A 144,179-nucleotide genomic window follows, 5' to 3' on the forward strand; every position below is an offset into this window, starting at 1 on the left:
ATTGCTGCAACTGAAAAGAGGTTATTGCAAGCAATATCAAAAGGAGTAAAGTTCAAAATGTTAACTGCTTTTCTGAAGTTTAAAAAGCTATAACTACACCCTTGGTAAATATTTTTAGGAGTATAATAAAGCCCATCCCTTTAGTTAGTATATTCAACACTAGAATTACAGCAGGGAGACAATACTTTCCCTAATCTATGGTACACATTTTGAATGTCCATTACTGTGGATATAAATAATTTTCAAGTATCCTGAATGGAATTTGCTGTATAACCCTTATTGCTAAAATCTCCAATGACTGAAATGTTCAAGCAGCTTTTCATTGGATTACACCCAAAGTCTTGGTGGTCACCAAAGTAGTTATTTGGACCCCAGCAAGAGCTCGAAGTAGCACTAACTCACTTGGCATATCCAGAGGACCTCTGTCTTAGTTGGATTCAATTTCAGCCAACTCCACTTGAGCCAGTCCAGCACAACGTCTAAATATCTGCATGAAGAATCCAGGGGTGAACACAGATATAGCTGCGTGTCATCTGCATATTGGTGACACTCAAGCCCAAAGCTCCAGATGCACTGGGCAAGGGGGTACATGCAGATGTTAAATAATGTTAGGGAGAGAATAGCCCTCTGTGGTCCTGATATATTGGGGTTTGCAGCTGGGAGGTTCTGTCTCCTGACGTCACCCTTTTTCTTCTCCCTTGGCGAAATTATTATAGCCATTGAAAGGCAATATCCTGATTCCCCACTGCAGCTAGGCGGAGGGCTAGTAGCCCATGATTGAACATGTTAAACACTGCTGTTGGATCTAACAGCAACAGTAGTGGGGACCTCCCTAGATCCAGCTGTCTACAGAGATAATCTGTGAGAGTGATTACAGTTGTTTCCATCCCATGGCCAAGTTGGAAGCTGAATTGGAACGGATCAAGAGTTGATGTCTCTTCCAGAAAACTATAGCTGCTTTGTGCCTACATATTCAATCACCTTACCCAGGAACAGCAGATGTGAAACTGGGTGGTGGTTGTCTGGGTGTGATGGATCCAGAACTTGATTTTTCAAAAGTAGCCTGACCATGGCCCTTTCAAACTCTCCGGGGAAATCCCTAAAACTAGGGACAAGTTAATAATCTCCCAGAGGGGCCCCCAAATTTCTTTACTGTCAACTGAATTATATGTTGTACAATCCCCTGAGCCACCCTTCCTGGAGGGCAGTATATAAAATAAATATCTAGGTAGTCTGAAATGCCTCCTTCACTACAGAAAAATAAAGTATTTGGAAAAAATTTAATAAATTTGAATCAGGAAGCTGTAATTATTAAATCCCCTGTTCTATTAATAAAAGCATTATTAGCCATTCCCTCTTTCCCAATACCATTTTTAATGCTCTGAGAATATACTTAGAGAAATTTATAGGTACACAAGGTAAATTGACAGAGTTCAGCACTTATGAATGGATACTTGACCCAAAAGTCTCACATGACTATACATGATTATAAACAAGGCACTTTCTCCAGGACAAATAATGCTATGTCATATTATATACATACATAATCTTCAAATGTTCTCAAAACATTTTTATTTTTTAGGCTTTTAAAGTTTGTGTTCTCTGTCACTTCCTAGCTTTGTGACTGTAATCCTCTATACACGTTAGTAAAACATGGGGAAATGTTCCCCAAGAAGAATAACAGCAGTTGACAGATTGAAATATATATATAGATCAATGGTCCGGGGACTGGTGCCTTTCCATGGTTCAGTCGGTACCAGGCCGCAGCTCCTCCTCGTTCTCCTCCCCGGCTGCTGCCTCAGGGGCTGCTCTGCCACTCTGCTGCCAGCTCACCTTTGGTGCTCTTCAGCGGACGCCATGGCTGGGGCTCCCCCTCAGCGTGGCATTGCGCAGCTGCTGCTGGCAGCGCCCCCCAGTAGGCAGCAGGAAAACAGAGGCACCGGTGGGAATGCAAGTAGAGCAGGGGCTCAGGCAGCAGCAGCGACGTCCCTCGGCAAAGGGCAACCCCCCCCGGGCTTCAGTAAAATTGTCAAGTGTCCCCATTGATAAAAAGGTTGGGGACCGCTGATATAGAAGATACTCTTTATCTCTGGCATTGGTACTCTTTCCCCATCCTGTATTATATGAATACTAGGGGCAAAGCCCGTTGTCTCCAAGAATACAACGGGCGCTAGAGCTTGGCAGTGGGAAGACGAAGGGGAGGAGTTGTCCAGTCTGTAAGGGCATGGGGTTGTCATGTGTGTTGTGTGGGAGGTTGTGGTGGCATGGTGGCAAATGAGGCCATGGGTGCGGAGATATGGGTGTCAAGAACCTGAGTTGTGGAATGTTCGTTGATTGTGGGAGAGGACTGACCTTTGGGAATTGTGGCATAGTGGTTGCAGATGAGCTTTCCAGAGCCATGTCCTCAGATATGTGAAGGGAAAATCAGACTGGAGACTCTTCTTAGGGGAAGATTACATGGCAACCAATTCCCCCCAGTTCTGCGTCATTTCCCTTCTTGTGTGAATTAGGCCACATTCACCAAAATGCCCCTCTGCCCTAATACACATAGGGTAGTCACAGTATACAGGTGTCCACCCTGTTCCTTCTGTCTCCCATATTTTCACTGTTGGTAAAATGTTATGTGCCCACATGCTTCTTTCATGGTTGCTCCTTAGAAGAACGGATTTTTGTACCCTATTGCTTACAACCCAAAGGAGTCTCAAAGCGGTTTACAAACACCTTTTCCATTTGTCTCTCCACAATAGTCAACATGTGAGGTATGTAGGGTTGTGAGAGATCTGAGAGAACTGGGAATGGGCCGCAGTGACCCAGCAGGCCTCAGGTGTCTCAAAGCATTTTCCAATCGTCTTCCCCTTCTCTCCCCATAGCAGACTCCCCATAAGGGAGGTGGGGTAGCGAGCCTCACAGGGAAGCTGGCAACCCTAAGAGGAAGACTCTCTGTTCACAGCAGTCTTGACCTTAGTAAGGTTTTTAATACTGTTTTTTTATTTGCCAGGCCAAGGTTATTTGACAGTTACTATTTCAGTGACGATGTGTCTCCAGACATTTACTTGTTCTCTATTTAGTTTCAGGCTGTAAATATTTATTTAGATCTTCCTGCACTTTCCAGACTCACAGGACTGATGCTGGTCTGCCTGTCTGTGCCCCAGAATACAAACAGTTGCTGGTAAGGGCTGGCCATAACCCATAGGCCAGGAGGCCATTTTTGCCTGCAGTTGGTAGGGAGTGGTGCAGGAGTGTCTCCTGCACCACTCCCTACCAACTGCAGGCAAAAATGGCTCCTTTGAAGGCTGGACTCTGAGGCATTGTACGATTTTGAAGTGCCACCTCCAAACCTCCAGGAATATTTCCAACCCAGGGGTAGCCAACCTACAGGTGTGGCCTGGAGAGCTCCTGGAATTACAGCTCACCTGCAGAGTATAAAGATCAGCTCCCCAGGCAGAAAGGGCTACTTTGGACAGGGTTGTGGTAGAGAAAAAACATTTAAGGCTTCCCACACAGGTTGTTGTTGAATTGAAAGACTTGAAGCCTACTGCACAGGGTTGTTGTGCAGATGAAACAGGAGACAAAAGAGCCAGCTTCCTCTGCAGAATAACGCTGTGTAGTGGCCTCAAATCTGCAGAGAGTTGCAAAGAAGAAAGACACATGGCTTGGCTGTGTCTAACCCCCAGCCAGAGCAGTATTTGAAGTGAGAAGGGGCTTTTCTGTGGCCTCCCTGTCAGGCAACTGTTTGGCAGAAGGGGAAAGTCCCCCCCTCAAAAGGAAGGCCCTCAGGCTCCCCTGCGTTGCTCTTGGAAAGGCCTCCTTCCCTCAGTCGGGGCCTGTCAGAGGCTCCTTCGCAGCAGGTCTGAAGGGGGGGGGAGGGGAGCACTCTGCAGCCTCCTGCCAGCTCTGTCAGGGCTCTGAGGCAATTTACAGTTGGAAATGCCAGTTAGAACAGCCTTGGGGTGAAAAGGGCTGGCGCAGCCTGTCCAAGCCTCTATTCTCATCCCCCTTGGCAGCCCTGCTGACCTCCTCTCCCTTTGGTGGTCAGGAGCAGACTGGCAGCCAGACTGTGCTGGGTGAATGGAATTTTGGTCTGTCCTGGTGAGGGGCCAATAGGAAGGCACTTTGCGCGCCTTCCCATTGGCTGCTTGGCCCTGGATGGACACCCGGAGGGCCCAATCAGGAGCCGCTTTGCGGCTCCTGATTGGGCCCTCTGAGTTTTTATCCTGGACAGGGCCCGCCCTAACTCCTCCCCAGGTGGCCGTACTCTTTTATTTAATAGGACCCTGTCCTATTTAAAGATGTGGCGCAGAGTGGTAAGGCAGCCGTCTGAAAGCTTTGCCCATGAGGCTGGGAGTTCAATCCCAGCAGCCGGCTCAAGGTTGACTCAGCCTTCCATCCTTCCGAGGTCGGTAAAATGAGTACCCAGCTTGCTGGGGGATAAACGGTAATGACTGGGGAAGGCACTGGCAAACCACCCCGTATTGAGTCTGCCATGAAAACGCTAGAGGGCGTCACCCCAAGGGTCAGACATGACTCGGTGCTTGCACAGGGGATACCTTTACCTTTAAGCTGTTATAGTATGCTCAATTCACAAAGGATTCGCCACACATTGCTGCTTTTAGATGATTTAATTTATTGAATTATTTGGAGGTATTACACTACAACATTGTTAGTACAATCCTAAACAATTACATGCACCCTCGCACAGTCACACAATGGTAAGGTCATTGACCTCACAATGTGACCTTCCGTTTAGGATGGCATTGTGAGCTACCTGCTACATTCCTGGCTGAAACATTAGAATTGCCAGTAATTATACTCTTTTTAAAGTCGGTTAATTCTACAAAGGGAGAGAAAAATATTCAGAAAACACATGAATGCTTAAAATCCAACCCATTTAATAAATCACATAACTTTAAATGTGCGTGTTGTGCCATCAATCTCTTCTGTGAATTAATGCCTGCCAAAATGTCCTATAATACTTAACTATTCTCAAATCTTACAAACTGACAGTTGTAGCTTCATTGAGTCAATCCTGTTGGGTCTTCCTCTTTTGCTGCTGCTGTCCACTTTTTCTAGCAGTATATTTTTTTCCAGTTACTCTTGTCTTCCCATAATATGACCAAAGTACAGTAGCCACAGTTTAATCATTGTAGCTTTTAGGGAGAGTTCAGGCTTGATTGGATTGAAACCTCACTTGTTTGTCTTTTGGGGGTGGTCCACGGTATCTGTGAAACAGTCTTGCAACACGTATCAAGGAAACTCCTTTCTTCCTGTCAGCTTTATTGTTCAGCTTTCAAGCCCATAAATAGTAATGAGGAATACCATAACATGAATGAAGTTGGTCTTGGTTGCCAGTGACACATCCTTAAGATTCTTTTCTGGCTCCTTCATGGCCGCCCTCCCCAGTCTCAGTCTCTTTCTGATTTGTTTGTGGCAGTCTCCCTTTTTGGTTAAGGTTGGAGCCAAAGACTATAAAATCTTGAACAATTTTGATTTCTTCATCGTCAATCTTTATATTTAGGTGTTTGCTGTTCCAGATTGACTCCCAGTTAGAATCATAGAATCATAGAGTTGGAAGGGGCCATACAGCCCATCTAGTCCAACCCCCTGCTCAACGCAGGATCAGCCCAAAGTTCCCGTAGGGTTCGTCGCCAATTCTGGCTAGCTTTAGGGAAGGAATACTAGGTATGTTGGTTGTAAAAACTGCGGTTCCGCTCTTGACAGTGGCCATGTGCACCTGCTGCGGCGGACGGGACCAGCCAAGCTTTGCCTCGCTCAGAGTGCCGCGACTAGGCTACCTGGAAGGTGGTCTGAAAGAGCGCTACGCAGCGTCAAGCCAGGCGGCCTGAGGAGGCGGGACTATGACTAAATGGCAGGCACGTGACCAGACCCATTGTCAATTTGCGCGAGGAGGGGGAAGGGCGGGAAACGCGAAGGCTGCAACGGGCGGGGGGAGAAGAAGCCTTCAGCCTCAGACGCCACCCTTGGGTCTGATTGACAAGGAAGCGAACGTTTTCGGTGCGCTCTTTTGGCCGCCTCAATCGTCGGGACCTAAAGAGGTGGGATTAGTTCTGGCTAATAGTAACGAACCAATGGCCGGGAGGCGGGATTTCTTCCTGAATGACAGCTCAAGAGATAAACAAGCCCAGCGCGAGACGATCGATGCAGCCCAACTAAATCCCTTTTTCCCCAAGGCAGGCCGCTGTAATTCATTCAAATAAAGAAATCACAAACTAGTCCGATTCCAGTTCAAGCGCTTGTTCTAGACAGCGTTGGACTCTTCCACCACTGCCCAGCAACGTGAAGAGTCAGCAACTTCCCAGCACTCGGCAATTACCGGGGAGCGCAGAGCAAATACGCATGCGCTTCCGGACTGTGTTGCTGCAAGGGTCTCTGGGAATTGTATTTTTTGCACACTACCTCTCTCCGGACATCTTTGAGCCCGTCCTCGTTCCAATACTACCCGACCCATGATCCTTCGCGCCCCTAGCTATTGGAAGCCCTAGTTGAAGCGGGTGGCGGCGGAGCGAACTCTTCACCCCCATCCAAAACAAGGAAATGGTGCCCGGTGTGGTGGGTCGGTGGCTCTGCGTCTAGCGCTTCTGTAACCGCTGGTCCTGACGCCGCATCGCCCTTTCCCCCTCTCCTCCGCCCCTTCCATGGGTGAGAGACATGGACTACGAGTTCAAATCCAAGCTGGCGGCCGAGCGCGAGCGGGTGGAGGATTTGTTCGAGTACGAGGGTTGCAAAGTCGGGAGAGGCACCTACGGGCACGTCTACAAAGCACGGCGCAAGGACGGGTAAGGGGGAAGCGAGTTTCTTCGGGGGGGGGGCAAGGGGCTGGAAGACGAGAGTGTGAGGAGGAGACGATGTCGGTCCAACTTCTCAGCTTCGCTGCCGTAAGCGGCTGCTGTCACGGCTTGCGACGGGTCGGCCACTGTTTTATTTCCCGCGCCCCACCTCCCCTCCTCCTCCTCCTCCTTCTCCTCCTGCTGCTGCTGCTCGAGGCGGCTGAGGGCGGGAACAAAGTTCGTCCCGCGCTGACAAATGCCGGCCCGGTCTCGTGCTGGCGCGGTGTGAAGGCGGGCTGGGGCTGCGGGTAGGCGTGTGCTCGTTGCTCGTGTAGACAGGGGACGCGGCTGTGCGGTCAGTCTCCCTTTCTTTCCTTTCTCCCTCAGTCTTAGCGCGCAGTCGAGCCGTGGACTGTTCGTCTGGCAGGTATATAAGACCATCTTTCCAAATTCCGACTGTCGAAGGATATATATTCTACCGCCTGATCAGAGCGTGCCTTTTCCTCCTTCGGAGGTCCTGGAGAAGTGCTAGCCTGAGATGCGATCCTGACAGGGATGAAAATGTGGCAAAGTTTGCCGGATGGGTTATTTGGTAGCGTCTGAGGACGGATGTCTTTGAGACAGCGCACAGAATACCTGCTTAAGATAGACAGTTTTACTACTTGTTCCATAAGTACTTCTGGAGCTATAAAGCTATAAAGATACTATCGGTTTGAATAATAATAGGCAAATGTAGAAGAGAGTAGTCGTATTCCGTGCAAGATGGCTGTACCGTCTGTTATGGATCCATAAGTTTATTATAACAGGTGTGTGTATCTTAAGATCTTAAGATCTTCTCCAGGACCTCTGAAGGAGGAAAAGATCTTAAGAGACACACTTGTTTGTGTTGTATGTGTACTTGCCCACCCCCCTATCCCATTTAAAGCAAGCTTTGATCACTTTTTATTATTAGGAATAGGTTTTTGTTTATATCATGCTTTTCCTCCCAAATGAAAACCTGAAGAGATTTGATGTGTGTGAGAGAGAGAAATGCAGTACCAAAGACAGGGAAGAGAAAGGAAACTACCCATGGTCAAGCAGGTCTTCTCTCTTCAGTAACTGATGAACAAGTGCTCTTTGGCTCTCGCACAAGGACTCCCACCTGTGCGTGTGTCCAGGCCTTAGATACTAGTGTGCAGGGAAGCAAGCAAACTCTACTGAATTGCTGCTAACTGGCAGGATCTTCCCCTGTTTCTGGCCTGCCAATTACATAAGCTGATATTTTGGAATCTCTTGAGACTATATACATTCAGTGGTTTTATGTTTGCTACCTTTAAAAAGAAAGCTAGCTTTTTAAGGCAACTTAGCGGATAATGAAATGCTTGAAAGTATTACAAAACAGGCACAAAACATTAACAACAACTTGTGAATCAGTTGACAATCCTCTGGATAAACTTGGAATATACCCTATTGAACACAGTGGGATTTGTTTGAATAAACATGCATAGGATTGAGTTGCCTATCATTGAGTTTAGGAATATATCTTAATTTATTGCAATTTGTAGTGCTCCTATACAGATTCAATATTATGTCCAGACTATGATAGAAATTATAGCACAAATCACAGCTGTTAGAGGCAGAGCATTATAACTTACTGGAGGGAATCAACACAGCTATTGTATAAGGAAATAATGGCTTTCCAGCTGAATAGATTTATTTTAGAGTGTCAGTCATGTGGATAAATGCCATCGTGTATGGAACTGTATTTCTCTTTTCAGTTAAGCTCTTGACAAAGTAACTATGAGAGTACCTATAGTAAAGTTTCATGCAAATAATAAAAGTGTGTAAAGGATCAGAATGCACAGCCAGCTTGTCAAACAGAAAGGAGGAAACAACATGTCATAGACATTTGTATACAGCTTTAATGTGTTCATCCATAATAAAACTTGAGAGACACCAAAATATTGTCCCCAGAATTCTGCTAAGATGAATGAGATTTGCACAAGATAATATTGTGTTCCTTTTCAGCATGCATGTATTCTGTTTGTTTCTGTATATTTATTGCTGTATCTTAGTATTATCGTTTCCTTCTCAAAAATACAGACAGCTTGCAGAGAATCCCAGTGATCTCTGTCTTAGACACTGATTAGGTCCATATCTGCTTAACATCAGCAGTGTAGTGGTATGTCAATGAGGAGATGACATTTGGCAAAGATCAGTGAGGTATCATTCAGTCATACAAGATCTAGTGCTTTTGTCTAAAACTGTAAAAGCCTCATTATAGTTAGGCAGAGATATAAACAACTTATACAATCTTCTTTATCAATAGAATAAATGTTTCCACAAATTGTGGACTGTACCTTCCTCCACAAATAATGTCAACTCTGTAGTGGCTAAAGCAATCTAGGCATGAACAATGTACAATCTGAGTTCTATTAAAATCCCAGCTTTGTTTGCCTTGTTTAAACTAGTGGTTTAAAGTAGTTTTGGCATTCATATGCCATGGCTGCTGCAATGCTATTTCCCCAACTGGAAAGAATAGTGTTGGCAGGTTATAATCAAAGCTGTATGTCCCTAAAAAAAATCTTAGCTTTTATTTTAAAGAAAGCAGATTTCTAGTCCTTAGGGCTGCACAGGTATTCTTGAAAATGGTTATGTAATGCTTGTTAATATCCAAGAAACCAAAGATGTAATAGAAGTAAGATTTCAAATCGTTGGAAGGGCTTTTTTCTAACCAATTCTTCCTATGACCAACAAAGCCAGAATAAACTATTCTTACTAAGATAATTTTGCAGATTTGTTTAGTTTGTGCAATATATGATGATTACGTAACTTAGTTTTGCAGGGGCCAGAATTTCCAAAAACCTTTCACTTCTCATTATAGTGAAGCTGCATATTATGCATCTTCAAAGCAATCCTGGAAAGAACTGCTGCAGAGTTTATAGCTGTCCTAGCTGTCTGTCTAAGTTTATAAAAGCCAGAAATCATTAAGTAATTTTTCTGGTTAAGAAAAAGGACCAAAGCATCATACTGATGTAGAAGGGGATGTGATTGGAAAAGGAATGCGAAGGGAGGCGAGGTAAGCACGGAAGGAGAAAGGCGATGTGTAAGTGGCAAGAAAGTGCATAGTGTACAGACTTTCATCAATTATTTGTAGGGCTAGTTAGAGCCCCCTGACATGTGATTTTATAAAATTTGGAGTACTCGTCAAGAAATGTATGATAAACTCTGAAGGCTGCATGATTTCTTTAAAGTTTTATCACTTATCACCTTTTCTCTAAAGGTTTATCTTCTGAAGCACCTGTTCTACTGTACAGAGTTAATATATGCATGCAAATAGTTGAAAATGTATAATTGCTTTATGTTGAAGATAAAAGTAATACAAATAAATATAATTGGTTGATACCATATGACATTTGGAACAATCTCTTCTGAAGTTTTTTAAATCTATAGATAAAAGTATGTCTGTCTACAATAACATTTGCCCAGGGTTTGTTACGGAGATTTTAAAAGTGTACCTGTATGCCACTTCTGATGCTTTTGATATCAAATTGTTTTACCTAAGACTGTTAACATAAACATTTTTCTGTTGGTTTCTTAGGCTTGTTGTAATAGTGCACATTGGTTTTCAGTTTTGCAAGTATACTTATGGAGATAAAGTTTTAGCAAAACACTTGAAAGATTTGGCCTGGTGAAATAGTCATATAATTTATAGAGATATTTATGTCATGTCTTACAATAATTGGTTATTCCTAGCAACTTGTGAAAGAATGAGTATAAAGATCTGATTAAATCCAGGTTTGTTTCTATTTCAGAACTTTTTCTGTAGAAAATATTTTTGCAGTATGAGTTTTATTTTGTAACAGTTATATTGTGACCCGCCTCGAGCCTCCGGGGGGAGGCGGGATATAAATTAAATAATGATAATAATGATAATGATAATGATGATGATAATGATGATGATAATGATGATGATAATAATAATGATAATAATAATAATAATAATAATAATAATAATAATAATAATAATTGCCTGTATCGTGTATTAGTTAAATTTATGATACAAATGTTGATGACTTTCTCTGGTGAGAAATTAAATGCAGTACTTTCTTTGATGCAGCTTTTGAGGATTACTGACAACAAAGCTGGCTAACTTTCATCAAGCTTACTTCTGTATTTTTCTGAAGAAATTATATTGTGAAATATCTTGGACTGCTTTTTCCTGTATGAACATTTTAATACACTAAACTAGCTCCTTGAATATCATGTAGCAAGACACCAAAGTGAGTAGGAGCAAAATATCGATGTTTAAGCTCAAAGGGAAAATCTGATTGATGGAAAGAACATTTACCCATTGACAATATACATCCTAGGGTGGAATTGCTTGAGAGCAAGTCTTTAGACATTTGACATACCTTTCAGTTTCTATTATGGTCAAATTATGTTAAAACCGTTTTTATGAAAGCAGTAGTAGGGTGACAATTTATACACATATTAAAGACAACATTTCAGGGATGAGTTAAAGGTGACATATGCCTTTTTAAAACTGAAGAAGAATAAAGGTTGTGAATACCTATTTTATTTTTCAGCCTTTTATTATTATTTCTAAAATTATCACTTCAGGAAGTTAACTAAATCCATGGATTTTTAATGGACAGGACTCTTAAAAAAAGCATTAGATTAATTGTTAAAATGAAGAATAAGAAGAGCTGTTTTTTTACTACTCAAAGAGTCTCATAGTGGCTTGCAATTGCCTACCCCTCCTCTCTCCACAACAGGTAGGTGAGGTTGAGAGAGCTCTAAAAGAACTGTGACTGGGGAACCAAACCAGTTCTCTAAATTAAAGGCCGCCGCTCATAACCAATGCACTAAGCTGGCTCTCTAAATGAAGTATTTAGCAGTGTTATTCCAAGAAAATAGTTTAGAAAAACAGTAAAAATGTACACAGCACAGTTGCATCAAATCTGGAAATCTTATTTAGTATTAATTTAAAATATTACTTGGTATTAAATAGTTGGTATTCATTTAAAACAGTTTAAAATTATATTGCTGCTCCCTTAACTATCCTGAATTTCTAGGAGTGTCCCACTGTTTGCCAGCAAATTTCATCTGGACTGCTGTATGCAGTTTTGAGCTGATGTATTAAGTAATCTTAGAAAAGAGCTGCCAAAATACTAAGATTGCAGAAAGGATTCTGCTGAAGAGATTGGATTAGTTTTATAATAGAAAAATGTGAAGAAGTTTTTAGTGTGAGACTGTTGTTGGTGAAAGGAGGCCTTGAGTAGTGTTATGATCTGAGACGCCATAGAAACCCAGCAGTGATGCATATTTATAGTTCACCAATCACCATGGTGCTGAGGCACTGCTGTAGCTAAAATTAATTTTAAAGGTTCCTATAGACTGTTTCAACATTTATCTTAATCTTGCAGATTTACAAACCAGAAAAAGAGATTCAGTTTGCTTGCTGCTCAGAAGAGTGGAGGCATTTAATAACAATAACAAATCAGAGTCCAGTAGCACCTTTAAGACCAACAAAAATTTATTCAAGGTGTGAGCTTTCAAGTGCAAGCACCCTTCGTCAATCAACTTTATTTTTATAACCCATCCTTCCTAGTTGGCTCAGGGAGGGTTTGATAGCATTTAGTGCTTGTACATTTTTGTGATTTCATTCCCGTGCTGTTCCTCTTCCTGTTTTAATAGTATTGGGGGGGGGGGGAGCCTATTGCAGGTGCTTATAAATCAACTTTTCTTTTTGATTGGTTAAAAACCAAATTCTAGCCATGGTAACTTTTCCTATTCTAATGAGTGGTTTTATTGCCAGTAGCATATCTTTTGCATCTGCTTAAGGGGCAATTACACACTGTACTTGCTGTAACCCCTTTATCTGCTGCTGCTTCCTCCCTGAAAAATGTTGCTTAGGGAAACAATGGGTACCAGTAAGTTTCCCCAGTGAGTAAAAGCAGCTCAGAATGTTTTTTTTTCCCTGGGAAAATAAAGGAGGAAAGGTTTAAGAACCCCTATCTCTCCCCATGCTGTTTACTGCAAATGCAGCCCAAGCAAGCAGTAACATTTTTTATTTTAAAAGGTTTCTTAAAAAACTCAAAATAAGATAATGTAACAAAACTTGACCCTTCTTTTCATTGAAATATTACCTAATTTCTGTATCATAAAATGTACACAAGGTAACTGATGACCGAAAATAGCCCAAGACAGGAAACTAGGTCAACACTATAACAATGAAATTGATGCAGCACTAAACCCATAAAACATAAGAAACTGACATCAACCTAATCATAATTGAAAACAAGATTAGTATAGGGACTTCACTATACTAGAATCTAATAGGTATATTGAAGTGCCAGATGAATTTGACTGGGGGCAAGTTCTGGAACTGAGGTGCCAACATAGAAAATGCCTGCACTTTAAGTGTCTATCCTCTTAACATGGTGATATTCAGAGACTGGCCTCTGAATCTGATCTTGATAGATAGGTAACTCCACAAAAGAAAAATGACCCTTACGATTTTGAGTTCTCAAATCAGATCAAATCCAACAATTTGAATGGTGGCTGATAACAAACCAGAAGCAAACAAAGCTCTTTCAGTATGAGGAAAAATAAGTCCTATGGCCATTCCAGTTAATCTAACCAGCTGAGTTTTTGAACCAAAGCACCCCCTTGTACAGCACATTCAGGTAAGCAAGCCATAATATTACCAGAGCACAAATAACAATGGCATTATTGTAGTAGGTAATCTTTTAAGGGAATGAGGCAAACACATAAATCCAGCACTGTTTAAAAACCTAAAGCACTTGCCATACTGAAGTTGATAAATACCAGAGCAGAAGGATATGTGTAGTTTTTGTGGTTTGCAAATATTGTCATTTGTGTTGCCACATATGAAATCTAATTTTATTACACTGCCAATGTTGCATACTTCACCTTTGGACTTCCTACCTTATTGATTCAGCCAGCCAAATCTGACCTTCCTCAATCCGCAGTCGAGTATGTTGATAGAAGCTTAGAGACAAGTAACATCTGCAAGGTAATTAAACATGAATCTCAGTAACTGATGATCATGTTGGTACAAACATCTCAGCTAGTAAGGAAGGACGGTCAGTTATGCAACAAAAATGTATACAGATTACAATTGCTTTCACGTGCCAGAAATGTGCTGCTATCAGCAGCCAAACTGCGTCAAACTCAGAGCCTATACAGCAGTCTTTTTTGTGTGATCTGCCTTATTCTGTTGAGTTTACTTTTACACCAGGAGGAATCCAGTAATTCTTAAAGCTGTTGTATTTTGGACTTCCATTCTTCCAGAAATCCAGACAAGCATCACTAGTAGCCTCTTTAATTTGGTAGTCATGTGACTGTATGACAGTATCTATATGTAAACTTATTTATTTTTCTCCAATTCATCTTCCATGTGTAGGATTGTGTCGAGAAACTTCATTGTGAACTTAACTGTGCATGGATACAGCCTTTCCAATTAGTATAGCAGTTTCAGGAAGTTTTGTTGCAATTACAGAAATGGATCCAGGCTGCTTTTTCTGTCCTGGCCCCCACCTGGTGAAACAAGCTCCCTGAAGAGATCAGGGCCCTGTCCGAACTCCCAAAATTCTGCATGACCTGCAAAAGGGAGTTCTTCCACCAGGCATTTGCCTGAGATCGACAACAGGTCCCCACTCAGACATCCTCTCCATGGCCTGAACTAGTTTGTCCTCTTTAAGGGCCTTAGCTAAGTTCACCTCAATAAGGTGGCATGATCTGCAGTATCAAAACTTTCTGATTAAAAGTTTTCATTGTATTGTTTAATTGTATTGTATTGTTGAAAAGTAGGATTTCTTTGCCATTTTCACTGCCATCTCATAGCTGAGGTGAGCTCTCCAGGGCAGTGTGTCATAGTCAATTTGAGTTTTCCAATAACACCATTCTTGATGTTTCTCAGTCCTCTTCAAGTAAACCACCTCTATGGTAAACTAAGGTGTTAGCTTGCAGCTTAAGGGTAGGAGAGGTTGACACAGAGCAACCATACTGATAATTTCCAGGAGCTTTCCATTAGAGAAGAGAGAAGTGCTTGTTTTGTATACCCCACTTTTCACTTTTCACTAGGAGTCTCAAAGCTACCTGTGAGGGAGATAAAACTGAGAGAGCTCTGAGAAAACCATAAGTGGCCCAAGGTCACCCAGCTGGCTTCATGTGGGGGAATGGGGAATCAAACCCAGCTCACCAGATTAGAGGCTGCTGCTCTTAATTACCACAATAAATTCTCTCACTGTGTCCCTGTCACTTCATATCTTAAAATTGCTCAGGGTGTTTCAGAAACCAGTCAGATCTATAGCACTTTTAACAAATTTAAAAATATATACAAATTTATTAACACTCACTCATTTGGGAAACCCTTTCAGGGCTGTCAAGAAACCCCACGGTTTCATGAAACCCTGGTTGAGAAAGCCTGTTCTAACCACTATACCAAGATAGCCAAATTGTGGCTTTCCAGATGTCCATGGAATATCATTTCCATGAGCCCCTGCTATGATGGGAATTAGGGTTGGACATTTTGGCGTCTGAAGCAGCCATTCGGGCCCAAAGCAGCCAGCACTGCAGTGCAGGGGGGAGGGGAGGCGCCAGCATACACGACAGTGCAGAACTCTTGAATGTGAAAGCTTTTGGGGGGATGTATTCAGATAGATGGCCTCTAAGATGTGCTGGCCCTGGACCATGTTAATACTAACACCTTAAACTTGATCTGGAATTCAGTTGCCGAAGAACCAGTGTTATATGGGTCCTCGGTGTTCGAATGAGGACCTGAGTAGCCACATTCTGGACGAGTTGCAATTCCTGGAGCACGGATAAGGGAAGGCCCAAGTAGAATTAATTCCTATAGGCAAGCCTAGAGGTGACTGTCATATGACTCATAGTGGCCTGGTAGGGCGCTAGTAGCTTAGCTTGGTGAAGATGGAAAAATGGCAGCTGAGCTACTTTTGTGACCAGGGCCTTCATAGTCAAGGAGTCATGCAGGATTACGCCCAAATTCCTGGCTGACTGGGCAAGCTGAAAACTGCCCAGGTTAGGAAGGCATGCTTCCGGGTCTGCTCCTTTCTCACCCAGCCAGAGGACCTCTGTCTTAGAGGGGTTAAGCTTCAGGCGACTCCGCTGAATCCATTCCACCACAGCTTCCAGGCATCTGGGCCAAGAATCTGGGGTACAGTAGGAGGTAAAATCACTGGCAAAGTGATAAAAGGCGGTTTCAGTAGCAATAACAATGATAGTAGTTGTTATAAAATTCAATTGACTGAGAACATAAAAAATGCATTCAAACTTCTGTTTAAGGAAAAATAGCGGCAGAGTTTAAAATCTCCCCGAAAGTTCTTGTGGGTTCTCTCTGATATTTTATTATTTTCACAAACCAATTTCTGGCAAACCGGTGGCAAACATACATCTATGTATGTATGTAGGGGGAGGCCCATAATTACCTGGTTGTATCCACATTGGCTTCAACCAAAAGACAGCCCAGAAGGATATCATCAAAGGTATGAAAAGCCACTGAGGGATCGAGGAGAATTAACAGGATTTTATTTAAATTCCGCTTTGCCTTTTCCTCTAGAAGAAGTCCTGGAAGCAGATTATTTGTCTAAACCTGTATTCTCCAACATGGTACCTGCTACTTTCCCTGGCACTCACCATGCTTTTCAGAAAGTGTGTGGAAGCTTGTGAGGCTGGGTAAATGATTCATTCCAATTAAAGGGTTTTCCTCAGGTTTAACAGCAGCTGGCTTTGCTAGAGAATCAAGAAGACAAGTAGGAACCTGGGCAGACTAGAATTATTCCTCTGGGCTTTTTTTTCTTTTCTCTTTATTCCCCCTTTCACTTTTGAAAAATAAGCACATATTTTAAAGATTTTTTAATGATAATAACTAAAATTAAAACTATTTTTTTTACTTTGTTCATACTTTCACTTCAATGGGGACCCAAAGCAGCTTACATTAGCTTCCTCTCCTCCATTTTATCCTCTCAACAAGCTATGAGGTAGGTCAGGCTCAATATGTGAGACTAGCTCGAGGTTATCCAGCAAATTTCTGTGGCAGAATGTAAATTCGAACCTGGTTCTCTCAGATCCTAGTTTGACAGTGTAACCATTATACCACACTGTAGTAATTAAAGGTTATTAACATGGGAAGCCAGAGAGAAATTTAAATAACAGGACCCTGAAAGACCAGTTGTCTGACTTTGAAAAAGTTTCATATGTTCAACATGGTTGCACATGATTGTTTTCCAAAGCGAGGAGGAAAGTTTTATGCTTGGCTGTGCCTTTTGTTGCAGCCATTTTCTTGGAAATGCTCATCTCCATCAAAAATTCAAAAAGTTGGGGACCTTGGTGTGAGATTCCCGTTGAATCATAGAATCATAGAGTTGGAGGGGGCCATACAGGCCATCTAGTCCAACCCTCTGCTCAACGCAGGATTAGCCCTAAGCATCCTAAAGCATCCAAGAAAAGTGTGTATCCAACCTTTGCTTGAAGACTTCCAGTGAGGGGGAGCTCACCACCTCCTTAGGCAGCCTATTCCACTGCTGAACTACTCTGACTGTGAAAAACTTTTTCCTGATATCTAGCCTATATCGTTGTACTTGAAGTTTAAACTCATTACTGCGTGTCCTCTCCTCTGCAGCCAGCAGAAACAGCATCCTGCCCTCCTCCAAGTGACAACCTTTCAAATACTTAAAGAGGGCTATCATGTCCCCTCTCAACCTCCTTTTCTCCAGGCTGAACATTCCCAAGTCCCTCAACCTATCTTCATAGGGCTTGGTCCCTTGGCCCCAGATCATCTTCGTCGCTCTCCTCTGTACCCTTTCAATTTTATCGACGTCCTTCTTGAAGTGAGGCCTCCAGAACTGCATACAGTACTCCAGGTGTGGTCTGACCAGTGCCATATACAATGGGACTATGACATCTTGTGATTTTGATGTGATGCCCCTGTTGATACAGCCCAAAATGGCATTTGCCTTTTTTACCGCTGCATCACACTGCCTGCTCATGTTTAGTTTATAATCCACAAGTACCCCAAGGTCTCGTTCACACACAGTGCTACCTAGAAGCGTATCCCCCATCCAGTAGGCATGCTTTTCATTTTTCTGACCCAGATGCAGAACTTTACACTTATCTTTATTAAATTGCATCTTGTTCTCATTTACCCATTTTTCCATTATGTTCAGATCTCGTTGAACTCTGTCTCTATCTTCTGGAGTATTTGCCAGTCCTCCCAATTTGGTGTCATCTGCCAACTTGATTAGTAGTCCCTCCACCCCCTCATCTAGATCATTAATAAATATGTTAAAAAGTACCGGGCCGAGCACCGAGCCCTGAGGTACCCCGCTACTCACCTCTCTCCAGTCTGATGAAACACCATTGACAACAACTCTTTGAGTGCGGTTCTCTAACCAATTCCCTATCCACCTAACTATCTGAAAATCCAGATTGCAGTCCTTCAACTTATCCATCAGAACATCATGGGGAACCTTGTCAAAAGCTTTACTAAAATCCAAGTAAATGACATCAACCGAATTTCCTCGATCCAGCAAACCTGTTACTTGGTCAAAAAAGGAAACTAGGTTGGTCTGGCAGGACCTGTTGGAGACAAATCCATGCTGACTTCCTTGGATCACCAAATTGTCCTCCAGATGTTTGCAGATCGCTCCCTTTAATATCTGCTCCATTATCTTCCCCACAACAGAGGTCTGACTCATTGGTCTGTAGTTTCCTGGGTCATCCTTCCTCCCTTTTTTGAAGATCGGAATAACGTTTGCTCTTTTCCAGTCCTCCGGGACATCTCCAGTCCTTAAAGAGATTCCGAAGATGATGGACAAGGGCTGTGCAAGTTCTCTGGAAAGTTCTTTGAGTACTCTCGGGTGCATTTCATCCGGACCAGGGGATTTGAACTCATCCAGTGCAGCTAAATGCCTCTCGACAACCTCTCTATCCATGTTAACCTGCCACCCAGACACTATCCTTTGGCTACGGCCATCTCTAGATGTGCCTAAACACTTTGACCTGTGGGAAAAAACAGATGTAAAATAGGCACTAAGCCTTTCTGCTTTCTCTGCATCTTTCGTTAGAGTTTGTCCATCCGCACCCAACACTGGGCCTATTGCCTCCTTTACTTTACGTTTGCTCCTCACATAACTGAAAAATCTTTTCTTGTTACAATGGGCTTCCCTGGCCAATCTTAGCTCACTCTCAGCTTTGGCCTTTCTGATGATTGATCTACAGTGCCTAGTAACCTGTAGGTACTCTTCTTTAGAGCTCTGTCCTTCCCTCCATTTCCTGAACATTTTCCTTTTCTTTCTTAGTTCCTCTTCAAGTTCTCTGTTCATCCAAATAGGCTTCTTAGAGCTCCTGCAGTGTTTTTGTCTTTCTGGGATAGTCATTGATTGAGCATGCAATAGCTCTTGTTTGAGTAGCGCCCACCCTTCACATGCTCCCTTCCCTTCCAGCATTCTCGTCCATGGTATGACACTCATCATGTCTCTGAGTTTATTAAAGTTTGCCCTATGAAAATCCAACATCCGCGTCTGGCTACAAGCTTCCTTGGCTCCCCATCTCAAAAGGAATTCTATGAGGACATGGTCACTTCCCCCTAGGGTCCCCACCTCCTTCACCTCATCCACCAACTCTTGCCTGTTGGTCAGTATTAAGTCCAGTATGGCTGAACCTCTTGTGGGTTCATCTACCATTTGATAAATGAAATTGTCAGCCAAGCAGGTCAGAAAGTTGCAGGTCAGAAGGTTGCATAACTGAGGACGCTTCGCAGAGTTTGTTTCCCAGCACACATCTGGGAAATTGAAGTCACCCATGATGACAAGGTCCTGCCCCTTGGATATTTTGAGCTCCCCAATAAGCAGACTCTTTCAGTTGAGGAAATTTATTTAGGAAGGAAATGTATAGGACTACTCCGCTTTTGCTAAGACGAAATATCACCTAGCTGTAAACCTCAACCTGCATCCTCCTGAATTCTACCGTCTTCTTGCAGTCTCATGCCGCAGTAAAAAGCGAAAGTTATAAACAGGCCTCTAGCCATAATCAGGATGATAACTCTCTTGGATTCGAAAAAGAAAGCCTGGACAGATTTACTGTGCCTCCACATTGGGCGGCTGGCAAATTCATACCAGGCCCCAATACACAGCTCTTAACATATAAATCCAAAGAAGAATGTAAGGAATTAACATTGTAAGCAACTAACAAACTAGGCCTTAATAATCAGTGCACTACACACAGGAAATTATGGACAACTCTTGGCAAAAGCATGCAAACAAGGTCTTGATACTTGGTCCATATCTTTTCAACATGTGCTTTTTCTCACATTGATTGATATATTACTGTTGCTAATTCAACTGCATGAAATTTTACATCAGGCAGCTTCCACTCAAAGGTTTTGCTCCATTTGAGTGTCTAAACTGGAACATTTGGATTTTTTTAACATCCATATGGCATTGTGGTCTAATTATGCTCCAGTTCTCTCCCTGTACATTGGTACATGCTTATCTTTCTAGGAAGAGCCTAGTGATGCTATCTGGATGGAAAGTTGTGTGTTTTAATGATCCCACTCACATCAGCACTTGTATTTTCCCTGCCAGGCCTCCAGTAATCTTCTTTATTTTTATTTTTCATATTTTGCAGGGGTTGTAAGCGCTATGACAAAGATTTTTTAAAAGTTCTTGGAGAGCCCTCTGTTGGTACAGTAGGAAAAAACCCATGGAAGAAAGTAAGCAATAGAAGCTCAGTGCAAATGGCAATAAATATAAAACAGAAAATTCGCACTGTGGATGCATCCTTAGTTCTTAATTTTGCTTTAAAATATGGATGCTTTATATGCTATATTCAATCATAGACATTAATGGTTTAAAAATAAAGTGATACCTCATTCACACAAGATTTGAGTCCACTAGCACTTAAGAGATTGACAAGATTTTGGGGGTATGAGCTTTGGAGCACTGACTATTGAAAGCTCATACCTTGAAAATCTTCTTGATCTCTAGGGTGCTACTGGGTGGGGATGGGTACAAACCAGGTCATCATTGAAAGTTCATGATGAATTTTAGCCAGTTTGTTGTTTGCAAACTGAAGAGCTGGCATACACTTTCACTAATTTTAAGGCAGTTTGTGGTAGGACTTAAATGGCTCAGTCATTTAACCCCATGCCTTTAGGTCCTCGCAAAAAGTGTCAGAAAGCAGGGGCTTAACTCCTAGCCTTGATCAGGGCCGGGCCTTCTAGGTAAATCAATAGGAACCAGTTAGGTTGCAAGCCAACCTCCTGGTTCATGGTTCGGTTCAGTTTGGTCATGAATTGGATCATAAAAATATAGCTTGTGCCCATCTTTACTCCTGAACTGAAATCTAGCTGTTCTACTACAAACCAACATAGCTACCATCTGAGGCTATAATTAACACATATGTTTCATCTCTTTGTTCTATGTAAAGTACTCTCTACTATAGTTGGCAGTCATAATTTACTAGTTTTTTCTTGTATTTTTCTAATCAAAGCTTGTCAGGGGTTTTTTTATGTACACACTACATAAGAACAAATTTCTGAAGTGGCTGTTTTACTTCCTGTAGCACATCAATAATACCCACAAGAGATGTACCTATATACTTGCATATAACCCTAGTTTTTCAGCACCTTTTTTCATACTGAAAAAGCCCTCCTTGGCTTATACATGGGTATGTACAGTAATTGAAATAAAAGCCTGCTCCAGCCAGCCAATCGTTGTTCTGGCAGCTTGTAGGATGTCAGCGGTTTGACTGAGGGACTCTGATCTTTTTTTTTCCCTTTTGCCTTCACTTCTTTCTGTTCTTAATCACTTCTTCCAAACTATTCTTCTGGTTTCTGTGGGTGAAAAGTGGGGTACAAAACCCAGCAGCTATTCATCCTCTTGACTTTTCTGTATTTGTTGGTTGGGGGGAGGCTGGATGGGAGAGCCTGTGATGATGGACCATTTCCCACCCTTACAGCTTAAGGTATTCTTACAGCTAAGAACACTACTAGTGAAAACAAGTTGACTTCAGTGTTTTAAAGTATGAGGCATCCCTTATAGAGACAAGTAGAAACTACATTTTTATACCTATGAGTGTAAATGAGAAGCATGTGGAGCCTAATTGATAATAATTTCTTTTTGGTAAGTTGTGTCCAAAATGAAAACTGGACAACTACAAGTCCTTGAAAAAGAAACTGTAATAATATTTTCATCTAAATGTTATACACAGGAAAAATGTAACGTATACATTTTCTTTAAAGTTATCTCTCTAGAGACTCTTTTAAGGTGGTTCACAAACTAAAAACAATGACAACATGTCTTCAACCTTAAGATAGGCTCCCACAGTACCCCTAAATTACAAACCTGCTCCTTCATTAAGTACAGATATTCTTAATATTTATTTATTTAGTGCTGAGAGGCTTATTTGTTTTATTCAGTTACTTTGAAGCAGAGTTATGTCATGCTTATGTGCAGGATGCCTTTGGAGGAAAAGTAGGATGTAATTCAGGATACTGTTGTGTATTGATCATAGTTTATTTGGGCTATCACTTTTTATTTATATTTATTTATATTTTTATTTCTTAGCCGCCCCTCCCCATAAGTGTGTTTGGGGCGGGTCACAACACATAAAACATTAAAATCTCTCCAAGTATTATAGAGAAAAGAAAAAGCTTTTCAGGATAATTTAATTCACACAATTCTTACTATTCTTTCATATGATATGCTTAATTATATCGGTTGTTCAGTTGCTTACCTCCTTCATAGCAATACTACCTTATTCCCCCATTTTAAAAGTGTATTTCCATGTTGTGCGTGTCCCTTTTCCTGAGCCACAGTAGTATACATTTTTAAAAAGGTGGGGCACTGACAGAATTTTTCAGAATGCTTTGGCACCAAAACTCTTTGTAATACTTTCAGATTTGGGATCTATGACAGTTAACAATGAAATAGAAAATGGAGAGAGAAATTGAAACAGTACTCACAGTAATCCTGTTGTGATATTGCAAAGGTTAATGGTTTTGCATTCATAGCACCAAGAAAACATCCAGATTTGATAGTCAATTCTAGGAGTTACAGTTAGCAGATGAATGGCCATCTGAAGATCATGTTTTTTCCTTCCCTTCTGGAGTAGTTGGGACAGATTCACTTCTGTCAGTACAACCTGAGACAGCACAGCATTTCCTTCAGTACCTAGATCATGATCAATTTGGGTCAGTATCAGTGGGAAATGGGTATATTAGTCAGAACACTATTCATACTTCAAGAACCTTTTAAAAAGGCAACAAGCGGAAAATGATGTAGTCTTTTTCATAACCTGAGGTTAAGGGCATGCAGTAATGTAACTATATTGTGTGTAGTAACAGCATAAATCTTTGGATACTATATATCAGTGGTCCCCAACCTATATCAGTGGGACTGATCCGTGGGGGGTGAGAGAGGGAGGCATGGGCGCACCGGCGGGTGCAGTCGCGGAGCTGCCGTGCCTGCATGTTTGCGCCCGCCGGCCCCCGCATCTCCCTCTCCTCTGCCATGCGGCGCTCAAGCCTAGGCCTGAGGGGAGAGGGAGGTGTGGGCACCAGCACGCTGGTGGGCGCAAATGCGCAGGTGCAGGAGCGTTTGCGTCCACTGGTGTGCCGGTGCCCACGCCTCCCTCCCCTCCTGTAGAGCGGCACTCGCTGTGCCAGGAGCGATCAACTGCCGAAGCAGCCGATTTGCTGAAGCCTAGGCCCACACCGCTGGGGGGGAAGGAAGGTGCTCCTACTGGCATGCCGGTGCCCGTGCCTCCCTTCCCCCTGCTGCGGCCTGGTACCGAGGGTTGCACGGACCGGTACCGGTACTGGTCTGTGACCGGAAGGTTGGGTACCCTTGCATATATGATACTATAGTGATAATATTTTCATTATCTAGTCCAATATGAAAAACCAATAGAGACCTATCAATGAATAATGTTGTGTATTAATAAATTTTAAGTGATTTTCCTTGAACTTGATGCTTTGCAAATATTTCCTAAATTATACTTAGTTTTGATTGTAACTAGCCTTTTTCAAAGTAAAAAAGTGTGGTGTTTAGGCTTTTTGTTTTTGCTTAATTGTCTCTATTTACATCACTTGTAGACTACCTTTCTAATTGAGGCTCAAGATTTACACAATGTAAATCAATGCAATAAATAGGATGAGGCATCATATTGAAGTATTCGTTCTGTTATAATGTAGCCCGATTACCTTTATAAAAATGCAATCTTGAACAATTGTTTTACATAACTGATGAAGTCACAGATGAGTGGGAGCCTTTCTGACCTTCTCAGGCAGGCCATTCCACAAGGTGGGGAGCACTAACTGAGAATGCACATCTACAGGCAGGTGTTGATCTTACCCATTTGCAGGGTGCCATCTGTGTAAGTGGCAGAGCTATTGAATAAGGTGACCAGATTTTTACAGAGATAAAGCAGGACACCATCCTGGAAGGGGGCCAGCCCGGCCCTAAGTCCACGTGGGTTAGGAGAGGGAAGGCGGGGTCAAGTTCAGAGAGCCTGCCCCCTCGCTTGACCTTTCCCTTCCGACCCCGCCAGGGCCAGGCACCAGGCAGTATCTTGTGAAGCAGCACTCGCAGTGGTTGCCTCTCTCATTGATGGTCAGCATGCAGGTATAGGCAGGGCAGGAGAAGAGCAGCTCACCCACGGCGAAGTGCTGCAACGCCCGCAGCCCCTGCCTGGGCTCTGGAACTGCTCCAGCCCCAACTCGGAGCTGTGCCTCGAGCACATGTCCCCCGCTGCTGCAGGCACATCAGCTCCATCGTGGGGGCAGCAGTGGCAGTGGCCTCTCCCATTGCTGTTCAAGGCATGCACTCACCCGGATTGTGAATGCCTCCAAATAAAACCTGGAGCCCACACGGCAGTGGTCGCTGGATCCCGCGGCCGGCCTCGAGGCGGTCCCGCCACAATCGTTATATCTGGTCACCTTACCGTTGAGTGAACCTGTCATTGTGGAGCCTAGGAGGCCATGAAGGGCTCAGTATATGATTGTCAAGTACCTTGAATTGAACCCAATAACTGATGGACTGTCAATGGAGTGACTGCAGAATAGGAGTAATATGTAGGAAGAACTGCTGCAGTGATCAAATCTGTTGTGGTGAAGCACAGGCAGTCCTGCAGGTAATCAGCATCCAAGACATAACTCCTAATACTAACTAGTTTGTACCAGCTGAAATCTCCAAACTGAGTTCAAGAGTAGATCCACAGAGTGCATTATGGTAGTAGAAGTATCATTAATTTGTATATTGCCTTTGGCCATTACAAAATATAAAAGGCAAGTTTTATGAGAAATAAATTAACCATAGAAGACATAAAATTTACAGCCGTAGAGCTGTAAAACAGCATACAAAATACAAAGGGGTTTAAAGCCTACTTTAAGAATGGCAGCCTTGGCACTTATTTTTCTTTTAGCCAAAGCAAATAATGAGGTTTTATATCTAACATTGTCAACACAGTTGGTTAAGAGAGAAATTAGCTTTTCAGTGACAGAATGGCAGTAACAGTAGTCTTGTGTGACTCTGAGCTTTCTGAATATTTTGCAGCAACTTTAGGTAGTCCAGGGCTAGATGTGTGATACTTCCAAAAAATTTAAAGCTTTGATAGAAAGTATTTTTCTCTGTCATTTAGTAAAGCATTCACCCCCTCACTTTTCTCTCCTGGAAAATACTGAAAAATTGGGGAAAATTGTAGAATTACTTATCAAACCTAAACCTATTGCTTTAACAACACAAAAGGCACCATATATAATTTAGCTGCAAAAAAATGGAACTTAAAAGTATAAATGCCATCTTTTTAAAATAAACAATATTGAGAATACGTCACATATATTAAAATAAGAGAAATCTGCAAATGGGTATATACACTATGCCTGGGAAATCTGGAGAGCCACAGTGTGGCCACTCCTACCCTATGGTATCATAACATGCTTAATTCATTCCAAAAGATAGAAAAAACCACAGGAGTTCCCTGCCCCCCTCCCAGTGTTCTACTATGCTTCTAATTTCTTTTCTTCTTGAAAAACTGAGATGTCTCAGACTTTTTCATGCTATACATTTTGAGTGATGAGTGAAGCATAATCTTAAAAAGAATTTCATTAATTTCAAAGAAAAATATTTCACAGAGGGTTTTTTTTTAGTGCCCTCCCAAATTTTTAAATTTTTGCAGTTCCCTGGGGGCAAAAAAGTGTTTTCTTCTAAATGTCCTTGTTCTTCCTCCACCCCAGGCCTTCACTTCTCTATCCAAGAACTAAAAACAATTTTGGATTCAAAATGGCACCCTTTCTAAGAACTAGGCACTTGGGATTTTTCTTGTCTTTCAGAATATAGTGGAAAAGGTATTACTTTGAAAAGTGCTTGATTAGCAATTAATAAGAGTTTTTTTTCTCAGATGCTAAATCATTTATGCTTCAGGGAGACAACTGGAAAAATTAGATCCAGAATTGTTCTACTGTGACATAGGAGTAATTGTTGTTCTGTTTACTATTCCTTATAGAACTACTGCCATTTTAAAAAATCTTTTGCATGCCCAGAATGTATATTTTTCTTAAGGAACTTCCCATAATATTATCATCTCTTATGCCTTCTTACCCATTGAGTTTAGAGCAGTTTCTCTGATCCTGGGATAGCTATTTTGTCATAAATGAACGAAATGAAGGATCGTCTCTACCAATGAGGAAATTAAACTGGAGTAATATAGCCAAATTACTTGAAGCTGTTTATTTTTAATTAAAAGTTGAACATTTTCCTGTGTTCCCTTTGAAAAATTATTTTACTAGTCAGATCTTCACATTTCTTGTAATTAGCTTTGTGCACCATGTGAATCAGCAGTGTCAGACAGATGATAGGCTTTTCAGAACAGAAAATGGCTTGAAAGAGGAATCTGTCCTTGTGGCGTATACATTCATCTCATGTTTGTTTCTGGAAAACAGTTTGCAGGGTTTTGTATTGTTTTAAAAGCCTAAAAAATGTTTCTCCAGAAGCAACAGAGACAACTATGGGTTGTGAATTTACTTTCAACCCTATTTAAAAAGTCAAACTTCAGACCAAGTTAATAATAACATCAAGGAGAAAAGTCACTTTTCGTTCATTGCCAACTTCTGAATTTAGAAAGGTATTAAACTGGTAGCCATCTTGTTTCTAGATTATATGCCAGTTTATTGGAGAACAAACAACACAATGGGTTTTTAGTTATTGGGCACTGTTGAGTTTTGAGAAGTGAAGCCTATACATCTATAAATCACTGCTTTTTACTTCTGCTGTGTTCATAGATTCCATCGGGCTTCGTATATGGACATCAAGCCTTGGAAGTAGCAGAATATTCAGCAGAAGGTAAAGAGGAGTGCTGCCTTCTGGTGTCATAGTATGTGCCTGTGTGTGTATGTGGATTGGGATAGTTAGTGTTGTTTAATCTTTCAGGGAGAGAAAAAAACTAATGTAGAATTTGGGGCATGGACAATTCAATAGCAAAGTATTGTCCATACACAAAATATTGGACTGCAGTTACATAAATATTGTCAAATGTTTCATAAAATAAAGTATGTACTTGTGTAAGTGGCAGTCTAACTTTTCAGGTGTTGTTGGGTAGCCTTATAGCAATTCTGGGAACAAGACCCCTGTGTTTCCCAGGAATTAGGATTTCTCTCATACTCACCCATATTGTTATCCCTCTTTTAGGCACATACATCAGTTCCATTTCAGCTCTCTTATAGAAGACATCTATCCTCTTGCTTCCTAGTCTATTCTAGATGGTATTGTAGTCATTTGCTTATCTATTGATATTTAGAACGGGTTCCTGGAATGGGGATAGAAAGAAGCATAAAACATACACGTAAGTTGGCACACATATGGAGTTATCATAGTGGCTGGCTGTTCTTTTATTGAAGCTTGTTTGATGGAGAAAAGGCAACTTGGTTTATTACATTACATTACATTACATTACATTATATTATATTATATTATATTATATTACCCTCCCCGGGGGCTCAGGGTGGTTTACATAATAATATAAGAACAATACATGGAACAGTCTATAAAACATTTGATAACCATGCAATAATAACTGATAATTATAAACATATAACAGTATAGTAGTATAACCAATAAACAATACAACAGTCAACAATACAAACAGGTCCAGAGTATATAGGTGGTGTCTGAGGGAGGGGTGGGGGGGAGCAGGGGTCCTTTGGTTGCTGTTGGTTATGTCTGGTCTCAACCAAATGCCTGATGGAAGAGCTCCTCCTTGCAGGCCCTGCGGAACTGTTTGAAGATAGGGTCATTAAATTATGTGGCAGTAGAGAAAGTGAGTTATATTCTTCTGTAGTACTAGAACTTGGAGTACACAATAAAGTTGATGGGCAGACAGATTCAGGACTGACAAAAGGAATACTTCTTAGTGAGTAATTAAATTCTGGAATTCACTGCCGGAGGACACAGGGATGACCATAAGCACAGATGACTTAAAAAGAACATTAGACAGGCTGATTGGGGAAAGCTCTATCAATAGCTGATAGCCATAGTGACTGAGTTGAAACCTCCACATTCAGATGCTTTAACTTCTGAATACCAATACTAGTTAGGCAACTTCAAAGGAAGGCCTCCAGAGCAACTGCTGAGCCACTATGTAAAACTGTATATGCTTAATAAAACGGGCCTACTGTTTTGATCCATCAGCTGTTGTCGTTTGTGTTTATATGCTGCTCATTTTGCAAGGAGGTGGTGGCTATATTTGTTGTGAATACTGTTGCGTACACACACACTGCTATTCTGTAAATTAATACAATTTAATACAAGTGCAATGGAAGTAGTTGGTCTCATTATGCAGGTTTAATTTAGTGTGATTGGGTATGTTCTTCCACTTGCTACACCTTTTAGCCAATCAATCCCAAGTAGAGTCAGAGCCTCTTTTCCCTAATCAAACATCTGCCAACCATCTAGCCAAAGGCCACTTCTCAGACTGTGCAGCTCCCAGGATGTCATTATAGTTCAGATGAAGAGGCTGATAGTTAAATGGAAACCACTTAGATTTTACAGACACTGGATAGATATAGAAGCATGCCTTTTACAGAGGAACTGCTGTCTGCACATGATGAAAAACACATTTCATGTAGACTTTTCTCAAAAGAATTCTTTCCCTTTGGAAAGGAGCTCAGAGAGCCCTAAATTCTAGAAATATCATAAATAAAAGTAGCAGTACTACATAGATACCTGGGAGTCAGGGCTGTTGCAATGTTCACTGCATTTAAAATGGGCTCCTATGTAATATGATGCTCAGTATAAAGCTTCTAAGAAGGATGATCGTAGAATAGTTAGCCATGTGGTTTGTTAAATTAAAAATAAAATAGGGCAACAACGTTATTAGGATCAACTAAGTATCCCAAAATGGTGAGCAATCCAACCGGTTTTTATAAGCTTTGTTATTTAGTAATTTTTAAATTCTGTGTATTGTTCTTGCTTTAATAACTCAGTGCTCTGAATCAATATATCTATTTTTCATTATGGCCCCACTTGTGGATATTTAAATCTAGTGACTGGAGCTATGAGCAGGCAAGATAGGTCTTTCTGGAAATGAGAGAAAAGCCCCATGGAGGGGGGTTAAAAAAAACCTAAAATAAGAGAAGCAGCACCAGTACCATTAAGAAATGAATGAAATCCCAGTGGTTCTTGTGGTGTTTGCTACAACAGTATTGCCAGCTTTCACACCCTAGCTTCTGTCAGTAAAAGGCAGAGAGGAGGGGGCAGAATCTTTTCCAGTGCTATTTCGGACTCCTAGCACACTCTTGCTCCTTCTGTTCGACTCTGGAGGGAAGATTCAAGGACTAAGCCCAGCAACAACCAGCAGGCAACTTGCTACCGTGCACTGTTATCAATTCATGCAACTGTGATGGTGGCTAAGACTTGATGCCATGCAACTAGCCTGGGCACATTGGCAGCCTCAACACGTGTGGCTTGGCAGTGGGCAACACGCAATTTAACTGAACAACTGTTACAAAGGGGAAGCTGCCAGGGGACAAGGAGGGAAAGCTGAGAGCCTGTGTAATGTAATGATTACAATGTCAGACCTTGTATCTCTGGGAGACCCAGGTTCAGATCTCCACTCTGCCATGGCAACTTGCTAGGTGACTATGGGCTGGTGATTTCGCTCAATTTAATCTATCTCGCAGTATTCTTGTGAGAATAAAATGGATGAGAGCAGAATGATGTAATCTACTAGGGCTCCCTATTGGGGAGCAAGGTAAAAATAGATTAAATATGTGAATAAAGCTGAAGGGAGAATAAAAAGGTTAGTTGGTGATTGAGAAGGAATCAAAGGAAGGAAAGAGGATATCTATCAGTGACTACTAGCCATGTGGCTGAAGGGAACGTCCACATTCAGAGGCCTCTTAATCCAAGCGCTATGAGGCAACAGCAAGTAGAAGTCTTGGCCTTTATGCCCTGTTGTTGGCAGTCCAGAGGAACTGGCTAGCCATTGTGTGAGACAGGATGCTGGAGCAGATGAACTACTGGCCTCATCCAACAGGGCTCTTCTTATGTTCTTGGAAATCAATATGTTTTCTGAGGGTTGAAGCAATGTTGGTAGAAGTTTTCTTATAACTAAACCTGAACTTAATGTGATTATTGCCATATATTACATTTGATATGGATAAAACTAGTCAGATACTTACTTGAACAGTGGGAATGTAGTTATCTCAACATTTAATTATCTGAATATGTATCAAACTGCTGTAAAGTCTGGTGTAGTTCCGGTTGAATAAACAAATGTTGGAACAATAATAAGACATGACAGAGCCTGAATCAGTCCCAATTTTAGAAATAGATCAAACTTGATTAATTTCTTCATCAATAAATAACTATTTCAGTATTGTTACAGACTGTACATGATTAGAGCCACTATAAATATTTCACTGAGTATCCATGCAGTAAAATACATATCTGTCTGGGTTTTTTATTTTCTTTCTTAATAAAGAGGTTTGTACTCAGTTTTGTTGTTCTTTTAGTTAGAGATAAAATAATTGCTTATGAATGGCCTTATTTATCTGAGATTTATGCACAAAAATTTTGTTATGACCTTAGCAGTTGTTTAACGCTGTGTCATCTTACCCTGTCTTGTTACTGAAGTCTTCACTGGTGCCAAAATATGTGATGATAGTGAAAGGAAGCTTATTACCTGTTGAATCACAGATTACTTTTATAAATACACTAGTAATCAAGCCTGCTGTATCTAAATACAGCGGGCGCTAGACCAGGGAGCCCCCGGCAGTCGCGCGGAGCACGGCTGCCGGGGGCTCCGTTTGTCGGGGGCCTGACGCGGCGAGAGGCGCTTTGCGCCTCTCGCCGCGTCAGGCAGTCGGGCAGGGAGCCCCTGGCAGCCGCGCGGGGCTTTGTGGGCGGCCGCCGGCTTTGTGGGCGGCCTTTCCCTTTGTGGGCAGCCTGAAGCGGCGAGAGGCGCCTCTCACTGCGTCAGGCCGCCCTCAAGGAAGCAACTGCAAGCCGCGCAGAGCGCGGCTCGCAGTTGCTTCCTTCAGCAGGCTGGGGATTGGCCCGGCTGATGGTCTGTCCGGAGGAAGGGGCCAATCAGGCCCCTTCCTCATCACGGACAAAGCCCTCCCCCCGAGGATTATTAACGAATTATTTAGTCTGCGGCGCCACGGGTGTGTTAAGGATTAGCAATGAAATCCATTGCCATCACTGCTCATCTCCAGACTATAAAGATTATAAAATCTTGGCCATCACTATTAATCTCCAGACTATAAAGATCAGTTCCCCTGGCGAAAATGGCAACTTTTGGAGGGTGGACTGAGGCATTTTACCCTTTTGAAGAATATTTCCAACCGTGGGGTACCCATCCTCCAGGTGTGAAATGATGGGGCAACCTGTCAGATACAGCAGACAAATGGAGAAGGCTACAAAGAATCCTTATGACAATATCTTCTTTATTCTCTGAAGATTTCAAACATGAATATATCCAGTGCCAGAACATGTACTGGTTCAAAACATGTTTTCAATAAAACCTTTAATCAGTGGCATAGCTAGCAACATGAATAAATAAATGTATCCATAAACAATATTGCATATGGTAACCCAAATGAGAAATGTCATTATTTTTACTTACATCATGTATATATATGTATTCAGATTCATATTATTCTAAAGATGAACCAAGTATTGTACAAGTAAAATATAAATATTATGATATAAAAATTCATAATTTTTACCTTGCATGGAAAATGCTCCAAATAAACTATAGAAACTATAAATCTTACAAAGACATGCCTCAAATACCATTAGAAGTAATAATACAAAATAACCCATGTTATCTTGGGGACTGAGTACCATGTGGACTGCGCCTACTAGTCTCATATGTCTACCCTAGCACTATTCTCCATGGAAGATTATAAACACACACATTGCAAATGCTGAGTCATTCTTAAAGGGATATTACAAGAAACTCAAGTCAAAATTGTCCTCTTGGGTGCAAGGACTGAAGTTTGTGAATATAGTAGGAGTCCTGGAGTAGCCTTTTAGAGAGGTCTGTCTTGCGATTCCTCTGCTGAGAGATTATTTCCAGACAAAAAACCCTCAAGTCATTGTAGATATGATTCATGCTTATAAAGTGCTCCACTAGAGGTGCTTCAAGAACACGATTCGTAATTCCTCATTTCAGGACCCCAGTCCCATATTAGGAATCATGCAAGGTAAAAATTTATTAATCTTTAACTCATAATATTTATATTTTACTTGTAGAATACTTGGCTCGTCTTTAGAATAGTATGAATCTGAATGCTTCTTATACATACATGATGTAAGTAAAAATAATGACATTTTACATTTTGGTTATCATCTGTTGGGCAGATCCATCAGACTGCAGGTCATGCTGGTTAACTGTTGAACTATCCTTGATCACATGTTCGATTTTATATGGTATGATGATGATAAAGATAGTTTTGGAGGGTAGCTATGTTGGTCTGCATTAGCGCAACTAGGTACATCTAGTCCAGGAGCACCTTTAAGAACCAACAAGATTTGTAGAATGGAAGCTTTTGAAGAGAGCTTTGACTCTTGAAAGTTTATAGCCCCAAAATTGTATTAGTCTCTAAGGTGCTACTGGAGTCAAAGCTAGGTGTTATAATTACTTGGTTTCCATTTTGTTATGTATTTTTGAGTGCTAGAATACTTTCCAACATAAGCACTGTTTGTACAGAGGTTATGTCATTGGCTTTAGGCATTCCTTTAACTAGCAAGAATAGAATTGGCTTCAGAGGTGACACTATCACTAGGAAACTATTTTAGGATTGTGTAAGTGGCTGTGCGGTCTTACTCTGTGACTAACTCAGAGTTTATAGAATCTTTGGGCTGGATATTAGCAGAAGACCTTTAACTCTAGGTTATTTGCTCCAAGTCTAAATCTTCACACACAGATGCCCTGACATCCACAATTCACAGACATAATTTAGATGACAATAGTCTACAAGCAGAGAGAACAGATTATCATGATAATGTACAATTAAGTACATGGAAGGCAAGATGATGTCAATGTGTTACTGTTTTATTTATTTACTAGTAATCAAGCCCATTGCAGTTCTAAATGCAATGGGCGCTAGCAGTGAGTGAGGGTTTGGGGGGGGGGACTACCTGCAGTCTTTGGTCGGGGTTTGAAAGGGGAGAAGGGGGAAGGGTAAGGGACACGCTCTCAGCCACCCACCCACCCCCTCTCTCAGAACCCCCCCCCGAGAAGCAGCGCCGCGGTCCTCCCTCCCAAGGCCAGTCAGAACCCCAGGTCCACTTACCGCCCTTGCGCTGGTCCTGGCTGCTCTCTGCTGGTCTTCGGCCATCGCAGTTCCCAGGAGAAGGCCGGCCGGGCCCCCCCCCACCCGAGGCTCTCTGGAGCTTTCCCCTGGCCGGCGGAGCGGCTTCGCAGTGTCTACGACGCTGCGAAGCCGCTCCGCCGGCCAGGAGAAGGCCGGCCACCCCCCCCCACCCGAGGCTCTCTGGAGCCTTCCCCTGGCCGGCGGAGCGGCTTCGCAGCGTCTATGACGCTGCGAAGCCGCTCCGGCGGCCAGGAGAAGGCCATCCGGCCCCCCCCCCCCACCCGAGGCTCTCTGGAGCCTTCCCTTGGCCTGATGCGGCTTCAGGCCAGCGGCAAAGGAGCAACTGTGAGCCGCGCGGCTCGCAGTTGCTGGCGGTGGGAATCAGAGGGACCAATTGGCAGGCGCTTTGCGCCTGCCGATTGGTCCCTCTGATTGTCTGTCATGAGGAAGGGTCCAATCTGGACCCTTCCTCATCCCAGACACATCCCACCCCAGAACCCCTTACTGTCTTATTTAGTCCGTGGCGCCCATGGCGCCACGGGCGGTTTACAGACTAGTGCTAGTGACTAGTGATAATATCCATTGTCTCTCAGGGATGCCTGCATGCAGAAGGGAAGGCAGTTGACAGACATACTGAAACTGCTTTTCTAGGGCTGCTTGGCAATATGGTATGGGTGGGCAGCTCTTGGGAACAGTGGGGCAGGCAGGCGCATGTTGAGGCAGCTGGCCCTGAGGGTGCCCCTACACTTGTCAAGGCTTGGTCAGGGAGGAATCCACATCTCTGGGGTCCCAGTTTGGCTGCTTGACATGAATATGCTGCCTGGGCCGAGGCCGAGGCCTGTCCGGGCCTAGTTGCCTGGTGAGGGCACTCATGCGGCGCCTTTTGGGACCAGTGAGGCAGGGGTGTGTGCCCCCATCCCCCCTCTGCCTTGGCAACATGCATGTCGACGAGGGGGAGTGGGTATTATTTCATTGTTATTAGTCTGCCTTTCATTGTTATTAGTCTGCCTGAGTAGCAGTCTCCCAGCAATGCTTTTTCAAAGTGATCAGGTACGTAGGAGCAAATCACCAAAGAGAAAAGCTCTGGAATCCCAGGTCAACCAGCTGTTCCTAAAGATAGACTCTTCAGTAGAGATCATCTGTCATAGCTACCAATTCTGTTTCTATTACAAGTCCAGGACTGAATCTGGATTGATATGACTATAGATAATTTGTTTCTTCTAAGCCCACGTTCTAAGCCAGAAGTCACCAACCTTTTTGACCTTGCAGAGCTCAAGGCTCTGCGAGGGGCATAGAAGGTTAAGTGATCCCGCAAATACATTGGGTCCAGACCACAAAAGGCCTTGAAGGTCAAAACTCAAGAGGCCTGGAGGATCATTGTCCATGGGGTCGTGACAGGTCGGACACGACTTCACACCTAACAACAATAACAATGCAGCTGTGTCAGCACCGACTGGATATGCTTTCTCCACAGTGTTCCAGTGAGAACCCTAGCAGCTCCATTTTGCATCAGCTGCAATTTCTGGATCAAGGACAAGGGAAGGCCTGCATAGAGCAAGTTACAGAAATTATTCTGAAGGTGGCCATCATTTGGGTCATTGTGGCTGTGTGTTCCTGGGGCAGATAGGGCTCTAGTAGCCGTGCTTGGTGTAGATGGAAAAATGCCAGCTGAGCTACTCTAGTGATCTTGGCCTCCATAGACAAAGACACACCCAGAATAATTCCCAAATTCCTGGCAAATTGAGGTCTTCAGTTGCACTCCGTCCAAGATTGGTAGACATGCAGCCTCTCCGTCCCTTTCCTACTGAACCAAAGGACTTCCATCTTGGAGTGGTTGAGTTTCAGCCAACTTTAAGCCAAACAACCAGCAAACAACCAGCAAATCTTTCTGGGGAGGAGTTGGGGTGGTCGCCCATCAAGAAATAGAGCTGAGTGTCATTAACATACTGATGACAGCCCAACCCAAAACTCCAGACCAGCTGGGCCAGATGGTGCATAAATATGTTAAACAAAGTTGTCACAGTAATGGATTTAAACTATGTTTAGAATGATATTGGTTAGATAATAGGAAAACTTTTTTTTCACAGAGTAGTTCAGCAGTGGAATTGACTGCCTAAGGAGGTGGTGAGTTCACCTTCACTGGCAATCTTCACGCAGTGGCTGGACAGATGCTTATCCTGGATGCTTATATTTAGGCTAATCCCACATTTAGCAGGGGGTTGGACTAGATCGCCTGTATAGTCCCTTCCAACTCAATGATTCTATTATTTATTCCTGAATTTGAGACTATTTATTTAGTTAGTTTTCTAGGCTGCCCACTCTGAAAAGGTCTCAGAGTGGCTTACAGCATAATAAATAATTTTACAATACAAACCTTAGAATCTTAAAATTGAACTAAAACACTTCATTTGCCCCATCAAGTAAACCATCTCACAAGCTGGATGTTGAGGTCGGTAAAGTTAAGATAATTGGTCCGGCTTTTATGGCAGGGAAATGGTTCAGGCCTGAACAGGGGGTTAAGGCTACATTTGGCCCTTCTGTTAGTTTTTTTTGTGTCTAGATGAAATGGGTTTACATGAACCTGGGAATAGTTTAAAGATAGTAGAAGAGGCAGAAACAAAAGGAGAGGCAGAACATGCAGAAGATCCCAGTTTTGATTCCTGGAATTTCTAATTAAAATATTGGTTAACAAGTATTGGAAAGGCTTTTCTCTGTTGGAGATTCTAGGTAACCTCTGCCTAACAGTATACATCAGTGGTCCCCAACCCCCGGTCCGGAACCGGTCCATGGATCAGTCGGTACTGGGGCGCGGCCCCTCTTCGTCCTCCTCCCCGGCTGCTGCCTTGGGGGCTGCCCTGCCACTCTGCCACCAGCTCATCTTTGATGCTGTCTGGTGGCTGCCATGTTGGGGCTCCCCCTGGCATGGCACTGTGCAGCTACTGCTGGCAGCGTCCCCCAGCGGCCGGTGGGAAGTCAGGGGTGCTGGCGGGAAAGCGAGCTGGGGTTCAGGCGGCAGCGACGTCCCTTGGCAAAAGACTACCCCCCACCAGGCCTCAGTAAAATTGTCAAGCATTGACCAGTCCCTGGTGATAAAAAGGTTGGGGACCACTGGACATAGTATGGAGGCTAGAATGAACTATTTGCCTAATCACATAAGTAAGAGAATCCTTGGCCCAAGGGAGATCCCTGTACCAAGGGAGGTTTGCCTGGCCTTGACCCAGGCTAGGGCCTTTTTGGTCCTGGCCCTGACCTGGTGGAATGAGCTCCCGGGGGAGCTTAGGGCCTTGATGGAGCTCTCACAGTTCTTCAAGGCATGTAAGATGGAACTCTTCTGCCAGGTCTTTGGTTGAGGCCAGGCAGGACAGTAGCAATCTGGGCCCCTCCCAAGCCAACAAGATCATCCTGTTGCTCCCTATAGCCTCCTGAGGCTATTATACACCCTCTGTCGAGCAGGGTTGTGGGGCGGTATTTTATTCTGTTGCTTCATGTTTGTTTGTAAAGGTTTTATGGGGTTTTATTGTTGGGTTTGATATTTTGTTACCGCCCATGAGCCAGAAATGGGAGTGGCGGGCTATAGGTCAAATTATAAAATAATAAAGAATTTCAGAGAGAGTTAGAATCATAGAATCATAGAATAATATAGTTGGAAGGGACTTCATGGATCATCTAGTCAAACCCCGTGCACTATGCAGGACACTCGCATCCCAATCGCACATCTACTGTAACCTGCCGCCCCCTTGAGCCTTCACAGAATCAGCCTTTCCCTCAGATGGCTATCTAGCCTCTGTTTAAAAATTTCCAAAGTTGGAGAACCCACCACCTCCTGAGGAAGCCTGTTTCACTGAGAAACCGCTCTGTCAGGAACTTCTTCCGGATATTTAGATGGAATTTCTTTTGAATTAATTTCATCCCATTCATTCTGGTCTGTCCCTCTGGGGCAAGAGAGAACAATTCTGCCCCATCCTCCATATGGCACCCTTTTAAATACTTGAAGATGGTAATCAGATCCCCTCTCAGTCGTCTTCTCTATAGGCTAAACACACCAAGCTCCCCCATTCTTTCTTCATACGTGTTGTTCTCCAAACCCCTCACCATCTTTGTTGCCCTCCTCTGGACACGTTCTAGTTTGTCAACATCCCTCTTCAATTGGGGCGACCAAAACTGAACACAGTACTCCAAGTGAGGCCGAACCAGAGCAGAGTAAAGTGGTACCATCACCTCCTGTGATCTGCACACAATACTCTGTTTGATACAGCCTAAAATCCCATTTGCCTTTTTAGCCACTGAGTCACACTGCTGACTCGTGTTCAATGTATGGTCTACTAAGACTCCTAGATCCCTTTCGCATATGCTACTGCCAAGACAAGTCTCCCCCATCTTATATTGGTGTATTTGGTTTTTCCTACCTAAATGCAGAACTTTACATTTGTCCCTATTGAACTTCATTTTATTCAGCTTAGCCCATTTCTTGAGCCTATCAAGATCATCCTGTATTCTGTTGCTGTTTTCAGTTGTGTTTGCTACCCCTCCCAGTTTAGTATCATCTGCAAATTGAGTAAGTTGTTTCACATTTTTTATATAAAGCGTCTCCCCAAATGTTTAGAATGTGATTGGGTTAGAAAAGTTCTGTTAGACTATTGTGGAATGCAAATGATTGCATTATATTTTGATATGATATTTGAATGTCTGCAATAGTTTGGAATGTTTTTAGCCATATAATTTGTTTTTAGTCATCATTAATATATATGTGTGTGTAGTTTTGGGTAGTGCAATTCTTAATTAGAAATTGCCTCCAGTTTGTTGGCTTTATAAATGCATAGTTTGGATCCTAGTAAACTAGGACAGGAAGGCCTGGAGGATCATTGTCCATGGGGTCGCGATGGGTCGGACATGACTTCGCACCTATCAACAACAAAAACTAAGAATGTGAAGTTAGCATTTGCTTTGATAGAGATATGCTGGTCGTGCTTTACTGAGTGCTTAGTGCGTGGTTGAGCCATTCCAGTTACCATAGAAATTGCACTTGATACATCTCCAAGTAGATGTCTTGTACTTATATTAGACAGTGACTGCAGAGCCTTCCTTCAAACCCATTAGGATTTGTGGAAATCAGCCTCAAAGATATAAAGCAGGAATGCTCTCGCATGATGTAGATGTAGATAATGTGGAGAGACCAGTTTTCCAAAGCTAGAATGTGGATAGGTCTGCCAATTAATTTTGGTCTTACTAAATACATATGCTAGTTTGCTGAGCAGACTTCCGTACTGAGATACTTATCTTGCCTTCTTTAGTTATGTATTCTAGGCTTAATGTTTTTCATGCCTTTTTAAATAGCAGATTGCTCTTCTAACTGTTGTGGGCCAATATAACTAGCCTGGGATATCTGTCTGGTTATTAGAAATTCAGATTTAGAGGTTGTTAACCTTCTGTCGTATGCAGATTATCAGAATCAAATTGTTCTGAGATCCATGGGTAGCAAAGATTTTAATTACAATTACTGTATGCAGTTTGAAAAATGTCAATTGTATAATATTGAGAAGAATATATGGGAAGGGAACCAGGGAGATAAATGAGAATACACAACCAAAACAACCTGTTTTCTTGAAGAATACAAAAAGTAAGTGCTTTTTTTGCTTCTAGGCAATAGAGAAACATAAGAATAGCAGCAAACTGGATATGTTGTGGAAAATCCATGATCAGGATCTCCTATACCATTGTTTTGTTAGATCAAAGTGGTTGGGTAGATATTGAATCTGGCTGGTTTTTGCCCCAAACTAGCATTTGCCCCACAAAGGAAAACAGGTACCTTTCTAGACACCATACAGGTGTCTATATAATACATAATATCTTAATAACTTTATTGCCTCTTTCCAGCATTGAATGGTGACCTAATACCACTTCATACACCATCTGAGCTCCTGGCACTTTGAACCCGAGATGTATCTTTTCCAGTAGAATCCTCTGTATCTGCCATTTGTGGGCCATTTTAGCAAGGGCTGGTTGTAGCCTTGGTTCCTCTGGGAAGCATGAGGTGGGGTAGTTCCAGTCAGACTACTTGTTTCTAGCATCCCCAAACCACTGAGTCTCTCTCCTTACTTACTTAATTACTTGCTTACTTACTTATATGTATTTATTATATATAATATTTATATACCGCCTTCCCCACCATGCTGTTCAGCCTTCCATCCCCAAGCTAGATTATCTCTTCTCCAGAATACCTGTCATTGTGAGATGATGAACTCCTAGGGCTGTCAGGGATTTCTCCATGACTGCCACATGCCCTTGTTGTTGGGTTTGACTGGCAGTGGAAGCTGTATCCTCTGCTCCTACTTTCTTTGTCCCCTGTGGATTGCTAGTACTTTGCAGCACCCAAGAGCATTGTACCCACTGCCAGTCTACCTAGAGTTCCTTAACTTGATCCCCAACTGCTGTCGACCATGTTGTGATATGTCACATTACCTTTTTAGATTCTATACTGCATGTGCTTCAGGGCCTTCAGACAATTTTGGTGCCAGGTCATGGGGCTCAAGTCTACCAGACCCAGACCTTCCAAATAAGAAGTGTTAATACATCAAAGGGCTAGTGGGTTTCCCTCTCAATTGGGAAAGGATGATGTCTTCCAGGAAGCACAGAAATGCTAGGGTCCTTTTCCATCACAATAACTGTCTCACATCCCCTGCATCTCAATCCATCATAACCATGTTGTCAATAACCCAATAGTTAGCAGTTCTTATCTGCTTCTGTGTAATAGAAAAAAAGGTAGATGCATCATGAGCTGGATTGACTCAAAGAAAGCAACAGACTTCAGTTTGCATGACCTGAACAAAGCTGTTAAAGATAACAAACTTTGGAGGCCATTCATAGGGTCACCATAGGTCAAAAGGAACTTGACGGCACATAACCCACACTATTATTATTATTATTATTATTATTATTATTATTACTACTACTACTACTACTACTACTACTACTACTACTACTACTACTACTAGGTAAAAAGCCCACTGCACATGTAAATGCAGTGGGTGCTAGTGGGAAGATGTTTGGGGGTGGGTGGGATGTGGTGGGCATGCGGGGTCTGGCTATGTGAGGTGTAGAGCAGCCTCCCCTTCTTGCCACTTACTGTGGCTGCTGCCACCGCTGGGCAGGCCTTGGTGGCTGGTGGGGAGTGTGTTGCTGAAAGACCGTGTGTATGCCTCACAGCCAGATGTTGGAGGCAGGTGCTTCATGGGGTCGCCCAATCCGGGTATGGACATATCCGGATTGGCCCATGGCCATATCCGGATTGGCCCATGGAGCAGAAGCAGTGTCTGGACACCTGGACAGGGCCCGGACATGCTCTACCATAGTGGCTCTTCTCAATTATATAAAGCCACTATGTGGTAAGGATTATTATTATTATTATTATTACTAGTAATCAAGCCCGCTGTACATAAAATACAGCGGGTGCTAGGCATGGGAGCCCCCGGCAGTCGCGCGGAGCGCCGCTGCCGAGGGCTCCCTTGGTCGGCGGCCTGATGCGGTGAGAGGCGATTTGTGCCTCTCGCCGTGTTAGGCTGCCAGCAAAGGAGCAACTGCGAGCCGCCCTGTGCGCGGCTCGCAGTTGCTTCGGCGGGGACTCGGAGGGACCAATCGGCAGGTGCTTTGCGCCTGCCGATTGGTCCCTCCAGTAGTCTGTCCAGAGGAAGGGGCCAATCGGCACCCTTCCTCATCATGGACACATCCCGCCTCCCAAGCCCTTATCCTTTTATTTAGTCCGCGGCGCCCCCGGCACCGCAGGCTGTGTTAAGATGATGATGATGATGATGATTATTATTATTATTATTACACTATTTCTCACCTGCCATCCTTGGCATGCCAGCTCATAGTGGGTTACAACATAAAAACCCCACAACAATAATACCCATTTGAAACCCCATTAAAACAATATATGACAATACAAAAACGCTGTCACATGAACTTATAGTGTGGCAGTGCAGTCCTAAGCAGAGGTACACCCTTCTTATGCCCATCAAACCAGTGGGATTAAAAGGTCTTAACTCTGTTTAGGATTGCACGATTGCTGTTCTGAGAATTTGTATGCCAGTTTTTTGGGGAAAGTTACTGTGTAATTTCTATATGCTATGCCAGTATTAAAGCTAAAAGAGCACTGCTAATAAATAAATCGGCAGTTATACTAGGAGTGTATTTTTTTTGTCAGGAGCATGTATGTTGATCAACCCTATTTCTAACATTATTTGGTTATTTTCCCCTTTGAACTAGTTATTGGATAATAGCTTTAATCTTTCTGCCTGCTACCTTAGTTATGGGAACAGATTACTCTCATTTTGTTTATTATTGAATGCTACAGGTGCAATTTTAAAAGTGTTTACAGTGAGAATTGAATTGTCCCAATATTTATTATTTTTAAGTATTTTAGTTTATTAATAACTTAATTTTGTATCCTGCCTTTCTGTATAAAAGAATACTCAAGGTGGCTAAATATTAACCCTAGATAATACTGTAGTAGAAGAGGTTTTATAAATCATAGCTGCACAGATTGTTTGGGGTTCTGTGAACAAGTATGCCAATCCCCATGCCAATTCCCAAAGGGGGGCAGGTAAGTGAATGAGTCTTCCATCTCACCTTTGATCACCATGTGGCAACAGGGGCTTCCTAGTGCTTCATAAAGTCCACACATCAAGCTGGGGCATCTTCAGTTGGAGTATACTGGTTTTGATTGTCTCACATTTTACCTTTCTCAGAGTTTAAATTACAGCAAAATCTAAAGTGTTTATCATTTTAAAATCAACATTTTTCTACTGTATTTACAAGATGCCAGATGTTTGATATTTTCTGGACAATAGAAAAGCCTCATAACAAATATGAGAGTGTATTGTTGAAAATGGAGCAATGGTGACTCGAAGAATTGTCTATAGCTGTATTGTAAGATAATAATTCAAGTTCTGAGAGAGGAACAATCAATATAAGTGTGTATATTAATGTCAAGTGTAACTAAAGTCTATTAAATGGACTGTTTTCTTATTACAGAAAAGATGAGAAGGAGTATGCCCTGAAGCAGATTGAAGGTACAGGGATATCTATGTCGGCATGTAGAGAGATAGCAGTAAGTAGTCAAAACGTTTAAATATTTCTTTCATAAGTAATGTGCTGTTGTTCCTCTCTTATCAGAGTACAGGTGAAATTATATGATTGAAATATTACATTACATTACATTACATTACATTACATTATATTATATTATATTATATTATATTATATTATATTATAGTTCCCCCTTCAAGGATCGCTGCCTTGTTGTGGCAAGGGGGCTTGCGTAGTTCAGTGAAGCTATGAGCTATACCGTGCAGGGCCACCCAAGACGGACAGGTCATAGCTGAGAGCTCTGACAAAAGGTGATCCACTGGAGAAGGAAATGGCAAACCACTCCAGTATCTTTGCCATGAAAACTCTATGGACAGTTCCAATAGGCATAACGATATGACGCTGGAAGATGAGCCCCTCAGGTCGGAAGGTGTCCAATATGCTACTGGGGATGAGCAGACGGCTAGTACGAGTAGCGCCAGAATGAATGAAGCGGCTGGGCCAAAGCCGAAAGGACGCTCAGTTGTGGAAGTAACTGGTGGCGAAAAGACAGTCCGATGCTGTAAAGATTTTTATTCCATAGGAACCTGGAACGTCAGATCCATGAATCAAGGCAAGCTAGACGTGGTTAAACAAGAAATGAGAAGACTGAACATCGACATTTTAGGAATCAGTGAACTAAAATGGACAGGAATGGGTGAATTTAATTCAGATGACCATCAGGTATACTACTGTGGACAAGAATCTCGCAGAAGAAATGGAGTAGCCTTCATAATCAATAAGAGAGTAGGAAAAGCAGTCTTGGGATACAATCCCCAAAATGACAGAATGATCTCAGTTCGAATCCAAGGCAAACCATTCAACATCACAGTGATCCAGGTCTACGCCCCAACCACTGCTGCTGAAGAGGATGAAGTTGATCAGTTCTATGAAGCCCTACAACACCTTCTAGAAGCAACGCCCAAAAATGATGTGCTTATCATCATGGGGGATTGGAATGCTAAAGTAGGAAGCCAAAAGATAACCGGGATAACAGGCAAGTTTGGCCTTGGAGTACAAAATGAAGCAGGGCACAGGCTGGTAGAATTTTGTCAAGAGAATACAATGGTCATAGCAAACACTCTTTTCCAGCAACCCAAGAGACGACTCTACACATGGACATCACCAGACGGTCAACACAGAAATCAGATTGACTATGTGCTCTGCAGTCAAAGATGGAAAAGTTCTATCCAGTCAATAAAAACAAGACCAGGAGCTGATTGTGGTTCAGATCATGAGCTTCTTGTTGCAAAATTTAGGCTTAAATTGAAGAAAGTAGGGAAAAGCACTAGGCCACTCAGGTATGAAGTAAATCATATCCCCGACGAATACACAGTGGAGGTGACAAATAGATTTAAGGAATTAGATCTGATAGACAGAGTGCCTGAAGAACTATGGACGGAGGTTCGCAACATTGTACAAGAGGTAGCAACTAAAACCATCCCAAAGAAAAAGAAATGCAAGAAATCAAAATGGCTGTCTGAGGAAGCTTTACAAATAGCTAAGGAGAGAAGGGAAGTGAAAGGCAAGGGAGAAAGAGAAAGATACACCCAATTGAATGCAGAATTCCAGAGAAAAGCTAGAAGAGATAAGAATGCCTTCTTAAATGAACAGTGCAAACAAATAGAAGAAAACAATAGAATGGGGAGGACCAGAGATCTTTTCAAGAAAATTGGAGATATGAAGAGAACGTTTCATGCAAAGATGGGTATGATAAGGGACCAAAATGGTAGGGACCTCACAGAAGCAGAAGAGATTAAACAAAGGTGGCAAAATTATACAGAAGAACTATACAAGAGCGAGCTTAACATCCCTGATGACCACAATGGGGTAGTTACTGACCTGGAGCCAGACATCCTGGAATGTGAAGTCAAATGGGCCTTAGGAAGTCTGAGCAACAATAAAGCTAGTGGTAGTGACAGCATTCCAGTTGAACTATTCAAAATCTTAAAGGACGATGCAGTAAAAGTGCTACACTCAATATGCCAGCAAATTTGGAAAACTCAACAATGGCCACAGGATTGGAAAAGGTCAGTTTACATTCCAATCCCAAAGAAGGGCAATGCCAAGGAATGTTCAAACTACCGCACCATTGCACTAATTTCTCATGCTAGCAAAGTTATGCTCAAAATCCTACAAACTAGGCTCCAGCAATATGTGGACCGAGAACTTCCAGAAGTACAGGCAGGATTTCGAAGAGGCAGAGGAACTAGAGATCAAATTGCCAACATACGCTGGATCATGGAGAAAGCTAGGGAGTACCAGAAGAACGTCTACTTCTGCTTCATTGACTATGCTAAAGCCTTTGATTGTGTGGAGCACAACAAATTGTGGCAAGTTCTTAAAGAGATGGGAATACCAGAGCATCTTATTTGTCTCTTGAGAAATTTATATGCAGGTCAAGAAGCAACAGTGAGAACTGAACATGGAATCACTGACTGGTTCAAAATTGAGAAAGGAGTTCGGCAAGGCTGTATACTGTCGCCTTGCCTATTTAACTTGTATGCAGAGCACATCATGAGAAATGCGGGATTAGAGGAGTCACAAATTGGGATCAAGATTGCAGGGAGAAATATCAACAACCTCAGATATGCAGATGATACCACTCTAATGGCAGAAAGTGAAGAGGAACTAAAGAGCCTGTTGATGCGGGTGAAGGAGGAGAGTGCAAAAGTTGGCTTGAAACTCAACATCAAGAAAACAAAGATCATGGCATCCGGCCCTCTCAATTCATGGCAAATAGAAGGGGAAGAAATGGAGATAGTGACAGATTTTATTTTCCTGGGCTCCAAGATCACTGCAGATGGGGACTGCAGCAAAGAAATTAAAAGACGCTTGCTCCTGGGGAGGAAAGCTATGGCAAATCTAGACAGCATCCTAAAAAGCAGAGACATCACCCTGCCAACAAAAGTGCGTTTGGTCAAGGCTATGGTCTTCCCAGTTGCAATGTATGGCTGCGAAAGTTGGACCATAAGGAAGGCCGAGCGTCAAAGAATTGAGGCTTTTGAACTCTGGTGCTGGAGAAGACTCTTGCGAGTCCCTTGGACTGCAAGGCGAACAAACCGGTCAGTCCTAGAGGAGATCAGCCCTGACTGCTCTTTAGAAGGCCAGATCCTGAAGATGAAACTCAAATATTTTGGCCACCTCATGAGAAGGAAGGACTCCCTGGAGAAGAGCCTAATGCTGGGAGCGATCGAGGGCAAAAGAAGAAGGGGACGACAGAGAATGAGGTGGCTGGATGGAGTCACTGAAGCAGTAGGTGCAAACTTAAATGGACTCCGGGGAATGGTAGAGGACAGGAAGGCCTGGAGGATCATTGTCCATGGGGTCGCGATGGGTCGGACACGACTTCGCACATAACAACAACAATATTATAGTTGGTTTTGATACTGAACTGTGCTTAAAATTTAAAATATACAATCTTGATACATAGTACCAGTTTGTTTTATAGTGTTGCTTTCAAATAAAATTAACCTCCTCTCAACCTCTCCAGCCATTAAATAAATACCATTGATTTCAACCATGGAGGGTCCTCACAGCTGGGACAAGAGGAACAAGGTGGGGCGGAGCAGCAGTAATTAAAAACGACACTGGTAGTTTATGTAGTGTTCATTTTTTAATTTAAAATTGTTTTTATCAAGGGCTCTATTTTAATTTCCCCTTCAAGGTTTCCAAAAGAATACACATTTAAATCGTAGTTATCTGATCGAGTATTGCTAAGACTTTCCCCACTTTGCTATTGTGCGATAAAGATTAACAACAGACTCTTCCCCGAACCAGTATTGTGACCCCCACCGCACCTTTGTTCCTACTGTGGGTGTGATGATACTGATTTTGTAAGATGCCAGCTCTGCATGTTCAGTGGCAGTATAAGTTGTATGATGCTGCGTGATCCATTTCCTTGGACATGAGGTGATAAGACTTAACCCATGCTTGTGCGTTTGCATGATTCTCTACAAGAGTGTCAGGGATTTTTTTTCTCTGAATGAAACAAATACATTTCAGTGCCACATTCAGTGTTGTTTTCCTCCATGCTTGCATTTTCCTTGTGTAATTGGCATTGATTGCTAAAATAAAGGTTGTACTTCTTGTGTCCCATCCTGCAAAGGATGTTCATCTTAATAGAACTGCATAAAGTAGGCTTGAAGTGCTAAGGGCTATCCTCCTAGGCAGTAGAATCAATTTCTAGAGATTATCGGATATAAATCCTTGATTTAACTGAACTTCAGGTAATTAAAGACCATCGTACCGTATACTATATCATATCATCATACCATACCATATATATAATTTGCTTGGTGTGCTGGGGGACAACTCCTTATAACAGGAGTTGATTAGTTCAGAGCCCTTGAGGGAAGGCGGGACTTTGGTGGATGATTGCTACAGGAGTTCTGATTGCTGTCTCTTCTGCTCAGATAACACCTTCTTCGCTGCTGCATTTTTTTTTTTGCACGATGGGCAGCTGGGGTGTAGAGAAGATACTATCGGCCATATTAGCTGGGGTACTGGAGGGGGGGCTCAGGGAAGGGCTGTAGGGGTTAGCCCTCATGAGGAATGGCGCTGAAGAGTTTATAGGCTTAGAACAAAACAGAAAAGGCTTTAGAGAAATGTTTAAAAAGTCAGATGACACTGATGCCCAGCTAGGTTATTGCCTAGACAAAGCCTTGAATAGATGAGTGAGGGGAGTAAAGTAAAAGCTTTTGAAGAACTGAAGCAACTGATAGGCTTACAACAGTTCTACAGACAAGATGCCTCACAATTTAGATGTCTCCTGAGAGATAAAAAACTAAAAACAGTGGATGAAGTTGTTATTTTATTTGGATGAAATTGAAATGGACCCGGGATCTCTTTTCCCACCTTCCATCAAGAAAAATAAAGTTTGGTGCACCTCAGAGAAAATCGAGCCATCAAACACCAACACCGCAAGGTGGAATGCTCCCATACAAAATAGACAAGTAGGGGTAGTGTGTTATCAATGTCAGAAAGGACATTTAAAGGCTTACTGTCCAAAATTAGAGATGGGAAAACCCCAAATATCACCCAAAATGTTCAAAATAGAAAAATGGGCAGAAACAGCCTTTAAAATCCTAGTGACAGATTCTGAGCCAGAAAAAGCACAAACAGACAGACCAGCAAGGACCCTGCAAGTACAGGAGGATCTAAATAAGGAATATTTAGAGCCTATAAATGTAAATGGTAAACAAGTAACTGGCTAGAGAGACACTGTGACTGTGGTAAAGCCTGGCCTGATAAATAAAAAATAGCATTTTCCAGTCCTACAAAATCAAAGGCAAAATTGGCCCAGAATTTCAAGTCGAACTAGCTTGGGAGTTCAGGTACAAAGACTTTACAGGGAAGTGAACTGTAGGAGTTTGGGGGGAACTAGGTGTTCTAATTTTATTAGGTAACTATTTGGCCTTGCAGACAAGAACCGTAACTACAGCTGCCAGCAGTAGGCTTCAGACTTCAAAAGGGCAGACATCACCAGCCAAGCACCAGACCATGCTAGCCCAGTCCAGTGGAAGCAAGGCAGGCTGTTTGCTACTAAAAGGGCCTGCTGCAGAATGCCTAGCTGTGCAGAGGCCAGAAGATTCCTCAGAGGATCCGTGGCAGAAGGAATGGCCTTCTCCGCAGCTTGGGAAGAGTCTGAAAAGAGTAATTTAAAGGGCCTTTGGATCAGCTGTTTGGTGGGCTCTCCACTCCAGACCCTTCCCAGGCTGTGTAGAACTTGCTTTCCATGGTCTGGGAAGGTTCTGGGGGAGAGATCTTTAATTGTCTCCCTCCAGACCCTTTCCAGGCTACAGAGAGTTTGCTCTGGGAAGGGTATGTGAGGGAGCCTGCCAAACAGCTGATCCAAAGACCCTTTAAATGCCTTCCTCCTGACCCTTCCCAGGCTTCAGAGAGCTTGTTAATGCTTTGGCAAGAGATGGAGATCCCAGAGGGTGGACAAAGATTTAAACAGCTTGCTTTGTTGGGGGGAAGGAAGCCTTCGTTTGCCTTCACAGGCTTCTAACAGAAGACAGACAGAAAGTTTCCTTGGGGGATATGGGTGTTTTGGAAGGGTGAACTCTGTTGTATTATACACTTCTTAGGTCCTTGCCGTTCCTGGCTCCATCCACCCCCAAATTGCCTGGAATTTCCCAGTACAAAATTAGCAGTCCTATTCCTAGGCAATGCCGTCATGAGCCTCCCACTCCTTAAGAGGTCCTGTGATGTCCTTTCTACACTCTGAACCATTTCTGCTTTCCTATGAGAACAAATCATGTGCCTTGCCCTACTTCATGGAAGAGCAAGCCTCTTCTAGAGAAGCGGGTTCAGATCATCTATTTGTCTGTCTGGGTTTTATGAAGAAAGATAGAACCATGTATCCTGTTCTGATATCCTTGGAGGTAGGTTGAGAGAATTGTACTACATATTAAGGAAGAATTGTACTACATCTACCATATTTGCCCCCCTGAAAAACATGCCTCCAAGTGGGGGGGTCATCCTATACGCCGGGTGCACTTCAGTTGGGATAGATATAGCTGCCCATAGTGGCCTCCTGATGCTCGCCCGGTACCCATAGTGTAAGGTGACCAGAATTAAGGGACACCGAGGCGGTGGCGCCCCCCCCCCAACTGGGATCACCAACTCTGCTGCTGTCTTGTGAACTCCTCCTGGCTCGTAACTCGCTGGGCCCGCCTAACTTGTGCCTGCGTGCACGCCCCACCTCGCCGTGGCAGCGACGAGCTCTCCCTCCTACATGAGACTCTGAAGTGGGAAGGGGAGAAAGAGAGAGAACTCCTGAAGGGCCAGCCGGGCGAGCGAGTGGTGAAGGAGTAGAGAAGGATGAGGATGCTGGGGGGGGGGGTGCCAACCTCTGCTCCCCCTCCCTTTCTCTTTTGCGGTTTCTGGTGTTTTGAAGCCACCCCCATTCAGGAAGAGAGCAAACATAGCCTGAAAGCTTGGCGCGCAGGGAACGCTGCTCCTTGCTCTGCCCTCTGCTTGCTTGCTCGCTCCCTCTTTGTTTGCAGTTAAATAAGCAGAGGAAGCTGTTTCAGTTCAATGCACAGAGGCGCCGCCTTGCACAAAAGCAGCCTCAACTTGCAAGAGAGAAAGAGAGAGAGAAAGAGAGAGAGAGTTACCCCTCTCCTCTCGCCTTTTTTTGGGGAAGGGAGGTAATCACTAATCCGAGCATACTTTCTTGCTTTCTTTTCTTTTTTTATGGCTCTCTCTCTCCTCCCCCCCTTCTGATGCTCTTTTACGTTTTATTTGGTGTGTGGAAAGTGTGAGGAAGAGGGGGTAGTCTTATATGTCGAGTATATAACAAACTCTATATTTTGAGTGGAAATGTTGGGGGGTCGTCTTATACGCCTAGTCATCTTATATGCCGGCAAATACGGTATTTAATTTCTTCACTTTTATGTATATAATGCTTATGAGTCCACCTTTGTCCTGAGCAGCAACAGTTTTCTAGAGTCTGTTGTACTTTTTAGCACAACAGACTTTATCACTAGTATATACTAGGTATAAAGCTTGAACACATGGAGTCTTAAGGCTAAGAACTCTTAATACGGAATGTACAATGAATGGCAATTACTACTCTGTAAAAATGCTGAGGACCATTCTGTAGGTATTTAAATATACCTCTTTAAATCATGTAGAAAGGAATTATTATTATGCAATAAAATATTAGATTAGTTACAAATACATGCAAGTTTCCTAAATCTCTATTAGACTGCAGTGTAAAATGGAACAGAATACTAAGTCTTATGACAAAAGTACTACATGTAAATTTTTCTAACCATTAGATTTACATTTCTTTGCCAACAGTTTTCAATATCTGTCAGGTCCTTCCAGTCCTATGTTATCATCATAGTTAATGCAGTTAGTACTGAGTTACTAACTGCCGCAGTGTAGAATGTAGTGACTGGCTGTATGACCTGACATGGTCATCTGGAGTTCTTTTTTTAAGGAGGACAATCTTTATTTGTTTTGCGTAGCTTTCCAATCTATTTCAAAGTACTGGTTGTGTACTTTGGACTCAACATTTGTAGCAGTCTGCTTGCTTCCTTACACCCTATATTACTCCCACAATTAACAAATAGACCTCTGTACTGTAACATTTGTAGACAAAATTTCAAGAACAAGGTAATGTTTATAGAGATTATTAGTGGCATCTGCATAGTTCTGGAACACTGTGTTCTTGGAGACTTATCCAAGTTTGAAATCAAGTACTGTATCAAGGAAATAATTTCTTTGGGTTTTGATAGTTGATTGGTATTTAGCGGGAACAAGGTTTCTTTTTTAAAAAATATTTATTTTATCTCACTTTGTTACACAGTTTATGCAATTTAAAACCATTTGTTCTATCCTTCCAAAAGGAATGGGATACAGAATTTTAAGAAATTATAAATTAGTCATATTAAGCATTCTTTAAACTTGGAAGTGTATAAGTATTGTATAACTCCAACAGTCATAATGTATAGGCATGTTTTAAAACATAGCAGATAATTTTGAATTCCTGTATTCATACAAAAATTTCAGGGGGGTGGCAGAGTTCAAACGTCTTCCAAAATCCTGTTGGAAGATTATTTTCAGAGTTTTCTTCTTTGCCTAATAAAGCTGCAATCCAAGATATACTTCTTTGGGTGTAAGTAACAGTGAATTTTGTAGGATTTTGAATAAGCACAGTGCCCCAAATAGTTCAGTAAAGAATGATAGGGGGAAATGCTGCTGCCACACCATTTTGAGTGTACAAACAGTGTCTGTAGCTGAAGGCTCAATTGGCGTATACCATTCCTGGAAGTAATTTTACAGGAATGTTTTGATGTGAATTAGGAGAGATAACACAATTTTGGATTTAGTGCATAAGGGAATGCCATTCCCTCATCTGTTACCTACAGATATTTAAAAAAACTGAGATTTAAAGTATTTTGAAGAGATTGGGTATTTTAATCCAAATATGAACCCTGCACTGTAGTTAATTTCAGGATGCTTCAGTCACTGATACATAATTTCATTCAACATGCTTCCTGTTTAAGTTCAGTCAGTTTCATGGAAGCTTTATTTTGAAGTGATGGCTTTTAAATTTGACTATTGTGCACCAGTGGAATTGGAAATAATTTTTTAGTTCCAAGCTTGCAAATCACCCCCAAGATAAGACCTTGTGCTCTTCTCATTGTTATTATAATCAGTTCTTTAATTTCTCCTAGTCTAATTTCCTGTCTATAATCTCAGGCTGTTAAAAAATAGTTGGGGAAGGGACCATGTTGCAGGGCAACTTAAGACAACCAATTTTCCAGGCAATTGCCATAATGCACATATTTTTGCAGCATCTGGCCTTGACTGCCTGTTGGCCACCTAGTAAGAGGGCAAAGTATGGCTTTTAGGTCAGGAGTGTGGAAAAAGGAGCGTGCTGGTCTTGGCAGGCATCATTCCTGTTGTGTCTCATTCCATCCTGACTAGATGACCGCAGATACTCTCTTCATCCCATATTAGTTGACACCGTTCCCTGAGGACAACCCACCAGATTGCAAAGCCTATAACCAAGTTCACTGCCAAAGACATATGCTGATTGAGCAGGCTTCAACATCTTTGCAGAGACTGCCTTGTCAGGGGCGGCCTCAGATTTCATGGCTACCATGGTGACATTGTGTTTCTCCCAGGTTTTTGGCTCTCATTCATGAAGTTGCCACTTGCTAGATTTACATTTTTGCGAAGGGGTTGACGTGGAGTCTATGGTTTATGCTTGCCCTTGGAGACTTATGGATTCCATTGGCTTCTGGAATGCTCTGTTGCATATCTCTGGGCCTGCTGGATAGTTTGCTTGATGAGCACACTGAGTCCAAGAAAAGGGGCCATCAGGAAGCTATTGATAGAATTAATTGCTCCCTGACACAAGAGAGATTAAGAGGTTGTTATAATGCCCCAAGTGTAAATGATGCTGGACTCCTGACGAAAAGCCCAGTTGAAGGCCTATGAAGTGACAATGAAAATGGCAAAGAGGAATTACTTTTCTACCTCTCTTGCATTTAGCCCAACTGTTTCAGCCATTAGCTGTGACTTACTTGTGACTTACATTGCAGATAAAGTCTCTACACTCTTTTCCAATCTGGCTGCCAAATTTGTTGTCAGTAGCATACCAGCAGTTCCATCTGAACCATTGGGTCTACTGGGTGCACTTAACTTCGCAGACATTGACAAGACCTTGATGTCTGTAAGATTATCATCTGCTCATTGAACTGCTGCCCCTCTAGGCTGGTTAAATTGTGCTGTTCATCATTGTGGCTTCTATGTAGTCTCCAATGGGACTGCACTTTCACAGGCCTGCCTGTGAGAGAAGAACTAGTGAGCATTTAAAGTTTTCAAGATAAAAGATCACTTCCTAATAGTGCTTACTCCTCCCGTCCCTGAGGAACGTGACTTTCCTGCCCAAAGGTCATGTGATGTGGGAGGGGTGAGCACTCTCCCCTCAGTTCTCTTTTTGCCACTGGTAAAAGAGGGCAAGATATCAGAGGGCTGTTTCCAAGCACCCTTAAGGAGGCTGTAGTAAGACCCTTATTGAAGAGGTAATCTTAGATAAAAGGGAGCTGGCAAATTACTGCCCAGTGTCAAATTTGCCTTTCTTGGGTAAGGTATTTGAAAGGGCAGTGGCTGATCAGCTCCACTGCTTGATCCATTTCATAAGTTTAATGTAAACCGCCCTGAGCCTCCGGGGAGGGCGGTATAGAAATAAATAAATAAATAAATACACACATACATACATACATACATACATACATACATACATACATACATACATTCTGGTGTCAGGCCAGGCTATGAGACTGAAACTGCTTTGGTTTCCAGCTTCAGTTGGCTAAGGGTTGGTAGATCTCTTAGCAATATTCAACACAGTTTCTGGTCAACTGTGTAGCCTCTCTGGGGGCATGAGGCACTACTTTACAGTGATTAGCCTCCTTTCTCTGTGGACACACAGTGAGGTTGGTCATGGGGGAAAGGGTTCATCGCGGCAGAAACTAAATTGTAGGATCTCAGAGGGATTGATTCTGTTTCTAATGCTTTTTCATATATGTATACACACACACAGACACACACATGTACCCTCTAGCTAATCTTGTCAGGGGGCTGCAACAGGGAATGAATCCATGTTCATACTGGTTTGGATTTTGAGCCCTAAAATACTGGTTTTGATAAGAAATAAGCAGTTCTAACCTAGGATTACCCAGTTGTCAGTTTTGCAATGTAATTGCAAGTTAAGTGGAATGAAATTTAACTGTGCCAGCCTTCTCTGTGTTCAACTTATTTGTTTGTTTAGGTTATTTCTGTGCTGTCTCTTAAAAGTTTGATTATTTATACTATTACTTATATATACTCTTTCTGTGAACTCCATTGACTGAAACACAATACTGATTGTATCATTTCCTTTTTAAAAAATCTAAGCACAGTCCTTTTAAAGTTGTTTGCAACACTTTTGTTTAAGAAGAATGGTGTTCAGTAATGCCAGAAGATTTTGAGATCCTGAAATAAAATTATTTATAGAATGGCCTTTCAAAATACTTGTCACAAAACAGGGGTGTGACATGGACTTTAGTAACTTGACAAAAAGAAAGGCAGCACCAGGCAATAATGCACAGAAAAATAGGATACAAATTCACAAGCACCGAAACTGTGATTATTCATTGTTAAAAAAGATAAAGGTGTCACATACCTGTTGCTCACTATGTCATTTGAAAACCATGTCTTTTAGCAGTGCTAGGCTGTGTTCAGTTGGTTCATTGATTTGTCTTTTTCATTCTGATGCTAAAAGGGACTCTGGCATTTTGACTAGTTTAAGCATACAAGTGTTAAAAAGACAACATTCATTGCCATTTTACACATCTCATATTTTAGCAGCATCATTTAGCAATTGCTTGTGTCCTCTCTAGATATCCAATAATTATGTGCATACTGGAACTTATTGGCTGTCTGCATGCACTAACGAGCGGGCTGTGAAGCCTAGTACTAAATAAATTTCCACAGCAATGAAGTGAATTGCAACCACAGTTTTAAGTACCAGGTTGGTGGACTAGCTAAAGTGGCAGACTAGGGCCAGGGGACTACTGGTTTCAAATCTCCATTCCCTCCTGAAGCTCCCTGGAAGACCTTGGGCTAGGAAGTATGAAGTAAAAATTCAATAAAAGAAGTTTTTAAGGCAGTCCTTTGTAGTTTGTAGTTCACGTAGTTGTTGTAGTTAGTAAACAGTCAATGTACTGATATCCTTCCATCTGGGCTGAGATCATAAGAGTGAAGGGTAACTTTTAACATTTACGTCAGTGTGGTGGCATCATATTTAGAGTTCACATTGTGCCAAACTGCAATTAGGGGCAAACACATGAATTAAAAGTAGTTAAAAATGTAGGTAGCTTCACTTGTTCATTTTAAAATCCAAAAACAAAAGTATATAATACATTTTATTGTATGGATTGGATTTTGTGTATTAAAATTTTCATAAGCACACATTCTATACAAAATCATCCTTAATTTCATTTTAAATATTGGCTGAATTAACTGCATTAATTTGTGTATTGGCCAATTCTCTTTATAAGTCTCATTGGAAGAAATATGTACTGTATTTGCTGGCGTATAAGACTACTTTTTCCCCCTGAAAAACATGCCTCCAAGTGGGGGTGTCGTCCTAAACGCCGGGTGCACTTCAGTTGGGATAGACATAGCTGCCCATAGTGGCCTCCTGATGCCCGCCCAATGCCCATAGTGGCCTCCCGATGCACGCCCACCTCATTCTACATACCATCCAGTATCGTGTGGTATCCAGCGCAGCCGTGGCGGGCATCAGCAGCGAGACAGGGGTGCCAGCCTTTTCGGCGTGACTGGCCGGTTCTGCTCGGCGGGAAGCAGTGGCGCTCCGACCCGCCCCTTGTCTACGCAGAGCTCTTACATGTGCACTTGTGCACTAGTGCCGGTCACAGGGAGATGCAGGGGCGGGATGGGTATATAACAAACTCTATATTTTGAGTGGAAATATTGGGGGGTTGTCTTATACGCCCAATCATCTTATACACCGGCAAATACGGTACATTAAAATGAAATTTTGAATGCATAGGGAGCCTACCTTTCAGTTTTCAGCTTTGGCTCAACTCCTATAGGATGGTTAAAATGGAGAGGGAGTGCAAACTATGTGATTTTGCCCTTGGATTATACATTTCTGAACAAAAGCTAATATATTGGACAGTATTCTGAATTTCATATATGAATCTCAGTTCAATCCGTACTTTTTAAAAGTGGGAGGAAGGAGTGCAAAATAAATTACAGGACTGCCACTAAAATGACTGCTTCATTAGTTAATTAGAAGAATTGATTTTTATGCCCCGCTTTTCACTGCGCAAAGGAGTCTTAAAGCATCTTCCAACTGCCTTCCCTTCCTCTCCCCACAACAGACAACCTGTGAGGTGGGTGAGGCTGAGAGAGCTCTGACAGGACTGCTTGGTCAGAACAGCTTTATCATGGTCATGACGAGCTCAATGTCACCCAGCTGGCTGCATTTGGAAGACTGGGGAATCAAACCCGACTTGCCCAGAACCCGCTGCTCTTATCCATTACACTAGGTTTACTAGAATACAAAAAATATGTTCAAACTGTGTTCTTTGAAAACATTCTTCAAATAATAATTCCCCCTACAGAAGTAGGATGATATCCCTATTAAACAGCATTGGCTGTGTAATATTTTATTTATTTTTTAAAATTAGTTTTAATTTTTCTCAGGTGTTGCAGGGTAAAGCAGCTCATTTTGGATTTTTCCCCGTCAGCTTGACACCTGATGTGCCAAGACTAAGCTTGTGCAGTAAATGTCTGATCCAGACCAATTCGGCTTCAGATGAAGCTGCTTTGGACCGATTCAAACCTCTTTGGAAGCGTCCAAAGTGCTTTGGTGCCCATTAAATTGAAAAGTGCCATTGACTTTAATGGGAATTTTGACTTTTCCGCCTTTCCTAGGGCCAAGGGGTGTGTGTAAAATTACAGCCTCCAAACATTCAAAGTAGGTCTGGAAAGCTCTTGCCTGACTCTCCTCCAAATTTCAAAAAGATTGGACCAAGGAGTCCAATTCTAAGGGCTCCCAAAGAGGGTGCCCCCGTCTGCTCCATTATATACTATGGCAGTGGTCCCCAATCCCCAGTCCAGGGTCCGGTACCGGTCTGTGGGTCAGTCGGTACCAAGCCACGGCTCCTCCTCATCCTCCTCCCCAGCTGCTGCCTCGGGGGCTGCCCTGCCACTCTGCTGCCAGCTCACCTTTGGTGCTCTGCAGCTGCTGCCATGGCTGGGGCTCCCCTTCGGCATGGCACTGCACAGCTGCTGCTGGCAGCGCCCCCCAGCGGGCAGCGGGAATATAAGGGCACCGGCAGGAAAGCAAATGGAGCAGGGGCTCAGGCGGTGACGTGCCCCCCCCCCCCGGGCCTCAATAAAATTGTCAAGTGTTGACCGGTCCCCGGTGATAAAAAGGTTGGGGACCACTGTCTATGGGACAAGCTCTCCATTGGATATAATGAAGAGATGGGGGCATCCTCTTTGGAAGCCCTTGGTCCAATCTTCTTGAAACCTGGAGGGAAGTCACAGAAGAGCCTCCTAGAGCTACCCTGAATGATTGGAGACTGTAACTTAAACCCCCACCAGAATCCTGTCAAAAATCCCATTAAAGTTTCTGCCTTTCCCATGGCTTAGTGTGTGTGGGAGGGTTAAGTTACAGCCTATCTCTTTCAGGGTATCTCCAGGAGGCACTTCCCTGTCTCCCCTCCAAATTTCAAAAAGATTGGACCAAGGGGTCCAATTCTAGGGGCTCCCAACTAGGGTGCCCGCATTATATCCTATTATGGGAACCAACATCAGAATTAGTATTTCCTTACACTCTTTTACTGCCTATTTAAAGGGGGAATCCTAATTGGGTACCCCAAGAAGAACCTAATCGTCCCCCCAGGACACAATCAGAGTACAACAAAAGGCACCCAGGGAACTGTACCCAAAGGTGGCAACCAACAAAAACAAGAACAACAACTGCAAAGAAGTATTAAACCTTAAGCTGTAAAAACACTACCACTACCAAGCAGGCCAACAAACACTGCCCCAAACCTTATCACCACAGGCTTAGAACAATAAAAATAGACTTCAACAACCAACTTTAAAACACCAGAAACACCCCCCAACCATGCAAACAAACTCTGCCCTGCCCCCGAACCAGAACTACAAAAAGAAAAAACAATTTAAACAACCTTCCTTAAACTCCAGTCCAAACACAGCAGCACCCTAAAAAACCAGGCACGTGCCCTGTCATGCCCCTGCCCCCCCAAAACAGCAGCAACAACAAAAATAATGAACAATGAACCCTGAAACACCCACCCCAACACACCTCACCCACAGAAATCCAAAGATAATAGTTTTTTGGGAAAACAAGAAGTCAAGTAAGAAGAGGGAGAAGAACAGAGAAAGCTAAAGGAGACAGGAGTCCCTCAGTCAAACCGTGAGATGTCTTCTCCAGTGATAATCCTCCAGAGTTCAGTGCAGTAAGGCACCCAACCATCAAGCCAGGACCAGCAGTCTCTAGGTCAGACCCAAAGAATCTGTCTCTCTACCAGAGCTCCAAGTCACCTCAGCAGCAGCAGCCAGCCCAGGAACAGAACAGAGGAGGTATGAGACCCCCTGGCCTTAAATAGTCTCTCGGCCAAGCAGTGAAGATTTTCAAAAAGGAAACACCTTTTCTGATTGGCCAAGAAATATTCCCCCCCCCCAAACCTGCCTCCCTATTGTCTAATTTCCCCCACAGCCTCCTCCCCCATCTACCTTTTCTTTTTGTTGCACCAAGCAAGCTTTTGCATGCTGCAAGACCTCAGCATTGCAATGCATTTGCAGAAGCAAATGCACTGCGATGATTGGCTGGCCTTCTACAGGGAGGTCAGCCATTGGTCTCCCTCCTCCTCCCCTTTGCTGTGGACAGGCCTGGGCAAAGGCTGGGAAAACAGAGCGGGAACAGCTTGGGCCTGGGAAGGAAAGGTAAGTGTCCCTTCAAATTTTAAATGGCCGTTGCCACTGGCTGCACAGTGGCACTCTGAAAAGGGCTGCTCCGGCTTCGTTTTTTTGATGGGTGGGGCAGTTTGGAACGCCTCTGGGCAATCTGTCTCCGAAGCAGCTACAGAGTGATTTGATCCAAATCATACAACCCTAGGCAAGACTGGTCAAACCTTTCATTTTTCCAGTTCTAGGATCTGAAACAGTATGGCCTTTATAGCCCAACCAAACTAACTCATCTATTTAGTGTTCTGTGTGTAAGTTCGAATTGATATTTCCCATGGTCTCATAAGCAGCCGTTTTGGTGGGCAGACAGAACCCATTCCTTGCTTTTTTCAACAGTGGAAAACTGGATCTGTTATATAAAGGTAAAGGTAAAGGTATCCCCTGTGCAAGCACTGGGTCATGTCTGACTCTTGGGGTGACACCCTCTAGCGTTTTCATGGCAGACTCAATAAGGGGTGGTTTGCCAGTGCCTTCCCCAGTCATTACCGTTTACCCCCCAAGCAAGTTGGGTACTCATTTTACCGACCTCGGAAGGATGGAAGGCTGAGTCAACCTTGAGCTGGCTGCTGGGATTGAACTGCCAGCCTCATGGACAGAGCTTCAGACAGCATGTCTGCTGCCTTTCCACTCTGTGCCACAAGAGGCTCTGTTATATATGATGATCTTAATACTGGTTTCACATTTTCTCTGCATGTGTGTGATGATATATGCTTGGTGTAGTGGCTAGGAGTGCGGACTTCTAATCTGGCATGCCGGGTTCGATTCTGCACTCCCCCACATGCAGCCAGCTGGGTGACCTTGGGCTCACCACGGCACTGATAAAGCTGTTCTGATCGGGCAGTAATATCTGGGCTCTCTCAGCCTCACCCACCTCACAGGGTGTCTGTTGTGGAGAGAGGAAAGGGAAGGCGACTATAAGCTGCTTTGAGACTCCTTCGGGTAGAGAAAAGCGGCATATAAGAACCAACTCTTCTTCTTCTTTCCTTCATGGACTAAAATTTGACACTAAAATCTGCCCAGATTTAAAGATAAACAGTTGTATCTTTCCTTTACCTCTCTGAAATGAGTTAGGCTGTAAGCAGCTGGGGTAGATATGTGTGTATTTATTAGATGCCTTTCCACCTTACAGGAACTCAAGACAGCTTGAAATGTAAACAATAAAGCACAGAAAGTAAAATACATAAAACCCAAAACTGTAGTCAGAACTGGAAGCTGTGAGAGAGACCTTGCATTTGTCACCTGGCAGACAAGGAGAACAGATGCAATTGAGGATGGAGTTAGAGAAATGGAGGGTATATTCTTCTCCAGCAACTGATGGGTGTATCCCAGTGGATCTGAGTATATATCAAGTTGGAGGCTCTTCTAGTGTCATTTCTTATTCTTGCACAAATGAATCTTCAGTGTGATGAGTGAAAAAGCATGTACAGAGCTGCTTATCACTCTGCCCTAAATTCTAAATTTGTACAGAGCTGTTCAGCCTAACAAGGAAATTTGCAGACTTGTGACTGAGATGCTTTCCCATCATAAGCCCATGAAAACCTAGCAATAAACACTTTTGAGCAGATATCTGTCTGTATACATGTCCCATGAAGTCAGATCTACTGCTTCAGATCACCCTGGGGCTCTATGTACGTGATACCCTAATTGCTAGCAATCAACCTTTTTGTTTTTTTCATTGTTGGGCACAGTGACTGGGCTTTTTTTCTTCAACAAAAGCCCATTAAACGTGCTAAATTTGGTGTTTTTTTTTTAACTCTTCTTTTGCCTGTGTGAAACTCAAAATATAGGATATTAACTCTACTGTTTCTAAATAACCATTACAAACAGCATGTGGCTGTTGTGCTCAGGCACTAATTTAATAAATCTCATGTTCCTTTTTAAAAAGCAGAAACTAATTTCAGTTACTTCACTATCTTGTCTTGAGAAAAAGGAAGAAAAAGCTCTATGTTTATTTTCTCTACCCCTGCATAATTTTACAGTGGTTTGCAAAAACATTCATCCCCCTTAGTGTTTGTCCTGTTTAGTCTCATTACAACCTAGAACTAAGGGTTTTTTTTGGGGGGGGGTAGCGTTATTCAATTCTCAAAACATGCCTACCACTTTGAAGGTGCAAAAAACAGTACTCAAGACATGAAAAACAGAAGCATAAGTACGGTATTTGCTGGCGTATAAGACTACTTCCCCCCCCCCTGAAAAACATGCCTCCATGTGGGGGGGTCGTCGGGTGCACTTCAGTTGGGATAGACATAGCTGCCCATAGTGGCCCATAGTACTGTATTTTGAGTGGAAATGTTGGGGGGTCGTCTTATACGCCCAGTCGTCTTATACGCCGGCAAATACGGTATTAATCTCACAGTCGATAATCTGTAGAGCTACTTCTTGCTGCAGTTACAGCTGCAAGTCTCTAGGGGTATGCCTCTATCTGCTTAGCACAGCGGTTCTCAACCTTTTCTTTGCCGCAACCCCAACTTCGGCACTGAAGTCCAGCGGGGACCCAGCCAGAGGAGCTGCCAGTTTAGCCTTGTGGAGGCGCTTCTGCCAGATGTGGCCATGGGCAACCCCGCAAAGGAGGTGACTGGAGAGGGGAGAGGGCCCTTCTTCTAACCACGGGGGTTCCACAGCAGCCCTGCTGCAGAGCACGTAGGGCTTGCTAGAGTCAGGCAGGATGAGCTAAGTGTTTCGACGCATTCCTCGGCAGGCACCGGTACGACCCTCCAGGCAGGCTGGGCAGCTGCAGAAGCAGCCAGTGGGGCACTGGAAATGCACAGGTGTGCATGGGTGGCGTGTGAGCATGCGCGCATACACAAAATTGAGGTGGTGTGGAGGCAGCCATTGCCATGGCTCTGCCGCCTCAGCCTACCTCTGCTGGTCGCCGCCTCTGCCGCCACACATGCCTCTGCCACCACATACAGCCCCCGCCACCACGGTGGCAGGCAACCTGGTGACCCCAGGGAAGGGGCCAGGCAACCCCAAATGGGGTCCCGACCCCAAGGTTGAGAACCACTGGCTTAGCACATCTAGCCACTGGGATATTTGCTGATTCCTCAAGGCAAAACTGCTCCAACTCTTTCAAGTTAGATGGGTAGTGTTGGTATACAGCAATATTCAAGTCATGCCACAGATTTTCAGTTGAATTGAGGTCTCAGCTTTAGCCATACATTAAGGTCATTATCCGGCTGGAATGTGTACCTTTGTCCCAGTCTCAAATCTGGCAGACTAAAAAATGTTTTCCTCAAGAATTGCGCTACATTTAGTGCCATCCGTCTTTCTTTCAATCCTGACCAGTTGTCCCGTCCCTGCTGATAAAGAACATCTCCACAGCACAATGCTGCCACCACCGTGCTTCGATGTGGGAATGGTGTACTTGGGACAATGGGAAATGTTGGGTTTGCATCACACGTGGCATTTCCCATGATGACCAAAAAGTTCACTTTTTGTGTCATCTGTCCAGAGAACCTTCTTCCATGTGCTAAGGGAGTCCACCACATGTAGTTGGGATAACATCACATGTGTCTTCTTATACTTTTAATTAAGCAATATATTTTTCTGGCCACCTTCCCATACAGTCTCCCCCACTCTGTGGAGTGTATGGGTTAAAGTGGTCCTATAGACAGATACTTGTATCTCCACTGAGGATCTTTGCAGCTCCTTCAGTGTTATCAAAGAATCATAGAGTTGGAAGGTACCTCCAGGGTCATCAACCCCCTGCAGAATGCAGGAAATTCACAACTACCTGCCCACCCACAGTACCCCCAAAAAAAGAACCAGAATCCATGGCCAGTCTGGCCTGGAGAAAATTCACCTCGTGACCCCAAAGTGGCAATCGGCATTTCCCTGGGCATGCAAGAAAGGGCCACAGGAGTCAGGTATGGACACAATCCCTTCTGCCCAGCCACTTACAATATGCCTAAAGGGAAATTTTCAGAAGGAATTGGGATGGGGAATTGATACATCTTGGCCAGGCTCTCTATAGCTGCAGTGGCTCATTTCCCCCCTGGATTAAATTTGGAATTACACCTTTTTGTAGAAATCAAAACGTTTACTCAGAATGTGCAATTTCCCATCTAGGTCTTAAAGCCAGTAGGCCGTTCAACCAGAAAAAGACAGCAATATAACAGAAAATTATTGCTATTCAATATTTATTTAAAACAAATGACATTTAGGTGCAGCAGCTGTATATTTTCTACACGTCTAATGTGTAGGGCTGCCAGGTCCCCACCCCCCTGACCACTAGCAAGAAATGGGGAGGGGGATAGGGTTGCTAGCTCCAGGCTGAGAAGTTCCTGGAGATTTTGGGAAGACACAGACATCAGTGGGGTACAGTTAATTAACTACTTCCTCCTTAGCTGGTTTTCTGCTCCTGATATATTTGAAGAAATGTTTATTGATTTTCCTAATATTGTTGCAAAGGGGTAGCCCTGTTAATCTGTCAAAGCAAAATAAAATAAAAATGGTGGCACCTTAAAAATGTTAAAATATTTTAATATGAGCTTTTGTGGGTCACTACTTCTATTTTTTCAGATCTGTAATGTGGGCTGTGACCCATGAAAACTCATATTGCCATAGATTTTGTTAATGTTTGAGCTGCCACCAGATTTTGGTCTTGATGATTTTGGCCATCCTCAGATTTTCCCTTTGCTGGTCTTATTATTAACTTACATTAATTTTGCCAGAACCAGTGCTCCTTTCAATTCACCTTCCAGTTATTAAAATAATCATTTTATGATTTCCTTGACTTGAGCTGTTCACCATCCAAGCATCCTTTTACACCTTGTGATATGTTTTGTGATTTGAAGTATGAATTCTGTCCTAGCCTATGTAAAAGTAATATCCCCTGTGCAAGCACCGAGTCATGTCTGACCCTTAGGGTGACGCCCTCTAGCGTTTTATTGGCAGACTCATTACAGGGTGGTTTGCCATTCCCTTCCCCAGTAATTACCGTTTTACCCCCCAGCAAGCTGGGTACTCATTTTACCGACCTTGGAAGGATAGAATGCTGAATCAACCTTGAGCCACCTGCTGGGATCAAATTCCCAGCCTCATGGTCAGAGCTTCAGACAGCATGTTGGCTGCCTGTGCCACAAGAGGCTCTCCTAGCCTATGTAAAGGTAAAGGTAAAGGTATCCCCTGTGCAAGCACCGAGTCATGTCTGACCCTTGGGGTGACGCCCTCTAGCGTTTTCATGGCAGACTCAATACGGGGTGGTTTGCCAGTGCCTTCCCCAGTCATGACCGTTTACCCCCCAGCAAGCTGGGTACTCATTTTACCGACCTCGGAAGGATGGAAGGCTGAGTCAACCTTGAGCCGGCTGCTGGGATCGAACTCCCAACCTCATGGGCAAAGCTTTCAGGCGGGTGCCTTACCACTCTGCGCCACAAGAGGCTCACTCCTAGCCTATGTAGTTAGTGTTAAATAATTTCCAGGCATCCTAGAGGGATCTGACTCTTTAAACTTCCTTCTGACAAGTCCCCTCAATTTAGCAAAAGATTATTTAAAGCCAAAAGTGATTGTTCTGCTTTTCATTGACTTGAGTGCTCTTAGCAGCTTCTGGCATCCTCAGTCACTTTGGCAGGCCTGAGGCCACTTCCAGAGCCTTCTGCCACCATGACTGGGCCTAGAGTGGTTTCCTGTTGTGGCAGCCACTGCTAGATCACCTGGGTAGGTGTATTGTTTATGCATACATAGGCAATACTTCTTTAAATTTTAAGGCATTTAGCCCCCAAATTTTATTTTTTAACGTTTCAGATTTTTTTCCTGCAAACATAGGCAGACCCTCAAGTTAGCTGAAAAATCTATTTAGCGTCAGTGTTGTCACGGTCCACTTATTTAAGTGTCTGCAGGTGAAGGCCACCCGTTGCTATTAGGCATATAGATTATTTATTGTACACTCCTTTGAAACTCTATGATAAACACAGGGAGAAAAGTTAACTCAGTGAAACTATAATGCTAACCTTATGAATGGTTGTATGAAAATAGATAATCTCATATAATAATGTATCTATAAAGCAGACTATGAAATGTGTTTGCATAAAACCAGCATTAGTGAATGATTTATTGTCTCATATTAGGTCGGTTATGCATTTTCTTCATTTCAGGATAGTTAGCGTGTCCTGCTTCCTATGTGTAAAATGTTACACTTCTTTCCAGAGGGACGTTAAAGAATAGAGAGAGCTAGGAGAAGAGGGGGGGGGCAGAAGGTATTCATTTAAATATTTTTGCTCCCTAAGTTGGTGATCCGCTACAGAGATCCTTGGGTGCAAGTTGGACTTCATTGAAGAAGACACAGAAGGCAACATTCACTGTACATGTTTTTGAACTGTCAGGAAAAAAATATGTGTTCTCTTTTTTTGTTGTGTGAAATATTCTTGGTGCTAAGCTTATTATGGAGTTACTTTAGGAAGACAAATCACTCATGGCAAATTAAAAGTAAATTATCTGTTTTGTAACAGCAGAAATGTCTTTTTTTTTGTGTCTTTACATGCAGCTTTTGCGAGAACTGAAGCACCCTAATGTGATTGCATTACAGAAGGTGTTCCTTTCTCACAGTGATAGAAAGGTGTGGCTGCTGTTTGATTATGCTGAACATGATTTGTGGGTAAGTTCAGAATTTGCTAGTGGTTTGACTTTTTTGCATGTATGTGTCATGACCCTAGGACGGGACATGAAGACACCATGAAGACACCAAAGCAGACTCAGGGATCTTCGTAGCTTTATTGGGAGTCTTGGGGGAGCATCTACAGGAAGTAGCCATCACAGAACATTCATTGCTGAAGACATCTCATGCAGTTTTCCAAGAACAGTTATACTCCTAGTCCTCTCACCTCCTACATGAAGTTTGCATGCCAACAGGCATTCCCACAGTGAGGCACAAAGCAAAACCATCCTTCAAACATCTTAGCACCCACATGCGAAAAGCCAAAGTCATTTTACATTCCTTATAACACTAAACAGTACCATTCACAAAAGATAACAGGAACAGCTCCAGAGAGTGGAAAGAACAAGGGATGGGAGAACGGAGGCTGTGAGATCTCCCTCGGGGAATGCAGGCCCCTTAGCAGGCCCCCTTGACTGAAGGCATGTACTCCAGTTTTGAGTGCATGACAGTATGTTTCTAGTAGGTTTGGCATCAGCATACACTGAGGTGGGGCAGGGACCAGGGATTCTGGGAAGTTCCACTGCTGCTGACTCCCTACTCGCCCATTTTCTCTGATGTCTGCATTCAAACCCTTTCTCTTCTTTGTCACCTGTGCTTCGGGTTTCATCTGCTACTTACGGCTGCTGGATAATAGCAACTGGGTGGTGCTATTATTAGGAAAGCATCAGCATTCCTGGTAGCTGTGACACTCCTAGCTGCATCCACTACCCAGCATCACTGAGAGAAAGATGTGTAGACAGTATGGACAGCTGTGCGTGCAGATGGTGGGAGACCTTGAAAGTGGGCAGAGGAATGATATATAGGCAGGTTGAGGCACATTGGTGGGTGGGCAAGAAAGGGGAGGACTAGCAGTGGGCGTTGAGGGACCCTAAATACCCTCTGCCCAGGGCCCTGCAAAATCTTGATCCATAGCTAGAAGCACCTAAGAATCCAGGGTGAAATCTGCACAGAGCTTTTATTCCAATCCCAGGTCGATTCAGTCCCTGCCATCTACACTGATTGCGATTTCCATTTTGATTTTGTCTGATTTAAATTTTCCCTCTGCAACAAGCATGATTGATCCAGAGTGACCCTACCTTTATCCTGCAATATCTTAGTGCTTTTAACCCTCAATATTTGAAGAATCGGATTGAGAAAGCGTGAAAAAGCAAGCAGATCTCTGGCTGCTTTGAATTTGTTGCCGAAGCTCTGTGGTAGAGAGGTCCTGATTGGCCAGGGCTGACTCCGTGGTAGAGAAGTCCTGATTGGCCAAGGCGGTAAGATTTTCTTAAAAGGGAAGCCCTAATTTTCTCTCAGCAGAAGCTGCAGAAGCCCTAACTTATGTCGGCAGAGATTTGCCTCGTGGTTTTTTCCCCCTTCCTCTGCTGTCTCCAATCCCCCCCCTCGTTCAAGAAAAGAAAGAGGCTCCTGCTGCTACCCCCTCCCCTTCTGAGCCTCCCTAAACATGTACAGAACACTTTTCTGTTTCAATGTGGGGGGGGAGAGTAAGACCCGAGTTCAAATCAATCTGGATTCAGCAGGATCCACACTGGAAAAAACAAAGTAAGTGCAGATTCAGCACAGGTTAAATATCCAAATTTTCATGTGCTAGCATAATTGGTATATCTACAGAAGGTACATAGACTAATGGAAACCTGATTCAGGTGCCTTGTACTGAATGAAGTAATCCAAGATTTGGTTATACTTACACAGTCTCTAGTTGTTAGAGAAAATTGCTCATTTTAAGATTTATTTTCAGTCATAAAGACCAGAGGCCTTTTCCTCTTCTTTTTTCCCTTCTTCTTCACCCACCCTGCCCTGACTATTTTTCTTTTTCTATTCAAAGCTAAGACTTTGGGGAGTTTGTTCAAACTCCTGGAATTCATTTTGGCCTATTCCATGTCACTGTGGTGCATTCAGAACTATACTGTTTTTGAAGCTTGTACATATAATGCAAATGGGGCCCCCATTTTGATCTTCTAGAATTAAGGCAGGGCAGGGGGAATCAAACAGATATTTTGATCTACTTCCTTGTCAATTGCTCATCTACTGCCAGCTACCTAGAACCATGAGGAAAAGCAGGATATAAACACTTCAGTGAATAATAATAAATTAATGAAACTAGCTATAGTGCCTTGCTAGAATAACAAAGTTTCTGCTAGTCATCATAGAAACAATCCCTCTTGAGAATACAGAAATAATTCTTTACCTCCTTAATCAGAAAAAGAATATAACCAACTTGGAATACCTTTGTTTAAAATAGTGTTCAGAACATAATAACAATTATTAAGTTCCCCAAATGTGTGCTTTCTACTGCATTTGCAAAGAGCATATGGCTAAGGGCTGTCTGAAGCCTTAGTTGCTGAGTTCTAGGGCCCTTCCATGCTTTAATTTTTTTTTAAACCTGTTAATCTTTGATCTGTCATTTCATAGTTGAGTTGGTAGGCTCCAAAAAAGGAATTTCAAGAGAGGCATAATCGCTGAAAGATTGCTTGCTTATTGAAGGGGGCACCAGAACCACACCCTTGAGGCACATCTAGTGTAAATTCTGTTTCTTTTTCTTTGAATAGCCAATGTCTTGTGGTCTTTCTGACACTAATTTACAGTTCTTAATTTTATAAGCTGTATGTTGGGCAATATGATGAATGGGAATGAAACTTAACAATCGTCATCAATATAAATAAGATGCTGTTCAGATATGTTTAGTCTGAAAATCAAACACTTGCCATAGATTTCCGATGGAAACATTATGGTTACTTCAGTGTTTATGTGGTCGAACTGTACTACACTAGTGCTATGCTGACATAGAAGTTGCATTTGCCCATGACAGACTCGTGTATTACAGTGGTAAGGGACCTGTATGAGGAAAGTCAGTTATTAACGACCTGAGTAATAATGTGCAGACAAGGAAAATATGTATGTACGATGTTCAAAGTAAAAATAGTCATGAAATTTCATGCTCCTGCATGCACAGTATAATTTAATTGGGTAGACTTGTTCGTACAGATTTCCTAACGATCCCACTCACTTTTGAAGTTTTCTCTATCATGTTTTATTACACAAATAATGAGTGTACACATCATAACTCACATTTGTTATAGCTTTGTTATAACAGCTTCATTTTATATGTATAGAACTTCAACTATGTATTAGCTGAATTAGTTTGTTTTTTAAAACAACCAGAAACAGTACTTTGCTTCTTGCATGAGCAGCATGCTTAGGAATTCAGTTTGCAGATCATTTTCATTTGACTATTATTTGCACTGTGAAAGACAGCACAATTGTTTAGTTCTTACTAGTTTCATAGGCATAATCCCGGTGATATATATTTCATTGTTTGAGGTTCCCCCACCCCCAAGATGGTTTCCTTGCTTTCTTCTATCATCACCAAAGAGGTCATCTGGCCCACTAGCCTTAGAATTGGGAAAAAGATGGGATTCTGGCACTGGGTCCTCTTTCTTCATCAGACTGGCTCTCCATGAGCACATACATCTTCTCTCCCCCCCTCCTGATCTCCCTATTGTTCTGGTTTGAGTTCAGTCAGTTACTTCCTCCTTGGCCAAATATGGTGCCTTCCCTTTTATGGGGTATCCTGACCACTTCCCAACTTTCCTGTCCCCTTCTACTGGCTTCACTTGGGAGACTATAAAAGGAAAACAAAATTTGAGTCCAATAGCACCTTTAAGACCAACAAAGATTTATTTAAAATCCTATAAAACCAAGAAGTTGCATTAAAAACTCCTCCTGAGACTAAAACCCAGATCTTCACTATCTAAAGGGGGGAGGTGGAGAGGGGGTTGATAGAACTCGCCACCACCATTCTATGAGGGAGGGGCCCTGATCTTCCTTGCCGCCCGGCCTTAGCCATAGACCTGGCAGAAGAGCTCCGTTCTGCAGGCCCTGTGGAACACTGAAAGCTCCCATAGGGCCCGCAGCTCCTCTGGGAGCTCATTCCACCAGGTCGGGGCCTGGTGTGTAGAAGAAGAAGAAGAAGAGTTGGTTCTTATATGCCGATTTTCTCTACCCGAAGGAGGCTTAAAGCGACTTACAGTTGCCTTCCCCTTCCTCTCCCCACAACAGACACTCTGTGAGGTGGGTTAGGCTGAGAGAGCCCTGATATCACTGCTTGGTCAGAACAGCTTTATCAGTGCCGTGGTGAGCCCAAGGTCACCCAGCTGTCTGCATGGTTGGGGGTGCAGAATCGAACCTGGCTTGCCAGATTAGAAGTCCGCATTCCTAACCACTACACCAAACTGTAGCAGTTGTAATTCCAGGAGCCATGCCAAGATTGGCAATGTTGACAGTGGGTGGTTTTCAACCCACAAGGACTCTTCCCCCTGATGCTTTGATAGAGCATGAAAGACCTGTCCTGGCCCTATTTCTGTAGGCTGCCATTGCAGACTCCCTTTGGTGAAGAAGAGCAAACTGGTAGCTCAGAGTGCAGGTATGGTTTTGCTCACAAATCATGTGAAAATATTTCTGTGCTGTCACTTCTGTGCTGTAGGAGTGGCCTGGTGATGTCACATCTGATGGAAGTGACTGGGTGATGTCACTCCTGGTGACATGTGGCTTCTGGGTCATGGTAGGAGGGTGTGGCCAGCTGACATCACTTCTGAGATTTTTCAAGGGTAAAAAGGTTGTGAAAGGCTAATCTAGAATGATCCAAATTTATTCACCCATTAATAGATGCGAAGCCATATCATACTAATGTCAAGTGGATTAGAGAACTTATGGACAAAAAGCCTCAGACCTCTCTGCGAACAGTGAAATTTTGCACCCTTGTTATTTTATTTTATTTTATTTTATTTTATTTTATTTTATTTTATTTTATTTGGATTTTTATACCACCCATTCTTTACAGCTCTGGGCGGTTGTGATTCAAGCTTTCTGGAAGGGCAGGAAATATAGTTTTAGAATTTGTTCCTTTAACCTTTTAAATTCTTAATTTTCCTGTTAAATTTTAAAATATGTTTAAACTTATTGTTCATATACCTTAACTGATCCTAATGCTTGTCCTAAAGTACTACAAGCTTTTTGTTTTTATTTCTTATGTTCCTGTAATGTATTGTGACAGTCGGGGGAGGAGTAGGGAATATCAGCAAAGTTGGTGTCAGGTGGATTGAGAGGAGCTGCCTTTGTCATTGCCACCTTTGTTGAGCCAGCAAACTTGGGTCAGGGGGAGCTAGGATGCAGCCGCCATGACAAAACTGTGATTCTTGCAGATCTACGCTTGTATTTGTATATTCTCAGCATTTTATATAAGCAAAATTTACAACTACAAACTGGTCTCCATTATATGATATGAATAAGGAATTCAGTGTAGAACTCAAGAATCTGTTTGTTTTTTTTAAAGAACTGAAGTGTACATATTGCCATAAAATTCCTTTAAAACTGTTCAATGATGGCATGGAAACTAGAAAAATGTCAACAAGGAGTAAGTTTTCGAGGAAAATCTGTTTCAATCTAAGTTTGACTCATCATATTGCGTTTTCATTTCCTGAAACCTCATCAAATAGTGCTTGTTAACATATACTTGAAGTCTTAGCTACCATTTTAGTAAGGGGGCTCTTATGTCCTACAGTGTCCTCATTTGAGAATTTTATGTCAAGATACTTTCATGTTTATATTCTTTTTATTTTCAGCATATTATCAAGTTCCACCGTGCCTCAAAAGCTAACAAAAAACCCATGCAGTTGCCAAGATCTATGGTCAAATCTCTACTTTATCAGATTCTTGATGGAATCCATTACCTTCATGCAAACTGGGTGCTTCACAGAGACCTAGTAAGTGCTGTGACTTTTAACTGATTAAGAATATTTTTGACAATATATGTGTTTTAGGAAAGTAGAATAAAAACCCTAAATACTAATCTTCTAGTATTATTGTATTTTTTCCTTGTTGTTGCTGGATATTCTTAGGGGTAATCTTTCTGTCCTAATTAGTTCTTATCTGCAGCATCTGTCAAAAGACAATGACACTGTATCCAGTGCATAGAAGAATGCAGATAACATTACAAGACTGAAGTAGCAGATAACTGTGGTTTACAGCAACTGCTTACCATTGTAATATTCAATACACTTGAATTTTGTAGGAAGTACCTCTTGGAGACATTGTCTTTCTGCCCAGCTTTCTCACAGAACTGAGATGTTGCTTAAGCAGATAGCAGTACCAGCCTTGGAAATCAGTAGACGCACACTAGCTTGACTCCCATTTATACTTCCCATTAGCTCAGAATTTAATGATTTCCATTTTTCTAGGAACCAATAGTTTCTTGCTGTTAATTTATACCACATCTTTCTCTCCATTGGCAACCCAAAGAGGCTTATGTCATTCTCTTCTCCATTTTATCTTAACATTAGCCTCTGTGGTACGTTAAGCCAAGACTGGCCCAAGGTCACTGAACAAACTTCCATATCAGTAAAATCAGAGTCCAGTAGCACCTTTAAGACCAAAAAAGATTTATTCAGAACGTGAGCTATGACAAAGACTACTTGCGCTCGAAATAAATAAATAAATCTTTGTTGTCTTAAATATTTGTTTGTTTGTTTGTTTGTTTGTTTATATACCGCCCTCCCTGAGGGCTTAGGGTGGTTTACAGAAAACAGGAAAAGATACAATTAACATACAATTAACAATTAAAGGTGCTACTGGACTCTGATTTTATTGTGCTACTTCAGACCAACACAGCTACTCATTTAAATCTTTCCATATCAGCGTGAGGATTAATACCTGGATCTGGAAATCATGGTCTGACACTCTCAGCTTCTACACCACATTGGTTCTCTGTGTCTGAACTGCAACCTGATTTTTTCACTTCCTCCAAACCACAGTTTAATCCTGGTTTTGAAGTTTTTTTGTAGAGGCAAGAGAGCAGTTTTACTTTGTGGTTTCTACATAACAACATATGATTTACTGTGAGAGTGTAAATTAATAATTTTTAAGCTCTCCATGAAGGGAATGGGGACTGAGGGGGGAAGAAAGTACATAAGATTGAGGATTTCCAAGGCTTGCTGCTGTGATGACAAACTGCAGCTTGCTACTGATAGACATACTGTGTTCTTTTTCTTTTGTGGATTTATTCCTAATTTGAAGCATAATTAGGTGCAAAACTTTATTTTTAATGGTCATTAGTATCATACTTGCAGGGGAATATGCATGACTTTAACATTTGAGTCACAAAGACAAATGTTTTATCAGAACATGTATTTGTTTATCTATTTGTTTTATTTATAGTCTGACTTTATCACTGAGATACAAGATGGATTGCAGTGTAAACAGTATGATTATGATGGGACATCCAGTAAGAGATAGGATTAGAATTGTAGAAATCTGAAACAAATCTTAACTATTCACAAGTTAAATAATATGGCAATTTCACACAATCTCACACAATAGGGATAATACAACAACAGACAGTACATACTATTCACAATAATACCAATACTTTTGTTTGACTCAGAGTGACAACAGCTTAACTGCAAAACAGGGTTATAGCTATGATACTCCCAGAGAAGGCCCTCAAACTCATAGATTGTAATCTTATGAAGATAGTTAAATGAACAGGATATGTTTAGCCTGGAGCTGGGACACTGTAGAACATGATTGCACTCTTCATATAATAATAATATCTATTTTTCTAACCTGCCCTTCCAATACAGCTTAGGGTGGGTATGCATCATCATAAAAACAGTATAAACATTAATATAAATTAAAAGATTACAATCTAATTGACCCAACTAAAACATATCAGGCAAGGAGGGGATTGGCATTAAGGAGCTGATCTTTCCCATATCCCAGTGGTGAGGCCAGCACTCTTTGGTAGTTATTTTATTTTGGGCCTTGCCTGGTGGAACAACTCTGTCTTACTGGCCCTGCAAAGCTGTTTAAGGTCCTGTAAGACCCGGATCTCCCTCAGGAGAGTGTTCCACCAGTCCAGGGCCAGGGCTGAAAAAGTCTAAGGAGTGGACTGAAGTGGTCCAAAATAGGACTCTGATTCACCCTGCATCAAACCCAGGGGAGAAGTCCTGGCAAAGTGACAAGATGTTCTCCACAAAACAGCTCACAAAAGCCTCACGGCTAATGTCTAATTTCAAATGTTGCAGTGATCCTAAGTATAGCAGAGTTCTAATTATTTTAAACAGTTGACCCAGGCATGAGCTTGCAGAGGCAATAGAAGCTGCATAGAATTCATTTTTAGTTGCCTTCACTGTCATCTCATTCATAAATGTCTTACAAGATGTTCTTGATTCTTCATCGTAGGTTTTTCTTCAGACTTGTTCAAGCTGTCTCAGCTCCTTTTTCTGCTTGTGCAGTTCCAATGTATTCCAGGGAGCTGGCTTTGGGCGGAAGATGAGAGGGATCTCGGAGATGGTTTCGGAGAGTCGGCAGTGCCAATGCTCCACTAGCTCATTGACTGAGTTGCTGTGGGGGGGGGGGGAGTTTGGATCCTGCAGAGCATTCTGGAATCCACTTGGATCCATAAGTCTCCTTGGGAGAGTAAATCCACTCTCTGCCTATACAGGGAGGGGGCTGTATATTAATCTGAGCCTTCAGGGTGAAGTGGCCCAACCATGGCACTCTAGTTGATTGGACCGGGCCAACATTTATCCCGATTTCAAAGATCAAGTCCTGGGTGTGGCCTGCTTGATGTGTGGGGCAAGGAGCAAATTGGGCAAGTTCCATTGGTGCCTTGGCTGACACTAGGTCCAAATTCTATGAGGAGTCAGTCTTTTCGGCATGGACATTGAAGTCCCCCAGAATTAATAATTTGGAAAACTGCATAGCCCACTCAGTAACTAACTCCAGGAAGTTTGGAAGGGCATTGGTTGGTGCATTAGGCAGTAAGTATACCAGGCAGATGGCCAAACTCTTGACTGTGCCCCAAATGAAACCCTACATTCAGTTCTTGAAATGATTGGACCAGGAAGTGCTTGAAAGGAAAAAGATTCTCGGACTCCTGCTTTTTTGTCCAGGATTGGTAAAGGACTGAAAACCCAAATGGCACAAGCTGACCTAGATGAATACCCAGGCATACCCAGGCTTCTGTCAATCAAGCCAGGTTCATATCTTGCCATGCAAAGAAATAATGCAAGAAATCTTGTTCTTTGTGGACCTGGTGTTGCATAGCACTAATGTCGGAGAGAGGATTTTCTTCCTTGCCCTACCACTGACATCTCTTGGGGTAGGATGGTGGTTAAAAGGAGTGTGAGCATCACCATATCTCCCATCCCTTCACTTTAACCACTTCTACCTGCTGTCATATTTCCCTTGATCCCCAGTCACTGAGATCCCCGGCCCTTGGCTGGCCTCACTACTACCCATGTCGCTCCTCACCCTTCCACTCCTTCCTATCCCCACTCACCCCACAATTCAGTTCCCTCCCCTTCACCCCCAATACAGTACCATTCAGTACACTAATCAACAACTTTACATTTTTACATCCAAATTTGAGGTTGCCTTTACCTGATCTCATATTAAGTGGAGACTAACAACCAAATTCTTAGACTTTTGGCCTCTCAATTGTTAGAGTGTGACTTTTGGAGGGATGGCAGTTCTCCTCTATGAGATGGTATTTATGGGTCTGCAGCAACAAAAAGTGTAACTTCGTGAGCAAATGTCTTCGATGAGTAAAACATTCATCCTTTTTGCCACAGGGGTAAATCTTTTACTCAAATAAGTGAGGGTACTTCTAAGTGTCCAAGGGGTACCTTGTCTCTATGCATTGTTAAAGGTCTTGATTGTTTCTGGCTCAGATGGAATAATTAGCAACAGTGGAAGGTTGTTCTTGAACTTTCCTGACCAACACAGCTCACAGCGGGAAAAATTTGATGTAATATCACCAGGAATCTCCTCCTGGCTCTGTCACTCTTCATGGTATGGTTGAGAATGGAGATTAGGCTGGCAATCTAGAAGCCTCAACCGCTGCCACAGAGGTTAGATTTCAGATTTTCAACCTGTAACGTAGTAGGCAGGCCTCCACTTGCCCACCAGCAATCAATGGACCCTTGACTGCAAGGTTTTTGATTTGCAGTAGTAGTTACCCTGGGCTCCAAGCCCTGGCTGCATTTGGGAGATATGGGCAGAACGTTCATCCTGCCTGACCCTGCACAAGGCCTTGGGGTGAGTCTATCCAGTCAGGTGTCTCTCCTCTATGGCTCCATGTCATGCCCCAAGGTGGGACAGCCAGGCCTGGTGCCTGCATCTCATGGCCTCCCGCCAAATCTAGAAATAGATTGGCTGGACCCAAGATCGCAGCCAAAGCGAGGACCAAGCCCAGGGAGCCTGGCCAGTTGCCAAGCAGTGCTGTACAAAGTACTGCCGCCCACAGAGGACCCATAGTTGCCAAATCGTCTGACCATGTCTGCGACAACTCCTGACGTATCTGTAGGTCGGTCACAAAGACTTGTTCTCTGCTGTTTTGTGACAGGAGGGTGGATTAGATATTAGATTTCATTGATTCACATCTTGCTTTGTGCACATTAGCTCTCAGACTTAAATCTATGGCATTTCCATTTAAAAGATACTCTTGCTGGGAAAGAACCCAAGAAGGTAGACCAAATGGTGGAACGTAAGAGCCATATTGAATCAGACCACTGGTCCAATAGACAACTAGTTTTGTTGTTTCCCTCCCTCATAAATTGTAGTTACATAACATTTGAAAGTTTTCCCTACTTCCTCCCCCCCAAGACTTTTCCTTGAGAGATGTACAATTCAACCTGTAGGAATAAAAGCAAACACTAAAATGAAAGATTTCGGCAAATTAACCTGCATCAGTAAATAGATAGGTCACATTCTTGCCCTTCTCCTTTCTACTTTCCTACCTCCAAGCCATCTGCTTCATTTGATGTTTTGCACGTGCTTTAGTTCACCTAAAACCATCAAGCTCAGTCAAATGCCCATTTAAATGTTACATTTTAACTATTGCATATTTCAGGTTATTAGCAATTAGAAACATTTTGGACCATGCGTTATCAGAGTTTTAATAGAGTGCTGTGAGTTATAAAGGCGGAGGAAGTAGTTCTTCTTGGGCATTCCGGTTAGAATATCAACAAATTTTGTAAATGGGGTATTTTAAATTTAAAATCTTCAACCTGAAAAAAAAAGAATTTTGCCCATTAAAAAAAAATGAATATACTTGCTTCCAGCCTCTGTGGCCCTGAAGAATCACTGCTTGAGTGTCACAACAGTATGCTATGCTGCATGAAGTTGCAGCAAGAAGTGTGACCTGTTAATGCCAGCCAAGCTTTTGCTGCTTTCAGCTGTTGGAACAATGTTAGGGGTTTGGGGGATCCTGATAAATTCTTTAAATCACTTGCTGACTGGGGATGTTTGCCTTTTTGTTTACCAGCCATTGTTTACCAAATCAAGTGTTATTCAGTGCCAATATTCTTTGTGGTTTTTCTCCATAGAGCAATCCTAAACAATTGGTGATCGCATTGTGAGAAGTGACATCACAGTGCTACATAGCTAATGTGGCCAAACAAAGCTAATTTAGAGGGAGGAAAATGCTTTCTGCATTGGCCACATGGATGCTTATCTTTTGCTCAGGAGGTACATTTTAATTAAATTGATCTGTTTTTCTATAATCAGTATAATTTACATTCTTCTGCATGCCCAGCATTTACAAGCATTGACAGCTTCCAGAGGCTAGCATTTACCTGCAGTGTTTCTCTTTCCAGAAGAGCACATTTCTAGTTATTTGCTTTCTTTACAAATATGTGTGTGGCAATTGCTGTCAAGTTGCTTGTGACTGATGGTGACCCTAAGAATTAATGACCACCCAAATGCCCTTTGGTTAACAGTCTGTCTCAGGTCTTGAAAACTAAGGGCCATGGCTTTCTTGATCGAGTCAATCCATCTCATATTGGATCTTCTTTTTTCCCCTATTGCTTTCAAATTTTCCTAGCATTTTTGCTTTTCCAGTGATTCTGATATTCTTATAAAGTGACCAAAGTCTGTTAGTCTCATTGGGGAATACTATGACATGAATTATCTTGGCTCTGGTCAAGGTCAATCAAGCTTCCTTGGGGCCAGGGATCACCAATTTGTTGATGTTTCTGGAACGTAGGTGGAGAGGCTGTTTCTCAGGTACTCAGGGCCCAGACCGCGTATGGCCTTGGTTTGATCTTGGTTGCCAGCAACACATCCTTACACAAAGATATTTCGTGACTCCTCTGCCCATTCTCAACGTTCTTCTGATTTCATGGATGCAGTCTGCCATTTGGTTGATGATGCCAAGGAATAAAAAATCTTTAGCAATTTCAGTTTCTTCATTGCCAGGCTTAAAGTTGTGTAATTCTTTAGTAGTAATTTATTTTTTCTTCTTGATGTGATCATGGCTTGGCACTTTCTTCTTTAACCTTCATGAGTAGTCATCTTTCTGCAATTTAAAAAGGAAATTGGGGGTTATCTCTGATGGAGCATTGGCCTGGACATTCTACCTGTTGCTTTCTGGAGAGGGGAATGCAAAGATGGCACAAATCAGCTCATTGCTATAGGACATTCTCCACCCATCCACCCACCACTCCAGCTAAATGTCATCTGTGTTTTGGTAACAACCCACTCCAAATTTCCAGATGATCTTGGATCTTGGTTTGAACTTTAGATATTTGAAATGTCTCATGTACAGATTTTATTGTAATCAGGATGTCAGACAACGGGTGAACCAACCCTTAATTTACTGTTGGGAGGAGTACCTGAACAATTTTAATATCTGCATGTGAACGTGACAGTGTATAACCCTTTGTGATAACTTGCGATTGTATGACAGATTGTTTTGATATAGTGTCTTGTTTCAGCAGTTAAATTGCTTTTGTTTGGATATAATGAAAAAGAACACTGAATAGAAAGTTGCACTACCTCAAGGAGAGCATTTTTTCACATGGGAATGTCATATCTCTAAATAATTATAACTGAGATAAGCTCAGGAACAGTGAGAGCTACCAAATACTAGCATTCTCTTGTCCATTGTTCCCCTTATCTCCTTCTTGGGTGTGTTCCTCTCATTCAAGACTGCAGACAGTTTTACTTGTGTTTGTTTTTTGCTGGCTCCTTTCTGACCACCTCCTTGCTAAAGATTGATTGGAGCCATATTAATGAATGCAGTAACAATGTCTTTCTAAGTGGATTTTTTGTTTGATGTCTAATGGATTTTATTCCTCAATAGCATGATGTAGTTGCCTCAGCACTTTTGGCTCTGTCTTTCTTTCTTCTGTCTTATACTCACTAACTCAAGGGAAAAAATGCTACTAGGGTATTCATTTTACATTATAATGTTACTTCTTTCACAACAGATGGTTCCAGTTCATTATTACTGACCTTCATTCATTCTTCATTTATACCTTTAGGGTGCAGGCAGGTCCATAGTCTTCTCTCCGCAGGGCTTTGCTTGTTCAGTTTTTATTATTGATAATTTAAACATCAGTCTTCAAAAATCTAACCTTTTGTTTCTATAGCAACCAATCATAGGCTATTCCAAGTCAAACTTTTTCTTCACAACTGCCATTTTGTGTTCATACGAAGCTGAGTTTTTAGAGTATGGAGTAGTTTAACTAGTATTAACTGGCCCAGGAGTGTTGACATGTATTTATCCTCTATTTTGAGACATTTAATGTATGATTCATGTTAAGAGTTTTTGAATGCTTTTGAATAGAATGTCGACCTTTATATTAGAGTAATTAAATCATAGAGTTGGAAGGGTCCATACAGGCCATTTAGTCCGTCTCCTTACTCAATGCAGAAACAGCCTAAAGCATCTAAGAAAATGTCTTTGGATTTACAATGATTGTTGTGTTTTTCTGTGAAATAATAACTATATTTCAGTTATGGTCATATTGTCTGTTGTGTATCACCATCATCATCATCACCAATAGCTGTCTGTTGCTTACAATATGATATGGCACTCAATCCATATCAGTCTGGCTTTCGACCTGGCCACGGGGTGGAGACGTTGCTGGTCGCCCTGTTGGATGACCTCCGGCGCCAGCTGGATAGGGGCGGGTCGGCAGTGCTGGTTCTTCTGGACCTGTCGGGTGCTTTTGACATCGTGGATCATGACTGCTGGTCTACCACCTCGCCGGCATGGGGATACGGGGCACAGCTTTACGCTGGATATGCTCCTTTCTCCAGGACCGGACCCAGAGGATAGCAGTGGGGGATGATTTCTCGCGCTCTTACAGACTCCCTTGTGGGGTCCCCCAGGGTGCGGTCCTGTCCCCCACATTGTTTAATATCTTTATGCGCCCTCCGGCCCAGCTGGTACGGAATGTTGGGCTGGGTTGCCACCAGTACGCTGATGACACCCAGCTCTATCTCCTCATGGACGGCCGCCCGGACTCCCCCCCGGAACCATTTGCCAGATGTTTGGAAGCGGTGACGGAATGGTTCGAGCAGAGTCACCTGAAACTCAACCCCTCCAAGACGGAGGTCCTGTGGCTGGGACGTAGGGGGAGGGACCAGGAAGCGTGCTTACCCACCCTGGCAGGGACGCAACTTACCATCGTGTCCCAGGCCAGGAATTTGGGTGTGATCATTGACACCTCCCTGACCTTGGAGGCGCAGGTCAAAAAAGTAGTGGCCCAGGCATTTTTCCACCTGCGCCAGGCTCGACTACTAGTGCCCTACCTGTCCCCTGAACACTTAGCCACAGTGATCCATGCAACGGTCACCTCCAGAATAGATTTCTGTAACTCGCTCTATGCGGGCCTTCCCTTGTCCTTGATCCGGAAACTTCAGCTAGTGCAAAACGCAGCTGCTAGGGTCCTCACTGACACACCTTGGAGGGCCCACATCCAGCCAGTACTGAGGCAGCTGCACTGGTTGCCAATTGCTGCCCGGATCCGGTTTAAGGTTTTGGTTTTAACCTTCAAGGCTTTACGCGAGTTGGGACCCACATACCTGAGGGACCGCCTATCGCCCTATGCCCCTCGCAGGGCCTTGCGCTCTGTGGGAGAAAATCTGTTGGTCGTTCCCGGCCCTAGGGAAGCACGCCTGGCCTCGACCAGGGCCAGGACCTTTTCGGTCCTGGCCCCCGCCTGGTGGAATGAGCTCCCGGGAGAGCTGCGGGCCCTGCGGGATCTTTCATCGTTCCGCAGGGCCTGCAAAATGGAGCTCTTCCGCCAGGTTTATGGTTGAGGCCAAGGCTGACAATATAGACCTATGCCTCCCCCTGGGATCTGGGATTTGGGATTAGGTCCTGAAGTAAACACCACCAGGACCTGAAATAAATACTATCAGTATCCCCTCTCTACCCGCCAGTAGTGGGAAGGGGGGGAAGTTGAGTTGCCGATCTTGCCATGTTGATAATGTTGGGAATGTAATAATTGTTTTAATGGAGTTTTAATGGGGATTTTAAGATGTTATAACCCGCCACGAGCCGCAAGGGAGTGGCGGGGAATAAATCTAATAATAATAATAATAATAATAATAATAATAATAATAATAATAATAATAATAATAATAATAATAATAATAATAATAATACAAGAGCACTTTACTTCTTCCACATAGGTTTCATTAAAAACCATATACACTATATGTTTAGTTTTATTTCACATGTAGGCAAGGTTCCTTGAGTTTTTCTAGAAGGAACAGCTTTTATTTTTAGCAAGAAACAAATGTACGTGTACATTGTGCTACTGAGTTTCGCACAAAGGTAAAAGTGTCTGTGAACTCACAAACCCTTTAAAATGGCAATGAACTAGATTTGAGACCATAGGTTACTGGAAGATATTAATAAATGCCCTTCAAGTACTGGTCCTCTGTTTCGTATTGCTAGAGGACTTAGATGCGAGAACCTGCGGCCCAAAGACTTTCCTTGAGATAGTTATAATGTGTATCCATAGAATGCATTCTCTAGTGTATGCATAGCAAACTATTATGTTCCTTGCAAGGGAGGAAAGGCAGTAAAAGCTGGATGATGGTGAAGAAACTGAAACTTAATTCTGACAAGACAGAGGTGCTCTGGGTTAGTTGAAAGGCAGACCAGGGAGTTGATATCCTGTTTTGGATGGGGTTGCAAACTTTTTAAAAAGCCAGGTGGCCACTTTGGTTAGGAGTGCTTTCTTCCAGCTTTGGCAGGTGTGCTGGCACATGTTCCTGTCTCAGTTTGATGTGACCACAGTGATCTAGGGTTTTATTACATCTAGACTGGGCTATTGCTATGTGCTCTGTTTGGAAGAGTCCTTGAAGAGTACTCGGCTAGTACAGAATGCTGCAACTAGACTGCTGGTCAACACCAGTTACTGGCATCTTGTGTCCCCAATCCTATAGCAATTACACTGGCCTCTGATCTGCTAAGCTCGAGCCAGGGTGTAGGTTTTGACATTTAAAGACCTGTATGGTTTGGGGTATCTGTAGCCCATTGACCAAGAAGCTTATTTGGTGGGTATATAAAAGAGGGCCTTTTCAGTGGCAGCCCCAGGATTATGGAACATCCTCCTTGGGGAGGTATACTTGCCCCCTTTCTCTCAGCTTGCGGCAGGAGGAGCCGCCTGAAATTCAACCCCTCCAAGACGGAGGTCCTTTGGCTAGGCCAAAGGGAGCAGGAACAGGAAGCGCGTCTTCCCTGCCTAGATGGGGTGCAATTGTCATCTGCGCCCCAAGCCAGGAATTTGGGAGTGATTCTGGATGCCTCATTTTCCATGGAGGCCCAGGTCACCAAGGTTAGATGGGATCCAAATCCTTGTTTCCCAAGTCTGTGATAATTCCTTCTCTGTTTTATATATATTTTAGTTGAATCTCCTTAAAACATGTTTAACAGCTACCCTTCTGATAAAATTTTTGTATTTCACAATGCTCAAGGACATGAATTTTGGTTGTTTTCTCGCACAGAAGCTAGTTTTGAGAGATGGTGAAACCAACAATACATTTTCAATTTAGTACTGCTTTGAATTGCCAGTTTTAAATGCCCTATAGAAATGCAGTACTTCCAACTTTAGGAAGAATCAATTCCAAGGACATCCATAATTTCAGGGACCAGATACTGAAGTACTTCAGTCACAGAGAGCCAGTTTGGTATAGTGGTTAGGAGTGCGGACTTCTAATCTGGCATGCCAGGTTCGATTCTACGCTCTCCCACATGCAACCATCTGGGTGACCTTGGGCTCGCCACGGCACTGATAAAACTGTTCTGACCGGGCAGTGATATCAGGGCTCTCTCAGCCTCACCCACCCCACAGGGTGTCTGTTGTGGGGAGAGGAATGGGAAGGCGACTGTAAGCCGCTTTGAGCCTCCTTCAGGTAGGGAAAAGCGGCATATAAGAACCAACTCTTCTTCTTCTTCTTCATATAAAGTACAGATCTGATGTACTTTACATATTTTTGGAACACTTTGTCAGGCCCATTCATGGAGAATATCGGTCCAGTACAGAAAAAGCAAGTTTTGAGTTTAGCTGTCATTGGGTTTGATGATTCCTTAGAGATTACAGGATAGGGCTGAATCTACAGATGTTGAAACATTCGCATTCAGATTAAGTTTGGATTATACTCAGTTTACTTTTGTAATTCTCTTTTTTTCCCTCTTGCCTTTTTTGCTCTTTCCTAACTTTTTTGCTAGCCTTTTGTGCAACTTGTTGGGCTTGCCTGGTGTGTGGTTTTGAATATTGAGCCTTCCTGGATGCTTGCTGCTTATTGAAAATAACCTCTTGAATACCAGCCGATAAGGTCATGCAAGATATAAACTATAATGAATTACATTTGTCCTATTAGAATAAAAGGTAAAGGTAAAGGTATCCCCTGTGCAAGCACCAGGTCATGTCTGACCCTTGGGGTGACGCCCTCTAGTGTTTTCATGGCAGACTCAATGCGGGGTGGCTTGCCAGTGCCTTCCCCAGTCATTACCGTTTACCCCCCAGCAAGCTGGGTACTCATTTTACCGACCTCAGAAGGATGGAAGGCTGAGTCAACCTTGAGCCGGCTGCTGGGATCGAACTCACAGCCTCATGGTCAGAGCTTCAGACAGCATGTCACTGCCTTAACACCCTGCGCCACAAGAGGCTCTATGTATGACTCTCATTTTTATGACCTAGATTTAAAAAATTACATCTTGTTCTCATTTGCCCACTTTTCCAGCATATTCAGATCTTGTTGAATTCTATTTCTATGTTCTGGGGTATTCACTACTCTTCCCAATTTGGTGTCATCCACAAATTTAATGAGTCCTCCTACTCCCTTATCTAGATCAGGGGTAGTCAACTTGTGGTCCTCCAGATGTCCATGGACTACAATTCCCATGAGCCCCTGCCAGCGAATTGACTACCCCTGATCTAGATCAGTTTGACGACCCCTGATCTAGATCGTTGATAAAAATGTTCAAAAGTACTGAACCCAGTACTGAGCTGAGCCCTGTGGCACTCTGCTGCTCACCTCCTCCACCCCGGTAGAATACCATTGACAATCACTCTTTGGGTGCGATTTTCTAGTCAGTTCCCTAACCACCTAACCATCCAAAAATCCAGTCTACAGTACTCCAGTTTACCCAACAGAACATCATGGGGAACCTTTTCAAAAGCCTTACTGAAATCTAGGCAAACAACATCCAGAGTTTCTACAATCTGTCATTTGGTCAAAGAAGGAAACCAGGTTGGTCTGGCAGGATCTGTTGGAAACAAATCCGTACTGACTTCTCTGGATCAACAAATTGTTCTCCTAATGATTGCAGATCAACCCTTTTAAAATCTGCTCCATTATCTTCCCTGCAATTGAGGTCAGACTCCCTTTAGTTTCCCAGATCATCTCTCCTCCCTTTTTTGAAGATTGGGATAACATTTTCAAGCACTTAAGGGCTTTCACATAGAGGAGGAAGCAGAGTTGTTTTCTGTTGCCCCAGAGCATAGAATCAGAATTGATGGGATGAAATTAATTCAAAAGAACTTTCAGCTAAACCTCCAGAAGACATTCCTGACAGTTAGAGCAGTTCGTCAGTGGAACAGACTTCCTCGGGAGTTGGTGGGTTCTCCTTCCCTTGGAAGTTTTTAAGTAGAGGTTAGATAGCCACCTCACAGAAATTCTGATTCTGTAAATTTAAGCAGATTGTAAGTGATTGGGCAGAAGGGATTGTGTCCATGCTTGGCTCTTGTTGCCCTTTCTTGCATGCCCAGGGAAATGCCGGTTGCCATTCAGGAGGCGAATTTCCTCCAGACAAAGGATTCTGGATTGGCCGGGGGATCATCTGGGCATGGAATTGGGGTCACTTTCAGTGGGCAGGTAGTTGTGTGCAGTCAGCTGCCTATCAACAACCTCTCTGTCCATGTCAGTCCGCCACCCAGATGTATACATATACTCTGAGAATCAACCTATATTTCATATAACATACACAAATGTCATGCAGATATATTTGTAATTATACTAGCAATACCTTAAAAATGTTTGAGTGCTCAGTTTTCTGTTTAAACCACTGTATGTTTTTAGTTGCATCTATTCTCCATTTATGGTTTTTGAGAGAAACCTCTCAAATAATATGACGTTACTGAAGTCCTTAAACCTTATTTACTGAACTAGATTTTCAGTTATCTGTACCAATAAGTGCTGGGGTACTTGGGCCAGTTCTCTTGTTCACACTGATGAGTTGCAGATGGCATAACTACAAAAATATGCTTTCTATCATGAACATGTTTACTTGCATTCCTAACATCTAAGGTCTGTTAACATAGGTCTGAATTATCTTAAAGTGTTTCTGTACATATAGTTAAATGAAAACTAGTTTTTTGAAGAAAGATATATACATATACTACATTTCAGTTTCAATTGCTGCAAAAGTAATACTGTGGTGTGAACATATTAAATTCCTGGTACATTAAGGAAATTAAGTTTAATGTCTCATCAAGTATTTAACAATTAAAATTATATTTCTTATTTTTCAGAAACCAGCAAATATTCTGGTAATGGGGGAAGGACCTGAAAGAGGAAGGGTCAAAATAGGTATGAATGTTCAATAATAAAAAATGCTACGATTATTAAGAGTGCTGGTTTTTACACAGTGATAAACTCTGCCTCCAGAAGTGTCTCATGCAAACTCTCTGCATAATGAGGACAAGTGAAATAACTGTAGTGTACAGATTAGCCAGAGCCCAAGTATAATTTCTTTGGGGTTGATACAAGCTTGTAACATGAGCTTGTTTCTAACATAAAAAAGATCCCATCTTATAAATAAAATTGCAGTGGGACAGAAAAGAAAAAAAACTGTTGTATTTCTGAGTTCATTTGCTGCCTGAGTTCATTTTCCTTTCCATACTTGGATCCTGAGGTTATCTGTAAGTGCAAGTGAAAGCAGATATTTCCATATAATTATGATAATTTTTTTTAAATGCCAGCCCTCAAAGTTTTACTATTCATTTCCATTTAATTTGGTATTAAACACCTGTTAGTCTGAGGTGTTTGGAAGTTAACATTCAAATCCTTTGTTCCAATGCCACACCAAACCGCAAGTTGTGCTGTTGTACCTGAACAATTATTTGGGCTTCCAAATGTATATCAAGTTTAAAGCCTGGAAGAAAAGGTCCCTGCCTTCTCCCCCAAAGTAGGGAGGAAGAAAAAGGCAGCCTGCTTGCTCATCTGGGCCAGGCACTGCATTTCTAGGCACTGCACTGGGTGGTGGCAGGCCATCAGCCCACCAGGAAAAGTACCAGTGGTTGTAATGGTCAACCCTACCCTATACAAAAGACAAACTTGATTACACATGATAAACATGAGTTCTCTGTCCTTTACAAGCCAATCAGAATTTGGTATGTTCTGTTAACTGAAGGGTGGTTGTAAGGTTGTAAGGGGAGGAATCCCCTTTTATTTGCAAGTCAGGAATAGAGTACTCGCTCATGTTTCTCCTCTTACATTCACACAACAGAGACACTAGGTCTGAGATATGTGTGTCAGTAGGGATAGAGGAGGTGGCAGTAGTTTTCTTTGTATTCATTTATATGTTTTATAATTTTTTCCAGCTGACATGGGCTTTGCAAGGTTATTCAATTCTCCTCTGAAGCCACTTGCAGATCTGGATCCAGTTGTGGTAACCTTTTGGTACAGAGCCCCAGAACTGTTACTTGGTGCAAGGCATTATACAAAGGCCATTGGTAAGTTACTAATATAGTTCCTGACAATGTTGGAAAAACATCTGATGATGGCGAATTCAAAGCATGAATGCACATTTAGTACACTTCGGAAGCAAGAGCTGCTTTAAGTGTAATTCTGATTAAAACTGCAGCAACTACTGAATTAGAACATTTCAGTGTACTTGTGGTTGTACAGGCCCACCCTTCATTCTGGCTATATCCAGCTGTCATTATTTTCTCCAGTATTGTCCTCCAAGCATCTAGTGACATTGTTTAAAAACTTGAGAACTGCCTCCAATAACTTTGTCTTAAATTGTTCAAATGTCTTAATGACCATTTTAGAACAATTTTATCTCCACTTTATTTCCTGACATTTCCTCCAAATTGTTATCTGAATATATTACATCACTGACACATGTGTATAAGGTGCTGCCAAGTCGCAGCCAACTCATGGTGACCCCCTTGGGTTTTGAAGGCAAGAGACTAATAGAGGTCATTTGCCATAGCAACCCTGGAATCCATAGGTGATCTATCATTCAAAAACTAACCGGGGCTGACCTGGCTTAAATATTCAAGATTTGACAAGTTCAAGCAGTCCTGCGCCATCTTGACCAGGGCCACTGACACATATTTTCCCCTTTTTAACAGGCATATAGGGGCTTTGTGCACTACAGACTTCAAAGGTTATGTCCTTCTCTGACTTACATTTTGGTGTTGTTACCTAGAGGTGTGATGGTCTCAGAAGGAAGGAGGTGCCTGCCCACATGTTGCAGATGTGAGAAGTTTTTCAGTGAGGGGAGAAAGAGGAAAGAAACCCTGAAATCTCACTTTTCAAATGATCAATTAAATTATTAATTGGAATATAAGTATTCATTTCTGATTTTCTCTCTCTCCAGAAACCTGTGTTTCTGCATCAGAATAGTTCTTAACCCAGATGGAAAAGTGTAAATCCATTAATCAAAGTAGTCATGTAAAAGAGAGACACTCTTCCTTTTACCTTCTATCTACCCCACCGTTCTATGCCCTTTTTACAGAGCTTACTTCATAGCCAACTGTCTGTCTAGCAGTGTTTTTATCCCATCTTTCCTCCAAAAAGCTGAAGGCAGCAGGTATGATTCTTTCCTATTTTATCCTCACAACAACCTTGCCAGGCAGATAAGGCTGAGAGAGTGTGATTCGTTCCAGCCAACTCTAGAAACAGCACCTAGATCAAACAAAGAAAGCTGCAGACGTTGTTTTACAGCATGAAATATTGGAGGGGTGAAATGTATGTGTGAGCTGAAGGCAGCTTCTACAAGGGTGACAGGTTCGTGTGGTTTCCCCATTGTTGGTGCAGCTGCTGATAAAGTGCAATGGCAAAGGGGCTTCCATGTGGCAGAATTCCCTGACCCAGTCTCACAGAAGTGACCCCCCTCCACACACATACACACACACCTCGGGGCTTCTGGAGCTTTTGCATTTTAAAAATGTGGTACTAAAGTACTGATATACCATTATAGTAACAGATGTAACAGATCCTGTGAATTCCCAGCTTTCATTTTTTTAAGGCTCTATTTCTTTCTGTTGTGAAGATAGGACTTTCCCCTTATATTTCCACAAAGAAAGGAGATAGAGACTTACTTTTTCTCAATGAAAGCTGAGAATTCAGAGAACCTATAGTTACTATGTTATCGTATCCATGGTTTCTCTATATATTTGTGAAATGGCCCTGGGAGAGGAGTGTGTCCCGGGGCGTCTGCAAGGAAATACGGGCCAATCAGGGTGCAGCCAGCACAGCTGGCCGCACCCTGATTGGGCTGGCCCCTATGCCCGCCTCCCTGATTGGGTGGGCCCCTACGCCCACCTCCCTCACAGTATGCCTATCATGGGGAAGGAAAGGTGACTTTAAACTGCTGAGAGACAACTGAGGCCTGCTGGATGACTGTACGCCATTCTTAGTTATCTCAGAGCTCTCAGCCCCACTTTCCTGACAGTGTGTCTGTTATGGGGAGAGGAAGGAAAGGTGATTTTAAACTGCTTAGAGACACCTGAGGCCTACTGGGTGAATATGGACCATTCCCAGTTCTCTCAGACCTCTCACAGCCTCACATCCCTCTCAGGTTGTCTATTGTGGGGAGATGAACGGTGTTTGTAAACCGCTTTGTGACTCCTTTTGGTAGTAAACAGCAGGGTACAAAAATCCAGCTCTTCTTCTTCTAAGGGGCAACCGTGAAAGAAGCATGTGGGGGCATAATATTATATCAACATTAAAAAAAATGGAGACAGAAGGAGCAGGGCCACAGAACTGGCAGGAATTGTTTGCCATGTAATCTCCCCCTAAGAAGAGTCTCCAATCTGATTTTCCCTTCACATATCTGAAGACATGGCTCTTGAAAGCTCATCTGTAACCACTATGCCACAATTCCCAAAGGTCAGTCCTCTCCCACACTCAACAAACATTCCAAACCACAGGTTCTTGACATCCATCTCTTCACACCCATGCCCTCATTTGTCACCACGCCACCACAACTCCCCCCGCCTCCAACACACATATTCAACCTCATGCCCTTACAAACGGGACAACCCTTCCCCTTACTCTTCCCAATGCCAAGGTCTCTCTATCTTAATCACTCTCTTCCTTTTTACCTCCCTCTCTCTTTGCTATTTCTCCCCCCTCTCCCCCTAGCTAGCACCCATTGTATCTGCTACAATGGGCTTTAATTCTAGTATTGATATAAAAATATTCTGATGCCAATATTTAAAAAAATTAAAAGCTCTGCAGTGACTGGAGGAGAAAATGGCTATTGCAAGGACAGGGTCAAGGGAAATGGTGCTCACCCTCATAGCTGCCATCTAGTCTTTACTGTGATCTCTCCCAAAACTTTGGAGCAAAGCAGGCCTGAGAAAGACTGGAGAAAACCAAGAGAAATAGGGGAAGTGCAGAAATGTACTTTGATGCTGTAAGGAAGTGAGGGGAACACTTCCCAACAGCATTGAACAGAGGACCAATACCATATGCAGGAATGGCCAAAGACAGGAAGGCTGGTTCATATTGAGCTCACGTTGCTCAAAGTTGCTCAAAGTTCCATTAAGGCATTAGGCTGAGAACTTCCCATCTCTAATCTGGGCTCCTGAAGCCATGAGGCACTACAACTACCAATGGGTCTGCTGCTGTCTTTTCTTCAGCGTGGGTATGGAGAGGACTAATCTCAGGGAACCCCAGGTCCAATTCTTAGCTGGATGCTTAAGAAGGGGTGAAGCAGATGTTAAAGATTGGCTGGGGGGGGGGGTGAGATCCTGGCCCCAACTGAAGACCTGGTGGAGGAGTTCCATTTTACAGGCCCTGCAGAATTGCAAAAGCTTTGCCAGGGCCTGCAGCTCTCCTGGGAGCTCATTCCACCAGGTAGAGCCAGGACCAAAAAGGCCCTAGCCCTGGTCAAGGCCAGGCATACTTCTCTTGGGCCAGGGACTTCCAGCTCATTCGCACTTGCATAGTGCAACACCCTGCGGGGGGCATAAGGAGGCAAGCAGTCATAGTAGACATTCCTCCCCGCAAAAAACCATAAACACATGTCCAGCTGTCCAATGTCAACTTGGGTAGTCTTTCTTTTTTTAAGTCTTGAAAACCCACAAAGACTCATTATTCCAGACAAACTCCCACTTTTTCCTTCTGCTGGTTCAAGATATGCAGTGGAATCTATTATATGGCAGTATGCAGCCGCTCTAGTACTCTTCAGCTGATCCTGCTTGGCTTGGCATTCTGAGGGATGTACAGGAACAGTGTGATTTGTGAAGCAGGGCAACACCAGGAGGCTTTTTTCATACTATATAAAAAGCTCCTAGCCTGAGGGCATCTTACCTTCAATGGAGGCTCTGCTGATTAGGGATTTTTTTTCTTGCTAATTCAGAGATGCTATCTTGCAGGGAGGAGTTATTCTAAGGACTGGTTTCAGTACTTAAAAAGCAAGATCTATATGCATTATTGTTTTATGAATATGAGAAACATTATTTTGTGTAAGACGTTGGAAATACCTTAAAATATAATAACCATCTTCAAGTATTTAAAAGGCTGCAATGCAGAGGATGGAGCAGAGTTGTTCTCTCTTGCCTCAGAAGGACAGACCAGAACCAATGGAATGAAAGTACTAAAAATAAATTCCGTCTAAACATCTGGAAGAAGTTCCTGATACTTAGAGCAGTTTCTCAGTGGAACAGGCTTCCTCGGGATGTGGTGGGTTCTCCATCTTCTGAGATTTTTAGAGGCTGGATAGCCATCTGACAGAGAGGCTGATTCTGTAAAGGCTTAAGGGGGTGGCAGGTTACAGTAGATGAGCGATTGGGATGTGAGTGCCCAGCATTGTGCGGGGGGGTTGGACTAGATGACCCAGGAGGTACCTTCCAACTCTGTTATTCTATGATTCTAACTTTGGGAGTTCAGTATCAGAGGATGTGATGATACCACTGGCTCAAGACTTATGGATCCCAACAGATTCATGAACACTCTGTGGGACCCAATGCCTCCTGGTACTTCTCTAAATGAGCTAGTCAGTGACTGGTACAACCTGATGCTGCCATAGATGAGTTTGCCCCTTGGCACCCTCTCCATCCCTGCTGAAAGCAAGCCCCTTGGTATAGTGAGGAGTTCCGTGAATTGAATCAGGAACTGAGACAGCTAGAGCGAGTATGGAGGAAAATTTGTGACAATGAAACAAGAACATCTTTCAGGGCATTTATAAAAATCTATGAGATGGCAGTGAAGTCAGTAAAATGCAATTTTTAATCAACTTTTATTGCATCCACAAACTCGCACCCAGCACAATTATTCAGGGTAGTTCAGTAACTCACCACCCTCAAGGAAAGGTGCCAAAACAGAGAAAAAATGGACATCAACTGTGAGACATTTGCGAGCCACTTTGCGGATCAAGTCTTGACACTCTACCATGACCTTCCACCAACTTTAGAAACAGAAGGGGAACTAAAGGCTTTCTCGCTTTTGCCCCCCCTCCTGGTGGAATGAGCTACCAGATGACATAAGGGTCCTGCTGGAGCACAAACAATTTTGCAGGGCCTGCAAAAGGGAGCTCTTCCACCGGGCATTTGGTCAGGACAAGTGAATAAGCCACCAACCACCAACCAAAGCCCAGTGGCTTCTCCCACCATTCACTGCACTAGCAGAAAAAAACAAAATCACAGTACAGAAAAGCTGAGTTGCTGATTGTTGAATGTTAAATTACAAACATGTTATTTTATACTTGTCAAGATGTATTGAATTGTATTATGGAGCTGAAAGGGAGAGTGGTATTTAAATATAAGAATTAATTAATTAAATGACTTAAAAGGGGTTTGAATAAGTTAATGGAGGTTAGGTCTATCATTGGTCAGTTTGTTAAATGACACCTCTGTTCAGACCATTTCTGAATATCTATTGTTCTAGAGAACAAGCAACAGTGATTTTTATTTATGTGCTGCTTTTTAGTGGAGAGGGTAGTGGAAATTCCTTCCAGTTCTTAGACACTTCCTTGGTTTGCCATTTACTCTGCCCATGCAAAAGATGGCTCAAGCAAAGTTACAGGGAAAATAGTTCTGCTTTTCTTTTTCTGCCTTCTCCATCACAGTCTGACATCTTCAAAGAGACATTTTAAACCATCAGGCATCATGGTAATTTCATTAAATACAGTTCTTCGTGTGGCTGTTATGACTAAAGATGCCTTTGGATCCAGCTTCTTCCTTTGATTTTTCATTGTTATTTATAAACACACACACACACACGTCCCAAAAGAGTCTTCTTCAGAAGGCATTGGGGGGGGGGTCCACTTTTGGAAATCATAACTATACAAAAGAGTTTGCAACGTTAGAAGAAAGCATCAACATAAAAAATGTTGTACAATGTTGTAGTTTTTCCACTGTATCTGAAGATGCATGACTTACCTTAACACAAATTCAAGTTAAAACATCTAAAAAATAACAATTGCTGTAGAATTTTGCTGCTTTAGCAATTTCAGTTCTTTTTTTAAAAATCCCCAAAATGCGGGTAAAATGGTGTCCATGAGGAGTTGACAGCAGCAAATGGCGCTGGAAATAAACATTTCTGGAAATGTGCTGGAAATAAACATTTCCATTTAGACACTAAGCAGTCTCATGTGTACTGTATTCTTTCAGAAGAGATCGTAATGAGGTAGATTTGAAAATGCATACTGAAAAAATTGTAAACCTCAAAAGAAAATGATGCTGTGTTAAAAGCTCTGAAAAATGGCGCATGTTAAAGCAGGAAAAAATTCTGTGTGGAAGTAGCCCCAGAACAGTTTTCATTTGAACCAGAGTATCCAAAAACAGTTTGTCTTTCTTTTGTATTCATGAAGAAACAAATTATCTTCATTTAAAAAATAATGTATGTTCTTTCCTCAAAAGATGCTTTTACCTTCACCTTTTAAATGTATCTCTTGCATAAATCAATGGCAAAGTATTTTAGTTGAAAAATCATACTGTTATTTAAAAGTGTGAAAATGTACTTGCTAAGAAAATTCCGTTAGTCTATTTAGGTGTTGATCTTGTAAATATTATTTTATTGTTTGCTTCTGTTTTCCATTAAGACTAGTAATCTAGTAATCCAGTCTAGTAATAGAAATGGGATTTTTTCACTTTTCTGAAATTATTTAAATCTGTTTTAAATCATCAGTAGAATATCCTGTTCTCATGGGTGATTGTATTCCCTCCCCATTTGACTCTATATTTCTGATTGCCCTAGGATGCATTCAGATATGACAAGCGAACTACAGTTTATTTATGAAGAGAACAAGCTAGGACATTCTCAGAATCACATGTTGCCTTGTTTCCTTATGTGTTGCATGGAGACAGAAGGCATCTGTGTTTAGAACTAACTGCAGTTTGTTATTATATTTGAATCCAGCACATTGATAAGTGATGATTTGCTTTCTAGCCTGGGGGTCATCAACGGCCGGACCACAGCCTGTGGGCCGCAAAAGCCTCGGTAACAGGCAGCGGGGGCCACACCTCCCTTTCCCCGCCCCCTCGCAGCGAAGCGGCCAATTAGCTTGTGGCCTGGCGAGCTTCTCACTGCGGGGGGGGGAGAGAGAGGTGTGGCCGCCGGCACATCAGTGGGCACAAATGTGCATGCGTGGAGTTACCACGCATGTGCGTTTGCACCCACTGAGGGCACAAACACACATGTGTGGCAGTTTCGCGCTGCGCAGAACTGCTGTACATGCCCCGCCGGGAGCACAAACACATATGTGTGCCAGCTCCATGCATTCGCGAAACCGTCGCACGTGTGTTTGCACGGGGCTGCTACGCACGCGCGGTGCTCCGGGCCGCCCTCTCCCCCCAACTCCTCCTAGTGGTCCGCAACCGTGAAAAGGTTGCGGGCCGCTGTTCTAGCCTACAATTCAGGATTATAAAACACAGTTTAATGGTAACATATGCTAACATATAACTTCAAGAGAATAAACCATGTTTTGTTATTTAATCAAACTTGGTTATAACGAAGAACTTCAGTTCTAAATCAAGAATTCCTCAGTATCTACCCATCATATGGTGGTGAGATGGGGTGGATTGAAGGGCAAGTGACTCATTCTCATTATAAACTAGCCTGTTAATTGGTGACACCTAGATGCATTCTCAGTGTAAACATTACAGAGAAGTTTGTTTAATCTGCCTATGAACAGGGAAACAGTAATTCCATTTTTGATCATATCCTGTTTCTATACATTATATCATTTTGCAATGAAAATTGCTTCGCGGTATCTTACTTAAAATGTTTGCTAAACAGGAGACAAATTCAGAATGAGAAACAATTCATAAACTGTATATTGCATTGTAGAAACAGAATAAGAATAAGCTTTGAATCTTAAAGTGTAAGGAAGTAGATTTTGAACAAAAATATCTTTTTTATTGTGAGATATATAATAGACTAGTAAAAAAGCCCATTTATAAAAATGGGCATGTGTAGACCGGGGCGCAGCGTCAGCGCCAGAGCAGGGCTGCGGCATGGACATGGCGGGGCTGGCGGGTTGCGGCCAGGCCTCTCCCCAAGCAAGTCCCGAGGCACGGGTCCTTGCAGGGCTGGGGAGAAGGGTGGGCGCAGTGATGTGCGGCGGTGCAGCAAGAAGGGCTCCGTTGGCGGTGGGCGCACAGGCAAGTCTTCGATGTGGCAGCCCTGCTTCTTTCCTGGGGTGCGGACCTGTGGCGCCACTCCCCTCTCCGGGCGCCGCCCCCACCAAGGCCCCTAGGTGGCCGGTGGGAAAGGATCAGGGCCGCCGCGTCTTAGATGCGGCGGCCCTGCTCCTTTCCCGGCGGCCAGGACTTACCTTGGTGGGAGCGCAGAGCCGAGGACAGCTGACTCTGCGGATGTCTGACTTGCGGGCGGACTCAGCCGAGGACAAGCCAAGTAGCCAATGGTCCCAATTGGCCACTTGGCCCTTGAGTGCCACTCGGAGGGGCGAATTGTCCCTCCTAGTTTTTATCATGGACAGAGCCCGCCCTTTCTCCTCCCTTTTACTCCTTAGCCTTTTATTTATACCGCTCCGCAGGAGCAGTTTAAAGATAAGAGCCTCTTGTGGCGCAGGGTGGTAAAGCAGCCAACATGCTGTCTGAAGCTCTGGCCGTGAGGCTGGGAGTTCGATCCCAGCAGCCGGCTCAAGGTTGACTCAGCCTTCCATCCTTCCGAGGTTGGTAAAATGAGTACCCAGCTTGCTGGGGGGTAAACGGTAATGACTGGGGAAGGCACTGGCAAACCACCCTGTATTGAGTCTGCCAAGAAAACGCTAGAGGCCGTCACCCCAAGGGTCAGACATGACCCAGTGCTCGCACAGGAGATACCTTTACCTTTACCTTTTTATAATAGATTTTGGTTTGAACCTGGGTATAGTGAAAACTGCAGAATGTCTAGAAATGACTAGATTTGTAATGTGGAATACATGATGATTATGAGATTAATAATACAGTTTAATATTACTACTAATAATATAGTTTAATAATATGAGTACATCAGTTGTGAAGTTTGAAATGTGGAGTGTCCGAAGTGGATACAGTTATATTTTATGGCGATTGTAATGAATGGTGGGGAGAGGATTTTTGTTGTTCTGTATACCCTGGTTTATGTTGTGGTTTTTGGTTTATATGATCCTATTTTTCTTTTGTATCCCTTTGTATATTGTCTTGTTTTTTTAAATAAATATTTATTTTTAAAAAATGACATTTAGATGTTTCACTTGACCTTTTGTAGATATATGGGCTATTGGCTGCATATTTGCAGAGCTATTGACTTCCGAACCTATCTTTCACTGTCGTCAGGAAGATATCAAAACAAGCAACCCTTTTCACCATGATCAGCTTGATCGCATATTCAGTGTAATGGGATTTCCTGCAGGTAATTGATGTCACCAACTATTCTTATGTAAAATTCTTGGTCTAAATTTTCGTTTTCAGTAAATTAATTTCTTATATGTATGCAGGATTGGAGATGAAGAAAATATTATACTTTATTTATTTGTTTGTTTATTGCATTTATATACTGTTTCTCCCTTGCAGCTTAGGGTGGTTTACAGAGAACATTAACTGTGTGACAGAATACAATATAAGTTCAGTAACTGCATCATCAACAGTAACCACAACATCAGCAACAATTGAACATTTCATTAATCACGGGTAACATTTCAACCACAACATGCAGAGTGGGCGTATCTGAATGGGAGGGAATTCTGGGGGTCCAATAGATGTTGTCACTGTCCTCAACCAAACGCCTGGCAGAAGAGCTCCATTTTGCAGGCCCTACGGAATTGTGTTAGCTCCAACAGGGTTTGGATCTCCTCTAGGAGCTTATTCCACTACGTGGGAGCAAGGACAGAGAACGACCTGGCCCTGGTTGCGGCCAGATGTGCTTCCTTGGTGCCAGGGATCACAAGCCAGTTGGAGTTGGCTGAGTGTAGTGGTCTTTGGTGGGCATAGGCAGAGAGACTGTCTCTCAGAAACACTCAGCCCATACTGTGTATGGCCTAAAGGTAAGTACCAAGACCTTAAGCTTAATCCAGAATTCAACTGGTAACCATTGCAGCTGTTGGAGCATGGGCCAGATATGGGCCCTCCAAGGTGTTCCCGAGAGAACCCTGGCTGCTGCATTCTGGACCAGTTGTAGTTTCCAGATAAGGGATAACGGTAGGCCCGCGTAGAGTGAGTTGCAGAAATCCAGTCTAGAGATGACTGTTGCATGGATCACTGTGGCTAGATGTTCTGGGGCCAAGTAGGGTGCTAGTAGTTTGACTTGGGGCAGGTTGAAAAATGCTAGCCGCGCTACTCTTGTGACCTGTGCCTCCATAGACAGAAAAGGTGTCTAGGATCATGCCCAGACTTCTGCCGGAGTGAGCTGCTGACAGTTGCACCTCATCCAGGATGGGTAGTCACACTTCCTCACTTGGGCCCTTTCTGCCTAGCCATAGGACCTCTGTCTTTGAAGGGTTGAGCTTCATATGACTCTGCTTGAGACTCCTGTCACAGGTTTCAGACATCTGGCTAAAGACTCTGGCTGTGAATCTGGGCGGCTATCCCTCAGAAGGAAGAGCTGGGTGTCATCTGCATATTGGTTGTCTGTCAGAGCAACCAGTGCTGTTTCTACCCCATGGCCAGGCCAGAAACCTGACTGGGACAAATCTAGGACCAGAGCTACATCTAGGAATGCTGATATTTGATCCATGGCAGTCCTTTCTACCACTTTCCCCAGAAATACTAGGTGCAAGACAGGGTGGTCGTTGGCAGGTTCCCTTGGATCCACATATGGTTTCTTCAGCAGCCGATATACCACTTCTTTCAATATGATATTGAGTCTACCAGTCAAGAATGTCAGTAACCCATATTTTATTATTTTGTAGAAGCAGGAGACTTGAATTGCCATCCTGTGTATATTTATTGGGGAAGAAGTTCCACAGAATTAAGTGGAGCTTACTTCCAAGTGCTGGTCAATGTTTAAAGAATTTAAATAATGCTTCCCCTTTGCAGCCTACTTCTTTTTTGTAAATGACATTCTCTTCCCCATGCATCCTAATCTGTGAATGTTTCATACTCCATACTATATTCTTTACCTGTTGGAAGTATTTACCTGATGAATTGCCAAGTACATGCAGTGCAGTATTTTCTGTGGCATAGCTCTAAATATGAGGTATTGACTCAACTACTTCTTTAGTGTTAATCAGCTACTTATAATCCATAAGGATGTTTCCCTTACTTTCTCTTTCTTCCTACAAAATGAAACATGGGGAACTGGATTTGTCACAATATTTAACAAAGTGTACATCACTGTCATCAGGTATTCTGCCAGTATCATCGATACTTTTCACATGGGACTGTTCAAAGATGGGATGAAATTATACTACTTGGCTAAGTCATTGGAACCTTTTGAACGGTGTCATAGAGCTGTGTTCCTGTTTTCTCATTGTGCAATATTGTTATCAGAGTGTGGTACGTTAAGTTGTGTGAAGTGGATTTGGTTTGGCACAAGGAGATTCAGGGAGAACAAGTCCCATGACTGAAGCTTAGAACAGAGTATTAATAGAAGAGCTTTCATAACACCAGGGCTCACAAAGAGAGTTTTTCAGGGTTTGATTTAAATCACTAGTCAATAAGACTAGAATCATGTTTTTATATAAAGACTCATTCCTGCTGGCCTTAATATTTACAACCCAAATTAAGGTTTAATTTTAATATAATAACTTTTCGGGTTAATTTTAGTTATATCAGTAACTTAATGAGCAGTTATTTACCACTTGAAACAGATAATTATGAAATTATCATCAGGTGAAGTAGTAACTTTCCATATAATTTTAATAGTTGTGGAATTGTTCTTTCTTTTTTAAAGATAAAGACTGGGAAGACATAAGGAAAATGCCAGAATATCCTACACTTCAAAAAGACTTTAGGAGAACAACGTAAGTTCTTTGCATGTAATATTAATTGTAACTATAGTTTTAACATATTTATGGGGGGGGTTCATACATACAAACACACACACACAAATATATATATATGAAAAAGCCCATAAATATGTTAAAACTGTGTCTGTCTGTCTGTCTGTCTGTCTATCTATCTATCATCTTTTATTGGGCTCAAACATTAAAACCTGCAAGAAAAAGACAAGAAGAAACTTTCTATATAGCACGCTTGTTATCTCTAAGAAAAATGTGAATCAGTGCACACTGTGAAAACATTAGGAAAGATGACTAACAGGTAGTTGTGCACAGCACAAGAAACCTGGTGGAAAGAGCTCCTGGAGGAGATCAGGGCCTTGACGGAGCTTAAACAGTTCCGCAGGGCCTGCAAGGAGGAGCTCTTCCGCCAGGCATTTGATTGAGACCAGATATAACCAACATTGACAAAAGGCCCCTGCTCCCCCCCCGGCCCCCCCTCAGAACACCACCTATACACTCTGGACCTGTTTGTATGTTGCGCTGTTGTATTGTTTATTGGTTATACTATTATATTGTTATATGTTTACAATTATCAGTTATTATTGCACGGTTATTCATATGTTTTATAGACTGTTCCATGTATTTTTCATATGTTATTATGTAAACCACCCTGAGCCCCCAGGGAGGGCGGTATATAAATATAATTAATTAATAAAATAAAATAAAACCTATCTTGTAGACGCATGCTGTCTCGTGGGTACCAACAAATAAGAGCTCTTTAAACTCAGTTTTGTGGCATGCAGGAACCCAATGTGGACCACAGCGAATGGGAGTTAACTTTTCCTCATGCCATTTTCCTGATATTGACATGAGGAGCTACTATTTGCCTCACTGGTTAAACTTGCCTTTGAATCAGCATGACCTCAGTATGAATCATGACTTAGGCCAGTTGTTCTCAGCTTCAACTCTGCACATGTAGTACAGGTATAAAATTGTGACACACCTTAGGGTTGTTCAAAGAATAAGCTGCATAAAGTGCTTAGAATAATCCAGAAGTGTTATAATGCACTTTTAGGTATCAAATGCTGAGTATTAAATAGTCTTTACTTCTGAAAGTGTGTTATCCTTTTGAAATGTATGTTTTCATTCAATTTTTCAGGTATGCCAATAGTAGCCTCATAAAATATATGGAAAAACACAAAGTAAAGCCTGACAGCAAAGTATTCCTTTTGGTAGGTAATGTTGTATCATCAAAGAGTTGGAAGGGGGCCTCCAGGGTCATCTAGTAAAATCCCCTGCACAATGCAGGAAACTCACAACTACCTGCCCACCCACAGTGACTCGAATGTCATGTCCAGATGACCCCCCCCCCACAAGAAAACAAGAATCCCTGGCCAGTCTGGCCTGAAGGAAATTCACCTCCTGACCCCAAAGTGGCAATAGGCATTTCCCTGGGCATGCAAAAAAGGGCCACAAGAATCAAGCACTGATACAACCCTTCCTGCCCACTCACAATCTGCCTAAATTTACAGAATATTGACAGTTGTTTGATTTGTAATATTGACTCAATGTTTTCTAGCAGGAAGTTAAGGTGAAAATATGCTGGCTTTAAAAAGCACTGTATTGCAAAGCCTGAACTCATTTGCTGTAGGTCTGGTGATTTTTGATATAGTGGATACAAGTAATAATATCCCTGCCTGAGGAATATCAAGGGGGGTTGTGAGTCACATCTCATCTTTACATGCTTCTCTCCCTGATTATTTTGGATAAGTCTTTTTGAGTTAATTAAATTAGAGATAATTGAATTTATGTTGGATGTTATACTGCACCAACTGCTACATTTACAGTTTGTGGTATACTTGTCAGTAGTGCCAAACGAGATCATTTTGCCTGGTACTCAGGGCTAGATCTTTAGCCAAGCAAATGAGACACTCTGGTAGCATTTCTGAGGCCAGTGATACAGGATAATGCAGCAGGCATGGATTGTGCCCATTGTTTCCTCTCAGACATGTATTGCCACCAGCTGGATTCAAAGGAAATCCCTAAGATTCTGGTGCTTGGCTTCCTCTACGCGTGTCTGGCCAAGAATAACCCTCATTCTCCTCTTCCCTTTGCTTGCACACCAGCATCTTCACTGCCAGACAGTTTATTTGATGGGGTAGGAATGTGGGCCAAAAAGATTGCCTGCCCCTGATTTGTATAAAAGTTAGCTTTACAAATTGAAGCATCTGTAGTGAACTTCCAGCATGTGTCTTTCAATTATTTATAAATTTGTAGGGGACTCATTTGACATATTCTGTGTTGATATTTACATAAACGTATCTTCTGTCATGCTATACTACACAGCTTCAAAAACTTCTCACTATGGATCCTACAAAAAGAATTACCTCAGAGCAAGCTTTGCAGGATCCCTATTTCCAGGAAGACCCACTTCCTACATCAGAGTATGTGCTATTCTTTGTTATTTCCTCTATGTAATGTGAAACTGCTATGTATGGTGAACATTTAAATATGTAAAAATAGACTGCTAGTAAGAACATTTTCCTGATTATGTCTCTGAGATACCTTCACTGTAAAGCAAAAGTATGCTTTTATTCAGTAAGAATAGGGGAACGCTCAGAAAAAAGTAAAAAGTATTTATTTGCCATGTCTTGGAGGCAGTTTTTTTGTCCAGGAGCTAGAAATTGATTTCTCTGTGACTTCTCAATGAAGAAAGAAAATCTGTATTGTCCAAGGAACATCCACAGAAGTGACAGACATTTATTTGAGCATAGGTTCTGCTGGAATACAACAAGACATGTAATAGAAATGAATGCTTACCCTGGAGGATAAGGACATTTGAAAGCTTTTCACATGACATTTCAGGGACATAGGAGAAGTGAGATTGCAAAAAGGTGCACCCCCAGTCAAGCGAGTTCATTGTAAATTCATATAGGTTTTCTGCATATACAAGTGTGGGAATTTAGGATTCTCTTCCCACATTCAGGAAGCCTGTTCTTTCATGATCCCCTGTTGTCTGGAGAGTGGAATTGCTGCCCACTGTGGCATTTTTAGTTCTCATCTTCCCTCATGCATTTAGTATCCTTGGAATTATTTTTGCTCAAGGATATATATCCTTGAACAAAAATGATCTGATAGTTATTGTTTAAGGAATAATAATGAAAATGTATATGGTTTGAATTGATCTTATGGGATAAGTACAGATGCAGAGATTCTTAGAGGTTGAATTAATAATATATATTTAAACTGATCTGAAAGTAGATAGACTGCCTCAACCCTGACATTATATATGACAGTGTTAGAAACCCCTAATCCTTTCACAGAACTATGATCTCCGAAGTTTCTAGAATGATTTGAGCCAGGGCAGCTGAACAGATTTGAAATTGGTGCTCTAGATATGCCTTCAGAAATGCTAATGGCCAAGAGAAGTTGCCTCAACTTTATAATCTGTGTCTGAATATAAACTTTATGCTATTTATTTGCTGTTTTCTAGTGATTATTTGGAGATAGTCAATAAAAGAAAGTCAACATTTGAATCTATACAAGGTTGCAAATGGAGGCACAGTATTATAAATAAATTGTATACTTTTTGTGTTCCAGTGTGTTTGCTGGCTGCCAGATTCCTTATCCAAAACGAGAATTTCTTAATGAGGATGAACCTGAGGAAAAGGGGGATAAGGTATAGTTCAAATACTATTTTATTACATCAGTAATAATACATTGATGAAGCTAGCAGGACAGGGTTGTTCCAGGAATGTGTACTCAACAGATCACCCCAGAATAATGTCATGAGACATTATTTACAAGTGTCTTACAGTGAATGATGTTCAGTAAATTTGGATACTGTTAGTAACATGTGGCTGGAAGAAGAAAGAAAAGAGGCCTCATGCTGTAATCATCTGTGTCCTGATGACGTCTTTTCAGATTCTGCAGTTGATGAGAAATACCCCTCCAGCTCTTTATGCCCTATATTCTTTGTAGCAGCAGAATTTGACTTGGTTTTTTAAATGCTTGTGGCTTCTCTATTGCAACTTAACCATATATATATATTCACAGTACTGCATGCCTTTTCTAGCCATATTTTTGGGTACAGATTTTTGGCACACTCTGTGGTCAACCTCCTTAGCTGTGGACCTCCCATTTTTCTTGCAGATTGTCACAGTTGAATGTGAATAATAACTAAATATTAATGCCTAGTCCAGTGCTCTGTATTGGTTCTATTTTGATTAGAAACTTCATGGACAATAAAGATGGATAATGGATCATCTATCCCTATCCTCCCCTGTGGAGTTCCCAGGATTCACTCTCTTTTCCAGTGTGTATCAGACCAACTACTATAGAGTCTTGGAACTCAGCAAGACCTGTATGCTGTTAACACCCAGCTCTCTCTTCTTTTCATATAGCCTAGGATGTCTGGCACTACTGTTGCTTACTCAGTGTCTGATAACAAGATTTGAATCTAGTGTTGGTCTTAAAGTTCTATTCAAGATATAAACTTTTGTGTGCATGCAAAATCCTATACCTTTATACCAGCCTTTCTCAATGTTTTTACTGTTGAGAACCCTCTGAAACATTCTTGAGGCTTCAAGAAACCCCGGAAGTGGCACCGTGCATAACTGCGTACATGCCCACACAGGGCCCCTCCCCTTCCTATCTCCTCCAGGCCCATCATTGGCCATCTTAGGAGGGTGGGGAATATATGGTCACATCATCCAGTACATGTTTAACTAATTTAAAAATATATACTAAAAATAACTCCCACCCATTTGGGAAACCCTAGGGGTTCATGAAACCTGTTGAAATAGCCTGCCTTATACCTTGAATAAAACTTTGTTGGTCTTAAAGGTGCCACTGGATTCAAACTTTGTTTTGCTGTTTCAGACCAACATGGCTACCCACTTGAATCTATCAGTATCTGATCATTAGGGCTCTGGGGAAATTTACTTGGAACCAAGTAAATCCAATTTACTTGGAACCATTTCTATAACACAGGGTCCCTGTAATCAGGTTGACAGTACAAACCATCTGTTTGGTATGATTGTCTCCTTTCAGCCTGAAGCGCATAATACATTGCTGCACACATCTCAGCTCCTGTTCTTTCTCACAGAGCTCCTCCATATACCAGGGACCCTCCTTGGACCAGGGGGGGGGGGAGGGAGAGGGCATGTGGAGGGTGATCTCATTGAAGGCAGTCAGCAGTCAGTTGTACCAGTTACTGACTATATCATTTAGAGATGCGCCAGCAGGCATTGGGTCCCTCAGAGCATTCAGGACATTCAGGAATCCATTTAGATCCATAGGTCTCCTCGGGTGAGCTGAAATTTGATTGGCACTCAACTGAGGTGGGGGAGGCAGTCATAGCCAAGCCTTCAAAGCATAGTGGTCTGACTATGGTGCGGCGTTTCCACCACCAGTTCCACTTTTAATCTCATGCCAGAGAGAAAGTCCAGGGTGTGGTCTGCCTGATGGGTGGGACCAATGACAAACTGTGAGAGCCCCTGTGTTGCATGGCTGACACCAGGTCCAGCCCATTTCCAGAGGACAGTAGCTCAGCATAGACATTGAAGTCGCTCAGGAACAGTAGTCAGGAATTGTAGTGTCCAGGCCGCTGCTGCCTGCACAGTACACCACCTAGATGGCCACACTCTCACCTGAGGCCTACACATTCAATGCCTGGTATCGACAGTACAAGAAGGGCTCTGAAGGAGTAATCCTCCCAGATTAGGATTGCCACCCCTACTCTCTGCCCTGCTGTCTGCGACTGATGGAGGACAGAGAACCTGGCAGGGGCCAGTTCTTTTAGTTCTTCTTTCTACTTAAAAGGATTAATCTGCTGTAGCCAAAATGACAGTCTTGTGCTGTCTTTAAGAACCATATTGTGAGCAAGAGCCCATTTTGTCAAAGCATGAAATTATATCTGACAAAGTGAGTTTTGTCTCTCAAAAGCTTGTTCCACAATAACAGTTTTTAAGATACAGCAAGACAATTTGTCATTTTGTTTGGAATGCATTTTCACCTAGCTCATAAAATATTAACCGTTTTAGAAAAGATTGTTATGTTTGTGAGTCAGTTAAAATATTAGATAAAATCAATATCCATTCCCTCACCCTCTGGTTCACAGCATATTTTAACTACTTACTCTGTACCCCTCAACAGGTCCAGGCCCATAGACAGAAATTTTGCAGTGAGTGTTCACTCCATCCAAAACTCTGAGACTCAGTATTGATATTGTGATATTGAAGATGGCAGGAATAAGTCAGAAAGGAGCAGAGGAAGAAGAAGTTATGGGTCACAGAAGAAAAGAATTAATTTGGGCAGAAACAGGTTAACTGACTCGCCTCCAGCCCACTTGCAGTGCCCCCTCAATTCCTTCCAGATGATCTGACAAAAACTGTTTCAACGTCTTAAAGCTGGCAATTTAGAGATGGGCAGACTTTTAGCCATGATGGCACAAAAAGGGGCTGGGCCCCCTCAATCATTTGTCATGCCCCTCCAATCAGCACTAGGGATTGGTGTGAAATCTGTCACATGTCTTTCAAGCATAAATTGTGTGTGTAAATAACTAAGAAATAGGTGAAGTTAAAAGGATGAATTTATGCAGTTGACTAGAACAGAATTAGCAGTAAGCAGGATTTAAGACTCCTGATTTTAAAAAGCATGGGGTGGGGGTGTAAAATCATGTTGGAGTAAACTAGACAGAGAGATCAAGGAGCAAAAAGGTAAAAATGGTGATGTAGCCGATTTAGAAGAAAACAAAGAGAGAACAGTGTTTCACAACAGTCCTGCAGGACTCTAAGTGCTTGGGAAATTATTTTTGACAGGACAAAAGACTAATAATAAGGGAGTTAGGCCCAGAGGTAAGTGAGCATAAATCTTTTGCTATTATATGCTACCCCACAGGAATCTGATTCACAGAGGAGGATTGCGGAGTTTGCTGTGAATATGAGAAGTTGCTGAGAAAGGATCGCTTACCTGTGGGCGGTTCAGGGATCATGCTTTTGTTTCTTGACCTTTTGTTCACTTAGAAAAGAATCCTCCTCACCGCTTGATCCTGTGCATTTTTAAAATTTAATTAATAGTCTCTTTCTCATTGAGACTCAAAATTCAGTTCAGTCAATTAAATGAGACACCTGATAATGCAATAAGCAACTTAAACATAGCAAAAATCATTACACATTGTATGTCAAACAATAGAGAAAATGGTATTACAAAGGTACAAAGCAGTACAGTAAGAGCAAATATATAATATACCATGATATAGGCCACAGTCATGTTTCTTTTATAAAAGCTCCTTCCTGAACAATACCAATATCAAGCTGAGGGAAGCAAAATAGACTGCTAAAATGGCTGCCAAATGGATTTCGCTCCCTCCCACTTGGAAACGAGGGGAAGCAAAACTGATCACTTCATGTCCATCCACTGTTATGCTGAAGTGATTGGCAATAATTTAAAACCTCCATTTTGCTTCCCCCTACTTCCAAGCGGGAAGGAATGAAATCATTTGCTAAAATGGCCGCCAGACACTTAAGCCTACAGCTTGATGGATCCATCCATCAGCTGTTAGGTTTAAATGGATGGCAGCTATTTAAAGCCTCCATTTCACATACACACCCTTCCAAGTGTGGGGAAGTGAAACAGACTGCTGAAATGGCTGCCAACCATTTCAGCATAACAACAGATGAGCTTGAAGTGATCTATTTGGCTTCCAAGCGGGAAGGAGTGAAATTCATTTGGCAGTCATTTTAGCGGTCTATTTCACTTCCCTCAGCCTGGGAGAGAGCAGTGAAGCCCTGCTCAGCTGCTAGGTTTTAATAGCCTGAACCCCAAACCGATCCAGACAAAAGGTCCAGGAAATATTTGGGGGAGGTGTCTCCCCCGAACCTTGGTTGGGGGTGGGGGGAGACAGACTAAATTCATGATGAATTGAGGGTTGTGAAGCTGTTGATGCTCATCCCTAGTTTCTGCTCTAACCCATTTGTTGGTTTGCACTATTAGAATCCTTGGGCAAGTGATTTACAGAGAAAAGGAGTTTTGTATTTACGGTTTCAGGTTTCTATAACTGGAAGAAATGTTCCCACACTTCTTTTATTCTGCAAAGTATTTAAAAACAGTTATTTGGTAGGGCATTTTTATAAAACTAATAATCTATACTATAGTGTCCACTATATGGTGTATGTTCTTTCATGCTCTTACAGCATTGTTTTCATTTTTTGTAATTCCATTATCTGCATTGCTTCACATAGCATGTTTGATACATTTTACACTTATCTTATTTTTGTAATCCTAGTTCCATTATATTGCTTAGTATATCTTTCATGCAATTCAATAACATCAAACTTTGTTGAAAAATTTAGTGCTAAAATTGTGAAAGATGGCATCGTAAACACATGTTGAGATATGTAGGTGTACACTGTTGTGTACTTCTGTGAAAATTCTGCTTATTTGATCTGTTAAGTAGCTTGTGACACTATAAAACGAAGTGATTTCAATTAGTATGCGGGGTGGTCAGGCTTGTGATTGCTTATAGTGGCAGGGAGTTTGTCCTGAAGATATTTTTGCAGTGGCTTCTTAGAATTAGATTTATGTATCTGTTCTATAAACATAGACCACATCAGAGCTCTGAAAAAATGTGTGCCATACTGCCAGAATCGGAGATGGGAGAAGTGCTGTGATTTTTTTTTCTCTCCAGCTTTCATCAGTCACCCAAACATTTATTGATATATTGGTGTTTGGTGAATAGTTTAGAGTTTTTATTTGATAAACTGAAAAGTATCCTCTGAAAGGAAGAAAAGGATCAAGCAGAAGAAGAATTAGGGCTGCACCACTCTATGCCCGGGCTGATTCTGCACTTACTATTTTTTCCCACTGTTGATCCTGCTGAATTCAGATTGATTTGAACCCAGGTCTTCTCATTGCTTTCTCAAATAAACAGTAGAAACAGTTTTAAATTCCATTCATTTAACCTACCTCCATTTTTAAAGTACAAGTACTGTTTTCAATATCTTTTCTTAAGAGGTTAAATGAATGGAATGTAAAACTGTTTTTACTGTTTATTTGAGATCAAGATCAAATAAGAGAACCATTGTTAAATATAGATAGATAGATAGATAGATAGATAGATAGATAGATAGATAGATAGATAGATAGATAGATATAGATATAGATATAGATATAGATATAGATATAGATATAGATATAGATATAGAGATAGATAGATAGATAGATAGATAGATAGATAGATAGATAGATAGATAGATAGATAGATAGATAGATAGATAGATAGATAGATAGATAGATAGATAGAGATAGAGATAGAGATAGAGATATATTTGTATGCGGTTACTGAAGAAGAGACTCAAAATGAGCAGTTTACCTGGGAGCTCATTTCGACTGATTGGATTGAATTGTAGTGATGTCTAAGAGTGATTGCCATTGTCAGTTTGCTTCTTTCTCTCTCTGCGTTGCTTGGTTGACAGGTCATTGCTTAGATTTTGCAAGCTAAGCAGGATTATCCCTGGCTAGTATTTGGATAGGAGGACACCAAGAAATAATGGGCTGTAATTCAGAGGCAGACAATGACAAGGCACCTTTGAATGTTTATTGCCTTGAAAAAAACTACAGAATTGTCAATTGATGGCAAAAAAAAGTTAAAATAGTTAAAAGAATCAGGTAGTATTGTATTAACCTGAAAGGAAGATGTAAGATGATCCCACAAAATATGTTAGACCCAAAACATATTTTAATACTGTGCATACTTGTGACTTGAAGGTAACTTGCAGACCTCTGGGGGTCAATGGAACCCTGACTGGGAATCCCTGTTCTATACATTTAACAATTTCATATTTAACAATTTCATATTCAATAATACTTTCTGCATAGCATAAGGATGCCACCCAGGTAAGTCCAGGAATCCATACTTGTTAGTGATATGAAGCTAAAAGAGACAAATATGTTTGTTGGGGCTACTTGGACCAAGCATCTCTTCCTTCTTAAAAATTCCCACAACCAGAAGAGTAGTTCACAGTCAACATTTGAAAAAGCTGCTCATTTTGGATTACAAAATCATCATTCCCATCACGAGGGATACAAGGTTTTAGAAACCTCACATTATGTTGCCAGTAGGCTAGATTAGTCATGTCTGAGAGACCCAGAAGGTGGGTTTCATGCATTCATATTTGCCATATTTGTTCATGCAAGAGGCAGGAAAACTGCTAATCTCAGCCACTCTAGAGTTTCTTGGTTAACTTTGTGGATTAAAGAATAGAGAGGCTTTTTCTCACTGCACTTGAAAGTTCCTTCTGCACCTGTGATTATTGAAATATGTCCTTTTGTTTCTTTTGTACTCCATAGAATCAGCAGCAGAACCAACATCAGCAGCAAACAGCACCTCAGCAACAGCAAGCAGCACCTCAACAGCAACAGCAACAAAACAGTACCCAGACAAATGGAACTGCAGGGGGAGGTGGAGCTGGAGGTGGTGGCCCTGGGGCAGGTCTCCAGCATAGCCAGGACTCCAGCCTCAACCAGGTGCCTCCAAATAAAAAACCACGCATCGGGCCTTCAGGCACTAATTCAGGCGGGCCTGTCATGCCTTCAGATTACCAGGTATTTATTTTTTTAACACTCCTGCATTTTTTGTTTCCTTTCGGGGGGGGGGGAGGAGAACTCTGCTACAATAAGATGTTTTATTCAAAAATTTTCTTTCTCAGCATATTAATATATCTAATTTTCAGAATGGCTCCATCAGTGGATACTTACATCTGGAGATTGGGACCATGAACAGATCAGAGAATATTTTGTTAAATTTGCAGAGAAATTTAAAATTTAGAAAAATAAACATGCTTTTTTTTAAGCCAAAATGATAGAAATGTTGCCTGTAGCTGTAAGTCACAAATACATTGGTAGGCAACAGCAACAGTATTGCCAGCACTTAGTCTTGGCATTTGCCAGGCCTGGCAGTAATCTTGTAACTTGCTGCCACACAACTTGCAAGACTTATCTAGGTTCAGCTGTTTGGCACTTTACAATAGTAGCCATCACACAGAAGCCAATGTGGTTCAGTGATTAGAGTTCCACACTAGGATCTGAGAGGCTCCAATTCAAATCCAGAATTCTGCCATGAAAGCTCATTGGGTGACCTTGGGCAAGTACAAACAATCAGCCTAACCTGCCTCATAGAGTTGCTGTGAGGAAAACAATGTAAGCTGCTTTGGCTTCTCAATGTGGAAAAAGGTGAGATGTAAATGAAGTCAATAGATTTAGCTGAAAGGGGCAGATAAAAGGTAGGCTTGTTGGTGGGTGAGAAGAAGAAAGCTACCTACCTCTGCTCTCTCAGACTTGCAAACTTGAGATCAAGAAAGTCAGGTGCACTTGGGGGAATTCCTGTTTGTGTTATTCCAGGTAACCTGTGATGTAAAGCTACTGTCCATCATTAGTGGACTGCATTACATTTCCTGGGTCACAAACTGGGAAGGTCTAAGCGCTATATTTACTGTCCTATTACACTTATGTGGAGCAAGTAGTTTTACAGCTTGCAATTAGAAAAAAAAGTAATGCTGGAATAAGATGTTAAAGAACTTACATTGACAACTGTGGTTTACCTATAAAAATAAAATGATGAACAACAAAATGACAGTGCACACACAAGAATAAAATAATAAGTTATTTGGCCTTTTGTTTTCAGAAGTAATCTAATATGAGAAACTGGTTTGGTTGACAACAGTATGACAAAGGACCTGTAGTACTGAAATCATAACCTCCCACTCTAGTCTTTTCCTTCACTACTGATATTATTCATTCCCCCTTTTATTACTAAGAATTCAGACAATAAAGTGCTGCCTTCCATGTTTTCCCTACTGTTGTCCCATTTTTTAAAAAATGCTGGTTTATCATAACTTTTTGTTCTACTCCAATTGCAACATGTTTTCCATATGTGCACTGAACGATGTTACCATCCTTTGAAACCTGCCTCTCTACCTTGCTTGCCTGCCTGCTACCAACGATCCCATTTGTATTCTCTTCTCCCAGTCATGCTGACATGCTTAGTTCATGCTTCTTAATTTTTCTTCTCATGACTCTGGAAAGTACATCTAGCTGGCAGAATGATTGACCCTTCATGGCTGTGTGGGGATTTGAATCAGGGTTTCCCAACACTGTAACCACAGCAACACACTCTGATCCCCACTGTTATATTCAGTATTCACCCAACCCTAGTCTTCTCTCAGGCAAATGGCATGATGGAGGAAAGCCTTGACATTATCTCCTGCTTTAAAAAAAGTTAAGTTATTCTGATGTGCATCATTGCTTGTACACATACTCTTAAAATATGCCTCTTATGAAGAGCAGCAGCAGCAGCAGGAGCAACTGAATATTACACAGTGAAGCAGAAACATGAGTATGCATGGCAGACCAGTCCTGCCATGGCCCTGCAAAGCACTGAAGCAGCAAAATATGTTAGCTTCCCCAGACATAAGTTCAGATCAGAGAGATCCACATGTAATCCCCTCTGCTGTTGCCACCATGGAGCTTCCTCTGAAATACTAATCATTTCCCCAAAATAGTATTGGGGCAGGCAGTCTGATGAGACCGGTGTGGAAAGTCTGTGCCACTCGGCATTGTATGTAATCAGGTTGATGCTCCCAGACAGTGGTTTGAAACCAAATTATGTGAAGGAGAACTCTGCTTCCACTTCCTTAATGCAGCCCACCAGGCCCATAAACGTCTGTTTCTCTGGATGAGGGGGACCCTCACAAACAGCATGGAGACCAATGTGAAGAGGAAAGCATTAGAAAAAATAGCTTCCTTCCTGTGCCAGCCGAACACCACATTTGGATCACATTTCCTGGGAAGTCTCCCTCTTCCTGCCTAGCACAGACTGGGTTGCTTTCCCCATCAGTGTAATATTCAAGACTATATGCATCTATCTAACAGAAAGAGAAGAATTTTGTCTGTGTGTGAATAATGCATGTGGATTAAATAATGCAGATGTGCCAGAGAATAGGGCAATACTATTGTTGTGTTAATCAGGAAAAAACAATTTTCCTCCTTGGTGTCTGGAAACACCCAAAGATATACTGATATAGCAAAATTTAAGCCATTTAATACCTGATCCCATGACCTGCATCTGCCCCAAAGATCCATATACATAAAATGAGATGCAGAAACATTTAGCCTATGAATAGAAGTTATGACTAAGTTTTAAAATCTATTTCTTTATAAGCTTTCAAGTGTGTGACACAGCACCTGTTTGTTCCTATAATATTTTGCTTTTCTTGTTCATTCTTAAGGGTAGGAATGACCTAACCAGTCTTCCTCAATTTTTTTACTGTTGAGAAACCCCTGAAACTTCCTTCAGGCTTCGAGAAACCCCAGAAGTGGTGCAATCATGCAGGATACGGTTGGGAAGCCTAGCTGTGTACATGCCCACCCAGAATCCCTCCCCTTCCCATCCCTTCCAGGTCCATCATTAGCCATTGGGGGGGGGCAGGTCTACATGACCATATATGATCATATCACCTGATTAATGTTTAGCAAATTTAAAATACATATAAAAGTTAACTCCCATCCATCCAGGAAACCCTTCCAGGGCCATCAAGAAACTCCAGGGTATCACAAAATCCTGGCTGAGAAAGCCTTCCCTAATCACAGGACTTCAACTTTCTGAAGAATTTGCTGTTTGATCAATGTTCAGTAATGGTTAACTTTAATCATGGCCAGTCTCCTTGAAGGTTTTTGTTCCAGCCTAGCAAACTGTTCATTTTTTTTTCTTCCTTAGCACTCCAGTTCACGCCTGAATTACCAAAGCAACATTCAGGGATCTTCTCAGTCCCAGAGTACAATGGGCTATTCTACATCATCTCAGCAAAGTTCACAGTACCATCAATCTCACCAGTCTCACCGGTACTGAAGAGGCCTCATAGACAACGTTAGAAAGAAATGGACTAACAGTCAAAGGACTCCAGCAATATGAAGTTCATAAACAGTGAGAAGAACCAAAAATGCAAACTGTGATGCAGATTTTAAAATTGCAATTATAAAAGGAAAACTTTTATTTACTAATGGTTTTCAGACAAGAGACAATTCTTATCCCTTTTTGCCATAAAGGAGATTCTTGTGAAGTTTCCCCTCAGCTTGCTCCTGCATGTGTTCCATTGTGGTTATTTAAATGAAACCATCTGATCTGAACCCAGCACTTAATCATCGTTATCCTATGGAATTTTTGAAGGATTCCTGCACCTTTCTTGTGTTTTAGTAATTGTCATAGATCTCTTTCTTTTTTCAAATCCCTTTATCAGGGTTTTAAAGTTTTTGAAATCTTGAATTCCCAGGCTTTTCAAGCTTGTATATAGTTAGTTTTTTACTAGGCAAACCAGTTTTAGCTATACAGGTATAATGCACCTTTTAAAAGCACTATGTTGTTTTCACAGGATATTACTGTTTTGATCATGGATGTCAAGAACAGCAAATTTACTGTTCCAGAGTATTTTATTATTCTCTTTTTTTATTAGTCTAGTTTTCAGATGAGGTCTTTAAAAAAAGAAAAGAAAAATATACAACCCAAGTCTCTGCAGCAACTTTTGTGTGTTCTATGTTTGGATTGAACACCAAAACAGAAGGTTATGAATGTTAGTTTTATCTTTCAGATGAAATCCCATAGATCATTGACCAGTTTCTTCCATGTGGGTTGACTTTAACCTGGCAGCTAAGCAAATATTGCTGTGACTCCAATAGAACAAGAGTGTGCTATAATGTCTTCTCTGTCTGTATTTTGGAACTCTACCCTGGGAGTCTCGTATCAGTGGAAGAAAGGGCAAACAAGGAAACTGCTACTACTTTTTTTTTGGGGGGGGGGGTCAAGTCTGCTTTTTAGGCCCAAAGTATACAGTCTTTATATCTTCTCTTGATGCAGCCTTCCTTTTTGAGTTTTGATAGTCCTGAAACTTGCAGCAAAAAGGCAAAGAGTGCTGTGGCACCTTAAGAAATGAACAGTTATATTGTAGCATGAACTTGGGGCAGTAGCCTACTTGCAGGACAGTTTGCAGTCATGAACCCTGACAGTTTTGGGTAGGGGGGGTTATTCATTGTCCTGACTAGATCAAAGATTTAAAGTTGTTGAACAGTGACTTAATGTTTAGGCTTCTCATGCATAAAATGAATATTATGTTGTCTTGCTACTGCTATAATTAACCGACTATTCATGCCAGATAAATGTGGATTTACTGAATGGTTTCTTTTTCCCTAAGGTTATGCACATTGTGATGGTACCTAAGGAGTGCTGGTGTACTGGGCAGGCTCCTCACAAAGGAAATGCCAGGGATCATGAGCCTATGAACTGGAGAATCATTGTCTAAACTTGGTGATCAGAGAAAATATGTAATTTGAAGCTGTTCTTTTCTCAGAGGTTCAGAAATACAACTTTATTTACGGATCAGTGTAGTCTGCAGTTCAGCAGAGTACTCAACATTTGATAAATCTGACCTTTTTTTCTTCCTCAAAGGTAGTTTCTCATCCTTAAGATGATGAACATAGGCTTGAAAATTTGTAAATGGTGCCTGGTGGAATTGCAGGTTAGACAGTGAAGCTAAACAGCATGTTTAGCTTGCTAGACCTTCCCTGTACAGCAGCTGCTTTTCCTCACCATGACTGCTTCCACACAGAGGACTCACCCAGCAGTTATGTTGCACTGTCCCGTTTTTTTGCCGCAGGATGGCTCTCCCAGTCTTTTCTCACAAGGAGCCCTTGCCCTGCTTCCCTCCCTCTTTGCCCCCAGGTTTGTGTCTGCACGTGATGGCTGGGAGATGGGAAGTCAAAATGCCCCCTTCTCCAAGTCATATATACATGGTTATGGTATTATGACACTGTAGCATTTTAGCAAGCAAGGACTTCTTTTTGTTCCCAGGAGGACTGAAAACAAGGCCCATTCCGCACCAGGATCAATGTGGCAAATTGATTACTGAAAGAAAAAACGCTATTTTAAATAGTGGAATTCGTCATTATGCATGCCTGCCTTTGTAGTAGAATCCCGTTGCGTTTAAATTGTTTCCCACAGGTTTCTGGTCTCGGCAAAAATCACTAGAAAGGAAGAGATTTTTTCTGTACTTTGTCCTGCCTCTGGCCGTCAATCGAACGAGCAGCCAATAGGCGGTTGTTACCATGCTCCGAAAAAGCCCCTCTGCCTTTAAGAACAGTTTAAAAAAAAAAAATGCGTTGCAATGAATCTGCGTTGATTCGTTGCAACGGAGAGACCCATCTAGCTGGCAGGTTGTGTCTGAGCTGGCGATTCATCGTTGCCACACTCCCCCGAGTGAAAAAAAAAATCCCCCCCCCGTGCACGGGCGCAATTTTCAGCCGAAATTAAAGGGAACTAGCAAACGGGGCTGTGTTGTGCTTGGTGACTTGAGGCGAGCTTTAAAGCAGCTCTGTGTTGGGACTGCAGCCGGAGAAGCCTCGCTGGGTGAATGAAGACTCACCGGTTCGTTGCTCTCCGCTCGCTCTGAGAAAAAAAAATGGCGATCGCTTTGCCGGAAGATCAGAGGAGAGAGCCAAGGGGAGGGACTTTGCTGAAACCACAACAATGGTAACGCACAGAACTTTTTCACTAGTGTTGCAGATTGGTTGCAAGAGTGTAGTGCTTTTCGGAGGGTGAATCCACTTTTTGGGATTTCCCTTTAAGCGCTACAATGAAGCGCTTTTAGCTGATCGTTCGCAGGAGTGTTGCAGATTGTGTGCGACGTTGTGCATAACTGCAAATTAGTAGCGATTACAATTTGCCACACTCCTGCTACTTTGAACTTGCGCGGAATGGCCCCAAGAAAAGCCAAGCTACTGTGTAAAAATTTTATTTTCAAAACCAGAGTCTTCACTGCCATTCCAGAAGCTGTGAGTAAGGTCCTGCAAGCTAAATAGAAAACACAAGGGGCAAGCCAGCAAAACTGTAGACAATTTTGCTGGCTTGCCCCTTCTGTTCTCTATTTAGCTTGCAGGACCTCACTCACAGCTTGCAGAATGGCACTCTGGCATGCCTGTTGCTTTTAATGTGTAAAATTATCTGCAGTATTGTACTTGTCCTTTCTTAGGTATCAAATAGTTATTGATTTAATGAACTTGGTTTTGAAAAGTCCTTGCTCATTAAAACACCACAGCGTCATAACACAATAACCCTGTCTAAGGAATTTAAAAAACAGGGTGGGAGAGAAGAGGCTTGCCTGTACAGTGCACTGTGCTTTCCCCACTCTACTGTTCAAAACAATTTTTTTCTCATTATGCTAGGATCACGTTGTAACACTAACAGCCTTCATTCAAAATAAAATGAGCAGGGGAAGGTTGGGAGGGTAGATGATGGAAGTGACACTTGGGAGTGGGGTGGAGCAAGGGTGGGAAAGCATGGCTGAGGACAGCCAGAGTTTTCCCGCATCAATTTGGCCCAGCCTTGACAGACCCCCTCCCCCCCATGGATTCCATGTTAAAAAGTGGAACATGGATTTCTCAGCTTTCTCTTGACGGGCCAACTGAGGAGGCAAGTCGGGCAAGTCGTGGTAAAGCCCCTGAAGGGGCCCAATGCCATGCAGAACTGGGGGGGAAAAGACTCACACAAACAAATGGTAATCTGAGTCTAATTGGTCACGTGGAAGCTGTCCATGGCTAGCAAAAGAAGAATACAAATTACACTAATTTTCATGATTCAGAAATCAGCTTTTCTTAGGGTTACCAGCAATGTGGAGACAAAATGTCTTGTCCTTAGGTATAATACATGGAGATGGCACTTGCAGTTTCTCATGTTTAAGGAGCACAATATTTTCTCCCCAGATTATTGGCAGTTCCACAGAAAATTCAGACTAGTATGTTGGAGGGTTTTTTCTCCCAGTGAAGAGTATACATAGCCCTGACTTCATTGCACTAAACTGAGAAGACATATATGCAGCATCCAGTACTTTAAGAAAAGAGATACATGAAGGAGCTTGTTACTTACATAAACATTTATGGACATTTACTCTGTATAGACTGAGCTCATGTCACATGCTCTGTTCAATTCTGGGCCCATAAACAAGAATACTGAATATTTTGCACTAAGACTACAGTAGAATCTGCAAAGTGAGTTTGCTCAGAGAGCAAATTTTCCTTAATCCCTAGGGTAGTAAAGGTATCCTAGTCTAGAATATGTTCCCAGTCCACTTTAAAGAGCAGATGCAGTGTAATACCCACCCTATTAGCCAGAGGCACTGTTCAATTTGCCATTTGCACCAGGTGACTTCTTGGAAAGAGCCAAAAGATAATTCATCAGAGGATGAGTAGAACAGGGGGAGAAAATAAAAGGAATTCAATTTGAGATTTAAAAAATAACCAGTTTTAGTCCTTGTGACACATTGTATGTCTGAAATAGTTCTATTGGATGAAACTCAAGTAAGTTTTGACCAGACTTGAAGTGGAATGGTTTCAGCTCCATGTTACGAGTTTATCATCTGTGACCTTTCTGAACCTGAGGTAAATATAGGATAGCATCTTAAACATTATTGACCTTTACTTTTAGTAGTTTTTGTCTTCTCATTCTGTTGCTCTGACCCTCAGTTCACTCTTGCTTGTATTCAGTCATCCAGCTAAATACACCGAATTGCAGTTAAGTTGCCAGTGGGATTTAAACGTGCTTAGTTGAACCTCTCATGGGGGGGGAGGAGGCTGTCCTCTGCTTTGGTAAGCTCTATCCAAATGTCAGTTCCCCTTGCATGCAGTGTTTTAAACCTGTGTTTGAATGTGCTTTATTTCCATGAGCTTCCAATCCCCTAGAATAATGGCCATGATATTGTCCGTAATGACAAGTTATTTGCATATTTGCTGATATTAAATTGCTTGCTATGCCCCATTTCCCTGCAGTGTCTGTGCACACAAAATGGCCTTCCAAATAAGCATTGACAGGGGAATAGATGAAAGTATAGGTTTACATTTTTGAAATGTTTACTGCACTCTTTCCCTATTTGTATCTTAGCTTTTGGGCATACTTGGCCTTTTATGATGAGCTATATGTGTATAATAAATAATATGAGCATTTTATGTATTGCAGGGCTAAGTAAGTGAAGATGAGGTAGCTTGGTTTCAGGGGAAATTTCATGAATCAAAGCTATTTCATGTAAAGTTAATCATATGATGTATGTTATGGAAACACAAGAGGACCCACAGATTTTCATAAGCATGCAGCTCTAATAATTAATTCTTTCTTGTATAGGCAGCTTTAATATTATTTGCAGTCTCTTGTTTATGTCACATTGGCTCCATGAAGTGAACACTGATGTCAATCTTGCTACTGTGGGTGACAGTGTGTGGTCAACCCTGATTTCACAATTTTTCTCTTCTGAGTTTCAAAAAAAAAAAGCAAGAGAAATCTATGGTAGCACAAGCTGCATAATGAAGGAAGAATCTTGTGAAAGCTGCAAGTCCTGCACTGTATCTGTGACACTGTATCTTTGATGCGGGGATTGGGGGGGGGAGGACGGGGGACATCCTGAGGCTGAGGAGGTAGAAGCTTGAAGTATTTGATTATGTACAATATTTTATATAAACATAATAAGCTTGGTTTTCCTTCATAATCTTCATGATGGTACTTAAGTAACATTAAGCAAAGATAACTGTAGCAGGATAAAATAAGCATTGTACATAAGGCCATGTATAATCTCAGCATTTTGCCACACCGGAGCAATGTGTATTGTTTTATGGGGGAAAAGTCCTTAATGCACTGTTATCTCCTAAATATTTAGTAGTAAATTAATAATATTTAATTTTTTTAAAGAAATCTGTCTTGTGTAGACACTAAAAAGTATTACACAATGTGGACTGAAGATGTCCCTTTTTAACAGCAGTTTAAATAATGTTTTATATCTGTAATCTAGTATACTTTTGGAATTGTTTAGTTTGTATTTTCTTATGTTAACTATTTGTGGAAGTGTGCCTAACATCAGCTTTCTTTTTTATATAATTTTACATAGTCATCTTCCACCGTTGTGGAGTTTTGTTGTTAGCTAGTTCTGTGTACCTTCATATACTGTTTCAATTGGTCAGTGCCAGCCCATGTGAAGCAGTGTATTCTGTGGTGGCTGATAAGGTTTGCAAAACACCAAACTACCTTTTCTAATGCAGAGTTGTTTTCTGGTTTGTTTATATTTGAAGGAATATTTGATATGGAATAGCTACATCCATCTCTAATGGATTCAGCATACAAAACCCCCACAATCCCTTCCTGCCTCATAACTATTACTCCTCAGTCAACCAGCTGGAGTCAGTTGGCTGTCTTGCTAGTGGAAGACTTTGCATCTACAAGCAACTCTCCAACATGTTCCCAAAGTGAAGGATGGCGGGAGTCTTGCTTCCTAGTAGGGTTGGGTGCTTCAGCATCAGGGGGAGGGGAGGCACGGGTGTCGACACCCATGCCTCCCCTCCCCCCCACAACGCGACACTGGGTGCTTCAGGCATGAGCAGCCGCTTCGGACGCCGAAGCACCCAACCCTGCTTCCTAGTTCTTGCTGCCATCTCTCCATTTGACTTGTTGGAGCAAAGGCAGCTATGCCCAATAGCCAGTTATAAGAAGCTCCCAGACAATAGGCTTTGCATTTACTGTTTTTAAGATATCCTCATGTTGCTCTTGAAAGACTGTTAAAAACTATGCTTTCATTCCTTGCATATATTTTTTATTCTTGGTTGTAATTAAATTGAATTGCTTCAGTGTGAGTTTTTTAATAAAATAAATAATATACATTTGTAATAATAATAAAAAGTTGAAGTCAAACACCTATGTGATAGGAAATTTATCAGTGTTGGGCTGCGGTGGTAATAGGATGAACTCCACCGACCTGAAGAACTATTCACAGCATTTCTAGTAGTTTTACAGGATTCAAATAATTGACCTTTTTAACGTTGAGTTTTTTAGCCATTACTTTAATGGAAGGGGTAGATTAGTGGGTTGAATCTTCTATGAATTGTTGAAGGCTTTCACAGCCAAAGTCAACGAGTTGTTGTGGGTTTTCTGGGTCTGGTACTTATAGTTCCTGATGTTTCACTAGTAACTGTGGCTAGGATCTTCAGAGGCAGGACATGGCAAAATGGGAATCCCTTCATGGCAAAATTAAATCCTCCATAGATTACTAAGAGCACAGAGTGGAATTTTGCCAAGTCGTCTTTCCTACAAAAGCCCCCCCCCCACACACACACACTGGAATAGCTGGGGGGGGGGGGGTCAGTGGAGATCTCCTGTGGGAAGGAGATTTGGTGAGTGGCCCTAGAAACCTCAGTGGTACCCAAAAATAATATTCTCATGGGTTATTTCCCCTATAGCTCAAAAACTGTGTTAACATACTTTTCATGCTGCTTCTAAGTGAGTGGAAACAAAGATATTTCTTTCTCTGAGAATTTTATTCTACTGGGATTTCACTTCATTCCTTAACCCCTCTGTTTGAAAGACTTCTCTCCAGGAAGATGCACAATTTTATAAGATTTTCAGACAGTCCAATTATCTTTTTCTTCCAAATTGTTGTAGCATTGCAACAGTCCTGCAGCTTTCCAGAATGCATGATGATTGCTGTTATTACAAATTCAGATGTATCCAGCCTGGAGGTATAGTAATAGTACCAGCTTCACCTTTTGTCTGCCTGTCAGTCAGCTTTCCAAGGCAAAGAAACCTCACATTTGATTCTGCTTAACAAACTTTAAAATTGTTTCAGTTTTGAATCTGACCTTGTGATGGATCAGTCACTTTCATGCTACTTCTCTCCATATTGTGACACGTTCTAGAAAGAGCAGCAGTGGGTTGCTCCATCACAACACGCCACTGTGAAACCTAACCCGTGGCTTTGTTGCCAGGCTGAAAGTGATCTGGCCTGTCCATTGCCGGTATGAAGAAAAATCTAGCTATTGGGCTGCAAGGAATAGAGAGAAAGTGAATGACAATATATTCTGGGATAACCAGGAAATATTGGCAATAGCTAAATGTGGGGCTGGTAAATGAGTAGATAAGATGAAGAGCTGGTAGAAGGAAAGGCATTCTTGGATAGAGGTCTGAGCATCATGTTTCTGGAAAATTCCTTTGTGATCACTGAAAAGAGGAAGAAGCAGCTGATACAACAGATTTCCTTTTAGGTACCCTACTTACTGTTGCATGTTAAAAAGCAGCTGAGAGAGAAAACTAACTATGCTTGACAGTGTTCTGTTAACACAGGATTAATTTGCTTCAGTAACATCACTGTTAGAGAATCACTGCGCAATATAAATCTAACTGGCGCGGGTTGAGAGTTCGAAACACCTATTGTAGTAAGTTCTGATGTGAAATAGTGCCAAGAGATTATTGCTGTTAGAAAAGTCACTAGTTAGAATAATGAGATCCAGTAATCCTAGTAGATTTCAACACAATCTCCAAATTAACAAATTTGTTCAAGATATCTCTGAATATTTTGTGGGTGTGAAGTGTAGCCCACATCTCAAAGTCTCCACTCCAGATTTCTTTGCACAAAAGTTAGCAATCATCATACTTAAAAAAAGCATATACCTCATTTTGCAATTATGCAAAATGGGTAGCCATGTTAGTCTGTCTGTAGGAGTAGAAAAGAGCAAGATTCCAGTAGCAACTTAAAGACTAACAAAATTTGTGGCAGGATCTGAGCTTTCATAAGTTGCTGGTCTGAAGAAGTGAGCAGTGCCTCATGAAAGCTCGTACTCTGTCACAAATGTTGTTAGTCTTTAAGGTGCTACTGGATTTAGCTCTTTTCTGTTGTATTTATGCACTTACCAAAAAGTGAACACCCTGATAATGTAATTAGTTCCATGTGCATTGGAGCATGCTTTTCTCAAATAGCAGCTCTACTCTCAAGACTGCATAACGTCACTTGTAAAATGGAAGGAACATTCAGATGCAGTTTGCGATCTGGTATAGGGTGGGGCTTTATGCCAAAGGAAAAGAGTAAAAGAAAAAATTATCCCACATGTTCGAGCATGTCTAAAACAGCTATTTGAATCCTGGCTCTTGTTCTCATATTTTTAGGAAGGTGTTGTTTCCAAGCACAGTTCTTACTGCCTTCTCCTCCTCCTCTTTTGTATGGGAGAGAATGTACTAGCAACAGAGAAGGGTAAACAGCTGTGTGCACTATAGATCCATCTCAAATCCATCTCAACCAAGGGTAAGTTCGGTTCCCAGGAGGGAGGGCCTGCACATGTCCAAGAAATGCATAAAGTACAGCACCAAGAAATCAAGACACATCAAGCCATAAAATTATCTTCTAGAACTGGGACAAAGGACCTGAGGTTATAAATGGAAAATTAGACTGAACCTGAACCAGGGCCTGGTGTAAGATGTTACTCTCTCATAAACTAGAAATATATCTGGGGCATTTAATATGAACTAAAACCTTATGAAAATATTTTTCAAAACCACTACAAAGGGGTTCAATTAAAAACACAATTGACATGGTATGACTGCATATCCTAATCTTAATGAGTGATACCTTCTGCCTCTGAATTGTGACAACTAGAACTGTATACATAATTTACTCCCTGATTGTGACTTCAGAGTATGAGGTAATGGGGCAGAAAAACTAGGCATAGGATTCACATCCATGATTCACCATTCTGTCTCTCCTTAGTTTAGGATGCCTTCAGTTATGATACGTTCAGACTGAATGCCTTTGGCATTTTATGCAATTTTCTGTTGCCATCAATAATTTGTCATGCAGCTGTCAAGCGACCAGCCTGCTGCTGGTCAGCTGAAGCTTCCAAAATGACTCATAAAGGTTGGGATCTGGCTTCTACCAGCCCCATTTAAATCAATATTTCACTGTGCCAAGCAAAGGAGAAGTTTGAATTTAGATGTAAACAGAGTTGGACAGAGATCTTAGTGTGCATATACAATATAGTGTTACGCTACTGGCCAGTCATTCCAGATTGCTAGTGACTCCTCCCAAATGATTGACTCAGGGCTCATTGGGGGTGGGGTGGGGGTAGAGAAAGTAGCACATGCTCTTGCTGAAGGGAAGAAGCAGGTGTGTGAGAGAGAGAAGAAATGGCAGTTTGTAAGGCCGAGAGGCAAAGCAAACATGAGGAGAAGTTCTTGGGGGACTGGACAAGCTTCTGATTGGGAATCGACAATATGCCATTCTTGAATACTTGTAAATAAACCAAACATAGAACGCTACAGTCTTCTGCCCTCCAAAATAAACTTGTTGCTTGCCCCTGAAAGTTCTCACCTTTCAGGTAACTGGAGAGCTCTTAACAAAGTTGTGAAATGTCAACCTCAGGCTCTTACATTGTTCCCTGGCTTTCCTAGCACCTCACAAAAGTGTCTTCATTTCGGCTGCATGTGGGCATGTGTTCCCTCCTTCACTTGAAATTTTTTCTCATAAGCAGGTACAAATGTGCTACTGAGACAGTCTGTTAACTGAAAATTAAGTTCAAGAGTTCTTGCCAAACTCATAGTCAAATATAGCCACTCTTGACACTTGTATGTCAGCAAGGTTTCAAATATACACAGAGGAACTCAGGATTCTAAAAGGAGCAACATTAGAACTTCATTCAACTGGATGTGCTGCTGTCTGTCAATTCCTAAGGGTAGTAGAGAGTAAGGCCACTCTAAGCCTATGTCAGTAATGCTGCAAGGCAAATTGCTCTTGATGTTTCAATGCTCGGCATCCCCACGTCATACACCGCTCACAGGCTGAGAGGTAGTGCTTTTAGCCTGGAATCTTTATCTCCCTTGTTCTATTTTCTTCAACTACTGACATATTTGAGGGAAAGTTTTGTAACTTTATTATCCAGTGTATAAATGCTGACGGATAAAGCTGGCTGTTTTATTCTACAGCTGTAGGGGCAGAACAGAAAAGGAAGAGCCTCCCAAAATAGGAAGAGCCTTGACTTTCAACATGGTAATTTAGTCACAGTTTTCTGCTGTGTTGCCACTTCATTCCTGATAGCAGCTTTGAGACTTGAAGCTCCAGATGATTGACAAGCAGGGAATTTTTTCTCTTTAAAAATTTTCCATAGTAAGAATCAGAAAAGTTACAAAGGAAAAAGTACAACATTTTCAAATATTCATCCCAATGCTTTTGAAAGTCTTCTGGAGGTCTGTGGTTGACCAAATTGGTTAGTTCAGCCATCACAACTAGTTCTCTAATACGCCATAAATCCATACGTGCTTGCTGCTGCTTCCATCCAGCAGCAATAATAAGTCTTGCTGCCGCTGTTGTTGCATGGAAAAAGAATTCAGTGCCTTGTCTGGGAATATCCGTGGGAATAACCTATTTTTGGGATCCAATGCAAATTTACATTTGAACATAGTTGCAATTTATTATGCAATTGTATTCAATTTTTAAAAATCAATTAACAATTCCACCACATGAGAAGAAGACCCAATAGCACACTGACATTTCCTGCTTATCAAATATGTGAACGGGTGGCGAGGAGGTTACTTGATCATAATCAAATACTGTCAGTTTCATAAATAGGACTGGCCCTGTTTTTATAAGAACCTCTTTCCATCTGAAGTAGGTCCTTGAATGAAACAGCACCGCATATATATTACGTGGGATCTTTCCCTGGACATGTAATCAGGTTTCCTATATACTGGCATTTTCTTCTCTTCCTTTCTAATATAATTTTTATTCAGAAGAAAGAAAGACATTGCAGAAAAAAGATGCTACATGTTTCATTTACAGAACTATGAATGAATGTTAAGCTGATATATCACAATGTATCTCATTCATTTTTCAAAAATACATCTTATTTCCCCCCAAGTTTATGTTTCCATTGTTTACATATAACTTTAAAAATGAATTAGTTTTTTTTCCCATCCTATTTCATCAATCTGATATTGGACATTTTCTATTAAAATCTGATACTGATCTGTTTTGCATCAAATATATACACTTCTTCTCTCTCTAACTGTGCCAGTCCAGGAGTAGCAGCCCTACCCCCACACTGACCTGCTCCAGAAAAGACAGCAACAGAGGTGGCCTTGCTCAGGCACAGATGAGGCAGGCAGCCTAACCAGAGGCTATAAAGACGAAACAAGGACCAGGCCATTCCTGGAAATGCCCCAGCAGCAGCCTCAGGGCCTGGCTGCACCTGGGAACATGCCCAGAGGAGGAGGAGATCAGCAGCAACTGGGACCTGTGCAGATAGGCAGAGCAGCCTCTTAAAATCCTCAGGGGAGGGCAGGGCAGGAGAAAGGAAGGTCCTGCAAGGGAGCCCTTGGCCCAGATTCCCTTCACTCTCCAGGGATAGGACACTGAAGAGCAGGCTTTGGAGGAAGCTGGGATTAACCTACACCCCAGAAATCTTTTGTCAGGTTAGCCCAGGGAAGGCCAGAGAGGAAGGGACAGATCCATCCCACAAAGCCATGAGAGAGGAAACTAGTGCCCTAGTTCACACATGCACCTGGGACAAGAGGCATAGCCCAAATACAGCCCAGCACAAATATTCAAAGAGTCCAGATGTCAAACCAGAAGGGTAAATCCAAAGAGCACAAGCCAGGTCAAATTCAAAGCACAGAAAATTGTATTTATTTTATATTTATAATGAGATTTATAAGACCACCACTCTCGGCTCAACTGTCTCAGGGCAGTGTATGTTACATGAAACAATATAAATTAAAATTATTAAAATCTAAAACAGCACGTACATGCTTATAGGCCTCTGCCACATTGTCCTCTCATTCTGATTGCCAGAATCCAGATTACCTATAGAAGTTGAATTTGATTCTTATGCAGCATATTGGAACAAGCCCTCTGAGCTGCAAGCCCTGTTCCATCTTGCCTACCAAGGCACCTGGGCACCAGTGACCTATGGTATCTGACAGCAGGTGCCACCAATCTGGCACAGAGACATCTTACTGCATTTGGGCACCACTGGGAAAGCAGTAACTTGCCAATTGACTGTTCCTACCTTTCTCCTGACATTCATCTTAAAATAGCATGTTTGAATGGTGGAAATCTATGTGGTACAACTGTCAACATTAAAAATTATAAAACATATTACAAAGAAAATGCCCACATCCTCTGTACATGGATGAAGTTCTTGATCATTGTGTTATTCCATCTCCCAGGCTATTTCCACACATGAAAAATGTAGCTGTACAGCCTCCGAATATAGGCGGCACATTCCAACCCCAGCACATGATGTCACCGACATCCAGAGGCTGGCCAGCAGCCAGCTCGCAATTTCACCATTTATAACTCGCAATTTCAGGAATCGCAAAAGGTGGATTAAACTCATTTAGAACAGTGCCACCCACTTCCTGTAAGGCACTGCTCCTGGTGACCACCCACAGCAGCCACAGAGGGAAAAGCACTGCTGCCAGAGCACAGGGCTGGCCTAGCCTGTGCAAGGCTGCAAGTGAGTGAGCAAGCCAGACACAGAAGCTCCCCGTCCAACAAAGCAGCCCAGCGGTCCTCCTTCAGGAGGTGGCAGATCAGGCCTGGGAAGGGAAGGGAGAGCTCAAAACAGCCACCCACTGCCTGCCTGATGGGCTCGCTGGCATGCAGCCTCCCTCTGTCCTCCTCCTTAAAGGGACAGCGCTGCTTGCCCTGCTGCCAGAGTCGGGCCATGCTGGGAAGGCAAGGCTTGCTCATGCAAATCCAGCCACAGCGACGATGGGAGTTGTTTGTAGCAGAGGGCCCGGAGGCAGCATGGGTGATGTAGAGTCAGAATGGGCAGTGTGGAAGCGACATGGGTGGCACAGAGGCAGCGCCCCACTTAAGTACTCAGGGAGGGCAGGAGTCCTAGGCAATTGTGGAATGGAATGGCTGAACGGCAGGTGAGTGGACCAGTGGTGGGGGAGAGATGTGAAGAAGGAACAGGGGTCTGACAATCAAGAAGAAGAAGGGAAGAAAGCACTTAGTGAAAAACTACTACAGATAGATTGGTTGATTCCATTGATTGACATACCAAGGAGCGGTGAGTGAAAGAGTGTGTTGCTCTTCTTTTTACGCAGCATGTGAGGAGGATAAAAGACGAGATGCTGTGGCAGGAAGGCTTTAAAGTGTGGAGGGGAGAAATAACATGATCACACTATTGCAGATAGGAGGCGTCTCGCTATTTTGACCTCCATGCGGAAATGCCCCCAGTCTGTGTTCAGTCACAGCCAAACATGTGATAAGCAAAATATGCACACATAGGAGCCAACCCATCTGGACACTCCAGACACTTTAGCCCTTTTATTAATGGAGTCAAACTATTAAAACTTTGAATTCCATTCTAGTTCTGAATTCATCTTTTTAAAAAATATTATAGTTCATATATTATTTTCTAAGATTGTTTCAATAATCGGTTGAGACATTTTGAACGTTAGGCAAATTTCATACAGAATAATATTAGTCTCTTTTCCCCCGATAATTAAATGAATAGAATTACATAATTTGATAAATGTGTGCTATTATTTTAAATTGTTTATTTTTTCATGTGTGTTTGTTTTGGTATGGGAAGAAAGTGTCTTCTAGCTAGCACACAGAGAGCTCTAGGGTTGCCAACTCCAAATTGGGAAACTCCTGGAAATTTGGGGGTGGAGCCTGGAGAAGCCAGGGGTTGGGGATGACCTCAGCGTAGTCTAACGCCATGCAGTCTGCCCTCCAAAGCAGCCATTTTCTCCAGCGGAACTGATCTCCACACTCTGGAGACAATTTGTAATTCTGGAGCTCCCCTGGGTCCACCTGAAAGCTGGCATCCCTACTAAGCCCCCTAGGAAGACTTTGTGCAGACTGAGTGGTTGTATTATTTGCACTTAAACTGCTAAACATGATCTTTCATGCTATGCCCCACCCTAATTCAAAATGGAATCTCTTTTCCTTACTCATAAACCTTGGTAGTGTGCCTTCATTTAAAAATACCATTTCCCTTCATGACTTGGGGTTCCATTTTTTCTTCTAAGGTTCCACTAACTAGCAAAATAAACCACTTCCCTTGTTTAGAATGGATGGTAGAAAAACCCAAAGACCAATTGAAATGTTAAGAAAATATTTTTAAAAAATACAGAGATATCCAAGAGATCCCAAGGTTCTGCATAAAAGTTGCTGAGTGAGCAAGGCTGTCAGTGAGCATGAGGAGGACAACCAGTTCTAGGCCTTGCCTGCTGATCTTTTCTGCTTCTCCTGCTCTTTTCAGATAACTCACTGGCAAATGCAGTTCCTCCAGATCTAGATGGAACAAAGCTGAGCCCTCGCCAGCCCTCAGATGGGTCTCCAGAATGCTTGATTATGCAACCACCTATTTTGAACCTGTTGTCTTGCTTGATGTTGTTGTTGTTTAGGAATTCAGGTCCAACCAAGCAGTTTCAGGCTCTGGTTGAATTCTGGGTCACTGAAAAGACTGTTTTAAATGAATTTTGGGGCTCAAGGTCAGTTCTATTCCCTGCTATTGGCAGCACCAAATTATCTTTCATCACCGCAAGTGAAAACATGCATCCATGAGACTGGCAAATTACTTAAGCATTATGAAAATTACAAAATACACAGGGTAAAATAAGATTCCTTGATTAGAATTTGCACATCCATCATTCCCTATTACTGCTGAATATGCACCTATCACCCAAAACATGCTCAGGCTTACCCACACGCCAGAAATCCCATGATCCTGACAGGTTCTCAGGCCTTATAGCACACGCCTGCCTTTGTTTATTTACATATTTCTACTCTGCCTTTCCAAAATTGCTTCAGGTACTTAATCAAATTCCCAACAAAAATCAATAACTCAAAACTAGTTGGCTAGTTGCTACAAATTGAGCCCCCTGCTCCACCCCTGAAAACCTGCTGGTCTCAGCCTCCCTGTGACAGAGAATGTTTAAGCAGCCTCCTGTTTAGTTGGAAAGGATCATGCCATAACTATGCTGGCCCACACTCACAGGGGAGCTGTGAATGTGGCAGCTTCAGAGTGCCATCCTGAGTACTATTATATCATGCTAAGCCCATTGACTTCAAAATGGCATGGCAAATTGCCTTCAGGACCAGGAGGATTCCAGTACTTAAAAACATTGGGTTGGATCCAGATTAAATTTGGGATAGGGGACCCTGAATTATTGGGGGGGAGGGCTTCATCAAGAAAGAAGAATCAGCGGAAACTTCCTATTTCATCGGAATCCAGTCTGCTGAGTTTAAATTCAGCATGACATAAGCGGTTACCATAACAAAATATTATGAGGAATTTATAATCCTAATTCAAATCCTCACTTTGTCTTGGGTAACCCCAGACCATGCTATCTCTCTTAGCCTTACCTACCTGACAGGGTTGCTGTTGTGAGGCTATAAGGGGAGAACAGTACTATAAGACATTTAAGCCACCATTTGGAGAGGGTACAAATAAATATTATCCAGAAACCTTTGGATTTTCCAAGTAGCCTGCTGCTTGGCTATCTAGCTTCAAGAGTTCTAAGGAAGTGGTAAAGTATGTAGACTGGTAGACTACATACACCGGTCTGAGTTCCAATCCCTACTTGGTTATGAAGTCCCTGGGTGACCTTGAGCCTATCACCAGCTCTTAGCCTAACCTAAAATAGAGAAGGGAAGACCCATGAACAGGCTGTCCTGAGCGCTCTGGAGGGAGGGTGCGATAAAATTGACAGAATGGAGAGAGTGACTCAGTGGAGGAGTGGCTGACAGAGACATTTTCCAGTCAATGTCTCTTTGAGTTATCCATAATACTGAAGAGGAGTGCACTAATTTACATTAACCCCATGGCTAGCTCACCTACTTGGGAAGGGTTTTGATCTGTGTGCACAGAAGCTCCAGCCTGCTTGGGATTCTCTTCTATGGTGCTGTGCCTACTAGGCAAAAGGTAAAATATTTTACATGCCCATGCTGGCATAAAGTGTGCTGCAGATTGGGAGGAAGTAGAGACAAATGCCATATTTCCCTCACACCCCTGCCTTGTGATAAAAAGTGTTGGCAGTAGATTGGGCAGACAGAAGCAAATGGTTTGGTTGTGCCTCAGCGACTGAAGAAGGTGCTGCAGAATTGTGGGGTGAGAAACAGAGGGAAATGTTGCCACAGTGTTCCCTCTCCCTGCCACGCTGAGTACAGCAACACATTGTACAGAGACTACAGTGCCCCAGTGGGCATGGCTCCACCCAATTAAAAACAGTCACTGGGACAAGTTAAAAGTTCGTGTAACAACATGTCACACATAGGTCTGCCCTTACGGAAAAGAAAAGAAAACCTCTCATTCCACTGTTATAGAGAAAGTGAGCAGAGGAGTAGGGCGGTGTCTCTGAGCTGCACCTTCTTCTGATCCTGTTCTCTGCCAGCCAGGCAGATAGCCCCTTTGGGCCATACCAGCCCAAAGGAATTTTATAATGCTGCCTGCTTTCATGGGTTGTTAAACACCTCCCTGAGCCCACTATGAAAACAAGGATTTCCATTTCTTACAGAACCAGGGCTGAATCTGCACTTACTTGGTTTATTACGTTCTGGATCCTGCTGAATCGAGATCGATTTGAACTCGGGTCTTCCTCTATCTCCCCCCCCCCCATTGAAACAGAAAAGTGTTCTGCACGTAGTTAGGGAAGTTGAGAAGGGGGGGAGCCAAGCACAGCCGGAGCCTCTTTCTTTCTTTTCTTGAAGGGGGATGGGAGGAGTGGATTGGAGACAGCAGAGGAGGGAGAGAAAAAACCAAGAGGCAAATCTCTACTGACAGAAGTTAGGGCTTCTGGAAGCTTCTGCTGAGGGAAATTAGGGGCTCCCCCTTTAAGGCAAGCTTGTCACCTGGGCAGCCTTAGCCAATCAGGGCTTCTGTACCACGGAGTCAACATGCTCCGCATGCTTTCTCATGCTTTCTTAATCCGATTCTTCAAATATTGAGGGTTAAAACCACTCTAGGATATTGCAGGATAAATGTAGGGTCACTCCAGATCAATCATGCTTGTTGCAGAGGGAAAATTTAAATCAGACAAAATCAAAATGGAAATTGCATTCAGTGGAGATGGCAGGGACTGAATCGACCTGGGATTGGAATAAAAGCTCCGTGCAGACTACACCCAGGATTCTTTTTTCCAACATGTATCAAATTTGTCTGGGAGAATCCCTTGGAGATGCATAATAATCCCTGAGAATTTTACCTCAATTGGATGCTGGGAGAGGAGAAACAGCCAGGAATACATTTCCCATTGAAGTAACTGAGAGTAACCCCCCTCCATTTGAATAATAGAAGGAGAAGTCAAGGCAAATTTAACTAAACCATATCAGAGTGTTGAAAAAAAAGAAATGCTGAAAACAGGAATGAGAAAGATATTTGTGTACTTCTCTACACTTTGTGCTAGAAATAGATTCATTTTGAAAGGAAGCTCCTCAGTTACTTCTTTGTGTTACTTAAGAATTGACCATAAAGAGCAAAATGTAAATAACAAGATATAGTGATGAGACATTCATTAACATGTTTTCTAAACTTTACATTGCTACCAATTAGGTTAAGAACCTGGGCTGAGGCCACAGCATGTGAGCAGAGGAAGAGGAAGAGGGTTAACCACTTTCCCACATAATTTCCATGGCCAGAATGTCCTCAAAGGGATGTACCCTTTTACCATGCAGGAGTATTTTTCTTGAAGGACAGGAGAGACTGGGTTGGAGAGTTAAATACATTTCCACACATGCCACAGCCTCAAATTGAATTGGGGTCTCAGCAGCTGAAAATTAAAGTGGTTTTTAAAAATCATCAAGTGATCCACACAGATCTCCCACTGTACTGTAATGTGGCCCTTAGGCTGCAAGGCCTTCTCTATTGCATCCTTAAGAGTTAGGCCAGGATTATGAGAACTTCCACATGAAAACAATTCCCCCATTGTGCTTCATTGCTGCTAGAGCAGCAGAGTGTCCACCTGGGGGAGGGGGTCTCTGTATTTTCATTGGTATCTCCTTGTAACTGCCAGTTCTCACTCCCCTGGTGACCATAATCCAATGGGGGGAAATGAAGTGAGGCATGGAAAACCTGGGAGCTGTGATTTTATAACAGTGTTGCATGGATGCTCAAGAAAAATGTGGAAGGCAGAGCAAAGCTAAGAATCTATCTGGAAGCACCAGGGAGAAACCATTCAAAGAATGGCATCCCTGTGTCATAGCATGCGTTTTCTGTCCCTGTCAAGAGTAACCTATAATGTGGAGTGGAGATGGGAAAACATACTGATATTGTAATATGATACTGTAACATGAGGAAGGAGTTACTATACTTGGCAGAGAGGAAGGGGAGATACACACAGGAAGATTCCATTTTCAGGGGCAAGCCTGTCACGCATACTCCTTGCAGGTCTATTGAGAAAGATTTAATTCCATGCCCTGTCTCAAAACAATCTTTTAATTCCCCTCCACAAAAATAAGTTTCTGTATAACCTGAGCAATCACCTTGTGAATATTATTTTCCTAACAATGTGAATGTTATTATAAACAAGCATCTGCGTCTGTCTTGTTCCTTGATGCACAGTTGTGCTTCAGGTTGAGTGAGTGCTTGTGAGACAGACTGTGAAGGAGATGAGGGAGCATCTTGATTGCTCTCTCTTGACCTCTCCCAACAAGCAGCAATGAATGCAATGGCTAATAATAATAATAATAATAATAATAATAATAATAATAATAAAGACTTTTTGCTTGGCAATCAAAAGGTAAGGGTTGATATGAGTAATGTGAGTTATATACATACATACATACATACATACATACATACATACATACATACATACACACACACACACACACATTATATATATATATATATATATATATATATATATATATATATATATATATATATATATATATATATATATATATATAATGCAACTATGTGTGATTGATTCAGACTCCTCTTAAGTTCTGATAGTTTTTATTACATATGATGAGTAGTTTTTTTTATATAAAGCTTTAAGGCAACCTCTCTACTAATAATGACAGGTATTTACCATAAATGTTATTTTAACAACATAAAATGTGATAATTCTGAATTTGTGTCTGCATAGAAAAAGTATATAAAAATAGTATATGGAGAAATTTGTATAACATTTTTAGAAACAAAAGGGCAAAAAGACAAATAGCAACTGGAACATGTCAAAAAGATAAAAGTAAAGTAGAAGAAACTGCAGACCAAAAAAAAAGAATTGGTGGGAAAGCTATTAGGAATATTGGTGAATCAAATGCAACAATCTGAGGAAAGAACTCAGAACAGTCAGAGTAGCTATAAAATTTCCAAGAATATGAAGCAAGCTCAGAAGAAAATTCTGAGAATCCAAAGGAACATTCAGAAATTTGAGGGAAGAACACAGAAGAGCATTCAAGAAGCATGTCAAGAATTATCTGCTGGACTGTCAAGAGATTAATGCAAAACTACAAGATCAAACACAAGAAAAATTAAATATTAAAAAGAAGTAAAAAGACATGATGCCTTGATTGAGAAAGCAGAACATAGAACTGAAATCCTGGAAACCCAATGCAGATCTAATAATCAGCATTTTATAGGCATCTTCCAGAAGGCAAGGTTTCTGTGCCAGCAACAATATCCCCCCCCCCAACAATGCCAAAGGTATATTTGTTTGAGAATTTGTTTCAAAGTATGCTGGAATTTCAAGGTGATAATGATTTATAGAGACATGAATAGAGTTTTAGAGAAAAAGAATAGATCTAGAAATCCTAAATGTGGGAAATTACAAAAAATGTACTCCAGGATTTGGCAATGCTGAAATGAGAAGACATCTGGAGGATCAAACAACCAAAAGATAAAGATTTAACATTTTTCTTTCTGATATACATCACACATATTCAAGAATGGACTGTGTTGGGAATAAAAAAATCTAACAGTGAAACTAGATAAAGCAGAACTTCAACTGAAAATATCCACAGATTGTAACCCTATAGAGGTTGTTTGGCAATGAAACAGAAAGCCAAAAGGAAGAAGGAAACTTATAAATGCTCTTTTTCAACAAGATGATGTGATAAACAAGTATTTAAAAGATCTGGAATAATTGTTTAAAAGAAATAATACAGAAGGAGTGTCCACTACTCCCCTACAATTTGGGATGCCAGTAAAGCTTTCATTAGAGGAATTTTACTAGGAACTGCTGCCAGGAAGAAAAAGGTAAAAACAGAACAAATCAAGATATTAGTAGAAAAAAATTAGAGGCTGGAACAAGAGCATTAAAAAAATCCAACAAAGATAAACTAGTAGAAATCAGACAATTAAAAGCCAATTACATATGTTAGAAATAGGTAAAGAAAAAATAAGAAAAAAATAAACAAAGGCATTTTGAACATGCAAACAAACCTGGCAGATATTTGGCATACTGTCTTAGGAAGGAGAAAGAAAAAAGAGTTATAACATGTATAAAGAAGGGAAACCAAATCTCATAAGTAGAAAAAGAAATACTAATACAACTTGAATCACCAGACTTGAATCAGCAGAAATAAACCAGAAATAAAAGTATATAAAACAAGAAAGGATGGCTTTTTGAGAATATGGTTCACACATCAGAATGTATTGAGCCCTCCAATTTTTCTGCTTATGACCTCAATAGAATTCTTATGATTAATAAAAGTGATTTTTAAATAAATGTACAGCAATGTCGTAAATTCTCAGGGGAAGCTCAAGTCCTACAAGATATTAGAGATGAGGAAATCAACATTCAGTGGCTAGTATATTACCAATCAGTTTTCAAGACTAAAGATCATCAACATGAAAAGTCAGGTTTTAAGAGAGATGACTGAGTTTGAACATCTGATTACAAAACAAAAAGATCATTTCTTATGATTGATATATAAGTTATTACTTCATTTAGAAACAGAAATTTTTTAAATTATGCTTGATTAAATGGTTACAGAATTTTAGAGGGCAAATACCTATTCTCTAATGGGAATGATTATAGGGACCAGTCACAACCAGTCAGTCGGATAGCTGGATTAAAAGGATAAAATATTTTTCAGAAGGATATTGAGAAAGTAGATAAAAACGACAAAGGAAAATGTTGGAAACATCAAGTTCTAAATGGGACCTTTTATCATATGTGGTGGAGTTGTAAAAAAACAAGTTATTGGAAGGAAATACATGGAAAAATGCAGACGATATTAAACTTTACATTCCTACAGAAATTAAGAATATGCTATTAGGAATATTGCTTAAAAAACTGACAAATGTTTCGGTAGAGATATATGGTGACATCAACTAGAATCATATATACAGCATAATGGAAATCACGTCTGTCCAAGATTAGAAGAATGGGAAAATTAACTTATCAATTATGCAGTAATGTAAAATTAACAAGTCGTTTGAGAAACAGATCAATTTTGAAATCTGAGAAGAGATTGAGTGCTTATTATGTGAGCAGGGGACAAACCTAGAATGAGAAACAGTTGAAAAAACTGAAACTTAAAATGTTTCAAGTAAGGACTATTGCATTGTGTAGAGAATGTCTTGAGGATTGTAATGAAGGGGATGTTGGGGAGAAATATTTTCCTTTCTTTACTTGGTAGTATATAACAATTTTTATGTGTGTGATTTGTTATGTGACCCCTCTTTTTCTTTTGAGTCACATTTATATTATTATCTTGTTTTCAAAATAAAATATAATGAGTCTGGAAGAATGAATATATGGAGGACTTAAACTTCACCTAGTGTATTTGATGAACACAATTCTCAAAGGGAAGAAGTCTGGTGAATCATTTTATGTCCTTTCCCCATTTCAGGCATGTGTTTCAGCTGTTGCCAAGCTTCTCCAGCCCTGTCTGTTCATTGTAACATCCCAACTCAGAATTCTCTCTGAGAAACAGGGTACAGTCTTTTTTCCAAGGGTGCTGCCATTTTCCTCCAAAGCATTTTTTATTTCGCATTGTACAAATGTGGCTGAATCAGTTTTATTGTATCAAGCATTTAATGGATTTAATTAAAGATTTTAGTATGCTATCTTGTGTTTATGGATTGTTGCAGTGGTCTTATAGGGCCTTTGTTTGAAAAAGCAGACAATACATTTTTTTTTAATATTTGTGCGCGTGCTGGGAGTTTACAACGTTGCTAGCAGCTAACATGCACATCTGAGTAGTCTCAGAAAGCATCAAATATTGTAAATTTATACAATCCACATTCATTGCATCACTGTGGAAACAGCTAAATATCCATATTAGAGATGATAATAGGGACATGTTTATAATCCCCCAATTTACATAGCAAGAATTACTATCCAAATACTGCCAGAAAGCCTTAGTCTTTCTGTTGCATACTCTTTCCCTTTATTCTGTAATAAATCTATACTAAACTGTTTCAAAGCCCTGGAAGTGTGTGAACAATAGAATATCTGAATTGGCCATCAATTTGCTTATTAACAATAGTGAAGATAAGCCTCACCAGCACCTCAGATGACTGGCTGTGTACCCAATAAAGCCTTAATGTTCATATGAATGCGGTTGTGTGATAGATACAAGATATATCTACCACCCTCCTCAAAGAGTTCATGTGGAAAGAAGCTGGGGTCTAAAACAACAATTCTAAGAACTCAAACAAACTGAATTTTAATAGCATAAGCCCCAAAAGCAAAGATCAGGGACCAGAAAATAAGGACAGTCCCTATTAAAAAGGAGTAATTGAAAACCATGTTATTCGGCATGAGGTAAATGTGTGAAGCAGCATAATTACCCTATCTGACCCAAGCAGATTGGTCCTTCTGGTCATAGTGGAGTCAGCTACTGCTATTTTTAAACTCCCCCACCCCCCAGACACACAAGCTGAGACCTTTTCTGCATGAGGGGGAAAAGCTGGACTTTCTGGAAGCAAGGTTAGTCCCCACTCTCAGCCCCTTGTTTGACCCATGGTAAGGGAACATGGATTCTTCTGGTGTTCCCTTTCCTGCCATGGCCACCATTGGGGCCTATGTCATCTCAGGTCCATTTGGTAGGGAAGTCCTGACTCCTCGCCCGCCCTGGGCCAACCATGATGTCCTGGGAGGAACACAAAATGCCCTAGGTGGCTCCGATGCACTGCACAGAACTGCCAATGCAGTATTGCTATCCCATTCCTAAATAGAAAAAAACAGCCTCCGCCACACACCTCCAATGGCAGAACCTTTCTGCCCTGGTTGCCTCGTCTGGAGGAAGAAATCCGGGGTGGACAAGGGTGTGCCAGCAAAAACAGTCCTGCATGGGGACACAGGAAGCAGCAGGGCAAACTGCCCCATCACAAAGAACCAGCGACAGCCTGACAGCCTGATTTGGAAAGGATGGACAAGCCAATCTAGGCCTTGTGTATATTACAAATTAAAATTAGGTTCATATCCCTTTAAATGTCATTGCTAGGATTCCTAATCTCCAGGTGGTAGAAGGTGAAGATAGAAGATTGGCTGCGTAGCTGTGCAATAAGGTCTCTTTTTTGGAGAGCCAGTTTGGTGTAGTGGTTAAAAGTGCGGACTTCTAATCTGGCATGCCGGGTTCAATTCTGCACTCCCCCACATGCAGCCAGCTGGGTGACCTTGGGCTCACCACGGCACTGATAAAACTGTTCTGACCGAGCAGTGATATCAGGGCTCTCTCAGCCTCACCCACCCCACAGGGTGTCTGTTGTGGGGAGAGGAATGGGAAGGTGACTGTAAGCCGCTTTGAGCCTCCTTCAGGTAGGGGAAAGCAGCAAAAAAGAACCAACTCTTCTTCTTTTTTTGTTCTCAAAGTTGGCTAGACGTTTTAATTATGTAAAAATCACAGATGGATTATACAATACACAAATATATTATCAGCCTGTATAATGCACAGCCTATGAAGTATACAAATAATTTCGCACTTATTTCCACCTTTTAACAAACAAGAATTACCTTGAAGTATCAAGCTTCTAGGAGAAGGCAGACCCAGCGTAGTCCATGGCCCGAGGCTGGTACATTATATTGTCTGATTTGTGTAATATAGAATGTTTTATTGTTGATGGAATTTCATGAAATACTACATAGTGATTAAGGTAGGTTAGGGGTGTGGGGCTGATTTATAATTATAATTGTATATTTGGCACTATGAAATTACTTTAATGATATATGATTATTATTCGAGGCGTTCGCTACTGATTAAAGTAGTTTTCTGAAAATGAGAGTCAGATCTGGGACTTTGTTCTGGCAGACTCCATTTGTGGTTTCTATGCTGTTGAGAGACTCCGTCTATGATCTCTACCTAATTAAAATCTCTAGCCAACTTTGATAACAATAAAAGAGACTTTATTGCACAGCCATATAATCTATATCTTCTTCTGCTTTGTGGGTTTGAACCTCCAGGTGGTGGCTGGAGCTTTCACACGATTATAACGGATCTCCACAGAATGGAGATCAGTTCATCTGGAGAAAATGTGAACCCTATGGCAGTATACCCCATTCAAGCTCCTCCTCCCCAAATCACACGGCCAAAATCTTTAGGCATTTCCCAACCCAGTGCTGGCGGCACTAGTCATTGCTCTTCCCCAGTCCTAAGAGAATGAGTTGGCTATTCAATATTCCCTACTTTGCCCTCACAGAACTATGATTCCCTAGAGTTGCCAGCTCTGGGTTGGGAAATACCTGGAGACTTTGGGGGGTGGAGCCAGGAGTGGATGGGATTTGGGGTGGGAAGGGATCTTAGTGAAGTATAATGCTATGAAGTCCACCCTCCAAAGCAGCCATTTTATCCAGGGGAACTGATCTCTGTCACCTGGAAATGCTGTAAACCCAGAGAATCCCCTGGTCCCACTTGGGGAACGGCATCCCTATTTATCTCCCCCAAAAGAGGGAATTAAAACGAGGAATTGCCCCAGTCTAACTCATTGCAGCAAGCCTGAAGAGTTCCCCTTCCCCTACTGCTTTCAACCTGTGGCATCCACTCCACAATCAGATCAGGTATGTTGCAAAAACAAAACAAACTGAAACTCGTAAAAAGAATTGGCGAATAGATCCCAATCCCCTACTTTAAATATTCTTTTACTTTGACTTCCTGTAGACAGAGGAGCAAATCTGCTTTTGTGCAACACACTTCTAATGAAAATGTTAGCAAAGATCCATTTCCTGCCTCAGTTGGTGACTTTGATGTCTCTCAATTACACCCTCCTTCAGTGTTTGCCAAAGAATCCAGTTTCCCCAGCAGCTCAGCTGGGGCAGCTCCATTACCCCTACCCCCTTTGGGTCTCTGCAGAGAGACCACTGCAGTTGGATTGGTTTTCTGCAGCTCAGATTCTAGATGTTGCTACCATGTAAATAATTTATTGGCTATGTACTTCCTCTCTTGTTGGCAACAACTCCAGCTCCTCATATGAGGAATGGGAAAGCAACAAAGGAGTATTCTATCAAGACAGAAGCCTGGGAAAAGCTACAAATGTTGCCAGACCACAAAACACCATGCAGGGAGTCTAGTCACCCTATTATAACCAAACAAACTTCACACAAAAGTATCAAGGCAATGCAGTGAGACCAAAGGTGAGGAAGATCCAGGATTTGAATCCAGGATCTGAAAGAGACTCTTGATGGAGTGCTTGTATCATGTGGGCATCAAGCTCTGGAGTCTTTTATTGTCCAATACAGACAATGTATCAAAATTCTCACAATGTTGATATTGTTAAATTTTAAAATGGTTCAGAGCTTGTCAGAATATGTGTGTTAAATGTGTACAAATGGTCTCTGTTTACCAAGATTGCATGTGATGAAGTGAACTCTGACCCATGATAGCTCATGCTGGAATAAATGTGGTTAGTCTTTAAAGTGCCATGGTGTTATTTTGCTACAATGGGTGCCCTCTGGAAGCATCCACCTGACAAGGATTTCCAATTTATACAAATATAGAAATGTTTGCATTAGTAATGAAGCATCCATGTGGGAGATTTCTGCATATGTTCTCTATCAGCTCTCATTTTCTCTACTGACATGCTTAGCTTCCAAGGTTTGACATGGTCAGCCTAGCCTGGGCTATCCTGGTAACGGCAACAACAATAAAAATGGCAATAAATCAATAATTCTTTATGTAGTGCTATTACTGCACTTTTCAGTATCAGTATCAGTAATATATATATAAGACCAGTTCTCTGCCCCAGTGGGCTTACAATCTAAATTTAGAGAGAAAGGAAGCCCTCCTGAAGGAAGAGAGGGAAGAGGACCTTTAGACTGAACTGTGCCTGATCCCAGAGGTCCACAGCATCACAAAAAAATAATGGATTTTGGAATAAACTGGCACCAGTACCTGCGGGAGCATCTTCTGTACGTATTCGTGGAACTGCTTCCATCTTGTGATTTCAGAAAAGTGCCAGCTGCATTTGTTAAACACAAGCCTTTCGGCATCATCATCACCACCAGGACCCTCCACATTCCCTCTGAAAGCTGTTTGTGCTGCCCTTAGCCCCAGCTCAGTACCACACCTATAAAATATTATCTCCATGGTCACTTCTGCACAAGGTATTTGCTCTGGATTAGATACTGTTGGGAAGCATGTGTTGGGAAATGTATGTCTTCCCTCATGTGTTCCTCATGGCATTGTAGTGCATTTGTGCATCTCCTGAGGTTTCCACGGCTTTTCTCCTATCTTTTTCCAAACTTATTTGTTGCAAAGTTTTTAGAGAAAGATCACAACAAAGCCTGGATGGCTGTAGTGTTGGACTCATGCACTCAGGAGCAATTTTCTCTGCCCTTGTCCATGCAGGGGCCATTTCTTCCTGCTGCCATTTTGAGGGGAGGCGCTGGGGTCTGGGGCAAGCAGGCAAACTACAGGGAAACCTGCCACTTAGAATCAGTGCTGCTTTGGAGGGTGGATTCTATGGCACCGTCTTTCACTGAGGTCCTGTCCATCCTCATCTCACCCCCACCCCCAGCTCCACATCAAATCTGATGGAATTTCCCAAATCAAAGTTGGCAAACCTGTCACTGGAGAATACAAGTACACCATACTCACGCTTTCTAAATTTAAAGCAGGGTTTAAAAGAAGCATTCACAAAACAGTGAGATAATTACTGTGCAGAGGAGCATCTTTGCTATGTCGGCCCACTTCTCCCCTCCACAGAAACAACATAGAAATATTCCTGCATCCATCAGTCCAGCAACAGAGGACGTTGATCCTTCATTGTTACAGCTGCAATCCAGCTTCTGAAGTGAACGAGTCTGAAATCCTACCTTTCAAAGTCAAAGTCAAAGTCCAACATTTTCAAATTGACTGTGGCTAAAGTTCAGCTTCCCACATCTATCTAGTTTCATCTCCAGACATAGTTAGATTCTATGTGTTTTTTCTATCTTTTTAACATCTACCTTTATATTTTTACATATAAAAGTACAAACATGTTTATACTCAGCACATTGTTCATTTTCCATGTACTTGCTGCTTCTTTTATTGTAATCACTAATGATGATTTCACAGGCACAGTCGAATAGAGTTCTCTGAAAAATTGTGCAGCCACGTTATTACTATTGCTAGGACTTGGATGACTCCAAATATATGAGACAGGATTCCCAATACAATCCAACATTCGAGGACTCAATTTTCCTCACTATTAAACATTTGCTGATCATTCACATTCATACCAAGGGGTTAATTTGGGTTTGGGAGTTTTTAATCGGGAGTGATCAAGGTGGGGCTAATTTAGCAGCTCTCACAAGCATTGGGTGCCACCTGCTGGTGAATCTAGTGAGGAGGGCTGAGAGTTGAGAAAATAATAATGGACAAACATTTAAGGGGTGGGACTCCGCAGACTCTGTAAAGAGCTCTGATATTGTCACTTGCAGACCCTAACAGTTGCCAGGTCAGGTCCATACAAGGGAGTGGCGGGCTATAAATCTAATAATAATAATAATAATAATAATAATAATAATAATAATAATAATAATAATAATAATAATAATACCATTATATGTAGAAAACAAGAACAAAAATGAGAACCATCCCTTTAATAAACATGGGGCATCTCTTTTTAATCTAACCAAATAGCATTACCAGTAGCCAGTGACATAACTGAAGCATGATTTACCCTACTGCTACCAGGATATAGCAGTCTTCTCTCTGAAATGGACATTCTCCCTCTCCATCATTTTGTACATTTTATAACTCAGTTGGAATGCCCTAAACAGGTATTTTAAACTGAGCTTCCAGAAGAACAAACCGGATTTAGAAAGAGATTTAGGAAGAGTTGGTTCTTATGCCCCCCTTGTCTCTACCAGAAGGAGTCTCACAGTGGCTTACAAGCACCTTTCCCTTCCTCTTCCCATAACAGAAACCCTGTGAGGTAGGTGGGGCTGATGTGTATCAAGAGATGAGCCTCCTTGTCTTTCTCTACATGAAATGACCAATAGCTCAGCTGGCTCTGAACATGTTGCTGTTCTCCTGAGCGTAAAGGGTAGGTTCATATGTTGCAGGTACATCATTGGATGACTCGTGTATCATGTGGAAACTTGCCTGTGTTAATCGATCATTGCAGATCAAGCATGACAGGCAGCAGTTCCATCTTGTCTGGTACCACATCAAGGGCAAAGCTTTTAAGGGAGTCTGTGTGCTAAAGGATGAGGCATCAATTTATGCACAACTTGCGTGAACTGTGAGATTAGAAGATATGCGGACATGCTGTTGAATGAGAGATCAGGAATTCCTGGTAATTCAAGGTATCTGCAAAGACTGCAGTCTAGGGACAGACTAGCAGTAGTATATTCACCCCACAGAGTATAAATGGATGCACCTCTAAAAGCACTGGGCAGGACCCAGCAGTCTGGCTGCAGGAGGTGCTGATGGTTGAAGGTTTTCTCCACTTTTGATGCAGGACTTCTGAGAGCAGAAGGGAACAATTTTGTCAGCTTTTCCCCTGTTTATTTCAGCTCATTGACCCATGTGGCTATTACTCCATGTAGGGTTGCCAGTTCTAACTGGGAAAATTCCCGGAGAGTTCGAGAGTGGAGCCTGTGGGGAGGTCAGGGTTTAGGGAGGTGACGGCCCTCAGCCATACAGCTCTCTCTCCAAAGCAGCCCTTTCCTCCAGAGAACATGATCTCTGTCCACCTGGAGAAAGGCAACACTAACTCCATTGGGTGGGTGGGTCTTACAAGCCCAGCTAACAACTTTCCCAAGGTTTAAACTGGCTGCTGGGAAGAGAGAGAAGCGAAGAATATCCTTGATCCTTGTTCAAGTAGATTGTTAGAGTTTGGGAACAGACCTGAGTCTCTGCACAGCTGCTTGAGGAATAAGTTCACTCTTTGGCTTGTTATTTAGGAGGATGGGAAACATAAATAAAGACTCCTAAGCTAGGATGGAGAGAGACTTCAGAAGGCATGTCCAGCCCTCTTGGTGGACAGAGGGAGAAGGGCAGAGAGGTGACCAGAAGGAAGGAACCCTGAGACTGATTATGCACGGTGGCAGCCACACCAGGCTGCCGCTGATTCCTAGCAGTGGAGCAGCATACCCCACCGCGTCCTGTGTATACACAGGGGAAGAAATCCCCCAGTGCACATGGTCAGTCCTGAAGTTCTGCATGCGCATGAACAACTCTGGCATGGAAAAGGTCCACCATGCCTCATGGCGGCGGCAACAGTATGGGGGGCAGGGGCACAGGGATTCCACTGCAGGTTGGTGGGCTAATGGCATGCCACTATTCCATCATTGTGGAGGTGTAGAAACGCCCCTTAGGTGTGGGGGAGGCCAGCCCTGGCCGGCCTCTGCTGGCCACTGCGGCAAGACAGGGAACATGGAAGAATCCGTGTTCTCTTGCTGCAGGCCATCTAAGGCCCTGATTCGGGGCAGGGATGGGAGGGGGCCAGGATGGCGACTATGTCATGCATATGTGGGGATTAGCCCCACTGCCCTGTCACTGCCAACCTGGCCTTTCTGCCCCATGCATGATCGGTCTGAGAGCAGCATTCTGGAGAACAGAGGGACAGCAGCAGGAGTCAACCAGGGAAAGGTCAGAGATCTCTTTACCTATCCCTGTACTAACTCTCTCTACTGCTCTCCCTTGAGACTCCACAGTCTGTGCTAGCATTAAATGACATTGCACAAGCCATTCCTGTCCAAAAGATCTAATGCTCTGTTTCCCTGAACTCTGTAAAACCATTTGTCTGGCAGTTCCTCAGAGAGGTGGCATATATACTTTATAAACAAACAAATAAATAAGCAAACATTTGCAATACCCCAATGAGAGGAAAAAACAGTTTTAAGGAAGAAGTTGCTAAGACAAAAATCCTAATGCAGGTGACCCAGGCTAGTGGATCTTGTCACAACTTGAAAGATAAGCAGAGTCATCCCTGATTAGTATTTGGATGGGAGACCACTAAGTTAGTCCAGGGCTGCTACACAGAGGAAGGCAATGGCAAATTCCATCTTCTGCCTGGAAAACCCTACAGGGTTGCCATAAGTCAGCTGTGACCTGCTGCTGCTGGCACTTCCTGTCACCACATAATGCAGGACGTATTTATAAGTAGATAAAAGCCCTCTCTTAAAAGTCTCCTAAAGCTTATTTCATTGCTTTTTGCATATCCCTCTGCCCTCTTTTCATTTGTAGCCTTGTTTATCCTCGCCTTCTTAGAATACAGTCAGCCTTCTGTTTATTCTTCACACTTTCAAACACATCCCTGTTCTCAAGGCTATCAGTCTGTCCTTGTCTTCTGTATATCTAAGAAGGACGCTGAAAGAGAAACTGTGTATTGGTAGGGTAAGTAAGATACAGTTTTGAGGGCAGCCTACCTTCTGCTTGGCAGGACTTAAAAAGCATCTCCTTTGCCTTCAGTAATAACAGACAGCTCAGCATAAATTGCTTTAATTGCCTACCACTACCTAGCAAATTCCTTCTTAGGTTACAAGCTTTGCTTCTTGAGGTGTGGAAAATAAATTTACTTGAGTAAGATGTTAAAAGCTGCTGTTCTTTAATCCTACTGTTCTTCTAAATAGCACCATTC

General features: G+C 42.1%; 1 protein-coding gene and 1 long non-coding RNA gene across 4 annotated transcripts; one reads left to right on the forward strand and one right to left on the reverse strand.

Moving 5' to 3' along the window:
* Positions 1–5,892: 5,892 nt before the first annotated feature.
* CDK19 (cyclin dependent kinase 19) lies at positions 5,893–113,583 on the forward strand. Of its 3 annotated transcripts, none has more exons than XM_077302086.1 (14): positions 5,894–6,794; positions 27,091–27,151; positions 42,661–42,736; positions 65,279–65,389; positions 71,071–71,211; positions 85,288–85,345; positions 86,359–86,490; positions 95,690–95,833; positions 98,312–98,381; positions 99,520–99,592; positions 100,707–100,804; positions 101,961–102,039; positions 108,711–108,965; positions 112,135–113,583. In XM_077302086.1, the coding sequence occupies exons 3-14, from the start codon at positions 42,713–42,715 to the stop codon at positions 112,264–112,266; spliced, it is 1,317 nt and encodes a 438-aa protein (XP_077158201.1). In that variant the 5' UTR covers positions 5,894–6,794; positions 27,091–27,151; positions 42,661–42,712; the 3' UTR covers positions 112,267–113,583. The 3 variants fall into 3 exon arrangements, with proteins under 3 accessions (XP_077158194.1, XP_077158201.1, XP_077158210.1); XM_077302095.1 differs by having other exon boundaries at positions 5,895–6,053; XM_077302079.1 differs by lacking the exon at positions 27,091–27,151 and having other exon boundaries at positions 5,893–6,794.
* On the reverse strand, positions 13,724–27,914 carry LOC143819926 (uncharacterized). The gene is made up of 3 exons (XR_013225159.1): positions 27,474–27,914; positions 22,777–22,984; positions 13,724–13,799 (listed from the first exon to the last, which is right to left on the reverse strand). It is a non-coding gene; the product is annotated as an uncharacterized LOC143819926 (long non-coding RNA).
* Positions 113,584–144,179: the final 30,596 nt, after the last annotated feature.

The sequence above is a fragment of the Paroedura picta genome, chromosome 1, assembly GCF_049243985.1.
Source record: "Paroedura picta isolate Pp20150507F chromosome 1, Ppicta_v3.0, whole genome shotgun sequence".
NCBI lineage: Eukaryota > Metazoa > Chordata > Lepidosauria > Squamata > Gekkonidae > Paroedura > Paroedura picta.

Bases quoted from the DNA above. Each gene is read 5' to 3' on its own strand.
- CDK19 (XM_077302079.1), top strand. From the start codon at position 6,667: ATGGACTACGAGTTCAAATCCAAGCTGGCGGCCGAGCGCGAGCGGGTG. The intron at 86,491-95,689 runs GTAAGTTACTAA...GACCTTTTGTAG, and splicing joins GCATTATACAAAGGCCATTG to ATATATGGGCTATTGGCTGC. The intron at 102,040-108,710 runs GTATAGTTCAAA...TGTACTCCATAG, and splicing joins CTGAGGAAAAGGGGGATAAG to AATCAGCAGCAGAACCAACA.